General features: G+C 38.2%; 9 protein-coding genes across 12 annotated transcripts; 5 read left to right on the plus strand and 4 right to left on the minus strand.

The window, feature by feature from the left end:
• Positions 1 to 993: 993 nt before the first annotated feature.
• Positions 994 to 6,147, plus strand: LOC306860562 (protein Wnt-1-like; the record flags this gene model as incomplete). Its single annotated transcript, XM_079402310.1, has 4 exons — positions 994 to 1,094; positions 2,351 to 2,604; positions 2,766 to 3,031; positions 4,209 to 6,147. 4 exons carry the CDS (start codon positions 994 to 996, stop codon positions 4,698 to 4,700), a joined length of 1,113 nt encoding a protein of 370 aa, XP_079258436.1. The 3' UTR covers positions 4,701 to 6,147.
• A 2,312-nt stretch (positions 6,148 to 8,459) lies between these two features.
• Positions 8,460 to 17,152, plus strand: LOC306860921 (small ribosomal subunit protein eS26; the record flags this gene model as incomplete). Its single annotated transcript, XM_079402945.1, has 4 exons — positions 8,460 to 8,495; positions 16,520 to 16,697; positions 16,794 to 16,924; positions 17,061 to 17,152. The coding sequence occupies 4 exons, from the start codon at positions 8,460 to 8,462 to the stop codon at positions 17,094 to 17,096; spliced, it is 381 nt and encodes a 126-aa protein (XP_079259071.1). The 3' UTR covers positions 17,097 to 17,152.
• A 1,181-nt stretch (positions 17,153 to 18,333) lies between these two features.
• On the minus strand, positions 18,334 to 29,985 carry LOC306860551 (zinc finger protein Eos-like). Of its 2 annotated transcripts, none has more exons than XM_079402293.1 (8): positions 29,884 to 29,985; positions 27,788 to 27,842; positions 27,426 to 27,530; positions 26,979 to 27,278; positions 26,689 to 26,856; positions 25,679 to 25,831; positions 22,863 to 22,994; positions 18,334 to 21,997 (listed from the first exon to the last, which is right to left on the minus strand). In XM_079402293.1, exons 2-8 carry the CDS (start codon positions 27,828 to 27,830, stop codon positions 21,201 to 21,203), a joined length of 1,698 nt encoding a protein of 565 aa, XP_079258419.1. In that variant the 5' UTR covers positions 27,831 to 27,842; positions 29,884 to 29,985; the 3' UTR covers positions 18,334 to 21,200. The 2 variants fall into 2 exon arrangements, with proteins under 2 accessions (XP_079258419.1, XP_079258420.1); XM_079402294.1 differs by lacking the exon at positions 29,884 to 29,985 and adding an exon at positions 28,034 to 28,142 and having other exon boundaries at positions 18,340 to 21,997; positions 27,788 to 27,838.
• Positions 29,986 to 31,877: 1,892 nt separating this feature from the next.
• LOC306860567 (dnaJ homolog subfamily C member 22-like) lies at positions 31,878 to 34,547 on the minus strand. 2 transcript variants are annotated; one of them, XM_079402318.1, is made up of 4 exons: positions 34,411 to 34,547; positions 33,523 to 34,089; positions 32,337 to 32,629; positions 31,878 to 32,205 (listed from the first exon to the last, which is right to left on the minus strand). In XM_079402318.1, exons 2-4 carry the CDS (start codon positions 34,061 to 34,063, stop codon positions 32,026 to 32,028), a joined length of 1,014 nt encoding a protein of 337 aa, XP_079258444.1. In that variant the 5' UTR covers positions 34,064 to 34,089; positions 34,411 to 34,547; the 3' UTR covers positions 31,878 to 32,025. The 2 variants fall into 2 exon arrangements, with proteins under 2 accessions (XP_079258444.1, XP_079258445.1); XM_079402319.1 differs by having other exon boundaries at positions 33,523 to 34,083; positions 34,411 to 34,534.
• A 1,582-nt stretch (positions 34,548 to 36,129) lies between these two features.
• On the plus strand, positions 36,130 to 54,983 carry LOC306860552 (limb region 1 homolog-like protein). Of its 2 annotated transcripts, XM_079402296.1 has the most exons (16): positions 36,130 to 36,464; positions 41,666 to 41,750; positions 43,221 to 43,254; positions 43,727 to 43,866; positions 47,279 to 47,382; positions 47,496 to 47,619; positions 47,792 to 47,860; positions 47,989 to 48,053; positions 48,499 to 48,571; positions 48,771 to 48,854; positions 48,935 to 49,011; positions 49,099 to 49,176; positions 49,380 to 49,544; positions 49,662 to 49,728; positions 50,616 to 50,777; positions 52,963 to 54,983. In XM_079402296.1, the coding sequence occupies exons 1-16, from the start codon at positions 36,402 to 36,404 to the stop codon at positions 53,046 to 53,048; spliced, it is 1,476 nt and encodes a 491-aa protein (XP_079258422.1). In that variant the 5' UTR covers positions 36,130 to 36,401; the 3' UTR covers positions 53,049 to 54,983. The 2 variants fall into 2 exon arrangements, with proteins under 2 accessions (XP_079258422.1, XP_079258421.1); XM_079402295.1 differs by having other exon boundaries at positions 36,151 to 36,464; positions 49,380 to 49,728.
• Positions 54,984 to 60,934: 5,951 nt separating this feature from the next.
• Positions 60,935 to 67,301, plus strand: LOC306860557 (sonic hedgehog protein-like). The gene is made up of 3 exons (XM_079402302.1): positions 60,935 to 61,874; positions 64,390 to 64,651; positions 65,178 to 67,301. Exons 1-3 carry the CDS (start codon positions 61,563 to 61,565, stop codon positions 65,969 to 65,971), a joined length of 1,368 nt encoding a protein of 455 aa, XP_079258428.1. The 5' UTR covers positions 60,935 to 61,562; the 3' UTR covers positions 65,972 to 67,301.
• Positions 67,302 to 71,520: 4,219 nt separating this feature from the next.
• On the plus strand, positions 71,521 to 107,197 carry LOC306860576 (histone-lysine N-methyltransferase 2D-like). Its single transcript, XM_079402338.1, is given in 54 exon segments — positions 71,521 to 71,848; positions 74,607 to 74,689; positions 75,028 to 75,139; positions 75,412 to 75,614; positions 76,695 to 76,804; positions 76,913 to 77,075; positions 77,169 to 77,340; positions 78,189 to 78,303; positions 78,726 to 78,907; positions 79,126 to 79,283; positions 80,162 to 80,311; positions 81,444 to 82,252; positions 82,366 to 82,497; positions 82,983 to 83,096; positions 83,212 to 83,316; positions 83,408 to 83,589; positions 83,675 to 83,839; positions 84,487 to 84,596; positions 84,691 to 84,732; positions 84,824 to 84,994; positions 85,237 to 85,425; positions 85,513 to 85,631; positions 86,148 to 86,409; positions 86,498 to 86,581; positions 86,665 to 86,751; positions 86,832 to 86,993; positions 87,098 to 87,182; positions 87,277 to 87,515; positions 87,652 to 87,725; positions 87,827 to 87,877; positions 87,959 to 89,566; positions 89,662 to 89,829; positions 90,438 to 90,565; positions 90,675 to 92,485; positions 92,583 to 92,706; positions 93,150 to 93,237; positions 93,315 to 93,375; positions 93,698 to 93,930; positions 94,021 to 96,963; positions 97,044 to 97,187; positions 97,298 to 97,462; positions 97,650 to 97,797; positions 97,894 to 97,975; positions 98,071 to 98,246; positions 98,333 to 98,457; positions 98,547 to 98,682; positions 98,801 to 98,916; positions 99,010 to 100,330; positions 100,437 to 100,573; positions 104,663 to 104,793; positions 104,886 to 105,171; positions 105,255 to 105,328; positions 105,410 to 105,518; positions 105,612 to 107,197. Coding segments are annotated over 53 exon segments (15,003 nt in total). The 5' UTR covers positions 71,521 to 71,848; positions 74,607 to 74,640; the 3' UTR covers positions 105,705 to 107,197.
• A 1,535-nt stretch (positions 107,198 to 108,732) lies between these two features.
• Positions 108,733 to 124,706, minus strand: LOC306860556 (activin receptor type-1B-like). Its single transcript, XM_079402301.1, has 9 exons — positions 124,542 to 124,706; positions 114,637 to 114,879; positions 113,639 to 113,884; positions 113,338 to 113,568; positions 112,890 to 113,057; positions 112,639 to 112,795; positions 112,396 to 112,520; positions 111,449 to 111,579; positions 108,733 to 111,082 (listed from the first exon to the last, which is right to left on the minus strand). The coding sequence occupies exons 1-9, from the start codon at positions 124,630 to 124,632 to the stop codon at positions 110,957 to 110,959; spliced, it is 1,518 nt and encodes a 505-aa protein (XP_079258427.1). The 5' UTR covers positions 124,633 to 124,706; the 3' UTR covers positions 108,733 to 110,956.
• A 2,669-nt stretch (positions 124,707 to 127,375) lies between these two features.
• On the minus strand, positions 127,376 to 140,593 carry LOC306860555 (activin receptor type-1-like). The gene is made up of 11 exons (XM_079402300.1): positions 139,980 to 140,593; positions 135,409 to 135,480; positions 135,206 to 135,238; positions 134,882 to 135,109; positions 133,936 to 134,114; positions 133,405 to 133,504; positions 132,716 to 132,862; positions 132,273 to 132,548; positions 130,538 to 130,735; positions 129,084 to 129,214; positions 127,376 to 128,333 (listed from the first exon to the last, which is right to left on the minus strand). The coding sequence occupies exons 2-11, from the start codon at positions 135,476 to 135,478 to the stop codon at positions 128,187 to 128,189; spliced, it is 1,509 nt and encodes a 502-aa protein (XP_079258426.1). The 5' UTR covers positions 135,479 to 135,480; positions 139,980 to 140,593; the 3' UTR covers positions 127,376 to 128,186.
• Positions 140,594 to 141,096: the final 503 nt, after the last annotated feature.

Consider the following 141,096-nt stretch of genomic DNA (forward strand, 5'->3'; position numbering starts at 1 on the left):
ATAACGGATCCTTTCTTCATCTCCTCTCCTTTATGTCGGGTTTGCCTCCTGTATTCATTGTGCCCAATGAGAAGAATTAAGCTATCCGTCCATTCAGTTCCACTCAAAAGGAGGGAGGAAAAAAAAACAGAGGGAGATGAGAGCAGCAAATCCCTTTTTTATTCATCTTGTAGCGTTCAATAAGTTAACAATGTGTGGCCTATCAGTCACCGAGGGGATCAGGTCTACGGGACTGTCCCACGCGCTCAGTGCTGTGAGCAGAGCATCACTGACACACAGACTGTAAGAGCAGCAGCAGCGCCACTGGCATCCCATCCAGGACCCTTTCTGTGACTTCTACGCTGATTTTATGAATAAACTTTGACCCACGCTGTCAATCGCACCGGAATGTGGAGTGGTAAGTGGATGCTTCTTGGAACACACTCGCAATTTATTCAATTTTATAATGTTTAAATAAAGGTGCAGCCTTAAGGAGCATCTTATAAAAACATAAGGCATTGTAGGGTTCGTGAGTTGCTGTATGATTCTTTGGAGACTAAGTAATTTGGAGACTTCGGAAAAGCGTATGTTCTTTAATGCATGAGACGGTTATCGAAAAATCTAGAAAATAAAAAAGTTATTTAAAAGGCAATTTTCTTTTGTTTCTCATTAACACCTTTATTTTTATTTATATAGAATTTTTAAATGTAGGCTGATATTTATTTTTTGTTGAGGTATCTACGATTACAGAATTGCTTACTAACCGTATTTTGATACTAATTTAAAACATAAACATCACACAATTACAAAAAATGAAAAATGTCCCTGCATTAAAAGCTAAAAAATATCAATCATAATTTCTGTGCACTACCCTAATGATTTTCCTATTGCTTTTAATAAAATAATTGTCAAGATGCTCACTAGCTCCTCTAATACAGAAAGCTCCTAGCATCGTTTTATTTTTGCAGGAATCTGATTTGAGCTTAATTGGTTAACTTTGCCCTTCCAGATATCATGCGGGTACTCACGTTGCTTCTCGCAGTCAAAGCGGCATGTGTCCTCCTGGTCTCCTCTCTCACTGGCACAGTGGCGGTGAACAACAGCGGCCGGTGGTGGTAAGATACAGCAGGCCCATATTATGACATTTAATAGTACGTTCATGCTAGAATGTCAACAACTGAATCTTTTTCTTTAGGCTGGAGCACAATTTCTATGATCAATATCTTGTACAAAGTCTCCTAGATCTTTAGTGCATACAGCAGTAAATTAAACGATCAAATCTGTTAGACAAGCTACAGATTTATAATGTCATTTAGTGGTTGGAGTGAAGCTGTCATTTACTTTATTAGTAAACAGCTGCACTGCATACGCGGAGCTAGCCTATATTGCAATTTATAGCCTACCTTTATTTTAGGGAAAAAATTAAATAAAATTAGGCCTACTGATATAATAAAGTAGCGCTAAGATATGTTTAAGGTTGAGAAGTCAAACTCTGTTCCCAAATAAATCAATACAATCTCATTTAGCCTGTTTACGCGGAGCTACTGGTTGCGCGCCCGCGCTCTCGCTCTCCCTCTCGGCTTCTCTCTGTCATTTTGACAGTGTGGCTTGAACACGGGACAAGATTTTTCAATCCAATGTGGGATAAATTAAATGCGGATTTATTTTATGGCTGGGAGCAGTTCCGTTCCAGATCGTTTTCAGGGTCGAATTCGTGTAATGTGCTGAGCATTCCGGAGTAGGTAAAACACACGACTTATGAGCCAAAGCTGTACGCGCGTCATAACGTTGAAAGGAGAATTAAAAATGACACTAATGTAACGTTATATGTATATGTCATAACGTCGAAAGGAGAATTAAAAATGATACAGCTAATACACTATGAAGAAAGGTTTTGTTATTTCTTTAATCTGTATAATTCTGCCTATTTTACCTATATATTAAATGTGTTATTCAGAGCAATTATACAATTCAGTATCTGATTGGTTCTTTGAAAAGTTTTGCATTAAGCAATTTTTCAGATTAGATTTCAGTTTCATTGGACATGGCTTGAACCTGTTGCAGCATACTAGTTGCATTGAGAAATATAGACATGCATTGGCTTATGTTCAATATTACATCATTAACATTTTATATTAATTTGCTGTGATATCTCCTTCCATGCATTCTAATAAAAAAACAAGGTAAAAAAAATTCTAATAAATTTTTGCACATCACATGTCTGTGATTCTCATCTCACAAACTAAAAAATATCAATGAGAAAATGATGAGAAAACAGTCCCTTCTCTTGAATGATTTGCATCTCATGCCAGTCAGATGAGAAAACTCCTTTTTCCAACTTATTAAAGTCAACCTTTCTGTTTCTCCGCAGGGGTATTGTGAATGTGGCATCCTCGGGCAATCTCCTCACCAACTCCAAGAATGTGCAGTTGGTGTTGGACCCCAACCTGGCGTTGCTAAGTCGTTGTCAGAGAAAACTGATTCGGCAAAACCCAGGCATCTTGCACGCCATTGCAGCAGGCCTGCATACAGCCATCAAGGAATGTAAATGGCAGTTTCGTAACCGCCGCTGGAACTGTCCGACCACCCACAGCCCCAACGTCTTTGGCAAAATTGTCAAACGAGGTGAGCATGGCTTCTCAGAGTGACATTATGAAAGCTTTGAACAACGTACACTATTCATAGCTCATACAGTGAAACAGGAGAATATGGAATTACACATTCATATTTTCTGTATAGAGACACAGCATGATAGAAATTCTAAGTTGTGCTTATTGTTTTGTTAGGTTGCCGTGAGACTGCATTTGTGTTTGCCATCACAAGTGCTGGTGTTACTCACGCCGTGGCTCGGTCCTGCTCTGAGGGAGCCATTGAGTCCTGTACCTGCGACTACCGGCGCCGGGGTCCTGGAGGGCCAGACTGGCACTGGGGAGGCTGCAGCGATAATGTGGAATTTGGCAGGATGTTCGGGCGAGAGTTTGTAGATTCCAGTGAGAGGGGCAGAGATCTGCGGTATCTGACCAACCTGCACAACAATGAGGCGGGGAGAATGGTAAGAGACAATCAAAAACCATTTGTCTCATCCAAATGCAGATGTCATTAATAGATCTATCAATACATGGAGTGCCCCAAAATACAGATGAAAATAGACAATAAAATTGTTATTTTTATAATTTAATTTAATGAATTATAACCAATGAGCTTTACCAATTGAATACTAATGAACTAATTAGTTTAAAATTAATTTAACATGGCACATTCACAGATTTGTTAAAAATCCAAATCTTAAATGGATATGAAAAAAAGAGACATTATTATAGCATATTATATTAGACAATATGTTATGCTTAAATATACAAATAATCAACTAATCAACAATAAATTAATTTAGTTTATTTTAAAGTAAATGTAACATGGCACATTTACAGATTTTTTTTTGATCAAGGTCTAAAATGAGTAAGAAAAAAGACAATATATTATAGCATATTACATAATATTATAGTAGACAATATGCTGTTTAAATAGACAAACAGTCAAAATAATAAATTAATTAAATTAGTTTAAAATTAATGTAATGTAGCACATTTATGATTGTGCAATTATGCACAATTATGATTGTTTTTATCAAGATCTAAAATGAGTCAAACGAGACATTACATTATATTAATTATATTATAGTAGACAATATGTTACGTTTAAATAAACAGTCAAAATAAATTCAATTAAATTAGTTTAAAATTTATGTAACAAGGCACATTTACAGATTGTTTTTAACAAAGTCTAAAATGAGTAAGAAAAAAGACAATATATTAATTATTATGTTACATTATATTTTATGTGATGTTTTTCCCCCATAAATATAATCATTCGGGTTATTATTTATTAATTATATATAATTTATTGATTATAATTTCAATGTCATTATAGGTCTATAAATACACTTAATTTGGTTTGATGGATTAACTAGCCCACATATATTTACACACAGCATATATATATATATATATATATATATATATATATATATATATATATATATATATATATATATATATATATATATATATATAAATTCAATATATATGGGCTATATGAAGTATATTTGTGAAGAAGCTGATCCATCAACTATACTGTGTAGATACATACTGAGTGTATTTGTTAAGACTTGAAATATAAGTGTATAAATTACTTTGCACAACATATATTAATTTTCATTCCTCTCCCTACAGACAGTCGCATCAGAGATGCAACAAGAGTGCAAGTGTCATGGGATGTCTGGGTCCTGCACTGTGCAAACATGCTGGATGAGACTGCCCAGCTTCCGTGTAGTGGGAGACTTCCTGAAGGACCGTTTCGATGGCGCATCCCGAGTTGTGTACGCCAACAAAGGCAGCAACCGTGCGTCCCATCGAGCCGACCCCCGCCACCTGGAACCGGAGAACCCAGCACATAAGCTACCTTCGGCCCGGGACCTCGTGTATTTTGAAAAGTCACCCAACTTCTGTTCCTACAATGGCAAAACAGGGACACATGGCACTTCGGGACGCACCTGCAACAGTTCATCGCCGGCACTGGACGGGTGCGAGCTGCTGTGCTGCGGACGGGGATACAAGACTCGAATGGAGCAGGTCACAGAAAGATGCCACTGTACTTTCCACTGGTGTTGTCATGTGAGCTGCCTCAACTGCACCAGTACACAGACCGTCCATCAGTGTCTATGATCAACAAACAGAACAAACTAACAAACTGGAGGCAAAGGTCCCAAACTGGGTATTGAAAGGGGCCACTGGGGTATCTGGAAGTTATATAGGAATGAATATACATGTTAAGTTTAAAAACGGGAGAAAAGAGATAAGACAGCAAGATTAAAAGGGACCAAGCAATCTGTTGGTTGAATAGGCAAGTATTAACTACTGAGAAAAGTTCAAAAGTACATGTGCAGAGCTGATGGTAGTCCTTAAAAAACACGATATTTTGGTGGTGTTACTGCAGCATATGGCTTCAAATCGAACAAAATGGGTCGAGAACCACTATGCATGTAGATACAGTTTAAATTGAGCATACTGAAGCACTGGTCCTGAGGTTCTAGTTTGTCTTCTCTTCTCCCGATCTCCGTCTCTGGTGCTCTGGAGAACATGGAAGCTAGAAAGTAGTAACTGGACACAGTTTGACAGATGTTCCTGTGGTTAGCGAACCACAAGCATGCTCTCTCATAAACCAGTGCAAAACTCTAACAAGAGGGCGGTTCTTTAAAATATTTTAGCGTTTTGTTTTCTTTAGCTGCAGACCTACTCGTCTCACATAAAACTGTGTGAAGTGCTTCTCAAGGGATGGGGCTTCCTTTTCCGATTACTATGTAGCGGAATCCCGAACTCGGCCCAACCTCTCGTGATTTCCCATTCGGACCTGCCACACTTCCCGTCATTGCTTTGAGTCTCCTGCCATTTTTTAATACCATTTATTATTATGTGGTATACCATGTTATTGTACTGATGGAAAAGTATTGGGAAGAGAAAATTAAGATTGACCCGAGATTGACTCGTCGATTCGGCTCTGACAGAAGCAAGTTTACGATTACAGAAACTCTTTTGGGAGAGAAGACGACTTCTGTCGGAAGTTGTCTACATCGATTACGCACAAGTTCATACTAGTTTTTAAAAAAGTGTGTAAAGATAATCCTGTAAATGTCCTGCTACCTAGTTTACAGTGAACAAACAGTTCACATTGATGTTTTTGAAAGAGCCACAACTATGGAATCTGTATTTTGTATATCAGCTAACATAACCAAAATGTTGTAAATATTATAAATAGATATGATCTATATATTTATGCTGCAACTTGCAATGTGAGAAAATGACTTAATCTGAAAGTGGGGTGAATACAGTATCATTATTTACAGAGTAATTCCAGCCAGTTGTGTGCTAACTTAAATGCCACATACATCTCAGAGACATGATTACTTTGTCAAATGCCTGATTTGCTTGTCTCTTGACACTTGTGTTTTACATGCACTGAACACCATCTTTTAATATTGTGAATGAAAAGTATTTATTATTGTATGATGGCTTTTTTTTTAGAGAAGAAATGTTGATAAAAGGAAATATTTTAGCTCAGTTTAGAAGAGTTGTTTTCATATAGAGTAATAGCACAATAAAGTTTATTTTCATTATTTGTGTTTTCAGAGAACCACTCATTTCCTAACAGTGCTCACAGTTTGTGTTCAATAACAGGTTTGCCTTTCCATATGTTCCACAACGTATTCGCCTCAGCTTCATTTGTGATCCATCAATCATTTCTCAGAACCGCAAACTGGTATGACAGGGTATGTCTAAAGCACTTAACCTAAAATCAACAATGTGACTGTGCAAGTATATCCGTTTCTCTAAACATCATTCCCACCGCTAAAAGCACAAGAGCAGCCCTCTTCTTCGAACAGTCATGCACCCTAAATCCACAGTGACCGCTGAGGGAATTTGGGCAGTGGCGTAACACAGCGTTAAATCTGTATGTTTTCACGACACTAGAGGTTTTGCTTCACTTAATATCAGAAACAAAATAAAGAAATGGTATTAGAAATAATGACAGGCTGCGTTGCCCCCGCCCTGCTGGCGAGGCCGGTGCAACCACAAGAGTTTGGATGAAGGCAGACGATTCTTTCACTTACCCACTGCAACATATCGTAGGGCCACTGAAGGTCAGCAAGACGGAGCTGTTGTCGTCACATCCACATCCCAGAACTGAACTGTTAGCAGCCATTACTTCAGTTTACTGTGTCTCAAGAAATTATTTTAATATGCTGGTTTGATGCTCAAGAAACATTTCTTCTTTTTTTCAATGTTAAAAATGGGCATGCTGCCTAACAGTTTTGTGGAAACTACCATTCAAAGGTTTGGGGTTGAGATTAAAAAATTCTATAAAAAAAAAAAAAAGACATTTTATTCACCAAGGATGCACTGAATTTATCAAAAGTGACAGTAAAAACATATATAAAAAGATATTTAAAATGTTCTAATTCAAATCAATGCAGTTTTTTGTTAACTTGCTGTTCATCAAAAAAAAAAAAAAAAAAAAAAAAAAAAGAGTTTTCAAAAATATTGAGCAGCAAATCTTAATAATATTAAGAACCATTATTAATGGAGTACCAATAATAACTGAAAATCTGCATATTAGAGCAATTTCTGAAACATTGTGTGACAATGAAGACTGGATCTGTGGCTCCTGCAAAATCTGCTTTTCCATCAAAGGAATAAATTATATTAATATGCAATCAAACAATCAACAATTTCTGAAACATCATGTGACAGAAGACTGGATCAGTGGCTCCTGCAAAATCTGCTTTTCCATCAAAGGAATCAATTCTATTTTAAAACACAATCAAGCAGAAAACGGTTATTTTAAATGTCAATAATATATTACAATATTACTGCTTCTACTGAATTTTTTAGCAAATAAATGCTGCCTTGTTGAGCATAAGAGACTTCTTTAAAAACATCTTAATAATTCCAAAATGTTGACTGAGTACTTAGACAGGGCAAAAACACTGTTCATTTTACACACACACACACACACAAAACCTTTTACAACAAAATCCCTTATAAAACCATAGCTTTGTGGGCTGCACTCCGTCATATTGTGTAGTAGTGCCTCCGACGACCCGAGTTTGAATCTGAGATCAAGGTCCAATCACTATTCTATCACCTCCTGTCTCTTTTCAATTGTCCTAACCAATAAAATTCAACATGCCCAACAGATATAACCTGAAATGCTTCCCTACTTGAAAGGGAAATAATAATGAATAAAATAAAAATCTGTATCATAAACCACTCTTCCATCTTACAGGAAGTTTCTGTATACATGCTTAATACTCTGCATTCTTGCACTATTTTGCCTTGTAATGTTTAATTAAAACGGGAAAGATATCGTTAGAAAAAGAAGAGAAGGATTGAAAAGAGGGATAAAGAAGCAAAGTCAGACTGCATTCCCAGGCACTGGTGGGATGAGGGAGGCGGAGGGTGGAGGGCTACTGTCATTGTGGGAGTGCTGAAGAGTCACTGATAATTAGCTCAATTAGTGACAAAGGCAGTGTAATAAATACCGACTTAGTGTCTGGGTCCCTGCTGTCCACTCTCTACATGGCCTGTGATGCAGCCAGGGACTGACGGACAATTCATTAAACCGACAAAATACCCCACCGTCCAGGCGTGACGCTGCGAGTTAGCCCCCTACAGGCCCAGCCCATTGTTCTAATTGTCTGGGTTGGAGTCGCTTTCTGGCCATCTCCTCCTCACCCCCTCCTTCGTCCTCTTCTTTCAAAAAACCCAAAGAGTTAATGCCCCTACCTAACTCTGTAAGTAGGTGATCAGCAGGTTGGGGGAAAGAAAAAATGGAAAGAGCTACTCTGGAAGGAGGGGTACGGTGGGATTAGGGTCCGAGGGTTGCCCGGGAGTGTGAAGGCCGGCCCCGATCGGAATGTCGTAGAGATGAGTCCAGAAGCTCGGATGCGGGACAAAGCGAGAGTTAATTAGGAAAGATTGAAGGAGTTGGCGACAATGGGCCGCCACCCGAGTCGAGATGAAATTGCTTCCGCGGATTATTGGGGAGCGAGTGTGTGGGTTGCGGAGATATGTGCGCCGGGAGGGGTTCGAGCAGCCTTGGATTGATGGCTGCCCCTCTGGTTAAGGAATAGGGGACAGGGGAGGCTGACCGGCTGTTCCCACAGTCTGTTCTGCAGCAGCCACCTTTGACACACGGGCCTGCCAGGCGGCAAGCAGGGAGGGAGGCTGGGAAAAGGAGGAATCTCCAAACACAAGAGCTCTTAAAAGCATAAATTCATTTTGCTTTCCATGCCAATAAGGATCATGATGGACGTATGCAAACGACAGAGTCAAAAAAAGCGCAAATTCAGAGTTGCAGATTACGATAGATGCAAAACCACAAGCTGAAAACTCTTTAACACTGTACATCTCTGTTTAGTAACGTGGTCGAGAGATTTTACGAATTGCCGTTTCCCTTAATTGGAGCGCTCTGCTCTTTTTCCAAAATGGAGCAATAAAGTTTTTAATTCAATAAGTGCCCTTGAGGGTCTCTGAAGAGGTTAGAGAAACTTAACCTTCCAGTCGTGGTTTGAAGCTAATAGAATAAATGGCTAAAAATTAAATCACTTCCAAAACAAAACCTCACTGGGTTGGACCGAGTAAGAGCTTGGCCAAGCAATGTTGTTGTACAGTGACTACTTTCCATCCGGGGAAAGAAAAGAGTCTCTTTAAACTCATGGGAACTGTACAGCAAACAGGTACAGGATAACTGGACCACAAAAGACAAAAAAAAAAAAAAAAAAGTGACAAGTAAGAAAGGAAAAAGTCTTTAAACTCAGGTTGAAACAGGTACATGATATATGGAGCACAAAATAAATCATGGTAAGCAGCTTTCACCAAATATTACGGAAGGCTTTTCCCTCTTCAAGTTTGGGGCCTATGGAAAGGATTGAAATGCAGGCTGCCAGGCAAAATGGACCAAAGAAAGAATATGGAATGTGAGCAAAGTTCGGGTCACCGTGCTGAATAGAGCACAGTGGAGCAGTGGTCACATGCAGGGCTGATGTAGTGTGGGTGCATGGGTTCAACCGAATGTGAGGATTCTGCACAAACCCAAAGAGGGAGGAAAAAACTGGTACCTCAAGACAAGAATTCCAACATTCTTTAGTGTCAGCCCTGATGAGAATGGTTTCGGCTGCGCAGCATGCCTGGGATTATGCGTGTCTGCGAGTGTGTGTGTGATAATTGCGAGGTGTGCAAGTGCGGTTGTGTGTGGATTTTGGAGTGCCTGGGCATGGCAGCTGGGAAGCAGGCAGAATCCAGGAGATTTGAACCCTACATGCTGCCTGACCCTCTCAGCAGATGGTGGCTCCAGAGAAACTGCCATCTCACATCACAAAGGCTCTAGTCTTGTAACATCTCCATCATTCGCTCCTACTCTGCCTTGCAACTGCTCCCTGAGAAGAAGCAATGTTAAGGATGACAGGGCATTAGTTGGCATTATTGTTTAGAAATCAATGCAATTGAGTTACTGATTTGATTCATATGAGCAATACTTTAATTTAAAGGGATAGTTTACTCACCCTCATGTCATTCCAAACCTGTATGACTTATTTTCTTTTGTGGAACACAATAGAAGATATTTTGAAAAATGTTTTAACTGATTTTGCCCATGAAAATCTGTAAGGTCAAAACGACACTGGAGCCCAAAAATAAATAAATAAAAACACCTAACAATATCCAAAATATCTACAAAGGTTTTATGGCTTTGAGTCTATATCTATGAAGGCATTTGCATTAAAAAAAATAGATATTGTGTATAAGATATATATTAAATTTAATTTAAGACAAGAGAAAGAATTAGAATAACGTGGTCACGATTTAGTTGTGGGAACAAAACATCAATTCATGGCCATATTATCTTGTTTTTTTCCTATATCATGCACTGGGCTCCATTACTTGTAAATTATTTGAATGTTATTGTGATGTTTTTATCAGCATAATCTCATTATGATGGAACTCATTTAATGCAGATGATCCACTGGTGAGCAAGTAATATAGTGCTAAATTTCTCCAAATATTTTCTGAGGAACAAACACATCTTGGATGCCAGTACATTTTCAGCAAATTTTCTTTTTTGGGTGAACTATTTCCGTGATAAAACCTGTTTCTGAATGCTGTGGCAAATCATGTTTGATGGCTCTGACATAACTAAGATCTTTTGATATGTCCATCCATCCATATCTCCTGTGTCAAAAAAAAAAAAAAAAGTAAACATAGAAAAAATGCATTATCTAAGAATTTTTGACACACATAACAGAACAGAGGGTATGACTGACGTGAATAATTGTGTAGAGAGATTTTTACATTATTTAGTGAATAAGTAGTCAATATGCACAGAAATAGGAGCCGTGCACTCTTAAAACCCACTTCTTTCCTGAGGATGTTTCTGTGGAATGAGGGTGGGTATTATAAACCATTAGACTGTTGTCTGTGGCTTATACGGAGCAATGTGTGCAGTGAAGTTTAGAATGGAGTCTGGATGATGTACAAGTCTGCAGGAGAAAGTCTGTGTGAAATAATATCTGTATTCCTGTGCAATTGTGTACATCAGCGTGTGTGTGTGTGGGCAAACGGGCCTGATGCAGTAATGATTTAGGTGGCAATATCGACCCCCTAACTAATGGACCATGACCTCTTGATTTAGTCTATTGAGGCGACAGGCGGTTCTCAGTTGGCCTGTTTTTCAGCCAGGCTAAATCACTTTCGGCGACCACATGATGACAGAGATAAAGTTTAAATAATCGTGCCATATTCTTTTGATTGTTGTCTAGTCTGCTAAATGACAAAAGTAAAAAAGTAAAGAGTGTAAAGACCATCGACTCTACCGTGCGACTCCACCGGGCAGGGACACCGGCAAGGGATAGTAGTAGCTTTTTATTTAATTTCTTCATTGATATGTTTATTATTGAAATGTTGTTGTTATATGCATGTGTTAATTTTATTTAATTTCTTTATTTTCTTAAATATGTGGGTAGATAGTATTTATAGAGTTGTAACTTTTTAGTTTTAGTTACTTTTTCTTATTTGTAAGTCGCTTTGGACAAAAGCGTCTGCTAAATGACAAAAGTAAAAAAGTAAAGAGTGTAAAGACCATCGACTCTACCGTGCGACTCCACCGGGCAGGGACACCGGCAAGGGATAGTAGTAGCTTTTTATTTAATTTCTTCATTGATATGTTTATTATTGAAATGTTGTTGTTATATGCATGTGTTAATTTTATTTAATTTCTTTATTTTCTTAAATATGTGGGTAGATAGTATTTATAGAGTTGTAACTTTTTAGTTTTAGTTACTTTTTCTTATTTGTAAGTCGCTTTGGACAAAAGCGTCTGCTAAATGACAAAAGTAAAAAGTAAAGTAAAGTAAAGTGAATCATTACTGTTGTTACAGAAACAAATGTTTTAAAGAATGCAAAAGTAAATATAAGTGTTTTTTGGCCATAAAATAAAAAGTCAATGGGGTCCAGTGTTGTTTGCAGTGTTGCTACTTAGTTCATCTGCAGTGCTTCATGCACATTTATCCAGAATTGGGAAGAAAAAAAATATATATCAATGGTACAATTGTCTAAATGCAATCCACTGGGGGGAAAAAAGTTGTTAAGGACAAAGAAAAAAGCATTGGGTTTTACAGCAACAGTGGGCAAGTGTTCAGCTCTGACACATGAACGGAGGAATGTTTATTTGCTGCAGTTTAGGGGCATAGTGGTTACAGGAACACTGACACATTCCTCTGTCACCATCTCTCCGTCTCATATCTTAAAAAACTATTCAGCTTCTGCACACACACACACACACTGACTGAAGCTTTCTCTTCTCAGATTCAATTTACAGATGCTAATACAGCAATCTTTCCCTAAAATGGATATCTTAAATGCCGTACTATTACAAGGTCAAAGAAAAACACAATAAGAGAGGGAGTGAATTTGATTGCATGCACCTTTGCGTCCGTGGGCCTAGGTTTCATCCTTTCAGTTCCCATCAGCGACGCCATAGCTCCCAAACTGCAGTGACACAGGGGACAGTCAACTGCAGGAGCTACACATCCACTCTTCAAGACTGCACATGCATGCTGAGAGCTGCTTGCATAAGAACACCTCCCTCTTTCAGAGGTGGAAAGTAACAAATTACATTTACTCGCGTTACTGTAATTGAGTAGTTTTTTTGTGTACTAATACTTTTTAACGCCTTAACTGTCATCCCCATTTTTGAAAATTCACCAGAAAGTGCACTATCCAAACTTAAATTATTATAATTCATGAACGCTTTTGAATACAGACCTAAGGTTGGTCTCTTTTTAAAGAAGACAATTAGCAGATTATTAGCAGAATTAATTAGCAGAATTTAAATAATTTAATAAAATTAAAGTATTAAAACGTTATAGAATTTTAAATTTACCGTAAAGAAAATGTATTATACTATTTTTATTTTATTTTATTTTATATAAAATAAATATTTTTAAAAATAGTTAAAAATCCAAAATTGCTATAAAATTAAAGCCATATGTCTACATAAGTTGTGTTCCAAATTTGAAGTTGATATAAAAAAATATGCAATTTTGGTTCATATGCAATTTTGTTTAGGCATTATACCAAAAAAGGCCACCGGCTGTTGACGCATTTCTGTCACAAATCTATCATTTTCTCTCTCAATATTACATCTATAACTAAATATCCACAAAATATGGAATCTTGGGACTCAGACCTTTCCAACAATATATATTTTGTCAAGATTATAAAAAGTTTTGATTCTAAAAGACCGTAATACATTTTGTAATATGACACCCCCACTAAGGGGGAGGAGACCGCTAAAACATTTTGAAGTACCATTTCTATGGTAACGCAATGTCCAATTTCAAAATGGTTTTCACAGGATGAATTTTGAGATTTTAAGCTATCAAATGGTATATAACTTATGATGATTGCTAAAACATGTGAGAAGGAAAAAGGCAAGGAACTAAAGACTTTTTGTGACAAAGGTCAGAACTCCTGTTATGATGTAGATTTATCATAGACTCTTGGTGCACTCTTGTCATAAATGAATCAATTACTGTTACTACATAATTTGTAATAACAAAACATGGTCAAATATCTATTTAGGAGTCTTAGACCTTTCCAATGATATATAGTTTGTCATGATTACATTAGGAGTTAATTGTAATATAGTGAAGTAAATTTGGGCGTCCCGTATACGGAACGGTGACCGTTTTAAAGTCATTTTTAAAATCTGTCATTTTACTTTTACTCAAGTATATTTTGTTTGAAGTATTGTACTTCGCTACATTTTAAAACGCATTAATTACTGAGCAAAAAAAAAAAGTTTAGCTCCAACCCTAATCAAACACACCTGAATCAGATAGTCATTGTCTTCAAGACGACTAGAAGGCTACAGGCAGGTGAGTTTTATCAGGGTTGGACCAAATATCTGCAGGAAAGTGGCCTGGAAGGGCCAAGTTTGCCCATCACTGATTTAGATTGTTAAAATGCATTTAGAATGATCTCAAAATTGAAGATATAGGGGCAGAAATGTATATATTTATATCATTTTATATAGTAAATCAATATCTCAAGAAGAGTGCCATTTTTTTCCTCCAAAAATAAGCACGATTACATATAGATTTTTTTTTTTTTTTTTTTTAAACAGTTCAATAAACAAGAAGATGATTAAGAGCCTTGCCTTTTAGACACCATATTGCCTGTTTTTGCTCTATTTCGACAACAAAAATTATTTCAAACACAGCCACCATAGCACAATTTTGCGTCTCTGAGCAAATGACAGTGAATCGTTCCTGAATGAATCAACCGTTTAAATGATTCGGTTCAAAAGGACTCACTTATTAACAGTGACTTGCTGACACCTACTGGCAGTTTTAATGTCTAATTTAAAGTATCTTCTATTATTTAAATAATTTCAAATATCAGTATTCAAGCTTTCATGTCATATATCAAAACATTATTTCTGCATTTGAAACTGCAGGTTAAATGCATTCATGTCCTGTGTAAATACATCTAAATGCCACTTCAGGTGAAGCTGCTGTGTTTCTTCTGCATTGCAAAGATGAATTTAGTTGATACTGATTTAATTTGCCTGTAAGAGTCCAAAAGTCTTATTATTCTAAATCAACTATTCCTTTAATTAAAAACAACTTGTTTGAGATTTATAGGCCTATCCCAGGGGTGTCAAACTCAGATCCTGGAGGGCCGCAGCCCTGCCGAGTTTAGTTCCAACCCTGCTCCAACACACACACCATGTAGTTTTCAAATAAGCCTAAATGATTAGATTAGCTGCATCAGATGTTTAATTAGGGTTATATCTAAACTGTGCAGGGCTGTGGCACCTTTGATCTATCCCATTTTTGCCCCCTCCCGCGGTTAAAATGTAACTTAAGTAATTTTTACTCTGAGTACATTTTAAATTAGGTACTTTTTACTTTTACTTGAGTAGATTTTTAGACTGGTACTTTTACTTGTATTTAAGTAAAATTTAATTAAATGTAATGGTACTTTTACTTGAGTAAAATATTTTCGTACTCTTTCCACCTCTGCCCTCTTTTGCCCCCACCCTTCACCAATAACACTCCACTACACAACCCAACTCTATAATCACTTCCAGAAGCAAACCAGAGGACATTTCAGAAAAGTCATCAGCCAACCGTCAATCATTGCCTATAATCTCAGAAATCCACCTCAATGAAATGACAGATGACACATACAGAAGTGTGGTTTGATCTTGAATGACAGTGGTATTTAGACATCAAACTGTTCATGAAGAAATTCACTTAGCACTGAGAAGAACCCATCCCCATTCCCCACCTATATTAAGATTAGTGGTCAAACAAGGGTGTTTTAATGATTCTTAAATTTCTACATTTGATATGTCCAAATCCTGGCAATGCTTGGCTTGGCTATTGGTTGATCCTTATTTAACTTCTAAACTTTGACAATAGCATCTGGGTGAGATACTTGGTCCTCTGAACTATAACAAAGCCTTTACTGACATCTAGTGGAAATCTTAATGAGCCACAAATTTATGCACACAAACTTACCTTGAATTGTTTGGACTCACCGAGATCATAATAAATCAACTGCAAGGTACTTAAGGAAGGTTATTTTGGAATTGTAAATCTCAAAATGGCACCATCTTACGTTATAGACCGTCTGTCTTTGTACATAACCAGAAATATTACTATCTATCGATCACGCAATTTATTTTAAATAATAAAATATTGTTCTATTACTTTAAAATCTTTGGGGCTTTTATCATTTTATCCGGGGACTTCCGGCTGCTGTACGCAGTATATCAGTGACGTAAGCTCTTTTCCGGTCCTCTCCGAATCAAGATGGTGAGTTTTGCAATCGTTCAGACAGAGGCCAGTGTTTCATTGTGTACATATGACGACGAGTTAGTGCATTTTTTCAGCAGCTCTACATTTCGGAGTAATTTCTTTCCTTGTACAGCTAAACAACTCCGCGTTGGTCATTTTAAGTCAATAAAGCGATCCTGCGAAGTGTAACGCATGTACAGTGACGCAAGTAACGTTAAAATAAGCTGTTAAAAAAACAACCAATGATCTGATTCTTCGTTTTAAAAGCTCGGATAAGTGGATATTTTCTATATGGACTATTCATATGCCTATTACTTTTTTTTTTTTTTTTTTACACTAGATGTATTAACAAAGTACATAAATACTATAGAGTAGGTTACAATTATATTTGAACTTAATCATAACGGAGTTAGTTGGTGTATATCTTGTGTTTGTCATGTTTTATGTTCCTGCTGTTTTGGTTATTTTGTTTTATATGTTGTTTTATTGGAAAGCATTTGTCAACTTGAGTTGTTTTTAAACGTGCTATACAAATAAACAAACAAAACTCTAGCATCTTTTGTGAGATTAAGTCCACAAGGTTGTCATTTGTAAACCAGTGCTGACTATTTCTTAATCTCCTAGACTAAGAAGAGGAGGAATAACGGTCGTGCCAAGAAGGGACGTGGACATGTCCAACCCATCCGCTGCACAAACTGTGCCCGGTGTGTCCCTAAGGACAAAGCCATCAAGAAGTTTGTCATCAGAAATATTGTAGAGGCTGCGGCTGTTAGGGACATCTCTGAAGCCAGTGTGTTTGACTGTGAGTAAATACGCTTGCTTCAGAAAGTTGGGGAGGGAGAAAAAATTAGGGGTTTGCTGAAACATTTACTGAAGTTGTTCCCTTGTCTTTCTACAGCCTATGTTTTGCCCAAACTGTATGTGAAGCTGCACTACTGTGTCAGCTGTGCCATCCACAGCAAAGTGGTGAGGAACCGCTCTCGCGAGGCCAGGAAGGACCGGACCCCTCCACCACGTTTCAGGCCCACTGTAAGTCATGCTTCCACATCCACTTTGAATAAGAACATAAGCATACATGTTGTCAAAAATTGAATTATGAAACATACTAATTTTATACTATTTTTTTTCAGTATAGCTATAGAGTTTAATGTTTTTTTCCTTTCAGGGTGGTGCCCCAAGACCCCCTCCAAAACCAATGTGATCTGGAGATATTTGCATACATTTTATGTAAGGAAATAAAGTGGACTAAAATTATAAGTGTTCTTTTGTCTGTGTTCACTCAAAAATGAAAAATGTTGCTTTTCTTTGTGTACTTGAAGTTTGGTTGTATTCCGAGAAAGTTAATAAAACAGCTATATTTACTGAAGTGCATTTTGAAAATGAAATTGTCAAATATTTTGGTAACATTTTACAATTAGTTAACCATGAACAGCACTGCTACAGTATTTCTCAATGGTTATTTCAACATTTACTAAAACAGTTTTAAAATCAACAGTTGTATCTGTTAACATTAAGTTAATGCGGTGTGAACGAAAGGGTTTCTATTAAAAAACTTTGTAAAGACTGTAAAATAAGTACTACCAATATATATATATATTTTTTTACAAATAAAACCTAGTCTTTAATTCAAACGATATAGTTGTTTTACCAGTAGTAAATAATAATTAATCACTAATAGCATTCTCATGAACATATACTAAAACTATTAAAACATCTTGGCCCGGTTTCACAGACTAAACCAGGATTAGGCCATTGTTCAATTAGGACATTTAAGTCATTTTTATAAATGTGCCTTAGAAAAAAACCCATTACTGGTGTGCCTCTAAAGACAAAACAAAGGCACTGATATGTTTTAAGATCAGTCAGTGCAAGTTTCTTTCAGTTGAAACAGCTCAGACTTACATTTTAGTCTAGGACTAGGCTTAAGCCTTGTTTGTGAAACCGGGGGCTTGTTTACTGAAATAGAAATATTAAATGAGAAAAGCAACTGAAATTAAAGTGTAAATAAAAAAAGTAAAACTAAATAACACATAATAAAGACCCAATGAAAATACTGAAACTTAGTTGAAATTACAAATTAAAATATAATAACATTCCAAATATGAATAAATACTGTAATAGTATATTAATTATACTAAAATATCTGCACTTAAGTCGACTCGACTGAGAAAATAAGCTTTAAGTAATTTATAATACATACTAAAATTATTTAATATGTACATGGAATATTTGTTATTTTCAAAATTATTTTTGTCAAAGCACAACTATTTAAGTGCATTACAAAAATAAAAAATAGTGGTTAAAGATGGTGAGCAGTCACTTTAAATGTCCAATTCCTTTAAACATACTGAACAACAAAATCAACAAAGGCAATTTAATTTAGACTAGACATCAATTAGGCAAACTAGAGAACAAGTGTTTAGAGTTGTAAGCGGACAGAAGATACAACAAATATTACTTTATTGGACATGAAAAATTACTTCAACTTAAAGTTGGGTTACACTCCTTAAAAACAAGATCAAATAAACAATACCTCTTGAAACCAACACACCTTTTTATAGAACATGAGGCAGTTTTTTTTTATATTTTAACAAATTTGAGGTAAAGAGTTATTCTTTGTCATATACATTTTTTTTTTCACAAAATATTTAAAAACATTAAACCCAGGGATAGCCCAAGAATGACAGAGAGTCTGATCCCTGCCTCCCCAAAAAACGCCAAGTCTCTCTTTCTCAGTTGCTGCTCATTATGGTTGCTTCACAGTTCGTTTAAAAATATTGAGCTCATCACACCTTGGGGATAAGAAATATGAAATGGTGCAGAAAAGAGCTGGGTTTGGTTTAGAGGAAATAGGGAAAATTGCAGCTAGTATTTCACAAGCAGAACAGTTGCAGAACGCCAGCAAACAAACGAGTACACATGCAACCTCTCCCATTCACACACTTGGTAGAATTCATTACATAATTTCTTTTTGACCATTAAGTGCATTAAGTGTCATATGGTTTTTGCCATAATTTCAAGTAAATAAATTTATTTCTGCAGAAAAAAAAGAAAATGAATGTCTATGAAGGATGCAAAGTCGTTAACTAACCTTTGTAAATACTGTATTTGGTCTCACTTCTTCGATCCATTCATACTGTACTCCATAGGCTTACACTGGAGTGAATTCAAGCATACGCATTAAAAGGCCTACAAACATTGTAAAAATAACTGAAAGATGTAGGGTCAGTGGATTACACGTAAGCAAGTTTTGGAAACAGCTGACCACCTCCAAGGTCAAGTGATACACACATGCCACAACATCCAAGTACCCTTAACCACAGCCCACGTCACATAGAGGTGAGAAATGTACAAGCAATCGAACAAAACAAATCTTCGAGAATCTTCAAAATTCACTCACTGGTGCTTTCGTTTCGTCTCAGTTTGTGCAAGTGAGATCCACTGATAAAACAAGCCACGATATATCTTGGCAAGACGGTACGTAACTCTACGACAATATTTCAGTCCTTTCCTTCAAAATCAAGCAGCAGTTCGTACTCAGTGGTGATCGAGAGTACCGTGTGCATGAACTCATATAGGACATGACCACACAGGACAAGCGTACAGGATACAAGTCCAATATCAAGGGCAGAAGTCTCACAAACATCCAAGCACCAAATTTTACAACACAAGGAGAAAATGTTCAGTTCTGAATCCTTAAATGTCTGCGACCCCTTTTGTTATTAGGAAAATAGCCTTTATAGAATTGTTTTTAAAAACACCACACTGTTCATCTGGTCTTTATAACCAACGTGTTCTCGTATCAAATTGTTTCTTGTTTTCTCTAAATAGCATTTTTATCAGAAATCAGTGCAATAGAGCAATTTCAGAAAACAAAAGAATAGGTTTCAAAGCTCAGTTACCAGTCATTACTGTGCCTGCTCCCCTTTGAATAAAATCCACCCCCACCCCCGTGCCGCCGCGCCTGTCCTAAAACCCTCCCAACAGCCCCAGCAAAACACTCACATTTAAGCAGAATTAGAAAAAGTGCAATCCTCCTTTTGAGGTAACAACCCTTCCCCTTCACTCGTTGTCAAAGTCACGGAATGCAACATGGGTCTGCGTTTGGTCTGCACCAGAACATTAAGGCTCCTTTCCCCCCCTCCGCATCTAAAAAAAAAACATAATGTGGCCCACTGTGTTCGCAGCATGGCAGAGGATGGATGGCGGGGACTTTGTACTACAAAAACGTAAAAAAAAACCTCAATAGATTTGATAGGCAGAATCTTTATCGTCACTTAAGTGATGTCAAGATAAAGTTTGAAACGACAATCAAGATCTGAGGCACGAGGAAACCAACTGCTTTTTTTTTTTTTAGATTCAGGACAGAGGTTGTAGACTCAAAAACTAAGGCAAATGTTTCAAGTTCAGTTCCTTTCTCAAATAAAACATCAACATACATTTTAAAAAGAAATAAAATTCCCCATTCCTATTTGACCCAAGAGTGCCGTATCATCTCAGTTCTGAAGTTACCCGAATTCATGCTGCACTGTACCTACTGAATCGTCCAGCATTAAAATCCATGTGCAATTCAACATCTAGCTTGTACAGGGTTCATATAAAGCAACGATTAAGGCAATATGTGTCTGTGCTCCTTATATGGCTAACATACCAATACTCCAGCCTCAGTTTTGCAATTCATGCTGCTTGCTCTCCATTCCCTCTCTGTCAGCAGTGTCCTCCCTGAGTCGCCTAATTTCAACAGTCCCACCGAGGTATCCTAAAAGAGCACACAGTTTGTGTGAATACTCCTAGGCATAGATTTCTCTTGTTTAACAGGCTCAGAAACTTTGGAAAGCCGCTCTGGAAACAGTCCAGACTTTGGACGTCTAAGCAGTTCATTGTCTTTCTCTCTTCAAGAGGCAGACTCTATGTAAACACCACCGAACAGATGAGTATAGACCTAATCTCAAACCTCGATTTCTCTGCTCAACTGATAAAAAATAAACCCCACGGAAGGAAGGCACTTCTAAAGCAAAACAGCTGCGTCTTGCGATGAATGACTTGGTGTGGGAGTGCAATCGGAGGATATGACCTGCCCCCCGTTTGAATCCTCCAACACGGGATGCAATTGCACATCTTACGGTCGTACCTAAGCGATTAGCCTTCAGCGGTAAAATATGATGTCTGCTAACTATAAAAGCAAGTGCTAATGTGCCCCAATCTGGTGCAGACCGAACTAGACGCCATGGCGCCATCTCAAAGCAGCATACAACTCTCTGTACATCTCCCTCCAGTCTCGACTTCCGCCATCTACAAGCCCACCTCAGCCAACCTGGTGCTCCCCACGGACAATGTGCGAGGAGAACTCGTAGCGGTCCTGGCTGCGGTGGCCGCAGATGTTGCACTCGAAGGGCTGGCGGAAGCCGTGGCAGCCCATGTGGATGGTGAACATGACATGGTCCAGGAAGAAAATGCGACAGTGCTCGCAGCGGAAGGAGCGCACCGGCCGTCCTTCCCTGTCCACCACCTGCATGGCTTCCCTCGCTGGAGGTGAGCGTGGGCTCACCTTGGTCGGTAAACCCCCATGGACCCCTTTCTCCCTGTCCCCTTCCATGTCCGTTTCTTTGGCGTGACTAGAACTGTGCCGCTCGCGCCCGCGGTGGTTCAAGTTTCCCGGTGGCACCGAGGTGATGACGCACTGCTCCTCCGCCATGCTCTCAGTGTCTGTTGAATCTTGGTAACCGTTGCTTGGCGAGGCGGCATGGCTGCGGGTGGAGGGCGCATCTTCATGACCCTCGCCGGCCTCCCTCCCGGCCAGGCCCATGGAGATGCCCCCTGCACAGTTTAGACGCTGCCCTAGAGGGGTTATGTGAGGGTAGACAGAGCTGATGACTGGGGTGAACTCTGAGAGGCAGGCGGAGTGGGGAGGCATCCGCAGGGAGTGGGAAGGATCCACATCGTTGCTGACTCCTCTCGGCCCCCGCAGGAAACGCCCTCCCATGCCAGCTAAAGCAGCAGGGTCACCCTCGGGGTGTGAAAGCAACATGTCCCCTTCTTTATCAGGATTGGGGTCGAGTTCATAAGGTGCTTCGGATATATTCAGTCGCATGTGCTTTTCACCTAGAAAGTCAAGGAGCATCAGTATCATTGATCTTCAGTAATGACTAGATTGCACTGAAGTGATATTGTTTCGCAGCTAAGCAATTACCAATACTATTTTTATAACGTATTGCTTTTTTAAAAATCTAATTAATTGCAACAACATTCTAAAAACTAAGCTAAATACACACACACAAATGAAATAAATTATATAAAATATAAATAAAAAAGTCATACAAAATTGGAGTACAGTAAGATAAGTAAGTCTTATATTTAGAAAGTGATAGATAAAGACATGTATACTGGAGTAACGGCTGCTGAAAATTCCGCTTCGCCATCACCTAAATAACTTACAAAAATTGTAATAATATTTCTTAAAATTTATTTTTTTTCTGTATTTTTGATCAAATAAATGCAGCCTTGGTGAGCATAATGGACTTCTTTCAAAAACATAAAAAAATCTTACCAACCACACTAGTGTATATATCTACACTTTGTTATATTGACCACCAGTCTGTAATTAGACTGAATAAAGTTTCACTAACCATACAAATTTGCATGTTTAACATTTGAAAAATGTAATCAAAAGAGAGTAATGGCTCTCAGCTCAATCTGAGTCAGACATAATAACATGCGATTTGCTGAAATGTATTCTTTCAAACAAAATCAATAAGAAAGTGAGTTATATGATTCAATCCATGATTCGGACTGATTTGCCAACCTGAGTGATATGTTCACAAACCTGCATGTTTTGTTGTATGTTTGCTTTTGTGTATAGTCTGTATATTGTCTCTCTCACTGCATACAGTTCACTAGCTCACAACTTTTCACCCTGAATAGCAGAGCTGAAACACTTCTACTTAGGTACTCAAAGAAATGTGCTTACCCAGAAACTTCTGGGGTGTAGATCTCTTCCTCTTGGTGATGCTATTGGCCAGCCGATCAATGAAGGTCATCTTCTCTGAGGAGGACTGGATCAGGGGTTCAGACATCATCTCCACGTTATGGGACTCGTCACCTGAACATAATGCCAATGTAAAAGCATGTTTATAATTGAATGAGTGCTTGGCTTCAAACATTAGCCAACTGCATTAGTTGAATTGCACCAGTGAAATTTCACTAAATTTTTGAGAGGACAGCAATTTTTATATGGCACTGAATATACACTAATGTTCAAATGTTTTAGGGTTGGTTTTTGGAAGAAATCTCTCACCAGGGCTGCACTTATTTGATAAATGTGGTAAAATCAGAACTACTGTGAAATTTATATTCAAAACAAGTTTCTTTTTTAATAATAAAATGTTAAAATGTTTATTCCTGTGATGGCAAAGCTTCACATTATCCTTCACTGTAAAAAATTTCAAACCTCACAACTCAAAATTTTCTAGTGACTGATTACATCTAAATTTTTCCATTGGCTCAACATATTATTTCTAATTGAGCCAATGTTAATAGACTGTTGCCACAATTGATAAAATTCAGTTAGCAGAAATTGGGCCAATGGAAAAAATTGTAATCAGTCACTAGAAAATTTTGAGTTGGGAGGTCTGAAATTTTTTACAGTGTTCAGAAAACATTCTAATATGCTGATTTGGTGCTAAAGAATCATTTCCTATCATTGTTAATGTTGAAAACAGACCTGGAACAATGCTGTTTATTATTTATGTGGAAACTGCAATACATTTTTCCAGGATTCCTTTATGAACAGAAAGTTCAACTGAACAGCATTTATTCAAAATATAAGTTTTATAACATTATAAATGTTTCACTGTCACTTTCAATTTCAATTGAATTTAATCAATTTAATGTGTCTTTGCTGAATAAAAGTATCAACCAAAACAAAGTTTTGAAAAAAAAAACTACACTGACCGCAAACTTTTTGTTTGACCGTGTACTCATTTATTAATAAAAGTACTCCTTTATTTAAGAAACTACATCAAACCTAGCCCAATGTAAAAATAATTTAATTAAATAAATTACTTATATTATTATTTAGTTTGACTGAACAGCAGGGGCCTGTTTCAGAAAGAAGGTTAATTGAAAACTCTGAGTATGTTAACCATGAAATGAGGGAAACTCTGGGTTTTCCGTTTCAAAATGGGAGGTTTGACAAACCCGAGAAAGCAGGGTAAGTCAAGCCTGTTTCTGAAGGAGAGGTAACTTATACTCAGAGTCAGTTACCGTGGTAACTTTTTTCCTGGGCACAAATCCGTCAAAGAGGAGTTTCACTGGACTGTAGGTCAGTGGTGTAGAAATCGGTTTAAATGAGGCTAATCTGATAAATGACGTTCACTTGATAACATCTTGCCGCGCCCTCTGGAAGTAACCCATTAACCAAATTAAAATTTCCTTCTGGATTTCCAGAGTGGTTGGATGCATTAATGGCACGCATATTCCCATCATCGCACCTTCTGAAAATGAATCGGATTACTGTATGGAATAGAAGGATGCCAGATGGATGGGTAGTACGAGATATATGCCGTAACCACCACCACAGCTGGTAAATAAACACAAATTACTCACTAGTTATTTGGTCATCTTTATTTCCTTTAAATATAAAAGCAACAGTTATTCTTTTTCCTTTTGGATTTTAAAATTCTTCCAATACTTGACCATGTCCTCTTTATCTGTCAGTGGTGCTGGTGCAGGTTTTCCCCCCATTTTGCGAGCCTCTGCCTTCTTGCTGTTGACTGAGTACAAGTCAGTTGTTAATTTCATTACTCTAAGAAATGTAACAGGTTGGATTAGAGAACATTTAATTAGCCTATGTGAAAAAAGCATTAAACTATGTGGAAAAAGCTTCTGCGCATTGAAATAGACACTGAATGATATTTAATATGTCAAGTGTTTGTAAAGTCATGTAGCCTACACCCATGAACCTTTTATGCTTAAAGCTTTACCTTAATTGAATTGTTTTATACTTCATATTTTAGCTGCTGCCACAATTTTTTTTTCTTTTTCTTTCTGCCATGGGATACCATGAAAATGAATATTAGTTCAATAATTTACAGTTTTCACCTTTGAACAGTGATTTAGAATTAAAGTTACGTGTCGACTCGAAAGTACGCGGACATGTTATTGTCGGGTGTTGTTGCCATGGTGAATTATAATTTCGGAGCTCCATTGATCATGACTTCTCATAGTCGTGGTGCACGCGCTAAACTCAGAGTCAACCTACTCAGATTGGATTGAACTAACTCAGTTCAGCTGTTCTGAAACCAAAAACTCAGAGGTTCCCATCTCAGGGTAAGTCAACCCAGAGTTCAAGTTTCAACTCAGAGTTGGTTGAACCTCCTTACTGAAACGGGCCCCAGGTCTATTTTTAAAATAAAAATAAAACTGAGCATATTAACAACATAAGAGACTGCAGGAGGTATAAGCTACATTATAACTGGTACATACCTCAATGCCTAAAGCACAGTAATATTTTACACATAACCACCAGGTTATATTCTCTGTGTTTACAATGATACCTCTCCAAAGCATGTATTTTAATCATAAAGTGCTTTGGACCGTTCATGCGCGCAGCTACATCACCAGCTGTGATATTCACAGAGCATGAATGCAGTAACACTGGAGAGCTTTCAAAAGCAGCCGCCTGTCAGACAGCACTTGAGTAATGAATACTATTGCCACTGCAGAAAGAATGATATCATGCATTTTAACATCAACTTGCATTTATGTGAGTAAATATGGTATTACCGTGTGCAGGCTGGGTGTTGTGAGCCGGCTGGTGGTCCAGACTCTGTAGGTAGCTGTGACAGCGCTCACGATGCTCCTCCAGGGTGCTCTGCTGCTTGTAGCTGCGGCCACAGTAACTGCACTTGTAGGGCTTTCCTACTGTAGGGGAGGACACTGAAATATCGAGGAGGCAGAATATGAATGCATTTCACACAGCTTTGCAGGTGTTATGTAAACATGAACATTACTAATACAATATTGACATTGTGGCTAATATAAGGTGTTACCTACTAAAACTATTATTTTTATCAATTGTAATATACATTTTTTTAACAAAACATGCAAATTAAAAATGTTAATGTAATATAATAATATTTCCAATATAATTATTAAATACGAATAATGTAATGACTGGTACAGGATTCATCAGACCACAGAATTTCCCTTGTCACAATTTCCCCAAAAACGAAATGACACGCTGCTCATCTATGACGTTTGTAGAATAGGAAATCCTACAGACCGCATCTGTCCGTTCAGCTTTAGAGATGTGTGTCATTTCGGAGAAATTCATTACCAAGTCATTTCTCTGAATATCTGCATCCTTATTCAAATGACCTTACTTAGGCACTACAGGTGAATGCTCTTCATCATTCAAAAACACAAGCAGGATATCCTGTTTTCATAATACTCTAAATGTCATACTAGACCGCTGAATTTTGTTGTCTTTAACTTGATTACATAACCGATCAATGAGGTCTTATTCACACTTATTAGTCTGCTCGCACAACCCTTAGTTGGGATTAAAAGGAAGTTTAGCAAAGTTCTAGGCAGCAAAATAGTCACCACTTGCATTATAGGAGAAATAGGTTAAAATGACCTTGACTACATTAATTTCTGCTTTGTGGCAAATCAAAAGGCTTTTTCCATCCCACACACTTTTCCATCCATTCATTTTCCAGCCACAAAGTTCACCTTCTCCTTCCTTCTCTTTATTTCTCACAAATGGCCTCTCTCAAACCACAAAGGCTCACCGGAGTGGGTGCGGAGGTGTCCTGTCAGGGCGTCACGGCGGCGACAAGCGTAGTTACAAAAGGGGCATTTGAAGGGCTTCTCGCCAGAATGGAGCTTGATGTGACGCAGCAAGTTGCCCTTCTGAGTGAAGGAGGCCCCACACTGGTTACACTGGAATGGCCGCTCACCTACCGAGACCAAGACTACCAGTTTTCCCACCGGCCCAAAAAACAGCAGCACATATTTTCAAGCTAACATTTTTAAATACGCTTGATCTTTTTCTGTCAAGAGTTAGTCAAGAAACGCTTACCTGTATGGCTGCGCTTGTGCACCATTAGAACATTGGGACCAATGCAGATCATCCCACATATATCACATTTAAGTTTCCCATTGGGCAGCCGAATGGGACCAGGGGATGCGGACTCGGAGCTGGCCATCTCCCCACTCCCAGCCTGCCCTCGTGTACCTCCGACCATCTCCATACCACCATCTTCTGCCAACTCGCCCTTTTCATCTTTCCATCCTTCATCCTTCTCCCCGACTTTCCTTTCCGCCAGCGGAGCACCAGCTGCCTCCTCGTCACTATACAGCTCCACCTTGATAGAGTTAGCTGGGAATAGAGAGAAAGTTGTACATTTATTCACTTGGCAGATGCTTTTATCCAAACTAGAAATCAACAGTGAAATTTATGGCAAATGCAGAAATTATTCTAGAAAAGTAAGATGCAAAAGTGAGCTTAATGGACAGAAATACTGACCACTGAGTGAACGGCTGGGTGAGGACTGTTGACTGTTTGGTGTGCTCACGGTGGGTACTCTCAGCCCTGCAAAAAACTCCCGCTCTGTTGAAGAATCTCCACTACCTGAAAACATTAACATGTACAATGGGGTTCAAAATACTTCTTTGCATTTTTTTTATTTAATGCAAATTTTCAACCACAAATTATATCAGCATGACAATTTAAGTGAAAAATTGTGAAAAAGTGTTTTTTAAATGTCTTTAAATAAAAAAAAAATCCCAGATTTGAATGTGAACATGGACATTTGAAACCCACTATATTTAGATCCATGCATGTCTATGTTAAAAACAAAAGAATAAGATCTGAAAAAGGCACCTTACCTGACATGTACGAACGGCCATTGCAATCGTCAGCATTCATCATCACACCAGCTGCCTGTACCGAGAAATCATACAAAAAAAAAAATATTTCTTTATAAAGGCACAAAACTTACACACCTTTGAACATAAAATAGAAAAGTTTTTAAGAAACCTAAGTGCATGCATTGGTACAATAATAGAGTGCACACAAAGAATGCTAAAATGTATGCATTTGGCTCTGATTTCTGAAAAAATAAACTGGTTCACTTGCAGTTTGTTATTTCTTCCTTTCCTGTGTGGTTGCACGGTTCGAGTAGCTGAATAATTTATATGCACACACTGGTCATGATCTCATTTCTAGCTCAACAGCTGAATTGAGTGTCCATTCTATAGAATTCTAGTCTTAAATGGAGAGCGTAAAGTGCAAGAAACTGCCCTCCCTTTAGCCTGTGACCTATCAGAACACAGTCAGACATCTAAAGCAAAGATGATACTAAGCCAAATGCAGGGGTTGTTACGATTTGCTATTACTCAGAAATTTCCACATATTATCTGTCGCTTTGGTGCTGGAAACAAATGCAACCCTTTAGCAAAACAAAATACATGTTTATAAAAAATATTATTTGACACATCTGCTTTCAAATATGAGCCGTATTTAAAGAAAGCCTTCAAAGCCTTTAACCATTGGCATGTAAATAGCTCTTTCTGGATGTCTATAAATCAAATAAGACCCCCAAAATATTTCATTTTGTCTAAAATTTTGACCCTCACACACACTGTTCTATATGATAGGAAATAGCAGGGCTAATAACCTCCCCTTTGATGTAATATTTTACACTAATTAACAACACTAAATAACAACATAAACCACCATGGCACTTTCTTAAACATTGCTAGTGTCTTGCATAAGTGGAAATGAATAGATTTGTTGAAATGGACATGCAGAATAGTCTCATATTGTCTGCTCCACTCATATAACAAAGAATTTTGAAATCTACATAAACTAAAATTAGAAATAAAGATACATCATACATTTACTAATAACCAAATAGTGTACAAGGCGTTTAAACAGGCAATGAAATGCTATAAGTGAGTGAAAAAAACATGAAAAGTGACACTGAGTTGAGGGTCTTTTTACACAAATTATGTACGAACAAATATTTTATTTAAAAAGAATTTGTTTTTTCCCCATTATAATACACTTTGGTACCAGATACAAACTACTTCTGAAGGACTTTAGATTTCAGGTATCACAATTTAATTATTTATAAAAAAAAATCATGGCTAATATGGATCAAAACACATTCAGATATCATAAAGAGCAGGTGTAGCTCTAGACAGTTGCTATTATAGTTAAATGACAAACGAAATATTGTTTTATTTTTCATTCTTTAAAACCTAGAATAAACATGGGCTCTTAAAGACTATTATCTATATGGTGTAATACTTATAATCATACATGATCTAAACATATATGATATGAACAAACAGGCCTTCAGAAACGCAAGACCTCTTTGTGTCGTAAAAGACAGAAAACATACACAGCTGCAACAGGCAGATCTCATGAATTCACAGTGCTGTCAATGAGTCCAATTCCCGCAATAATCGAAACAGCCCCTCTCTGTCAGCAATCATACCATAAACAATGGCTGGCGACGAGAACATGATTATCGTGCGCGAGCACTCGTATGTTTAGTAACTTTTCATGCACCGTCGTGCTGCAGAGGAGGACTGACAGACAGCACGCAGAATCATGTCAATCATGTCTGTCTAGAGCAACACAAGCTAGCAACCGCTGCTAACCAGCTAACGAGACGTGACAGCTCACAATAACCCAAAGACATCGCTAAACTAACTCACAAACGTAAGAACTAGCGTTGCTGACAACGCAATCCAATCGGCAGCCTCCGGTCGTGAAATACAGTCGATCTTTAGACGTGACAAACTAAAGCGGAATTATGTTTCCTGAGAGCCCGCTGGCGTTGCTATGGCACCCAGCACTCGACAGATGCGGCTAGCCGTGTAAACCCTCCCAATCCGAGCATAGTTACCTGACATAATGTCACTTTCCTTGAATAACCGCTGTCGATTTGGCACGGTGAGTATTTTTTTCTTACCTGACGATCGACTGTGATTGCAATATTTATACAGCAGAAGCGCCGTTTGTTTTCTCTGGCGAAGGCAGCATCTCCGGGATCTTTTACCTGAAACCCCAAACAACTTCCGGGCCCATGCCGGGATACAGGCCCGAATAACCTATAACCGAAAACTCATAATTGGGAGGGATTATCGAATGCATCGATCCTCATGCTACAGGTTGCGAAACACAAAGCTACGCAGAAGCCACAAACGCCACATATTATTATATTATTATTATTTAATTTCGATGACAGTGTCAGTAAAAGTTACTTTTTGTTGAACGTATAAGTTAAGTAGAACAAATGACACTATGATATTCTAAATTCTAAAACAAGGCTAATTATATTAATGTTCTTATTTTATAATTGTTAGTATTTCTATGGCACCGTCAATAAAAGTAACATACAAAACAGATTTATCTTAAATGTGCTTTTTTCATTTAAGCTCTGTGGGAATTTTGTTGAACGTATAGTTAGAACAAATGACAATTCTTAAACCATTAATAATTATCTTCATGTGCATATTGTTGTTGTTATTATTTCGATGACAATAGACATTCAAAAAAAAAATGTTTCCTATGATTTATCTTAAATAATAGGCTTCTTGATTTAAGCAACCCTTAAGCACTTCCCTGTGTCAAACAGGTAACATTTCTGTTAATGTATAATTAGAACAAACCACACAATAATGATATTCTAAATTTTAAAACTATTAACAATTGTGACCCTGGACCACAAAACCAGTCATAAGTGTACATTTTTTTAAATTGAGATTTATACATCATCTGAAAGCTGAATAAACAAGCTTCCCATTGATGTATGGTTTGTTTGCATATGACAATATTTGGCTGGGATAAACTATTTGAAAATCTGGAATCTGAGGGTGCAAAAAAAAACTAAATATTGAGAAAAACCTTTAAAGTTGTCCAAATGAAGTTCTTAGCAAAGCATATTACAAATCAAAAAATAAGTTTTGAAATATTTACGGTATGAAATTTACAAAATATCTTCACGGAACATGATCTTTACTTAATATCCTAATGATTTTTGGCATAAGAAAAAACAATAATTTTGACCCACACAATATATTGTTGGCTATTGCTACAAATATACCCGTGCTACTTGTGTTCCAGGATCACAAAATTAAAAAATTATTTCATTATGTTGAATGTAAAATTAGAACAAATGGCACAGTATTCTAGATTCTAAAACCATTAATAATTATATTCATGTGCATATTCTTGTTGTTATTATTTGGATGACAGTGTCAGTACAAGCGACATTCAAAAAACTAATGTTTCCTAAGATTGGCTACTTCTTTAATTTAAGCAACCCTTAAGCACTTCACTGTGTCAAAACAGGTCATATTTGTCTATTTGTGGGAATTTCTTTGAATGTATAATTAGAACAAATCACACAGTTACTATAGAACTCTTCTAAATTCTAAAACCATTGATAATTATATTATTGTGCAGATTAAAAAAATCACATTCAAAAAGCAAATGTGTTACTAAGATTTATCATAAATAAAAATTCCTTAAAGCAACACTTCATTATTTCCCTGTGTAAGGTAACAGGTGGTTTTGTTGAACATATAATTAGACAAAAATGATACATTCATGATATTCTAAATTCTAAAACCATTAATAATTTCATTAGTGTACATATTCTTCTTCTTCTTTTTATCATTGTAGGTGTGGCTGTTATGTAGGCCTGTCCTATACTGACATGTATAGTACCATATAATACTATGTTCTGATGTACAGAGTCATACTAATTTGGACTAGTAAATATATAGTAAATATACTCGTATCCTTTTATATTCAGTCATATACATGACTTGTATTTAATTTATTTTAATGTGTGAATGACAATAGCATTTAATATTTCATTGCTGTAATTATGATATAAATTTAGTTTATTTATTTATGTATGTTTTTTCTACAAAAAATTGCAAACAATAATTGGCCGACCCCCTGCAGTACCACTACAGAACCCCTTGGGATCGCCATCTCCCTGTAAAAACAACTCCTAATGTTGCCACAAGATGGCAGAGAACCCTAAGTTGTCCTCCTAACTCTGTGTCTTTAAGCGATGTGTGACCTCTTCCTCAGAAGTTCATTATTTTCTTTTTGTCTTAAGTCTATTGAGAAGTATTTCATATGCCTCCTGGATCTGAATGAACATCTTTTGTGCCTCTGCTTGCTGCTTGGGGTTGTGATCTGGATGCCACAATTTAGCCAGTTCCCTATAGCTGCTAGTGATCTCCTCCAGAGAAGCTTCTTCTGACAATGATAGTATCTGATTGTAAGAAAATAATATGATGACAAATATATTATTTACCTTCCTTATATATAAACACACTACAAAGTGAAAATTATAAATGTTATATACCCAGCTGACAACTCAAAACTATAGCCTACTAAGCTCACCTTCAGTGCCTCCATTTCTTTTTTACTGTACTCGTTAAGAATTATTTCTAGCACCTTCCTCCAGCTTTCTTCGTAGAAACCCCCTCCTGTCAGGACACATAGCAGACGGTATGGCAACAGCAGAAAATACTCCAAGAGTCCTTTGAGCCATGGAATAAACCAGAAGAAATCAAGCAGGGCCGCTATACAGTCTGATATGTAGTATAATGTGGCAGTGGTGTTGTGGAAAACACAGTATCCCAGCGGAGCAGAGAAAGCCAGCACACCAAAACTCAGACGATACAGACGAGGCCCTTGGGAAGATTAACACAAGCTGGGTTAATTAAACAGTCTTGCACATGATGTAACCCAAGCATAAGACTTTACCGAACTAACAAAAATATATTCTAAGAATTCCAGATATGTTATGATAACATTCAAACTCTTAGCTGTGCAGATTCCCAACCTAGGTATCAAAAATGTGTTCTTAGAAAGTTTTGCTCATGTTCACATTAGGTCCAGTTTTTTAAATGTTAAAAAAAAAAAAATCTTGGTTATGTGAATGTTAAAGGAATAATTCACACAAAAATGAAAATGTTGTCATCATTTACTCACCCTCATGTCGTTCCAAACTTGTATAAGTTTCTTTCTTATGCTGAACACAAAAGAAGATATTTTGAAGAACCAAACAGTTGTTGGTCCCCATTGACTTCCACAGTAGGGAAAGAAATACTGTGGAAGTCAATGGGGACCAGCATCAACTGTTTGATTACAGCATTCTTCAAAATAGCTTATTTTCTGTTCAGCTTTAGAAAGAAACTCATACAGGTTAAGAACGACATGAGGGTGAGTTAATAATGACAAAAAAAATTTTTTGGATGAACTATTCCTTTAAGGGAACATTCCATTTTATAATTTTGCAAATACTGTTACTCTGGAATGTTTTCTGGCCATTCTGAAACAAGTAGTACAATTTTTATAATGTTAGACAAGCATCTAATTAAAAATGTTTCTGAAAAAAAGAAAAAAATTAATTATGATTTGCAAACATTTTGAGAACATTTTTAAAGACCAAATAACTCTGAATAAACGTTCTATTAACATTACTGCAAGAACCCTTTCAAAAAACTTTGCCAGAGTGTTCTTAGAATATTTCCTGTTAACTAGGCTGTCACGCATTTAATGTCATATGTATAGTGCATCTCACCAAGTTCCTCTGGCCTCAGAGGTTTGAATGTATTGTGCTGCGCAGCAGTAACACTGCCAGCAATGCTGATGGGCAGAGGAGAAAGATTGCTGCCATAGAAGATGGATGACGTGATGATGCAAGTAATGAGGGTCTTTTGAAGGTCAGAGGTCTGCTGGCCCACAGAGGACACCAGATGAATACCTGTAGCTACGCTCAGTGGCAGCACTAGGAAGTAGAAGAAGCTAAGAGAACTGAGGCTTATTAAGGCCACAGAGCCAAAGTAAATACCAACACAAATCTGACCGACAAACCGAATCAGGCCTACTGGTGGTGGTGGAGTGGCTTGTGGACGTCTAACAGGGGCTCTGTCTGCTGCATGGTTGGCTTCACTCACGTACGATGGGATACGAAAGAACTCCCTTGCCCAGCCAATGCCAAAACCGCCGAAGGTTAGTATCCAGAGAAGAGCATGGCTGTCTCTGCCCAGGTAAATGTGATGAAGGCCAAGTGGGCCACCCATTGCCCACAAGGCGTATGTGATCATGATCTTTTTAGCCATGAGATCATTCTAGCTGCACACTGGAGCTTGAAAAAAAAGTAAATAATTTTCAAGCTTAGCCGATAACATGATTATGAAACTGCTTAATAATAAAGCATAAATAATATGCTTGACAGCATTGGTCTGCATTTACTGTATGAACAAGAAAAGCACATTTTGGTAAGTATTTTCTCCTTTGGTGTTCCACAGACAAAATAAAGTTATACAGGTTTGGATTTGACATGAGGGTTAATAAATAATGACAGAATTGCCATTTTTGGGTTGTATGCTTTTGATAATATCTCTTTTCACTTTCTCGTATCACTGGCTTTCAAGTTATAAAATCATACAGCTCACTGTTCTCTTACCTGCGGGAACTGAGAGATCAAGCTTCATTCATATACCAAATTGTTTTAGAAGACTCCTATAACATGGCCAGCATTAAAAAAATATAAGGCTGCATAAAATAGATCACAGCATTATCGCTTTGAGGTTAACTTTAAAATTTAAATCATTCACTTTCAGAAAGTAATAACCTATGGACTTCCGTGTTTGCGTCAGTATGGACTTTGGTTTGATGATGACACAGTTGTAAAGAGTAAACTTTGATTTAAAATATCTGTGAACACTTTTCAGACATGGAACATTAGACATTTACTAAAATGCACTGGATGTCTAACAAGCTATACTGGATGTTTTTACAGGGTAAACATGCTGTATCCTCGGAAACACATTTCCGTTCATCTACATTAATGTTTAAAAGTTTTTTTTTTAAATCATTGACTTTTATTTAGCAAGGATGTATTAAATTGATCAAATTGACAATAAAGATGATACAAAAGATTTCTGTTTTTTAAAAAAAGCTTTTATTTTGGAACTTTTTATTCGTCAAATAATCTTCTAGTTTGAGCACCAAATTAGCTTTATAGAATGATTTTTATAGATTAAGCATTTTTGCATTTGTTATATAATAATTATTGATTACAATATAGTTATTCTTAACACAATTTATTATTTGTTTTAAAGAGTTGCTTGTGAAAAGAGCAAAGAGTATTGATAGCTCAGCTCTAAGAACATTATCAAAGAATAAAATGACGTTTCACTCAGTTTTAGTTTGTTGGAGTCTAAAGTGCATACAAAAAACATGAATGTAGTTGAGGATTTTTCCATTGTTGTTGGTAACGCATTACAAGTAACGGGAGTTGCATAATCAGATTACTTTTTTAACTGGTAAAGTAACGCATTACTTTTTAATTTACAATAAAATATCTGAGTTACTTTTTCAAATAAGTCTTACAACTCTCCTGTCCCCAGGTTGAGAGAAATCAGGAGTAAGAGGCATTGTGTGCGATGTGTAAACATGATGGCTGCTGTAGTTCTAGACTAAATGTGAACATGCATTTACTCATCTCACCTGGACAAAACAGATTTAGTATTCCTTAAAATGAATAAAAACAGTGAAATGCAAACCTGCAATAATTAAATGTATTAAATAACACAAATATCTTTTACGTATTTAATTCCATTTTATTAACCAATATCTTTGCTGCTGACCTTCGATGATGCAATTCAACCATATTACTAAAGCAAAAATGACATTTGTTTTCTTGTTTTTTTTATTGCTGAAGAGTGTTGAACTTTCTTCTCTTGCGTTCTATACTTCATGCAATCAAGGGCTGAGGCTTATTAATTTCACTTTTTGTGTGAAAGGGCCTTTACATTTGCCAAAATAGAAATTTTATATTAAAAACAAAACAAGCAAGTCGAGCCAAGATGAGAAAAAGTAACACAAAAGTAATGTAACGCATACTTTCCATTAAAAGTAACTCAATTAGTTACTTTTTGTAGCAATATTACGTTACTTTTAAAAGTAACTTTCCTCAACACTGGCCTCCTCGATTTTGAACTAGGCCTATTTTTTATTTTTGTCAGTTTAGTGTTTTGTTTTGTTTTTTAATTGAATGAGAAATATTTCATTAATATGACAAAGTATTTCAAATACTTTGATATTATAATTTATTTGGGTCTGCAAGTTTCATTAGCCTTAAATCCGCCCCTTCCTCCTCCCACAGTCCAGCCCCTCCAGCAGAGTTTGAGAGCGTCTGAACGATTCATTTGAAGAGCATCTGTGAGCACGCTGGCTCGAAGATTTTCAGTGTTTATAATTTCCTTATTAGCAGTTGAATAATCATTTGAGGAGCAATTATCCACCTCACTGAAGTAAAACAGGAGTAGTTCGTTGACCCACAGACTTGGTGGTGGAAAGCGTTTGTTCGCTTTAACTTGAGACAAGTTTCCACGTAGACTCAAATGTTTTATAACTTGTAACAGAGAACACGCCAAGACATGGTTTCAAAGCATGGAAACAGAAGACGTGACAGTTAGAGAGCAACTATTCCACGACCGAGTCCGAGAAACCATTGTGAGTTTTCCTCTCTTTGCTTCTCTTGTTTACATAGTATTATGATGCACCGCTTGCGGTCTGAATGCGCCCTTGTGTTTGTCCTAATGGAATTCAATAATAATTAATTCATTGTGTGAATGTTCTCATAAAATCATGATTTCACTGTGTTTGTGTTATTCTTGCTTATTATTTACAAAACACTTTGTTATAGCGTTATTGTCTACACAAAAGAGACCCTGAGGGATCCATTTGACTTTAATATTATACGTTAAGAACTATTACATGGTGATGCACAGCTGCTCATTGTAAAATTCAATGGCAAAGGATGAGACCGCTCATCTTTTTGTGATTCAGAGCTCATTTTGGTGAACAGATGAGCTTTTTGGCATCCTCTTGCGTGAAGATGTCTTTCAACACCTAATAAATTACAACTATAACTGAACTTCAGACCTCAAGAACCTTACAGCCAGAAAATTGGAGTTCACCTTTACTTCTTCACAATGTATCTCACTCATTTGGGGCTTATTTTTAAACCACTAATCTGGTAGATTATGCAAGTCACTATAAAAATATGACCTCCTAAAACTATAGATTAAATGACAATCTAATACATCACTTTAGAATTCTTGTCCTAATCTAGGTGAAGCAGTCATAGACATTGTTGACTTCATTTGTTTTTCTACGCAAGCTAAAACAATATTTTCAGACATTTTAAGTGGATATTCTCTTATTTATACATTCTTCTGTTCTGTTTTTGTCTGTGTGATGCAAAGATGTGATCCTCCTAGAAAATGAGAAATGCCTCTCTTAGTGAAATGCACAGATGGGTTACACTAGATAATGTAAATCAGACCCATTGTCCTGCCCTAGGCCATGGGCACCACAGAGCTTATTGATCCCTGTCTCTGATGCTTATCTGGGGTTTATAATTTAAACTGGTGGGCCATGACCTAAAAACACATCACTGGACTGTGATCACAGACTACAGGGAAAAACAGTGTTAAATGTAAAATTGCAAATAATAAAATACAAATAACCATGCAATTTTTTTTGTAGTTAGTGTAACAAATGGTCAAATCAGCTTTTAAAAAGGGTGGAGAAAATGGTTTACATATCTTTTGTTGTTGACGTACAAAGATGCGCACAATGCATACAATGTGCGTACAGTCAGACTGGCTCCGTCATTATGACATACTAATCAACTAAATATTAGGCTTGGTGATTCTTTACTGCTGATTAATCACTTATGCTGTTATTTATATATTTCAAGTTGTCATTGTTCATATTCGTTAATTTTCCATACAATTACTGTTGCATGAAAAACAGTTTTGGACTTGTGTTGGGTTGTCATTTGATGCCCAGTGTAAGTCCTGGATTTTGAAGTAAAACTGTTTGAGAACCACTGATTTAAATAAATCTGATTCAGACTTTAAAGTGATATATACATACTACCGTACAAAAAATGTTTGGGGTTGCTAATATTTTCTTTTATGTTTTTGAAAGTTTCTAATGCTCACCAATTTATTTGATTGAAAATACAGCTTTTTTTCAATTAAACAGTAATGCATGATTACAATTTAAAATAACTATTTATATTTTAAAATGACTATAATGATTTGAAATGTAATTTATTCCTGTGATGGCATTTATTTATTTATTATTATTATTATTTTTTATAAATTTTTCTTTTGATATTTCAAGAAATTTGCACTAACATCAAACAGTTGATAAAATTGTTACCACCCAAATCAGCTGAATTAAACCGAGAACGTGCACGGATGTTTTAATATGTAAGATAAAACCCTTTTCTGTAAATGGATCCTTGGGTGGAACTCAGAACTATAGAATTTCCACTTGTAAACCAAACACAACATTTATGACAATGTCAGTTTTGTGCTTGGTTGATCTTCAGGAGGAACAGTCTGTTTGAGGGAGGAGCAGGTTTGGCACGGTTCCCACTCTGTAGATGTGCAAGGAATGCAGTGCGTGTAATGCACTTTATTAACGTGCATATCTGAACATGTTACTTGGCCTTCAACAATAGAGGGTTTTGTACTCAAGCCCACAGATGTTTAATAGTGTTTACTAAGAAAGGATCTTCTTTATGATTGGATGCATTATTATTTGTTCCTCCTGAAAACCACTTAGAATTTTTTTGCATTTAATATTCACCAAAGTTCTATTCTAATCATTTCTAGTAATGGGTTCAGTTCTTCTGATCAAATCCGAATTTTTTTGCATTTAATATTCACCAAAGTTCTATTCTAATCATTTCTAGTAATGGGTTCAGTTCTTCTGATCAAATCCCGTTATTAATACAATTTTTTTTTTAATACTTTTTACTAATCTATCCCATGACTCCTCAAGTGTTGTTTTCTCATTGTGTCAATTCACGGTCACTCTATAGCTGACTGTTTTGCTAAATAGGCTGTTTCACTTGAGTAAATAGCTTGGGCTTGGTTCCAAGTCTCATTGTGCAGAGAGAATTACCCAGAGCATATAAATAAGCCTTAAGATTCAGAATGTTTGAGCTCAGCTGTTTAACCAGTCCTGCCAAATTGGTCAGAAAATACACTATAGATGACCTGGTTGCTTGTTCATCCTAAAACTACACTCGCATTATACAGTTAGTCACAATAACATTGACTCTTATTGATGAAGAGGTTTGAAAACATGCCCACCATTGCCCAATTAGATTATATTGAAATAGAAGATTTAGTTTCTTATCTTCTGTTTATTGACCTACAGAAACTGGTAAATATTGTCTCTGTCCACCCTTTTGGTTGTTTGAAAGGATTTAAAGGGATACTGCGCAAACAGTGACATTTCTGTCGTCACAAAGTGTCGTTACACACCTGTATGACCTTTCTTTCTAATGTGGAATTTCAGTGGAACACAAAAGAAGATGCTTTCAATGAGAGTCAGTTGAGTCCAGTGTTGTATTGGACCCCATTGACTTTCATTGTATAGCCCAAAAAAAATGTCTTTGACTGGCATTACAATAAGTCCGGACGTGTATTCTCATGTTATATCCAACTGTTTTGTGTTACGCAATCTTTTGTTTCAGTTTTCACATGCTATATTTTAGCTTGGCTGTTTTAACTTGTTGTTTGAGTAACCTGTTTTAGTCGAGTGAAAACAAGCTATTCAAATGCTGAGCAAACAAATGTGTGTGAACACCTTTCAGCGCTTCAGTGATCGTATCCCACAGATCTATTGTTTTCACTGTTGTTTGCACTTTGAAGACAAAATCCCAGTTTCCTGTCCTGTCCCGTCCCTCATCCCTCTTCCTCTCGCTGTCATTCTTCCTCTCTTTTATTGGACACATGGTGATTCAGAATTTTAGTTTTTTTCTTCAGTTCACTCAATATATCTCATACAAGACATAATCATGTCTTTTGTTTCATTTCTCAGAAGTATTGATTCTACATGCAGATCTTTTTTTTCTGAAATCAGGATAAAGGTTAATTATAGAATTAGACAGTTAATGTCATGCGGACAGATCCCACTGCAGCTCTCTCAGGATGAGAAGAGTCATGCATTGCCCTTCCTCCATGTTAAAATAGCACCAAAAGAGATATTGAAGAATAGCAGTCTGATGCCAGCATGTTACAGGAAATGTGTTTATCTGATTTTGGAGATTGTGGCTTTGGAGGTTTATTTTAAAGTAAAATGAGACATTGACATGAATTCAAGGTAATTGTGAAACCACGTCTATAAGCCATTTTTCACAACTCTTTTGCACAGGCAAAAGGTCATTAATTCATAAAATGTTACTTTTTATACTGTTTTACTCTTTCATCAACTTCTGTATTTGTTCTCTTCTGGTCAAATGTTGAGATGTTGCAGTATTATAATTTTTTTTTTTTATGGCTGTTATGATTTAGGAATTTAATTATTTTAAATTTAATGTTTTTTTTATTTTTACATTTTAGGGTGCTTCGACAACACACTACCATTGTGCAGTCAATAATACTTTATAGTAGTAGTAATAAATATTATAATACATAAACTAATACATTATTATTACTTATTATTGTAGGATATGCAATTAATGTTTAGCAGTATTAACATTTTAAATATGACCAACTGTTAAGTTATTGTGATAAATCTCTAAACATACTCTCTTAATGTCTAATTTGCCTGTAAATCTTTACTGTGTCTAATCTATTATCTAATCCCAGTTGTAACTGGTTTAACTCTTCATTTAAATTTGAGCTGTAATCTTCATCCTCCATCTGGTGCTGTTACCTTCATTCTCAAGTATTGTGGGTGTTCATTCATTTGGAATTCAGATTTCTAAGAAAAGGGACAGCTGGTATAAAAAAAATGACACTGTACTTACTGATTCACACTTGCTGATTCACTTTCTATTGCCACACGAATGACTGGTTTTTATATTCTGGGACACTAACTGCATTTTCTTCCATTATCTTTTATCAAGAATATGAAATGTATTTCTATAATATCTTTGACCGGTCCCGTCCCATCCCACCCCTTCACCAGTCTGTGTGTTATCATTAAGAACCAAATGTTCTTGATTAGGAGCTCTTATGTCACAGAGCTGTAAAGGCAATTTGGACTCCGCACAGCAGCGTGTATCAGTGATAATGGGGCCGTGTTGGAGTGTGTTTCATGACCTCTGCTCTGTAACTGGGTCTCTGTCTAACTTGTCCTTGATAACCTAAATTGGCATCACATCTAAGCAGCGTGTTTGCACAGCATGTCTTGTTGCTGCCTGTTGACAATTGTGTTGCTCATATTAACTGCGTGACTCATACTGCAGATGTCTGTGAAAATGTATGTCACCCCTGTTATTCTGCAAAGTGCCATTTACACCCAATCTTCCAAGAAAGATTTGAGGTTATTCCTTCATTGAACATGAAATGAAAAGTTTTGAAGAATGTTCACACTGCCCTCTTACATGTAATGAAATTGGCTGGAGAAGTGTAGGGATCTTAATATTCCTAGAAGGACTTTCTAAAATAGATGCATGCACTGTGTTTGGTGTCTTTTGAAATCATACCAAAGCTTTATGAGAGAAAGAAATCCTACAATATTTATATACAAGAAAATCCAAAATTTATATCGTTTGGCATATTAAAATCTGCTTAATCTTTTTTTTTTTTTTTCTTGAATGGGAAGCTGCAGTGCCTATTACTTTATGTAAATGTCATTTTTCAAATTGTACTGATGTTCTTCTATTTTCTCCGTTTTAGATTTGCGTGCTGCTTTTCATTTGCCTGTACATCTTATCGCACTTCATTCTCACTCACTTCAAGAAGAATGCTGAGTTTGTCACTGGTAAGTTTAACGTGACCCCCAGACCCTCTGCATTTGTTTGGCTTCATGCAGTCCAGTCCTTCAAAGCACACATGTGATTTGCTACAGCTGCTCTCCATTTGTTGGTCAGCACAACCTGACATGGTCATGCTCCTGCACTTTCCAAAAATGCTTTGTTTGGTACCCAGTCATGCTCAGATAGTGAAGTATTCAGTGTTATTGGCTGAATATCTGAAATCATCTTCAGCATAGAAGAGTCAAAGCTTCTGATTGCTGTCGACAGCAGTTATGTAACATCGAGGGAGGGCAGCAGTGGGGATGAGGAATGTTCCCGTGAGATAAACATAGGCCCCCTGCCCGAACACCATGCCTGAGATTTCATAAGAGAACACTACCTCATGTTTTGGTGTACACCCCATAATTGAACACTCTGCTCTTTCCCGGTTCTACTATACCTACTTTCAGTGGAAAATCTGAGGGATGTTTTCTTTTCTAGTGTCTCACTTTTGCAAAACACATCAGGCTTGTTTAGACTGTTGAAGGATTGTTAGGAACTGTCCACACAGGATGCATTCTTGTCCAAAACAGCTAAGTAAAGCAGAACAGAATGCAGGGGTCTAATCTTTTATCTTTTTTTTTGCTTTTTATAAATATAGGTCAGTGGAGAGCTGATAGGAAAGCTCTTGGACATCAGTTCAGACTTGAACCCTGGTCCCCATGAGCACAGCTGCTCCTATGTCATCACAACATTCAAATACGTCCATCTAGCACATGCTTACATTATCACAAATTAAAAAAATAGTGCAGAGGGATGTAAGAACATCCTGTTAAGACTCACTTAAAGAACATTGTGTACTGAACTGCAAGCCAAGCCATTGCCATTATTATACATATTCAAATTCAGGAACACAAACAGAATCACTTTACAAGATATTTTTGTCTTTTTGACACGTCCAAATCTCAAAGTCCAGTTTATAGTCTAAATGTGCACCGATCGTGGAGGGCTGAAGCTGTTTCTTCAGTTGCATATTGGCAGTTTTGAAGAATATGTGCACAGAACCTGTTTTGCATTAGGTCTGGAGCACTCCCAGGAAATGTCACACATATCTACCCTGCAGCAATGTCACATTGGGCATGTTTTACTTGTCTCACTTTGAGGTTTATTTTTCATTCTGTCTGCCTCATGTTCTCAATCCATCCCTGTTAATAATTCCTCTTGAAACGGATATTGTTTTTCTGCGCAAGCATAATGTAAAATCTAACAGCAAAGGCTTCCCAAGATTTCTTACAAATAATTTGTTTCAAATAAGGGTTTAAAAGTGTTGCGTTTACTTCATGGAATAGCTTCATGATAAATCTGGGTCATTGTGGGAGCTTGTTGTTTTGTTCAATGTAGTTTCAAGGCTGAATTGTGAGTCTAAACATTAGTATGTCTGCAGTAGGATAAATTTGTGGTGACAAACTCATTTCCTTTCCCTTTTTTTCCCACAGATGACATTGAGGATGCCACTGTCAACAAAATTGCGTAAGTTCTTTTTTTTTTTTTTTTTTATGTAGACTGCATGAATATTGGATTTTGGTCTGTTTTAGCCAAATATCTATTTAGGCGAGGAAGCTCAAATTCAGTCTGGCTCCATTTGAGTGTTTAACATCCCACTTTTCGCCATCCAATAAATTCCAAGTGCATGAAATCAGCTCCCACCCTACTTAGGTGGTTGATTCTTGTTTCACTCAGAAATGTCACATTATGGCAGTAAAATTGTACATTTCACAGCAATTCACACAGATTTGAAAGAAACTAAGCTGCAAAGGGCACCCTGCTGGTTGCTATTTTGCTTTTTATTAGTTTGCCCTGAATGGTTGTAAGAGGACAGTTTGCCCTTTGGTCTCCAGCGTGGTGTTTAACAACCACCTCCCTTCACAGCTGGCACTATGTCAAAGTAAATGATTGCAAAACACGTCCTCACCCTTCTTTGACTGTTTTTCTCACTCTGCAGGCTGTGGCTGTGTACATTCACACTCTCAGTGGCCGTATGTGCAGTGCTGCTCCTGCCCATCTCCATCCTGTCCAATGAAGTTCTGATCACATTCCCACACAGCTACTACATGCAGTGGCTCAATGGCTCACTCATCCGTGGTAAATACACACATTCACACACGAATAACTAATACATGTGCTTTGATTGCACATGTGGATTATGTGACTATAACACTGGTTTTCAAAGAGAATCAATACAGTTGCCATTCTAATTCACTTACAACTTCTTAAGTAGTATTTTGTTGCCTAGTCTGAACCAAAATGTAATTGTTTTTATTCCCACAAGGTCTTAGTATTATGTTATCACGTGTTGGGCATGGTGGCAAGTCTGCCAAGAGTATAATATGTTCTGGCTGTAAATCTAAGGCCACTATTTAGTTTAAAATCCACATTTTTGTTTGCGCTTTGATATTAAGTTTGTAGGCATATGATGAAATGCCTTTTCTAGTGTTTTGCAGTGCACGTGTAACACCAGATCTCATAAGCTGCAAGGATTGTACGTGATCACAATAGAATTAGCCAGGAAATCTCAAACCAACTGAGAAACAAACAGAACAAAAAGCTTTATAGCACTTTACAGGTACATTTGAAAAATTTTTAATATCACGAAAAAGGTCAATATTTTTTGTCACTCATTTCAGAAAGTGAAACCCATATATGATATAGATTCATTACACACAGAGTGAAATATTTCAAGCCTTTATTTCTTGAAATTTTGATGATAATGGCTTACAGATAATGAAAACCCAAAATTCAGTGTCTCAGAAAATTTGAATATTACATAAGATCAATAAAAAAAGGATATTTTAAACAAAAATGTCAGGCTTCTCAAAAGTATGTTCATTTCTATGCACTCAATACTTGGTTGGGCCTCCTTTTGCATGAATTACTGCATCAATGTGGCGTGGCATGGAGGCAATCAGCCTGTGGCACTGCTCCGGTGTAATGGAAGCCCAGGTTGCTTTGATAGCGGCCTTCAGGTCATCTGCATTGTTGGGTCTGGTGTCTCTCATCTTCCTCTTGACAATACCCCATAGATTCTCTATGGGGTTCAGGTCAGGCAAGTTTGCTGGCCAATCAAGCACAGTAACACCATGGTCATTGAACCAGCTTTTGGTACCTTTGGCAGTGTGGGCAGGTGCCAAGTCCTGCTGGAAAATGAAATCAGCATCTCCAGAAAGCTTGTCAGCAGAAGGAAGCATGAAGTACTCTAAAGTTTCCTTGTAGATGGCTGTGTTGACTGTAGACTTCATAAAACACAGTGGACCAACACCAGCAGATGACATGGCAGCCCAAATCATCACTGACTGTGGAAACTTCACACTGGACTTCAAGCAACATGGATTCTGTGCCTCTCCACTCTTCCTTCAGACTCTGGGACCTTGATTTCCAAATTAAATGCAAAACTTACTTTCATCTGAAACGAGGACTTTGAGCCACTGAGCAACAGTCCAGTTATTTTTCTCCACAGCCCAGGTAAGATGCTTCTGACGTTGTCTCTGGTTCAGAAGTGGCTTGGTAGCACTTTTCCTGAAGACGTCTGAGCGTGGTGACTCTTGATGCACTGACTCCAGCTTCAGTCCACTCCTTGTGAAGCTCTCCCAAGTGTTTGAATCGGCTTTGCTTGACAGTATTCTCAAGCTTGCAGCCATCCCTGTAGCTTGTGCACCTTTTCCTACCCAAATTCTTCCTTCCAGTCAACTTTGCATTTTATATGCTTTGATACAGCACTCTGTAAACAGCCACACCTTTCAGTAATGACCCTCTGTGACTTACCCTCTTTGTGGAGGGCGTCAATGTTCGTCTTCTGGATCATTGCCAAGTCAGCAGTCTTTCCCATTATTGTGGTTTCAAAGAACAAGAGATACCCGGAATTTATACTGTAGGGATTGAAACTCAAATGTAAATATTATAATATTTTGAGATACTGATTTTTGACTTTCATGAGCTGTAAGCTCTAATCATCAAAATTAAAACAAAAACTTTTGAAATGTTTTACTTATAATGAATCTAAAATATATGAAAGTTTCACTTATTGAAATATTTCCAAGAAAAAATTGACTTTTTCATGATATTCCAATTTTTTGAGATGTACCTGAGATGAAGAGCTAGTTGAAGTTAGTATGGCACATGGTTGCCTCCTAGTGGTTAGCAAGTGGTTAGTAAGTTAGTAAGTGATGTATTTTTTTGTATTTCACCAATTTACCTCAGCTCTTTTGAACACACAATATAATCCATACTTAAACATCGTTGATTTATACTACTGTTCCAGAGTTTGTTTGTTTTTTAAATGTTTTTTGTTTGTTTGCTTTTTTTAAAAGCATTATCTTTTGCTTGCAAAATTTTATAAAAAATAAAACTAATATTCTTCTGATGGCAAAGCTGAAATTCAGCAGCCATTGCTCCAATGTCACATGGTCCTTCAGAAATCGAAAATGCTCTCAATTTTAATCAGTTATGATTCAGTGCTTATTAAGAAACATTTCTTGTGTTATTACCGATGTTGAAAACCGTTGTGCTGATTAATATTTTTGTGAAAATTGATACATTTCACAAACTTTCACGAAACGGCATTCCTTTGAAATAGAAATCTTTACCTTTGTAACCTTCACTGTCCATTTTGATCAATTTACTTTATCCTTGCTGAATAAAAGTATAAAAATTCTTACTCACCCCAACTTTTGAACAGTAGTGTGCAGTGTTGGGGAAAGTTACTTTTAAAAGTAGTGCATTACAATATTGTGTTACTCCCTAAAAAAGTAACCAATTACGTTACTTAGCTACTTTTTATGGAAAGTAATGCGTTACGTTACTTTTGCGCTACTTTTTAAATATTAATACAAGAAGTTCTAATTATAGCAAATGTAAAAGCCCTTTCACACCAAAAAGTGTAATGAATAAACCTCAGGCTGAAGGAAAAGTAAATCCACGTCTGTAAAGTAGAACGCAGGAGAAGAGGGTTCAACAATAAAAAAAACAATGGAGCGCAATTATTAGTTTATCTAAAGTCATTTTTGCTTATTAGTATGGTTGAACTGGATCATCAAAAGTCAGCAGCAAAGACATTGGTTAATAAAATGGGATTAGATACATTTGTGTTGTTTAACAATTCTTGCAGGTTGCGTCATATTCTGAGTTTGCATTTCACTGTTTTAATTCATTTTGATGAACACTAAATCTGTTTTTTGTGAGTGGGATGAATTAATGCACATTCACATTTAGTCTAGAACTACAGTAACAGCATGTTCACACAGCCCACTGTCAGTCAATAAATGTGAAAAAAGTGGCATTACTTTTTTGTAAAAGTAACTCAGATATTTTCTTGTAAATTAAAAATGAATGCGTTACTTTACTAGAAACTTAAAAAAAGTAATATTACGTAACTCGCGTTACTTGTAATGCATTACCCCCGACACTGGTAGTGTTGTGGTTGTGGGTTTTTGCTTTTTAATATGGTAAGAGTACAATATTTTCATTTACTTACTCATTCTCTGCTCTGTCTCTTTTTCAGGCTTGTGGAACCTAGTCTTCTTATTCTCAAACCTTTCGTTGGTCTTCCTCATGCCATTTGCTTATTTCTTTACTGAATCCGAAGGATTTGCTGGGTCCAAAAAGGTAAAAAATGTAATTAGTGTAACAGTAAACGCAAATACAGAACATTTGAACTCAGTTCTGTGTCTGATGTCCATTTGATTCTTTTTTTTTTTTTCTTTTTTCTCCTCTGAAAGGGCATTATGGCGCGAGTCTATGAGACTGCTGTAATGCTGCTGCTGCTCAGTCTGCTGGTGCTGGGCATTGTTTGGGTGGCATCAGCCCTCATCCATCACAACACTGCCCGTGAGAGTCTTTATGGTGAGGCTATGATGCATTAGAGTACAACTTGTTCGGTCTCTTTGATTGTGTTCAATTAAATGGAGGACAGTTTATAATGCCATCTCAACTCTCAAATATCCTCTTAATTGAATAAGTGCAAGATAAACAAATAGTTTTAGTAACAGTCTGCTTTTTCTCTTGTGCTTTTCAGACCTGTGGGACTATTACCTGCCTCATCTTTATTCTGGAATCTCACTCTTTGGAGTTTTGCTGCTTTTGTGTAAGTGTATTTGAGTGTGTGTGTATATATATAATTTTTATTTTTTTTTATAAATCATTTACTGTTAATGTTTAGTTTGGTATTTGATTTTCTGTAAATATAGATTTTTTTTTTTTGTCTTGTAACAGTGTGCACACCCTTTGGGCTTTCACGTATGTTTAGCGTCACTGGGAGCTTATTGATCAAACCTCGGGTAGGTGGACAAGATACCTCTTAATTTCTTTTGATTGTGATATATTTCCACAGGGGTCAGTATGTTTTAAAAAAATTTATGAAAGAAGTCACTTATGCTCACAAAGACTGCATTTATTTGGTCAAAAATACAGTAAAAACTGTAAAAATAACCTTTCTATTTTAATGTTTTACAATGTAGTTTATTCCTGTGACAGTGTATATATTTTTCAGGATGAATAGAAAGTTAAAAAGAACAGAGAGGACAGATTCTATTGAAATATATATTTTTAACATTATACGTGTCTTTGCTTCCTTTGCTGTCACTTTTAATGTATCCTTGCTGAAGAAAAGTATTAATATTTAAAACATCTTACTGACCCCGAATGTTTTGAAAGACATTGTAAATATTTGAGGAATTATAAGTATGAAGTTTTGTCGTCTTTATTTATTTATTTTTTTTTAAGTTGTTGGAGAACCTAGAAGAGACAATGAACTGCACAGCATTTGAAGAGGCCTCTCTGTCCAGGAAGTTGAAAAGTGAGTGTCAGGATGTGAGAAAGACATACTTGCTGCTAAGGAAGTGACCCCACCTACTAAAAAATGTATCTCTCTTTCTCTCATTTTCTTTTTCTTTTTAATGTCCAAAGAAGCTTTACTGGCATGTTGAACAAGGATTTACATTTTCAAAAAAAAATTAAATCCTGAACTCTTATACACGTTCTATCAATTTTTTCAGGTAACACCTCCTGTTGGATCAGTGCAAATATAGAGGCCATCAATAATGAACTTTTGAGTGTGCAGTCCAAACGCATTGCTTTAGGTACAAACATGTCTCTTAAAGTGTTTGAAAACATCAATTAGCTATCATGAATTGCTTCATCCTAGTTTCTTCCATTATAGAGCTGCGGAAAAGAGCTTCTCCTTGGCAACGCAACCTGGGATACCCAGTGGCCATGCTGCTGCTTTTAGCTTTAACTGTAAGAGTAAACCTTGTGGAATACAGAATACTTAGACTGACTACAATTATACCCTTGTGTTAAACCCAAATTGATGGTCTTTCTCAGGCAGTGTCTGTGCTGATGGTGTGTTTCCATGTGCTCGAACTGCTCTTCGATGAGTCTGCCATGCCTAGAGGAATGGAGGTGAGATGCATGACAATGGCGCATTTAAATTTGTCATTAGATGGACCTATAAATGTAATTGATGTTAAAAGATTCAAGGACATTTTCGTAGTTTAATTTACTCACCCTCATGTGCTACTAAAGCATTATAATAGTAGTCCATAGATGATTTCATTAATAATTCATTATCAAAATCTCACAATGGTTGTTTTTTTCTGTTGCAGGACCCTCACTTGGGCCTTGCCTCATTCTCCATGTTCGGTTCTCTGGGAGCTACAGTGCAGGTGGTCATCATTTTGTATCTCATGGTCTCCTCCGTCGTTGGATTCTATAGCTCTCCACTTTTCACCGGTTTGCTGCCACGTGCACAGGACACAACCCTCACACAGGTACAGAGATCCCTCATAGTCATGAAACAGCTGTGGGAATGGTGCTGGATATCTCACATTCAGATGCTGTGGCTCTTTATAATCAAATTAAATCATTGTTTGTGTCTCTCTCCACAGATTATAGGGAACTGTGTTTCTCTTTTAATACTCAGTTCAGCCTTGCCTGTTTTCTCCCGCACATTGGGTAAGTATTTTAAAATGACTAGCCATTATTTAATAGCTTTTTAATATGTAAAATTGTATTTAATAGTGCCATAGTTTTAAAGTCTGTTGTAGGCCAAGATACAATTTGCACTTTTTTTCTGCACTGATTTCAGGGAAAAATCTGGTAAATCATTTAACTGTTTTATTTAAACATTAAAAAAATTAATAAAAAACAGGTATGGGATCAAATTCCCGCCAAAAGTATTGCAGCCACGTATATAAAAAAATAACAAGTGTGAAACCAAAATTTAAAAACTCGAGTATAAATGTAAAAATGAAAGCAAAGTTTTCAGAATAGCAAACAATGGTCAAAGATCAAAAAATAAGCGTGAATCACAAATTTAATAATGCATTTTTAAAAAATAAGCATGAATCAAAACTCTAAACACATTTAAAATTATATTGCACAAAACTGAAATACTCATGCAAAATTATCCGACTCGCACACAAAATCATGTTTTCTTTGGTTATATTTCTCATTTTATTTTTGTGCTCTCTGACATTTTATGCTCATATTGTTGATTTACATGTAGTATTTTTCAATCTGTGACCGCTGTTTGCTATTCTGAAAACTGCTTTCATTTTTCAGTTTTGTGCAATATATTTTTACTTCGGTTTTTAAATTTTGGTGTCACGATTGTTGTTGTTTTTTGACATGACTGCAATACTTTTGGCAGGAATTTGATTCCATACCTTCAGGGCAACTTCTTTATGAATCACAAGTTCAGTTTTGTAATGCTGTTTATCCACAAGAGGGCACTAAGCATCAATATTTCAGCAATATGTTTCCATTGTGCATTACAATTAGGAAAATATTTTACTTTATACGTTCTTTATATTCTTCTTTTTCCATGTAATTTCATGTAGGAATCACAAGGTTTGATCTGCTTGGAGACTTTGGACGGTATAACTGGCTTGGCAGTTTCCACATTGTTTTCCTGTACAACGTGCTTTTTGCTGGACTCACATCCGCCTGCCTCATCAACACAGTCACATGGGCCTTGCAAAGAAAACTCATCCGTGCCTTTGGTTAGTTGCTATTTATTTATTTATTAGATAAGGATGATCCATGAATAGCATTTTTCATTAATTTACAGTGGTGTGAAAGTGTTGGCCCCCTTCCTGATTTTTAATTTTTTTGCATGTTTGTCACACTTTAATGTTTCAGATCATCAAACAAATTTAAATATTAATCAAAGATAACACAAGTAAACACAATATGCAGTTTTTGAATGAAGTTTTTTATTATGAAGGGAAAACAAAATCCAAACCCAAATGGCCCTGTGTGAAAAAGTGCTTGCCCCCTAAACCTAATAACTGGTTGGGCCACCCTTAGCAGCAACAACTGCAATCAAGCGTTTGCGATAACTTGCAATGAGTCTGTTACAGCGCTGTGGAGGAATTTTGGCCCACTCATCTTGGCAGAATTGTTGTAATTCAGTCACACTGGTGGGTTTTCGAGCATGAACCGCCTTTTGAAGGTCATGCCACAGCATCTCAATAGGATTCAGGTCAGGACTTTGACTAGGCCACTCCAAAGTCTTCATTTTGTTTTTCTTCAGCCATTCAGAGGTGGATTTGCTGGTGTGTTTTGGATCATTGTCCTGCTGCAGAACCCAAGTTCGCTTCAGCTTGAGGTCACGAACAGATGGCCGGACATTGTCCTTCAGGATTTTTTGGTAGACAGCTGAATTCATGGTTCCATTTATCACAGCAAGTCTTCCAGGTCCTGAAGCAGCAAAACAGCCCCAGACCATCACACTACCACCACCATATTTTACTCTTGGTATGATGTTCTTTTTCTGAAACGCTGTGTTACTTTTACACCAGATATACTTACTTACTTTTGTCATTTAGCAGACGCTTTTGTCCAAAGCGACTTACAAATAAGAAAAAGTAACTAAAACTAAAAGTTACAACTCTATAAATACTATATACCCACATATTTAAGAAATTAAATAAAATTGACACATGCATATAACAACATTTCAATAATAAATATATAAATGAATAAACTAAAATAAAAAGCGATACTTCTATCCCTTGGTCTTCATACTAAGAGGGCTTCACACGACGACTGCCGCAGTATAATAACCTTTTTTATACCAATCCAACAAATCACCATTTCAATTCAGCTGGACCCACGTTCCTGTTTATCAACTAAAAATGGCCAAGCAAGTGCACACACTGACAAGATAGGCGGTACAGTACGAGACCAAACGCGATTTCAGCACCTCTCAACAAGATGTAATGGGACACACACCTTCCAAAAAGTTCAACTTTTGTCTCGTCAGTCCACAGAGTGTTTTCCCAAAAGTCTTGTTTCCCACAGGGCCATGTGGGTTTGGATTTTGTTTTCCCTTCATAAAAAAAAAACCCTTCATTTAAAAACTGCATGTTGTGTTTACGTGTGTTATCTTTGATTAATATTTAAATTTGTTTGATCTGAAACATTAAAGTGGGACAAACATGCAAAAAAATAAATCAGGAAGGGGGCCAACACTTTTTCACACCACTGTATACATGTATATGTATATGTGTATGTATGTATTTAAATATAAATCTATTTCTTAAAAAAATAACTCTTTATACAATACAATACGTAATATTTAAACCTGTGGATATACTTTTAAAGCCCTTTATTTTTTCCATTACACCACAAATGCTGTCTATACCCCTTCAACTTGTATTGAACCCAGAACATTCCTTTCGTAATGGTTAATTCTAATGTTTATCTCAAGGAAAACGTGTGAGGGGAAAGATTTGTGCATGTACGCATTGTATCTTTAAAGGACAAGGGGTGTGCTACGCTGCCATTTGCCAGTGTTTGTAGTTAGTCTTTGGGTGAGGTGTTCCCCGCACAGGCCATGTTTCTCTATGGGTAGGTCTCTTTCCTCAGATAGAAAAAGCACAATTCTCTCAGGAAAGTGAGAGGGGACAGAAGGGGATAAGGGTTCCTTGGGGACCTCAGGGCGTCAAACTCCTCCTGGAAGACACACCCATCGCCCTCCGCCCAATACAAACAAAACTGCTGAATATGAACACACACTTGCACTAATAGACCATCTTCAGATAGCATCTCTTTTTCTTTACTCCCCCAACTGCTTTTGTTCTTTGATTAATTAGTTTGCTTTTAACCCAAACATTGCATGCCAAAATGACCTTTTCTGGTTGTTAGATCATGTTGTTTACTCTCCTTTTTTCCTTTCTCCAGGTCTCCACAGACTGCCTCTGACTGTGTCTCGATCAACTATCCCTCTCAAACTACTCCTAGCCAATGGGCTCTCAAAGATTCATTGAAGAGCAATCAGCTTTTTGATGCATCATTGGCTACTGAAGCCTTTTACCTTCTGGAGAAGGTTCTGGATCCCAGTCTATGGCTTTCTCCTATTGGACCAGAGCTATTTTGTGTCCATTTTAGGTGAACAATAGTCACCAAAGATGTTTACAAAGGTTGCCTGAACAAGATACGTTGACCGATGAGACCTTCTAAGTGGGATTCTGCAACTGCAGTTTTATGCATTGTTTACGTCAGTAATATGTAGGCTTATTACTGCATTAAATAAAGGGATGTCACATCACTGGACGCATTGAACAAATGCCATATGAAAAATGAACAATGGCTACAGAGGACTTTGACATGCATCCAGACAGGAGAGCTATTTCAGAGGATGACATCATAGCCATGACCACGTTTCCTTTTCCTGGTGGTGGAATGAGAATGTTGAGTTTTGTCCTGGTGGGCCCCCTCGCTTTCTCATTGTGTATCACTATTTTTAGTGTCATCCAGTGAATTCAGTTCTGTGGGTCCTTATTGCACTGGCATTGAAGTCCAGTCTGATGGGGTTTGTCTGCTTCTAAATGAAGTGAAGAGCCTTGAGAAAAGGGATGAAAGGATAACAAGTGACAGTGATCTTGGAGATGATGTTCATTGTGAGAAAACAAATGGGGTTCTAGTTTGTGAAATACTTTTTGTAGAGTTTAGGTTTTTAAATGTCTGTTTAAAAAAGATGACTGACAGTGATTTCAAGCTTTAGGCCAAGACAGCTGTGAATGTTTGGGGATTTTGTTCCCTTGTTTTGTTATTTAATATGTGAATCTTTAATGTGCAATATCGTATTATGAAACATCGACACAATCTAACTTGACTTCCTTTCAGAAACTTGTGCTGATGACCAAAAGAAGGTGTTTGGCCCATTTAAGAACACCTTGAGCAATAAGGTCAACGTTCGGTTAGTTCTTATGTTTTGGGTTGAGCTATGTTGAGGGACAATCAACGCACATGAACATTTCTTGTTTCACGGACACTAAGTTGCTGTGGTTTCATAAATGTGGACTTTTTTTGATTCGGTAATCACTCGTTTTATGTAGTGCAGTATTATGGTGTACATATTTGCTGATCAAACTGTTGTTTATTCTTTTGTATGATTGTTATTTATGAATTTTCTTCTGTATCTTCTATTTTTAAACAAATGTCCTTCAAGCAGTGGCCAGTAGAGGACAGTGTGCCACAAATCCATCATTACAACATCTCTATCCTTCGGGTTCTTTCTCAGCCATATTTTAATAACATGATACTGGCATAAAACTGATTTTCTTTTTCTTTGAGTATCATTTACTGTAATTTAGCTATTCAAATATGAATGTGAATCATTGCTTAAAGGGATAGTTCGCAAAAAAAATGAAAATTGTCGTTTACTCGCCTTCATGTTGTTCCATACCTGTATGACTTTGTTTCTTTTGTGGAACACAAAGTAAGACATTTTGTGAACGTTTGACAACATTTTGAAGAATGTTGAAGACATTCTAAAACCACATTGGACCCACTAACAATAGATCTTTTTCCAAATATTATCTTGTTCATACAGGTTTGTAACAAAGTGAGTATAGGTTAAATGATGACACTTCATTTTTGGATGAACTATCCCTTTAAGTTTCTATTCTCACAAAATGTTTTTTTACCGCTCAGAAATACTGGATTTATATGATGACAGACTGTCTGTCCTGCATTACTGGATCATAAATGAATGTCTGTTTTACTTCATTATTACAGAATTCTTTCAGGGAACAAAAATACAGTGAGCATTACTCATTTTTAGAAAGAAATTGCTGACATTTTAGTTTAGAAATATCCAGCTGCAAGTCAAGGTTAGCACCTGTGACACACCATTTCTTTTCATTCCCTTTGAAATGTAGAGAAAAGAACAATAAATGTGTTTACACCTGTTTTTCCAAGCAATGTGTCATTTGTGAGTCATTTTAAACCCATTTTTGGTTCTGTATCTGCTGAAGACCTTTCCGTAGAGGTCAGCATACATTTCTTGCCATCTGAGCACCTGACCACTGCTTCAATGGCGCCGTGGTGGTTATGTTTAGCTCTGGTGTTAGTGTGCTTGTCTGTCCATACATCTTCCCTCAGCTGTCCCTCCGCCCGGCTTTAATCAGGGTCTTTATTTTGCCCTGGGTCTGTCAGCAGGCCCGTAGAGACGCCGCTGCTGACCCATCCTGTGCTTTCCCCTCACGGATGCCCATGGCAGATAAAAGCCCTACATCATCAGGAGAGTGCAAACCTCTCGCTTTCACCCCCCACCTCTATATCGTCCATCCGTTTTCCTCGTTGAGTGTTCATTTCCTTTGCCTTTTTTCTTTTCTCTTAAAGCAGAAAAAGAAATCCCGGCCTCTGATTCTGATTTGTCTGTCTTGATTTTTGTTTTCTCTCTGTTTCTTGTGCTCTTTGTTGGATGTTCTGATTGAGCTAAAAAGTGGGATTTGTTTACTGTTGAATTTCCTCTTCTAAAGCAGCTTTACCAAGAAGCTTTTACTGAAACCGCAAATTTTAGGCAGTGAGTTTAAGCAGACTCGGGTCGGACTCGGGCCGGTAATTCTAATTAGCTGTCGGACGTGGGCCGGGCTAGGGCTAGGGCCTGAGTGTCTCAGGCCAGGGCCGGGCTAGGGCCTACATTTGAGGCCCGTGCAGGGCTCTAATGTATATACATTGTTTAAGATGCTACATTACTTCTAAGTCACTAATCAAAATTTGTGATATTGATCATGTGAACTCAAACTAACAAACTGATGTACTTATATGATGGCCATTTAGGACTTGTCCTCTCAGTTTCAGTTTAATGTTTATTTGGACAATATTGGTTGGATGCATGTCACTCGTGTTGGTCAGCAGCGGGCATTTGACTGGTCCAAATCAATCATATCAGACAAGAGGAAGAAAGGCAGTCTTTCACAGGTTGCGATAGGCTATCGTTATTGTCAAAATACAAGAATGAAGAGGAAAATAGGCAGATTAGCTTTCCTGGCGGTTGTTTGAAGTGTAGCCAAAGTGCATTAGAAGATATTATTCCTTCTGGAAAATAGAAAACTTGTGTCCGGAAAAGACTTGCTAATCAACTGATAATGAGCCGCGCTGCCTGCCTGCAACGGCACATCCACACCCACGTTGCACACTTGTGACACACTCCCTTCACACACTTAACAGCCTTTCTCACACAGAGGTGTTTTTGTCAGAAAAGCAACCACAGCAACTAAAAATTTTTTTTTATAGAGAAATAAAAAAACTTAAATCTCTCAAATTTTATTTAGGCTATGTTTAATTCATTTTAGTGCACTCCACTTTGACAATGACTTTTATTTCTTTAAAATTAAAATATTTTGAAGATTTGGTTGCAGCAGCTGTAAAGAGACAGAGCATATGCTAAGAAAGAAGCTAATTCAGAAGCTTTAATAATATCACAGGACATCTTTATTTATATATATATTTGTGTGTGCGTGTGTGTGTGTGTGTGTGTGTGTAGGCCATTTCTAGCCCACAAACAAGCCACAACTCACCCTAAAACCAGATCTGGCCCACACACAACTAGCCAGAACTGACACTAAAACTGGTTTGTCACACACGGGCCAGATCTGGCCCACAAACAACAAAGAACTAAACCTAAAACCGGTTTGTCACAAACGGGCCAGATCTGGCCCACACACAACAAACCAGAACTCAACCTAAAACCGGTTTGTCACACACGGGCCAGATCTGGCCCACACACAACAAGCCAGAACTAAACCTAATACCGGTTTGTCACAAACGGGCCAGATCTGGCCCACACACAACAAACCAGAACTCAACCTAAAACCGGTTTGTCACACACGGGCCAGATCTGGCCCACACACAACAAACCAGAACTCAACCTAAAACCGGTTTGTCACACACGGGCCAGATCTGGCCCACACACAACAAACCAGAACTCAACCTAAAACCGGTTTGTCACACACGGGCCAGATCTGGCCCACACACAACTAGCCAGAACTAAACCTAAAACCGGTTTATCACACACGGGCCAGATCTGGCCCACACACAACAAACCAGAACTCAACCTAAAACCGGTTTGTCACACACGGGCCAGATCTGGCCCACACACAACAAGCCAGAACTAAACCTAAAACCGGTTTATCACACACGGGCCAGATCTGGCCCACACACAACAAACCAGAACTCAACCTAAAACCGGTTTGTCACACACGGGCCAGATCTGGCCCACACACAACAAACCAGAACTCAACCTAAAACCGGTTTGTCACACACGGGCCAGATCTGGCCCACACACAACAAGCCAGAACTCAACCTAAAGCCGGTTTGACACACACGGGCCAGATCTGGCCCACACACAACAAACCAAAACTGACACTAAAACCGGCTTGATCTGGCCCATATGACCTCTGCCACTGCCAGACCTGAGCCATATGTGCCATAGTTGGCCCAGATAGAGTGGAAGTGTATGCTCATGGGATGTCTGGTGGGTGCCATTCATATTGTTTACCACTAGCCATGTCGACAAGCTTCGAGTAATGAACCTTTTTTACGATACAGTTGAGAGAAAACTTCAGTATTCGCAAAGCTTTGTTTAGATGGCACTATTCAATAATATTGAATAATCTACATTCTGACACTGTTTTGATAGTCATTTTGTCTATTTTCGCTTGCCACAACGCTCCAAACAACACACAGACACAGTAAAGGTGTTCTGTTGCTGACTGAATCAATGTTTTGAATGAATAATTTGAGTGAACGATTCAATGATTCATTCAAAGACATTTACTAAATTCAGAAACGCTACTTATAGCATATTATTTATGGCATGTAATGATATATTAAAATAGTATGCTAGTATGGTACCAAATTCAGCAAGTCACTTCAATACTCCTTGAATGCATCAGGGTTCTGAATGAATCGTTTGAGTGAACGAACTTGTAAAAACAGTCACTTGTTACTTGCACCTACTGTTATATTTCTAGACAAAGTGAAAGTGACTTTCACAGTTTTTAGAATAAATACTTTAAAAGGCTGAATGAATTGTTCTCTGAGTGTTTTGTATAATATATCAATTAGTCATAAAAGCTAGAAATGATGTTGTCCTGTGCTATCTTTTGTTTTCCTGGCCAAGTTAGTTATTCACTGCTGTAAAAACATGTTTCTAAATCTGGTCAGCATGATAGCAGGTACAGTACATTATCTGCAATATATTCTCTTCTCTTGACCTTTAAACTGTCTGTTTTGGGTCAGGAAGTTACACCCTGATCTTCTATTGTTCTGTCACGGTTGTTGTATTACGACAATTATTATATAGACAAACTTCAATCTCTTATAAAAGCACAGAGCATGCATATATAGACGGCGCATGATGTGATGATTAAACCAGGCCATAATGCAGCACGGAGTATCTATGTACACCTATGACAGATCATCCTGTTTATCCATGATCCCCTGTCACATTGCTCTGGACTGCGATAAGCATGTTATTTAAGGTAAGGGGCAGCCTATGAAGCCGTATATTGGCGCTGAAGCCAGAAATCATGTGCTTTTAGCATAGCACAGTCTGACACCACCCTGCCTCTTCCTGCACTGATAACAGGGTGAGGGACGATAGAATTGACCGATGGTGGTGGGTCACAATGGGTGTAAGCTCCTTGACTCTTCTTGGCAACCCCAAAAGATTTTGTCTCAGGAAACGTATGCAGAATAGTGTCTAGTCAGCATTTTCTTACTAAATCTTAGTGGCTCGACCTTATTTACAGGCCCGTGTTACATAAACATGCTCTGTAACATCTGACATGATTGATTGAACACCATCACCCCCCAAGATCAGCTGACTATTCGAGGCAATTTTGGAATTGAAGGCTTTGCGAATGACGCAGCATCTAATTTTGCTGATGCCAAGTAAAGCACCATGAGCTCAATGGCACTTTACTATTATAAGGCCAGGTGTAGTCATGATTCGTCTGTAACGGGAAAACGAGGGCCAGAGTAACTCTGGCAGGAAAGATCTTATTTTCTGTGCTGTGGCTGCTCAGGAAACTCAGCCATTCACTACTCCCATCCTGAAGTGGGGGAGTGAGGTCGCTTAAGAGACTAGGAAGTGGGGAGGCAGATATACTAATAACAATTACACAGTTTCCATTTTGAAACAGTTGTGTTTATTTTTTATTGTCATCTCCTCCCTTTAATGTTTAATGGCAGCTATTTTCTCTATTTCCCCTTGGCAAAATATCAGTAGCACTGATTGTGCTCTTGAAAGCATTTGTACTTGTGATTAAGCTTTTCCCCACATTTGCTGTTATTTGTGGTGTCTGGGACGTGTGATTGAACCACAGATCCATCCATCAGAGTTTCGGAAGTGCATAAAATATGACCTACTGAATGACTGGGATGGATCTCTGATTTATTCTAACACGTTACATAAATAAACCACTTGAACAAAATAATATCTTAGTTTATAGCTGTTTTTGTCTATTAGTGTGAGACTGCAATGTAAAATTGTAATTTAAAAATGCAATTTAAACCTGAAAATAAACTTTTAAGTTTTAAAAAATTTTTTATACAAAGATAGATTATGAAGGGAAAATACTTAAAATACTATTGTTTAATAGGTTGATAGATTTCCTAAGAGCCTTAACCTTTGCATGCTTTATCTGTGTGTGCGAATTAATTGTCTGAGATGCCAAAGGTCTGGATGCTAAGCGTAGGCCAGCGGAAATCATTTTGATATTTTGCTGCTCTTTATTTTTCTTCCTCTTGCTCGCAATGCCATATTGACTTGAGTTATTTGTATTGTCTTCTAATTTTGAGCCATTGTTCAGAGGTGGTTTATAATTACGAAGCTGATAAAACATGGGTGTTAACAGCCCAGAGGTCTTCTCGGCACATGTGTCAGCCAGTGTCTTCTCCTTCAGGAGAAAAACAAGAGAGAGAAATTAATGAGTTACAGAAATGACGCTGTTATCTCTCAGCAGGAAGCTGTCATGAAGCTTAGATTCATGTCAACGACCCTCACCTGCATCTAAATACACTACAAACTGATTGAGTGAATATAGAGGAGACCGGGGCTAGTTGTCACACAGTCTTTGTGTTTCAAAGGACAAGCTTTTGTTTCAAAAGTTTTTCTTTACATATTTTTTCCCCCTAGCATTGGCATTGAAAACTCTCTTAGCATAATTAGTGTTGATGATTAGAAATGATTAGAACAATTTATGCAAGGGTCATCTATATAATGGAGGTTGATTTTAACAAAACACTTAAATTGTGTCCTCACAACAACAGTATTTTTTCATAAATCTGAGGTCCAGGCAAGTTGTCACATTTTTATTTATTTTTTTTTTAATTATTGGAAGTTTTACCAGATAAGCTATTTCAGACTTTCAACTTCAATGTTACTTTCCATTTATTTGTAATTACTAGCAATTTCTGAGTGAAAATTGTTTCTACACCAAATTAGTTTGATAGCAATCACCACTGGGGCATGTTGTCACAAAAGGGCAACATGCATTCAATAAACAGTATATATATATATATATATATATTTTTTTTTTTTTTTTATTTATTTTTTTTTTTTTTAAGTTATTAACGGTGCAATAGAGCTTTTGTAGCCAAGAGAGAAAACTGTACAGAAATGTATATTTAATTATAAACCGACCCTGAGAAATATTGATTAGGCCTATAGCTTTAGTCCATCCTTTCTCACTTTAAAAGAAGGGACAAATATGCTGTTAGATACACAGCACAGTAAAGTTCAACTTTTTGAAAGTATCCCCCACTCGTTGCAATACACTGTAATGACTTCACAACTGCATGACTGGAAACGCGCGAGGGGAGGCGTGTGCGCTACTGTCCCGGCGCGCGCGCAGGAAGGGAGGGCTACATTTGTCCGGTCACAAACACTCAATGGTCTGAGCGCAACTGTTAAAAGCGTGAGCAAACACATGTCGAAGCAGAGTCAGAGCTCTCGGACAGTAAAGGAATGAAATTATGTTTGAGCGCGACTATCAGGAAGGAGGACAAACAGAAACGCGCGCTGTGAACTTAACCTCAGAAAACGCTGTTTCGCGCGGAGCTGTCCAAGGTGGAGTAGGATGATGGGATGAAGCACCTGTTGCTATGCCAATATCTACAAACGAGGATGCGATCAATCCACCTCTGCTCGGAATGCTGAAATCTGGCTATATAAATGGATCGACCCGCGTAAGCCATTTAAGCGCTAGATATTATATACTAATTATATGCTAAACTTTTCAGGTTTAAACCCTCACCATGGCTGGATGTCGGTTGCATTGATGTTAAACTCTAAATAATCAGTTTCATCTGGAAACCATTAGGCTACACTTTAGTCAATGATTCACGAGGCTAATTTTAATTCAACACCGTGATATGGACGTGGAAAAAGTCAGTTGTGTTAACGAAATGCCACGAGGTGCTGGCAGAGACGCTCGCGCTGCAGGGTTCGCGGCTCGCTGATCCCCTCACACACTTCACGCGCGTCAATGACGCTTGCTCCTTGGTTAAAGCTGGCGAGGCTCGGTCTGCTGACTGCCTGGCTTTACTCATGGCTGCTAGTGGAGGGATGCGGACCGGGTCCAGGTTACGGCACTCGCCATAGGCAACGCAAGTTGACTCCATTGTCTTACAAACAGTACGTGCCCGGTGTCTCTGAGAACAACCTGGGAGCGAGCGGAAGAGAGGAAGGCAGGATAACGCGCAGTTCGGAACGCTTCAATGAGCTCGTGTGCAACTATAACACTGACATTGACTTCAAAGACGAGGAACACACCAAAGCTGACCGGTTCATGACCAAGGTAAAGAAGACCAATGTCTAAAAGCATCAGTTGCGTCCCGTTTGGGTTCCACAGTGCTTTTGTGTGTTTTATGCTCACGTGTAAGCAATGACTAAACGATACTTTAATGTTTCTTAACAGATGTAATGTTAATAGATATATTCATATATTATTATACATAATTAATATAACAAGTTATATATTAATTATATAATTTATTTGAAATGTATTATTCTAATTTATTAGAATACATATTCGAATAATTTTTCAAAGATAGGTGTAAACTCCTATATTAAAATTATGCATATGTCATTAGGACATTATCATTTTTCAGAATGTGAACTTTTCATGGCCTATAGGTGCCTGTCTTTTTATTGTTTATTTAATTAACTTTGTCAGTAGGGATTTGAGTATGGTTATGTAGAGAGTATGCAGTTTTTTATTGAAAACTATATTTGTACATCTGTCAGCATAGTCTTTCTCATAAACATTTGGTTGTGTCATAATCTTGAGCAAAAGGCTAGTATTGGCTAAATGAATGGTAAAACGGTCAACCTTGTTACTGTCAACCCTGTTACTTTTTAAAGGCTTATTTACTGTAGCCTATATATATATATATAGCAGTTTTAGAATGTATACAATTAGCAAAAAGCAATTTCTTGTCATCTAATGACATTCTTTGTCTCATGTAATGTTTAAAACCTAATTTAAAATCAAAATGGAAAAGGCACAGATTTCATGGAATGACCCATATGCATCAGGTGGCTCTTTTAACTCTCTCAGTCAACCATGACATACTTCAAGCACAGTTAAACAGTACTTGAAAATAAAACGGTTTTATTATTCCTGATATTCAGCTGTTTCATTGTCTTTTTTTTTTGAAAATTGATGCAAACAACTATAAAGCGGTGATAGAAGGCAAATTTTTCTGGACAGGTCCTGCAAATGTTTTACTTGTCTAAAAGATATTTTGACTGTTGCGATCTCATGATGTTGATAGATTGTTTACCCATGTTGCCATATTCCCTAGGCAATGTAAAAAAACGTGACATTAAGACTCTCTGGACTGCCACAGCACCATTTAATCTTTAACCAAGTTCTTTGTTAGTGAGCTATAAAATTATCACTACACCTCTACTTTCTTAGCTTGGGAGTGTGTACATGTTCCCTTGTATAAACATGAGGGTAGGTAAGGCAGATAACATTGTGAAGAACACAGAGTACACTAAATATTCTTTTTAAACCTTAAATACATAGAAGCCAAAAAATTTGACATTCAAAACTAATTTCTTAACGGCAATAAGAACATTTTCAGCTGAATAAGTTAATAGAAATAGACATTGTATTCTTTGGCATGGCCTAATCTGTTATGGTATAATAGGTCGTTTTGAGATATTACTGATATGTTTGATATCACTGATAATAAATTTGATAAGATTGACAACTAGTTAACTGTGAGGACACTTATGAAAGTGCTTCAAGTTGGTGTATGTGTACGTATGCATGTGCCCTCTCATTGCCCAACTCTGAAAGCTATCCTTTGTGCATCTTTTCAAGCCTCTGCTGCGGGGTCGCCTGTGCAGAATTCTCGCCTGTTGAAGTAATGGCACCATCGGAAAAGCCTCTATTGTAGTTTTCACAATGAATCGCCTCTGTCCAACAGCATTGCGAGAAAAATCTCCCTGGTTTGTTTTCTTCCCCTCTTGATTTCTCACTCTTGCTGTCACATTCCCAAGTAGACGTCTAAACATTCCATCCATCTGCCTGCTCGCTCAGACTTTGCTTTCTTCTTGCTCTAATTGGCTTTTCGACCCTGTCTTGCTCTCTCACCTTTTCCCATACCCCCTCAATCATGACCCTAGGTCACATAATATTATTTTCACTGACAAATACAAAATTTTCACAGATTCCCCATTACTTATGGTGTAGAGAATGCTTGGAGGACGTCTAAATTCTGTACTACAAAGTCTCAAGGTTGACACTGGGGTCATTCAAAAGACTGTGTGAAAATGTTCCAATCGTGTGAAAAAAAAAAAAAAGGAATTGACCTTGACTTTACTCTGTGACCATGCTGAAATGTCCAAAGAATGCTGGAAATGAGTTAAAGTAGCTTTGTTCTTATTGTTAGATGTTGGGGGTGGAAATGGCCTTTTGCAGAGCTGAATATGCTGGAGAAAAATTGCTGATGTCTATCTTTGCCAAATTCTGACAAAGAATTCTGAAATGTCATGGTTTTTGCTGTGCTTTCAGCATTAGCACACCTCTGGTTTAAATCATTGGTAGAAAAGGAGGAGCTTTGCCAATCTGGGACAGTTAAAGTGAAAATTCACCCAAAACTAAATATTCTCCCTTAAGAAGTTGTAAACCTGCAGTACCTTTTTTATTTTGTGGAACACAGAAGAAGATATTTTGAAAAATGTCAAGGTATTTTTTAGTAATTTCAATCAAAGTCAGTGGGTTCCAAAGTTGTTTATGGTATAGTCCTTCCCTTTGTATCACCTGTTTAATGCTTTCATTTGTTCTTTCTGCTTCACAGCGCTGTAAGGACTGCCTCAATAAACTGGCAATAGCAGTAAAGAACCAGTGGCCCGGGGTCCGACTCCGAGTGACGGAAGCCTGGGATGAGGATGGCCATCACCCTCCTGGTTCTTTGCATTATGAGGGCCGTGCGGTTGACATCACCACCTCAGACAGGGACACAAAAAAATATGGACTACTTGCACAGTTGGCAGTGGAGGCTGGATTTGACTGGGTGCATTATGAATCCAAGTACCATGTACACTGCTCTGTCAAAGCTGGTAAGCTTGTAAATCTTTTCTTTTCATTTGTTACTCCTTTATTTGTTAGCTCTTAAAGTGATAGTTCTCCCTAAAATAAAACCTTTGTCATCATTTACTCACCATCATGTAGTTCCAAAACTGTATGAGAGACAACAATGAAGATATTTAGCAAAATTACCACACAATGAAAGTTAGTGATGTCCAATGCATGGACAAAAACTAATGAGGCTGAGTAAATCACATAATTCATTTTTGGGTGAACTATCCCTTTATGGCCTTTTGCTCTCTGGATGGCCAAGTCCGATAGGTCTAATTCAAGCTGATATAATGACACCATTATTCACATGGAGCAGGTGCTCAATGTTTAAATACTCGGCTAGCGCTTGCTATAGCAATTTCAGTGCTTTAGAACCCTCCATCCTCCCCAGCTCCACTTGCTATGGGGTGATTTCATGTATGTTATATATGGGGGTTATTTCATATATGTTATAGATGTGGAGTATTTCTCACATCTTACGTTTCTTCCACCTCTAAATTTTTCCAGATCACTCTGTAGCTGTGGAAAAAGGTGGCTGCTTTTCAGGATCGGGACTTGTGACAATGGCTGATAGCGTGCAAAAACCTATGTCATGTTTGCGGCCTGGCGAGAAGGTGCTTTCCTTGTCTGAGTCAGGTGAAGTTGTTCTCAGTCAGGTACTTCTCTTTTTACATCTGGATAGAGAGAGCAGAACCACTTTCTTTATTTTTACCACTGAAAATGGAAAACAAATGGCGCTTACTCCCAATCACCTCATTTTTGCGGCTTGCAATCGCAAACTGCACCACCATGAGTATGAAGCTATGTTTGCCAAAAAAGTTAGGACTGGGGACTATATAATTACTACTGGGGACAACAGAGGACTTCAGCCATCTAAAGTGGTCTCAATTTCACTGGAGGAGAGGATGGGGGTTTATGCTCCTTTGACAGAACATGGGAACTTATTTGTGGATGGCATGCTGGTATCCAACTACGCTTCTGTTGAGGATCACAGACTCGCACACTGGGCATTTTGGCCTTTACGTGTTTTTTTTAGCTTTTTCCAGACAGTAATGGAAGAGAACTCACAAAGAGTGGTGGTTATCAGTAGTGCGATGGTCCCTAATATCTGTTCCACAGATCAGACTTTCCTCACAAATGTGATGCACAACAGTTCTTCCAGCATATGCAAGAAATTCCCAGATGTCACAGTGGAAACAAAAAATGAACACAGTTTTTTGCAACAAAAGGAGGTTTACTGGTATGCAAGGCTTTTGCACACATTAGGACAGATATTTCTTGACCCTCAGAAGTTTTACTGATGGTCAAGACAGGGAATATGCAAACATAATGTCAACTGAAAAATAAATGATAGCTTTTTTAAAAACTACTGACCAAAAAGGAAATGCAATAGGCATTATAACTGGTATAATTACTCACCACATATAATGTCCAGTTACAGTTACTTAGAATTTGTATACGTGTTGCAGTTATGCATATACTGTATGTGAAATATTCAGTGTAACTTAAAAAAATCATAGTTTTTCAAATATGAATTTGTCATATTGAATAATCACCATATGGACAATTATGGGATTCAAAATGTAAACATATTTTTATGTTTGTTTTACAAGAAAATATTTCAAAGAATAATAAATATTTATTTTTATACTTTGGGATTCATAATATATATTTCATGCTAAACTGTTCATGTAGTTCATTTTTTATCCAAGCAGACACTGATGCAGTTGTTGTAATCTTATTTTTACCTAAAGTTATTGTAGTTTATTGTGTCGCAAAATAAACATGATCTGCTTAGATTTTATTCACAACAAAGTGTGTACGGAGTACAAAATATCATGTCAGTTCCCAATTTAAAAAAAAAAAAATGTTTTTTTTTTTTTTGACAAATCAGCATATTACATCATGTCCTGTATCTGGTAATTTAGATGTTTTAAGCAGAAATGAGTTGTGAACGAAATATTGTGTTAACACAGTTTAACCATGTCTAATGACTAATTCTGGTTCATTCAAGGAATAACAGGCTGGCTTTGTGGGCAGTTGTGGCCTAATGGATAGAGAGTTGGACTTGTAACCTGAAGGTTGTGGGTTCGAGTCTCAGGTCCGGCAGGGATTGTAGGTGGGGGAGTGAATAACCAACACTCTCTCCACCCTCAATACCATGACTAAGGTGAAACCCTTGAGCAAGGCACCAATCCCCCAACTGCTCCCTGTGCGCCGCAGCATTGGCTGCCCACTGCTCCGGGTGTATGTTCACTACTGTGTGTACACTTGGATGGGTTAAATGCAGAGCACAAATTCCGAGTATGGGTCACCATACTCGGCCCCACACCACTTCCCTTTCCCTTTTTACTAAGTGCATCACACCCCCTTGTGGACACCAAAGAATACACCACTATTCTGATGTGTTTAGTATGATTTACAATCTTTCTGTTCTGAAAAACAACTTCCTGGAATTAATTAAAAAGGTAATAAATTATTTGTAATGTTTCTAATTTGTTCTCTATTATTTTTCCTGTTTGAAATACATATCAGCATTAATGCAATACAAACAAAATGTTGAATTAAATTTAAGTGCAGTCTGACAATGTAAAGGATTTAGCATTGTAAAACTAAAATAATGCTTTTGAGACTGTGTTGCATTTTTGGAATTGCATGCTTTTTTTTTTTGTGAAGGTATAGAAGAGGATTATCTTGGTCATGGAGGGGGCAGATGGACACACACCCTCACTGGAGAGGAAATGTTCTAAACTCTATCTGGATCAGGCCAATGGCAAAGACTGTAATGTAGGCCCACCCAACAATTACCTTTGGCGAACCAATCAGATTTTAAAGATGAGCTTAGTCAGGCTCCCTCAAAACCTTTCCAGTTCAAACTAATCCCAGTGAAAGCTGGGAAGAAGTTATTAATATTGTCAATGGGATATGATCGGAAAGTACAGAGAAAAAAAAATGCCATCAAGTTATATTCTATAGAGATCAATATTTCAATGCTCTTACAGAACAATATGAGACAGATAAGGCCTGTACTGTGCAGACCAATTTCAGTTTTTGACTAAAATAAACAACCTAATGCAGCATGCTTGAGTAATATATTGGAGAGAACATGACTTCATTGTGGTAGATGTTGGTGGTGCTCCAGCATGTCCATAAATGGCCATTCTTCCATCATATTTATCTCTGGCATATGAATTAAACCATCTATTTGAATATGTTGAGAACTACGGAGTCCTTTATGGGACATGGTGGTGGGAAAAATTCGGGGTGGGAGGAAAAAATATTTTTCAAATGTTTTGCGTTCTCTCGCAAATATATTTGCGTTTCGTCGCAAATCCAGTTGAGTTCGGACAAACTCTTCCTGTTTACTTTACAGCTTGCAGTGGTTCATACAGCCCCTTTATGTTCACAGTGGAGCAGTTCATAGAGTTTTATTTTGAACTTGGACTCAAATAAAGAAATACGTCAGTGCTTAGTTCAAGGCACGGTTTTGGGACATTCTGAGTGAGTGAGTGAGTGAGTGAGTGAGTGAGTGAAGTGACATTCTACGCTTAATGTGGCTTAATGTTTTAAAACAGTGACATTGGAGGACCAAATTTGCTAATAATAAAAGCTGATACAATTTTTAGGATAATATTAATAACCTTATTAGTAATATTACTAATCAGAATAGCCCAGAATATGAACGCAACGCCCTGCACGAAAGCTTTTTCTCCCCATATAATACTCTTAAGGTAGGCTAATGAATAAAAACAGTGATTTAAAAATACCAGATCTGTTGCATTCATATTCTGGGCTATTCTGCTTTATTAATAGTAATATTATTAATAAGTTTATTAATATTAGCCTAATAATTTTATTAGTATTTATTATTATTATCGAATTTGGTCCTCCATTGTCACTGTTTTAATACATTAAGCCACATTAAGATTTAAAATGTCCCAAAACGTTTTAGAATGGCGTTTTAGAATGTCCCAAAACGTTTTAGAATGGCGTTTTAGAATGTCCCAAAACCGTGCCTTGAACTAATCACTTACTGTATTTCTTTATACTTGAGTCCAAGTTCTAAATAAAAACTTTATGAACCGCTCCATTGTGAACATACGAGCTGTATGAACCTTTCATTAGCCTACCTTAAGTGTTTTCTATGGGGAAGACAAGGCTTAACGTTCAGGACGTTGCGTTCATATTCTGAACATGTGTTCATATTCTGCTTTATTAATAGTTATATTATTAATAAGGTTATTAATGTTTGCCTAATCATTTTTATCAGGATTTATTATTATCGAATTTAGTCCTCCAATGTTACTGTTTTAAAACATTAAGCCACGTTAAGCGTTTTAGAATGTCCCAAAACCGTGCCTTGAACTAAGCACTGACTGTATTACTTTGAGTCCAAGTTCAAAATAAAACTCTATGAACTGCACCATTGTGAACATTCGAGCTGTAATCACTGCAAGCTGTAAAGTAAACAGGAAGAGTTTGTCGAACTCAACTGGTTTTGCAAGAGAACTCAAATATCTTTGCGAGAGAACGCAAAAGTTTTACGAGGGAATGCAAATATCTTTGTGAGAGAACCCAAAGGTTTTACGAGGGAATGCAAATATCTTTGCGAGAGAACGCAAAAGTTTTACGAGGGAATGCAAATATCTTTGCGAGAGAACCCAAAAGTTTTACGAGGGAATGCAAATATCTTTGCGAGAGAACCCAAAAGTTTTACGAGGGAATGCAAATTGCGAGAGAACCCAAAAGTTTTACGAGGGAATGCAAATATCTTTGCGAGAGAACCCAAAAGTTTTACGAGGGAATGCAAATATCTTTGCGAGAGAACCCAAAAGTTTTACGAGGGAATGCAAATATCTTAGCGAGAGAACGCAAAAGTTTTACTAGGGAATGCAAATATCTTTGCCAGAGAACGCAAAAGTTTTACGAGGGAATGCAAATATCTTTGCGAGAGAAACCAAAAGTTTTACGAGGGAATGCAAATATCTTTGCGAGAGAACCCAAAAGATTTACGAGGGAATGCAAATATCTTTGCGAGAGAACGCAAAAGTTTTACTAGGGAATGCAAATATCTTTGTGAGAGAACGCAAAAGTTTTGCGAAGGAATGCAAATTTCTTTGCGAGAGAACCCAAAAGTTTTACGAGGGAATGCAAATATCTTTGCGAGAGAACCCAAAAGATTTACGAGGGAATGCAAATATCTTTGTGAGAGAACGCAAAAGTTTTGCGAAGGAATGCAAATTTCTTTGCGAGAGAACGCAAAAGTTTTACTAGGGAATGCAAATATCTTTGTGAGAGAACGCAAAAGTTTTGCGAAGGAATGCAAATTTCTTTGCGAGAGAACGCAAAAGTTTTATGAGGGAATGCAAATATCTTTGCGAGAGAATGCAAAAGTTTTACGAGGGAATGCAAATATCTTTGTGAGAGAACGCAAAAGTTTTGCGAAGGAATGCAAATTTCTTTGCGAGAGAACGCAAAAGTTTTACTAGGGAATGCAAATATCTTTGTGAGAGAACGCAAAAGTTTTGCGAAGGAATGCAAATTTCTTTGCGAGAGAACGCAAAAGTTTTACTAGGGAATGCAAATATCTTTGTGAGAGAACGCAAAAGTTTTGCGAAGGAATGCAAATTTCTTTGCGAGAGAACGCAAAAGTTTTATGAGGGAATGCAAATATCTTTGCGAGAGAATGCAAAAGTTTTACGAGGGAATGCAAATATCTTTGCGAGAGAACCCAAGAGTTTTACGAGGGAATGCAAATATCTTTGTGAGAGAACGCAAAAGTTTTACGAGGGAATGCAAATATCTTTGCGAGAGAACCCAAGAGTTTTATGAGGGAATGCAAATATCTTTGCGAGAGAATGCAAAAGTTTTGCGAGAGAACACAAAACATTTGAAAAATATTTTTTCCTCCCACCCCAATTTTTTTCCACTCACCCCGAATTTTTTCCCACCACCATGTCCAATGAAGGGCTCCGTAGCGAACTGTATTTACTGCAAGTGACTCAAACTATGTGACTCTGATGGCTTGTCATCTTAAAGGACAACAAATCTAACCCTGCTTGGTTTCTTCCACTAAATAAAGAACAGTTTAGATGATTTAACAATGCATATCTTTTATAGGCACAAAGATAGAAACAAGATTATAATATTTAATAAAAATAGCCTTGTCATATGCAGGTATAATACAGACAACTTCACAATGCATTTTATTTCAAAACTGGCAGCTCATGCATTTGCACTGGGATCAATAAAGTCTGTCTCTTTTTTAAATCAATAATTATCTAGTCTAAGAATAGACTAATAGTAACCTTTGCTCAGGCAATATTTTGTGGTCTCATTTACTCATTTTTAATGTTTTGTTTAGAATCGATTTTCACTGAGCTAATAGTGTGCTAATTTTGAAAGCAAGGATGAACTGACATCTATTAAGACTAAATGTCTCTGTACTGAAAGGTCTGGTGTTAGCATTGTGGCTATATAAAGAGGATAAATAAATAGATTATGTAATTGTTTAGTTGTATAGATAGATAATTTAGTATTTAATAGATGACTCACTGACAGATAAATAGACAGACAGATAGATCCAAAACAAAAGCTAGTTATAGTTCATTACAGCTTCGCATCTACGCAGCACTGTGAAGGACAGGTGGTTCAACGGTAAATCGGGAGAAACGAACAGAATTAACACCTGTCTAATTAACTTAACCATGATCCAGAGTTTACTAGTGCACCCTAATTTGTTTGTCCTCTCAAAAGTAGGGGTCGCAGTTGGACTCAGCATCGGTGTTAAAAACACGTTTTAATCTGCACTCACACAGACAGAAAGCTGGTGCAGATCCTTCAAACTGTTACATGAAGCAAGTTTATAAAACAAGCTTGCAACATTTCTCCAGATTGGAGATCTGGGTGTGGGTTAGCCAAAGCTACTCAGTCTGGATGAAAGCAGCAAACATGAGAGTCCAGCATGAACTCATTTGATTCATTGGTATCGGCCAGCCAAAATCTTAATATCAGGTACTTTTGCAAACGTTTGCTCGTCCGATAGCACTTCCCCCATCAACAACAAACTATAAACCCTGCCTAGCCAAAGCTAGCTTAATGAAATGAAACGGACTCGAGCGATTATTATCCGGAGGATTGTTCCGATCATGTACGAGGACGTTAGCGGCGCATTGTAGGTGAGTGTTAAAAGTAGTATTTAATTAAAATATATAAGTTATATATATACTTGCTGATTAATCACCCTAGCGATACTCGGGCCCCCTTCTATGTCCGTTTAGCGAAGTGAGAGCGAATCTGTCGGCTAAAATGAATGTGCTGCTAGCTTCATACGTTACCTTACCATTGCGTTTCCCAAACTCAAGGTTACAAACACCAGTGTTAGAATTGAGCTGTTATTGTGTTGGCCGTGTAGTTTCTTTTCCTATAGCTCGTTGTGTTTTTAGTTTAGCCTGGTGCATGAGTGTTTATGTCCTTGGTAAATGGGTAAGCCATATTTTTAGCCAGCACCAGTTCATGAACTCATTAAGAGAGAAATCAAGAAAGCGTGCTGCTTTACTGTCGAATATGTTGTCGTGATATCCCGAGCGTTTATTTGCTATCATTAAAACTGCCATATTTGTTGTTTTTAGGAAAGAGCAACAGCATTTGGGAGTATTAAAGTATCTGGCTAGCAAGCTCAGTTAGCAGATGTGAAACTGGGCGATTTGTCGAATTTTCTTTTTTTTTTTGCAAAAGTGAGACTGGTAATAAACATGGAATAAAATTTATGATTTAAAAAAAAAAAAATGTTTGTTGCTACAGTTTTGTGTACCACACAGGGACGCTACTTTTCTTGCAGCCTGTTAGCATGCACTGTTTTGGCAGTGCGTTTGGTTACTTTTTAATATTTTCCTCGGTATGAAACATGTGAAAATCCTGTAATAAAGACGAGTTTATGTATGGATTTCGTTCAGTGACTGTGCTGTAGCATGTGTGAATGCGTGTTGGGACTTAAACCGCTTGGGAAACATGTCAACAAATTAGTGTGAGGATTTATCTTGATCATTTATTCCAAGTTAAAAGGTCAGGGATTTTCAAGGTGGTGTGGTAAATATTTTAGCATTGGATAGTTTACATTAATTTTGTTAAGTCAAACAAACATAAAAACATAGTAGGGCAAATGGCAGCAATATGTCCCATATTTTGTAATTTAGCTAACGTTACGCAGTTGAAAGTTGAAATGGGGAAGGATTTGTTATCGGCGGTGCACAGTTCCTTATGCGGACACCTTAACTAAACAAATTGATCAAACTGACGAACGAAATAAGGGTAGAAGCGTTTAAGATTTTCCCTTCGTAGAGAAACATGGTCACATTAATAGCAAGTTTTGATTGAGTTTCCTGAATAACCCGCTAGCATATCAGGATAAACCAGAACATCAAACACAACGTGAAATTTATATTTTTCTTCCATAACTATCACAATACTTCTCTATAATAAGTTATTTTAAGGATTACTGTGGTGTATAATGCCCAGTTTGTTCTGTATACTATGTCTGTAATCCCACAGTGAAACGTCCTTTAAATATTCATGAAAGGCCACTAAACGTATAACAAAAATAATAAAATAAACACATTTTTTTTTTAAATATCATGTAAAATCTGCTTTCAGATTTCAAATCTGATTTCATATCTTGCAACACTGTTTTCACACACACACACACACATATATTTTATTTTATTTTTTTTTACATGGGGGGGGGAAACAGGTATATAAATCAGGAAATGTGTGTGCAGGGGTCCTGACAAGGACAGGACATTGTATTTCAGTCAGTTTCATATTTTTTTCTTTTATGCGTCAAATCTTGAGCACATTATGCAACCTTGTAACTGAATTGCAGTTCCTGGTGAAATAGCAACATGAGGTGACATTTATATCATGCCATGATTCAGATAGATAGATAGATAGATAGATAGATGGACACATACAGCGCAAAAAAGAAGGCAGAGCAACAGGGGTGTAGGAAGAGAAAGTTAGCGTTAGTCCGTAATTGAAGAAACATCAGTTTAACTACACTGTAATTTAAATTTACACTGAGCTTATCACATACTCTGTGCTGTCATTTTGTCAGTATGACCATATTAGAGTTTTTAAAACTTACACCCGTGCACTCTCTGACAGGCGGAACAAAATAACGATGCCCGTATTGTAGCCCGACCTCGCTGTGTGTGTCACAGGAAGCGCGCTACACGGAAGTTGTATTTTCTTTGTGTTTCTCCCTTTAGCGTCGTTTAACATAAAGAAAGTAACACGTTATCTTAGTTATGCACGAAGTTATATAGTTTTATTGACCGCGGTGTATCACTAAACAACGGAGCTGTGTATACGTGTCTGTATTTGCCTGGTTTGGTGATGGACGAGCGGATTATTTTGCAGCGAGTTTGTTAACCCCGGTCAGAAAGCTAGCTTGTTAGCCGCGTCTCTGCACGACTGTAAACTGAGCGGAACGACGCAGCTGCAGGGTCAGACAAATTAAAAAAATCTGTAAACTGTTGTTTATTTACCAGCGTTAACCAAAACGGAGAAAATGCATCGAACACGCGACTCCACCTCATGGTTTGTATTTAATCAGCTGCTTTTTCTTATGTTTTCCTATACAGTAATGTTTGCGTAGTTTGGTGTGGACTAATTTGAAATTTGCTGGATTATGCACATTAATTACGCTGTTGCGGTATGATTAGACATTCCCAAGCTTAGCAGATCGGATAGTGTGCGTTATCCAGAGAGTGGTTACCTGCAGTTAACCAGTCTAACTTTTTTCATTACCGCCTTTGAGAGGCTTTAGCAAAATGACAGTGGTTTTGTTGCTGTAGATCATTGCAAAACTTGGATTTGTATACTTATGCTGCACAAGCATTTTGACTTTAAACTATGTAACTGTTCTCTCTGTTTCAGATCTCTGCAATAGAGATCTTCTTCGGGAGTAGGAATGGACGAGCAGAAATCAAACTGCGAAGAAAATGATTCAGAAACTGCAGGTTAGTAAACATTAGAAAAAGACGATTTCTTAAGCCATAAGTGTGTGTTAAATTCATAAACTTGTCGTTTTTGTTTATAAAGGGGCATGTAAACACTTCTGATTCCTTATTGTAGTAACTACACTCTTCTTATTCATGCACATTTTTGTGGACATGCTATAGTTAAAATGCACGTCGAGAGATTAAGAAGTGTATAAAACACAATCTTATATCTTGCACCGCAGTGATATCTTTAAATGGGAGCTTTTGACCTTTACTTGAAATCACTGTGAGGGAACAGTGCTACCTATCTGGGATTTTTAAAGGGCACATGTATATTTGTTCCATGTTTTTCTCAGCTGATGATGGGACCCCTGCAAAGGAGAGCGTCCAAGTTGAGGGGGAACTGAGTGGCCCTGTTGCTGCAGAGGACATCTCAGGCACTACTGTGGACGCTTCCAGCTCATCATTGTAAGGCCTTCTATAAATATGGCGGTTTGAGCTGCTTTGCATAAAATGTAGGTCATGCTTGAATAGCTCGGTTTATAGGAAAAGGCTTCATTAAATAGAACATGACATTAAGTAGACAAACTAGTCACTTGTTTAGAGGTATCGATCTATCAGCCAAGGTCAAATATAACGCAAAATTTGAGTATTAATGCATACCATTTGATTAAAAGGTTGTTTTGAAGTAATGTGTATAGAGTTGCTGAATGTCTCTCCTGTTTGGTGTTTTTATTCAGGGAGACGATCAGGGCCTGTGCTCTTTGTAACTGTGTGGAACGTAGTCTGCATGGACAGCGGGAGCTCCGGTGTTTTGGACCCTCTACCGATCGGCCCAGCTTGGAGCCCTCTGTCTCCTCTTTGCCAGCAGCTGGAAATGATGACCTGTCTTCCATTGGATTCTCTGAGTCCACCTGTCTGGCTTGTCTCTTTGATGATACAGGTGTGATAATGAAATCAAGCTGTTTGAATTGTAGTGATAAATGATGTCACTGTCATGTTTGGATGTTGGATTGAGGCACATTGAGTTTCTTCCCAATTTGTTACATTTCTCCATCAGTGAGTGGAATAATATGGTTTCTATTTACATTTAGCATTTTATTGCCTTTTTTAATAATACAGAGCTCAACCTGGTTGTTTAGATCTACATATGCCTTACTGAGTTTTTGTTACTTGCCCAACCTCAAAAAATATTAATAATTTTTGTTTTTAACAATGGCATGTACGCTACCATTTACATGTGTGGGGTCAGTATGATTAAAAAAAATGTTTTGACAGTCTCTTATGTTCAGCTGATTTATCAAAAATGCAGTAAAAACAGTGATATTGTGAAATATGCTGATTTAGTTCTCAAGAGACATTTTTTATTATTGTCGAAAATGTATTTGTGGAAACTGATACATTTTTTTTTTCAGGGTTCTTTGAGTTGAAAGTTTTTATTTGAAATTAACATCTTTTGGGACATTATAAATACCTTGACTCTCACTTTTTTACCAATTTAATACATCCTTGATTTATAAGTATGACTTCCTTAAAATTATAACAACATTAAAATAAGTTATTTGTAGTTATAAAATTAAGTAACATTAATAAAAATAAATAAATGGTCATAGTCATTTATAGACAACTAGACAACTTCATCTGTATTACCCAACATTAGCTTAGCGGGATGTTAAATCAACATTGAAAGATAATATTAATCTGTACATCACAATAAATACATTTTTATGGTTTGCATGCTGTAATAAAACATGTTGTCAACAAATGTATTACATAGCCTGATGGAGAAGTGACAGTTCCATGAACTGCTTCTATATTCCTTCACTGGCCCCCAGAGTTTAACATTGAGCCCTGCAATAGGTAAAAATGTGAGCGTATGTTTTAGTGGATAGGTTTAGCTGCCAGCTTTTGTCTTGCAGTGATAACAGATCAAAATTGGGATTTTAAGAAAACAAGACCTCGTAAAATGTATTTTCTTCTCAGTAGTGTTATAATATCCTGCAAATCCTTTCTTATGAAACAGGGAGCTGCTGGGTTCACCACTGGTGTGCCGTGTGGTCTGAGGGAGTGGAGCAGACTGAGGGTGAGGTGCTGATAAACGTGGATAAGGCAGTCATCTCAGGGATACAGCGGGTAGGCTGAGAGCTTCCTTTATCAGAGCATTAAACCTCGTAAATCTTGCTTTATGGCAGGCAAATAAATTTTTCTTTCTTTTACTTTGCTTTTCTATCTCTGCTTCAGCCATGTGATTATTGTAAACGGATGGGTGCTACCATCCAGTGCCGGGCCGAAGGCTGCTCACGGTTCTACCACTTTCCCTGTTCGGCTGCGAGTGGATCATTCCAGTCCATGAAGCAGCTGGCGCTCCTCTGTCAAGAGCACATAGACAAGGCTGAGGCGATTGGTACGGAATTACAGCGGAAACAGATGCGATATCATCAGTAAATAATTTTTACGTTTCAGCGGTTGCTGAGATGATGCTGTGTTTGTTTTGCAGCCGGAGAGGAAGCACGGTGTGCAGTGTGCGACTCCATCGGGGAACTGTCGGGTCTGCTATACTGTACGGGCTGTGGGCAGCACTATCATGATGCCTGTCTAGAGATCAGTGCCACACCACTTCAGCGGTCAGGTTGGCAGTGTCCTGAGTGCAAGGTGTGCCAGACCTGCAGGTATGTTTGAATGCTTCGTGCATCTTCACATCCAGTTTATATCATGAAACTTATCAGTGATGCACTGAAATTGACAAATTTTTGTCTGATACAGCAATTTTTGATTTCATTTGTTAGAAACAGCGATGTTTAATTAGTGTTTCTCCAGTGGTATGTTTTGACTCGGTTATGTCTATTTCGTGTACACAACATGGATAAACTACAACACTAGTGTTGGATTACCAAAATTGATTTCTGTTTTTAATCACTACTGATATGGTTTAATGATCTCAAGATCATCTGTTAGTTTGTCTTATGTTGATGCGTGAACTTCACTAATTGCAATAAGCTTTGTGCTGTTACTTTTAATGTGAGGCAAAGTCTCAGCTTTAGAACTTTGTCAGTTTTATAACGAAGTACAGTAAATGTGGTTTTGATGCTCTTTATTGTGGTAATGAACATTAGAAGGTGTTAAAAGAAACAGTACAACGTACTGGAATGTATCATGTCTCATGTAATCATTCAATCAGTTGTTTCAACAGTGGAAAGACATCAATATAACAGCTTGTAGACATTGAGTGTCTGTAATCTTTATAGTAAACTAGGCAAAATCACTAGCATGTTGATAAATGTGTGTGCTATATTACAAATGTAATGTATTTTTACTTTGCTTTTAACCTGTTGTCTTCATTGTTTGAATAAATCTTTTATGAAAAAAAGTTATTACAGCCATATAAAATGTTCAGTTTTTTATATGTTGATTGATTATTACATTTGATTATTTATTTTATTATAAAATAAAATGTATTTTTGTTTTTATTTTTGGTATTTTGACTTTGTGGTAAATGTTTTTTTTTTATAACATCCAGGCAACCAGGGGAGGATTCAAAGATGCTGGTTTGCGATGCTTGTGACAAGGGCTACCACACCTTCTGTCTACTGCCGGCCATGGACTCTGTGCCCCCTGATTCATGGAAGTGCAAAGTAAGCTTAAACCCATGACTCATTCTTACATTGCTCTTCATCTGTGTAATATCACCATTTAAGGCAGAATTCAGACCTGTGCAGTTTATTTACATAGTTGTTCTGCTCTTTTCTCATGCCTAAATCTACATAGAGAAACCACTTGAATTTTTCAACCAAGGTTTCCCTAAAAATGAAAATCGTTGTCATTTAACTCACCGGCATGTCGTTGAAACACAAAGAAGTTTATCCAGTTCAAATAAAACGTCATCCAAGCACTTTCAAAATGTGTGGCGATCCTTTTATGGTAGCCCTTCGAGCGATTGTGGCATGTAAGGGCGATATCAGTTTGTACAGATGTTTGGCGAGTAGGAAAATGTGATTTTTGTAAGTGAAATATCACTCTATTGTTTTGTCTAACCTGATTTGCATGTCTGTTTCAGCGGTGCCGTGTGTGTATTGACTGTGGCATGCGAGGGCTAAAGCTTCCTGGCTCTGAACAGTGGTTTGAGAGTTACACAGTATGCGAGGGCTGTCAGCGCAGGCGCACCTCTGTCTGTGGCGTGTGCAGTAAGGCCACAGAGCCCTCGGTCTCGCTGCAACATCGCTGTGCCATCTGCCACAGGTCAGTTTATGTACCTTCTGGCATTAAGAACAGGCAAATGAGCTGCTTCATTGTCTAGAGCTGAGCGTTTACTGCTGTACACAGAAGCGGGTTACTAAAATGGAGGTGCCCTTTAAATATTCTCCAATGTGAAGCAGTACTTGCCATGAAGTAACTAACAAACTGACTTTCATTTGTCTCTTTGCATAAATTTAACTTCTGTTTGATGTCCTCTGCAGATGGGTGCACAGTGATTGTGCCTCTCTGTCAGGGCCTCCTGAGGAGAAATGCATCTGTGTGCTCTGCAAAGAAATCCCAGATGAGGTTCCAATCGAGTCTGAAGTGTCATCCACACAAGTAGATGAGAAAGCTGATTTGGAGGTGCCAGTGGAATTGGGTATGATCTTTAGTATCCTGTTTTTTTAAGAGTGTGCTCTGTTGGTTTCTCATAGGACTGTACAATCATATATCTATTTTGCGAGTCTCATGTGATAAGGACAGGTGTAAACAGGGTCCAAGATGTTCTTATGTTTCTTTTTCCTCAAACTACATTCAGGGGTTGTTAGAATTGCATGTGACATTGTGTTTGTAGTGTAAACTCTTATGATTCCTTATGCCTATGTACCTGTGAATTATCCATTGGGTTTTAAAATTTGATCGTCGTGTGCAGCTATTAGGAAAAGCCCATACATGCATGAAGCTTCTGGGAAGTTTGGTTTGACGTCAACATAGATCAGGTGACAAAAGTAGTGCTAATATAGGAGCTTGATTTAAATATTTCAGCTTGAAATGTCTGGTTTGCTGTAAGATTAAAAAAGCATCACTTACAACAGTTTTTATTTCATTTGTTATATTCATTTTTATGCTTAATTGTGTAATTATACACTGCGGTAATAATTGAAATTTTATATTGTAATACATTTTTAGATCATCATCTTCCTCTACTTATTATTATTCTTATTATTATTAATCTTGAAAACAGTTGTGTTGCTTAATACTTTGTGAAAGCAATTGTTTTTCAGAGTTCTTTGATGAATATCAAGTTCTAAAGAACAGAACTTATTTTAAATGGAAATATTTTGTAACAACATTAAATGTCTTTTGAATTCAGGAATTCAAATAATTCTCTTCTGAATGATGTATTGCAGTTCTCTGTATACTGTGTGGTATAGTGGGCTAGTTGGTGATACCCAGCCCTAGTTTCTTTTCTCTTTGGACAGAGTTTTATTGACTGATTTTTAGATGTGGATATTGAGCTGATGTGTTTAATTTTAGGGACAGAGCTTGAGGTGGTTGGAATGGCAGAAGTGAAAGAAAGCATTATGGAGGAGGAACTACAGCAAGAAGGCGCTGAGGGCTCCACACAGACTAATGTGCACAGTGAGGTCTCTACAGAGCAGCAGGCCCCTTTAGCTACAGTTTCAGGTAAATTTCAAAACCTTCAGGCTTATATGTGCTAAGATTTCAGTGTTTCCCCCACCATTATTTTAGGGGGGTGGCCCTTAAAAGGCTATTTAAATAAGAATTCTGCGTGTCTCTGTGTTATGAATGGCGCAGACACGCTGTTTTGTTTACTAATTGTACTGAAGCGCGCGTGACACTTGCGGTGATATTAGCGTCTGCCGGCTCATTAATGAGGACATAAATACATGAACATCTCCAGAACTGCTCTGAGAGTCACTTCTGGAGATGAGCATTTGACCATTTCATTTGAGTAAAACTATCCTCATCATATCATATACACACAGAAATGTAAAAGTATTCACGGCAACCCGTCAAAATAAAAGCTCTGTTTACCTTGAAAGTCATTGCGGCAGAAAAAGTCTACATTACTATTGTTCAGTAGAATGTATGTAATAGGCTACTACTAAAATGATTAAATTAATGAAAAAATAATGATTATTTTTAAGGGATAATCATATTTCTTCAATGTTTTTAATTGTAATATAAAAAAAAGATAAATTTAATGTTTTATGCCTTAAAAAACACAGAATTTCTGAGGGAATAAAATCATAAGGCTATTGTAAGAATAAATGTTTGCTTTCAAATAATTAGACATGCAAAACAGAATTTGGTAACAATAAAACATAAGGTTGGAAAAAAAAAATTCAAAGGGCCCTAAACTTGTAATTTTAATTAGCTAGACATGCTTTTTTGATTAGCTAGACATGCTTTTTGATTAATAAAATGTAATTTAACCATTACAAAGTCCAGAAAAATTAAAATGGAAAAAAAGACGAAAACCTAGGGGGAAACACTGCATTTACATTTACCCTGTCACAAAAATGGTTGTATTTATTTTTAATGTAGTAGCGATACATTATATTTATGACAGCATACTTTAAATGTGTAATAAAAATAATTAGTTCTGAGGGGGAAATGTAAATTAAATCTTTGTAAATTTAAATATATTACATTTTGTTTTATTTTTTTTAAACAGTTTTAATTTTTTTTTTGCAAACAAGCTATGTATTTCCATTTAATTTTTTTTAATAATAGCTGGAAATTGTACGTATCTGCAGTGTAACACTGAAAACCTGCTTGTTGTCTTTTGTAGAAGCTGATGAAAAACAAAAAGAGGAGACGACTACCATTGAAACAGTGGCTGCAGAGGCCATTAAGGAAAAATCAGTGGACACTCAGGACCCTCCTGTGAAAGATAGCCCAGACAGCCCTGTTTCGGACACTATAGAGGAAGCCCAAATTGATGTAGCTGAAACTCGCATAGAAAAGCAAGAGGAGTTGCAAGGGCAAGATAGTACTCCTCAAACAGAGACAGAGTTGGTCAGCACAGAGGAGGCTATGGAAACAAACCCTCCATCAAGTATATGTTCTCAGTCTTCTGAAATCACACTCCCTGTTTTGGAAGCAGCAGAGCCAGTTGTTATGGACTTGGAGGAGCCACGGCAAGAGGAGGCAATAGACCGGACTCCTCCCCCTGCTCCTCAGACAGAAATGCGCCCTGCATCTGACACTGATGATAGAATGGGCCAGTCTGAGGATGAAGAAGAGGAGGATGAGCAGGGGGTGGAGGAATCCTTAGAGGAGTCGCTCCTCAAAGATGAGAGTCAGGGGGAAGATGACCAGTCCCGGAAAGAGATGCAAGAGGGTATGAAGCCGGAGCTGGTCTTCGATGAGACATCAAACATTAGCCACGGTGATGAGAGCAGCAGCGGTTTCCTCGGCTCGCCGGCTGAGGCAGACTCTCAGATGCTGTCCATGGAGCTCAGCCTGGTGCCAGCCGGCAGGACCCGTTCTGATTCGCTGCTCACCGAAACGGAGGACTCGTTGCCTTTTGATCCACTGAAGCCCGATGGAGATAAAATGAAGCGCAGAGGCTCTCCAGGACGCTCACGGGTAAAACAGGTGGATGTCAGACACCAAACCTTTTTTTCATTAACATAGAATTGTGATGGTTTAGGTACACCGCTAGTCTAAAAGTAGTCATTTTGATGCGGATACATTCTCTGTCCTTTCAGGGCAGAGGCAGTGGTTTCCCAGGGAAGCGGCGGCCACGTGGTGGTGGTGGTGGTGGTGGTGGCAGTAGTGGTGGAAGAGGGCGTGGACGGTCACGTCTCAAAGCAATGGCCTCTTGCATTGATGCCTTTCTAGTAAGTTTTTCACTTCATCTGCCAGCTTTTCCTTTACTAGCATTTTAAAGCATATTTATTTTCAGTGTTAACTATTACTGTGAATTTGAATTGTATAACAATTTCCCCATTAAAATTTAGTTTTTTTTTTGTTGTTGTAGCATTACTAATTATATGATGTGAATAATTCTAAAAATATTACCACCAGTCTTTTTTAATGAGACAGTCATAGATTTAGTCTTTACTTTTTTTTTTTTTTTTTTTTTTCCCCAAGTAACGGGTTAACAGTGCGTTCCCATCATCTTGTAATTCCTGTAATTACAAGATGTTGAATTAAGAAGTGTTCAGATCCTTATAGAAAATACAAGCTCCGACTGCGACATCTTGTAATTACAGTAATCCCAACATGATGCGCCATAAATCCTAGAAACAGCCAATACCTCTTGTGCTTAACAATGAAATAAACCAAGATTTTGCAAGTTTAAATGAAATGTATTTGTTTACAGCAAACCATGACTGCAGACACTGGACTTAGCAAAGAAGAAGATGAGGAGGAAGATGACACCATGCAAAATACTGTGGTACTTTTCTCCAACACTGATAAGTTTGTCCTGCAGCAGGTACGAATTTAACTTTCATTATTCCACTTTTGACTTCATATAAAGTTCAGCATCTTGATTGACAGTTACTTCATTTGTCTCTTTTTTTTTTTTTTTTTTTGTGTGTGTTTAACAGGACATGTGTGTAGTTTGTGGTAGTTTTGGACAGGGTGTGGAGGGCCAGCTTCTAGCTTGTGCTCAGTGTGCACAGTGTTATCATCCATACTGTGTGAACAGCAAGGTAAGCTTTTAAACTATCTATTCTTTATGATTACCGGTATTATGCACAGACACTCATCATTATTTCTTTATTTGGATGCCACCACTCTTAGATCACCAAGATGATGTTGAGAAAAGGCTGGCGTTGTCTTGAGTGCATTGTGTGCGAGGTGTGTGGGAAGGCTTCAGATCCTGCCCGTTTGCTGCTTTGTGACGACTGTGATGTCAGCTATCACACTTATTGCTTGGACCCACCCTTACAGACTGTGCCCAAGGGAGGCTGGAAGTGCAAATGGTGTGTCATTGCCTTCGTGCATTTATATGTGCTATGAGTCCAAAGAAAATGTTTTCTAACCAGAGCATTGTTTTACCCCCTTCAGGTGTGTGTGCTGTATGCAGTGTGGTGCTAGCTCCCCTGGGTTCCACTGTGAGTGGCAAAATAACTACAATCACTGCGGCCCTTGTGCCAGCCTGGTAACTTGTCCTGTGTGTCGAGAGAACTTCATGGAAGAGGAGCTGCTTCTGCAGTGTCAGCACTGTGACAGGTCAGCAATGCATTCTGTTAATAAAAGGATAATAGAAAATGTATATACATTCTTGTTTAAAATGCTTTTATTCAGCAACGATGCATTAAATTGATCAGACATGACAGTAAATGTATTTTTATTGTTACAGCTGTTCTTTTAGAATCATGAAAAAAATGGGGGGAAAATCATGGTTTCCAAAAATATATATAAAGCAGCTCAACTCTTATTAACATTGATAATAAGTAGTGCTTTCAAACGATTAATCTCATCCAAAATAAGCTTTTGTTTGCACAATATATGCGTGTATATTGTGTATGTTTATGTATATATAAATACACACACATACAGTATATATACTGAAAATATTTCCATGTATGTATTTATATTCATATAATTTATATTATATAAAATTATTTTAAATGTATAAAATTAACTTATTTTTCTTAAAAATATACATGCTTGTGTGTATATATATATATATATATATATATATATATATATATATATATATATATATATATATATATATATATATATATATAAATATACACGGTAAACACACATATATTATGTAAACAAAAACTTGTTTGTATGCGATTAGTCTTGAATAAAATGCAGCCTTGGTGAGTGTAAGAGACTAATTGTTTTGTTTCTTTGCTTTATAGATGGGTTCATGCTGTATGTGAGAGTCTTTACACTGAGGATGAGGTTGAACAAGCATCTGATGAAGGCTTTGCCTGTACAGCCTGCACTCCATATGTCCCCAGGCCTGTTGGTGAGTTTCTTGATGCTTTCGATTGCTAGTACATTTAAAAGTGCTACTTTTACATACATTTCCCATAAAAATACCCTTTATCTATCTCTCTTAGTGGAGTCTACTATGATGTCAGCCTTCAAAATGAAAGAACCAGGTATGTGCATATTTGATAATTAGTTGTCAGGCTTTCATCTATTAGCTATTTTTATATGACTTAATCTCTGTTTCTCCATCCACTTGCTCAGAGCCACAATTTTATCGTCTGGAGGGAGTCTGGCTAACAGAGACTGGCATGTCTTTATTGCGAAGCATGTCAATGTCACCCCTGCACAAGCGCAGACAGCGCCGGTCCCGACTGGGCACCATGTGTATTGATGAGCTGAAAGAAGGCGATGCAGATGGTGACGAGGGGAAAGGTCAGATAATTACATTATTTCGTATACTTTATGATGACCAATTATTTATATCTTTGTTGCAAGTGAAGTGTGGTGCAGTGTTTATGATGACCAATTATTTATATCTTTGTTGCAAGTGAAGTGTGGTGCAATGTTTATAAATGTCTAAAGAACTTACTGGAACATTGTGTTAAATCAGTAAGGTGACTCACTGCCATTGATTGATTGTGAATGCAAATAATAAGAAACTGAAATTGTAATAGGAGGTGCAGAAGCGATGGAATGTGAGCCCAAGCTGGAAGCTCCTGGGAGCCCAGATAGGGATGGAGGAGTGGACAGAGAAACTGGGGCAGATGGAGGTATAGATGGCATGGCTGACTGTGAAACTCTCAAAGGAGGAGTAGAGGAGACTGAAGACGGGAAGAAGAGAAAGCGTAAACCATACAGACCAGGTTATTGAGCTGCTTCATTTCCTAATGGCTCTATCAGTGTTTCGTGCTTTGAAAGAAATGGTTAATAAAGTGATTTTTCACTTGTAGGGATTGGAGGGTTCATGGTCCGGCAAAGAAAGTGTCACACACGAATGAGGAGAAGTCTGTCTGCTTCTGGTGATGGTGTTCCTGAAGGTCAAGCAGCTGAAATGAAACTTGAAGGCAAGTGTGGCCAAATGGGAGTTCACACTGTCCCAGGAAACACCAGTAACCAGTGTTTGTTGGATTTTATTGTGTCAGTGTGTTAACCTTGTTAGCACAACCTGAATATGCCTTTGTTGAGTCTTGGAATGTTTTGAGTTTGGTATATTTTTCCAACAAGCTATGTAATCTGACGTGAACGCGAAACCCTAATGACCTTGCGAACTGCATTAAAATAAATGTTTGCGGGTGCAACTGCCTGGGGCTGTCAGACTTGATTGACTGGAAAAATGTTTTTCAGTTTCTTTATGAAATACTCTATTGCATCAAAACACTCAGGAAATATGAACCGCATCTGCAAATATAGTTGTTTAGTTGTGGAGTATACATTTAGTTTTTTTCCCCAACAACTTTAGCCCAGCATTCTCTAGAGATGTTTTTTATCACCGTGCGATTTAACATGTTAATCTAACCTCAATCTAAGCTTATGTCTGTCATTTTCATAGCCTTTTTTTTTTTTTTTTTTTTTTTTTAATTTAGGACCTCATCCTGACATACCTCTCGATGTTCCAGAGGCAAAAACAGCAGAGGGAGAGGGTGAGCAAGCCAAGAAGCGCAGGGGCAGAAAGAAGAGCAAGTTGGAGGACATGTTTCCTGCATACCTTCAGGAGGCTTTCTTTGGCAAGACATTACTCGATCAGAGTAAGAGAGCTTTTCTTGCTCCTCCAACCCAAAGACAAACGCAGGGCGTTCTGAGACCTCCACTCCCTGGGCAGGGAGCCAGAAATGCAGCCTCTGAACCAGGTAAGACACTACATAAATGCTTTTGTTTGAGAATAATTAAGTTTGACCAGGTGAAGATTTAATAATTTGTTTCGTTTTGTTCTTACAGTTGAGGCCGCAGCCAGGCCGACTGGGCTGCCTGTGGAACTAAAACAAGAGGGTGAGGGATCCAAGCCTCCTGGAGATCGAGCAGGTGGGATTTTCAAGACTGAGGTACTTCAATATTTTGACAATGAATGCTAGCAGAACATATTTAACTTGCATAATATTTTGTAGCAGAAGGGCAAGGAGCAAGTGGGCAACTTTCCAACAAAAATCAGAGCTCAGGAGATACACAAGGGTCTGATGTACAGAAGAATGAAGGTAAATTCTTTTAACAAATCAAGTGAGGTAGCTGTCACGAACAGTTGTGTTACTCAAAAGATCGCCTTTTCACCCACCAGATCTCCCTCAGGGACTAGAAAGTCAAGACTCTCAGCAGTTTTTCCGGAAAGTACTTGGATCCACTGAGGGAAGCACCGCAAGTGGGCCTCTGCAACCTAGCATTAAGCCTGTTTGGGAGGGTGATTCAAATCAAAGTAGTTGCCCTCAAATAAACCTTCTAGGTATGGGCAGAATTTCACATTATTACTTAGATTTGTTATATAACTCAGATTTTTTTTTTATACATGTCTACACTTGTCATAAAAATACCATGATTTAACTACAGGTGCATCCTTATCTGGCACACTCCCCACAACTAGTATGATGGACTCTTTTTCAGGTCTCTCCCAGTCCCCCTTTTTTGACATACGGTAAGCCGTAGGTTTACTTTATCTTGTCACTTTTGTCCCCTAATGAATTTCTCCTCCTTTACATGTATTTTTTGTTTATTTGTATAATCTTCAGTGATCGAGGTGGTCTTTTCAGTCCAGACCAGGATGAGGAAAGCCCATGGGCAACACCATCCACTCCAGCCACCCCTTCCACTCCTCCAACTCCTACTGAACCTGAAAGTGATGGCCTCTCCTACAATCAGCGCAGTCTGCAGCGTTGGGAGAAGGATGAGGAATTGGGAAATCTATCTACCATCTCTCCTGTACTATATGCTAACATGAACTTCCCTAGTCTCAGACAGGACTACCCTGGTTAGTATTAAACTGACTTTTAGAAGTGTTGTTGTAGGTGTATCTGTCAATTAATCATTTTACTGCTCAAAATATAGAGTGCTTACACGGACAAAGATGTGTTAGGTCTGCTTCATTATTTCCTTTCTATTCATAGACTGGGCCAGTCGCTGTAAACAAATAATGAAGATTTGGAGGAAGGTATCAGCAGCAGACAAGGTTCCTTATCTGGTAGGTGTAAGTTTGAATCTATAGTATAACTTATTTTTATAGTACTGTCTTTGTTCTCTAACAGTTTTCTTTTGTTTACTACTTTTCCATTATCCATTCAGCAAAAGGCCAAAGATAATAGGGCTGCTCAGAGAATAAATAAGGCACAGAAGGTAAGTGGCTTTCTGTTCAAATGCACTGTATAATCATTTGATGTGTTTTAATTGTACACTTTTCTTTATTCTAATCAACAGCAGGCAGAGAGTCAAGTATGTCGCCCTATTAAAACTGAGCCTGGCCATATTAAAGGAGAGCGCCCTAATCTGCACCTCCAAATTCCCCCACCCTCAGGCTCCGTATCCACACTCTCCCAGCCAAGCTCTGCAGAGAGTCCTTACCCCCTTGCCCCTGACTCTGCATCTTCAGCCTTTTTTTCCGATGGACCCCTCAAGACTCCTTGCTCAGCTGATGTTCAGACAGACCCATTTTCTAAACTTCCCTCTCAGTCTCCGCACCTTCAGTCTCAGCCATCCACCCCATACTCACAGCCTTCTTCCAGCCCCTTGCAGGCCTCTTCCTCAGGATATCCTATGCCTGGCCCACAAGGTGCTACTCAGGGACGGCCAGCCAGCTTTGGCTCCCTTGACATGCAACCAGGGACCCCTCGCAGGGCCCAGCAGGTTGACCCATTCTTTAAATCACAACAACAGATCCCCAAACCTCAGCAGCCCTCTCAGGAGGCTTTAGGTCCACCTGAGAGTCCTCAATCTAGGCCTGGTGGGCCTGGAGACTCGCAGATGTTCTCACCGCCTCATACAGCCCATTGTGGTGACCCTTACCGTGGCCAGCATGGAGCTAGCCGACAAGATCATGCTTCATCTCCATCACCATCTGCGATAGCTTCTTCACCTGCTGGGGTGGGTCCAAATAGGGCAGAAATGAATGCCCCATCTCCACGTTCTTCATTTGGCAGACAAGACCTAAGCTCTGGTTCTCCTGCTAGTTTGGACTCTGGAGATGGGCTATTTAAAGCTCCCATGACACCTCGTATGCATCAGGGGGATGCAGGCGGATTATCTGTTTCACACCCTCCAGGTGCCTCTCCTAATCATCCTCCTGAGAGCTACCGCCAATCTCCCTCTACGTTCTCTGACCCTTACGCCCAGCCTCCTCTCACACCGCGACCTCAATCAGGTGATGGCTCCTCTCCTCTACCCCAGAGGCTTCCTGCGCCTCAGCAAGAAACATACTCAAGATTGCCTTCCAGCCCTCAGTCACAAAGCAGTTCTCAGTCGCCTCTCACACCAGGATCCATTTCCAATGATGTGCTTTCTGTGCAGTCACCAACCACTCCACGCTTCCAGTCACCTGACCCCTATTCCCGCCCACCTTCACGACCTCAGTCCAGAGATTCCTTGGCTTCGTTGCATAAACCCCCCCGCCCATCTTCTGTAGCACCAGAAAGTAACTCTCCCTTTAGAGGCTCACCTCATCCTAGCCAGCAACCCCCCTGCTCACCCTCAGTAGCAGATCCGCTCTCTGGAAAACCCCCTGCTTTCAGCACCAGTCCTGGTGTAGGGCTTCAGATGGGCCAGCAACCAGTAACTGGCCAGCAGCAGATGATGACTCCTCAGCAAGCTCAGGTTCACCTCCAGCAGCCACAGTCCCAGACACAAACAGTGGGTGCTGAATTTAACTCAAGAATAGCACTTCCACCTGGAAACCAAGAAGCAAGTGTGCGGGCAACAGATGCTCCACATTTACCCAACTTGCCAGGGGTGCAGGATATATCAGACCTGTCAGCTGGACAGGATCCAGCTCTCATGAGCCTTAGTTCATCCGAGTTAGAGAAGCACAGACAGGTAAAGTAGACACTGAGTAGATGTGTAAATTTATAAAGAGTGTTGGGTAGAATGAGGTAGGTTTTAATTTGACTTTTGTGTATTATGTTTCACAGAGGCAACGATTAAGAGATTTTTTGATAAGACAAAAAATGCAGAGAAACTCACTTCGCCAAGAGAAGGAAGCACCTGTGGTGGGTAATCCTGCTCAGAGTTGGCCAGGCGGGGAAATGCCAGCCTTTCAGCAAGACAAAAGCCAGCGAGCACCACCTCCTTACCCTCAGGTATTGATATTGAATTAAATTATATTGAATGTGATGTACAGAATCCGAATCTGGGCAGCACGATTTGATAAAAAAAAAAAAGATTTAATGCTTTTAAAGGGCAGCACAATTTAGTAATTTTTTGTGATTGCCATTACTTTAATAATATTATTGCCAAGTAAAATATGAAAAATAAAAATTTACAAAATTATATAATTTTTTTACAATACAACTGTAAAATAACACTAAAAACACTAATATTTACGACAGTCTTTATTTTCAAATGTTAATCCATCAAGCTTTTATTTAGGTTGAAAATCACAAGGAGTCCTTAAAGTCTCCCTTTGTTGACAGCAGACAGTTTATAAGCGCTTTTCACTACAAGTTTGGGAAAATGGTTGGCGCATATTGTATTCTCAAATGCACGCTGAAAACAACCCAAACTCAGAACACATGCAGAGATGAGTTCATGTGGAGCAAAATTTATTTAACTAATTTAATGATTTGATTTGATGATCGCATTAAGCCATATCATGATTTTTGGTTTTGTTTCTATTGATCTTGCAGCCTTAGAGTAAACTGCCAAAAGTGTTTTGTTAGTTGGCATAACATCATCTTTTGTCCATCAGGACAGAGCTGTGGTTGCTCAGGCAGCCCTTGCCACCAGGATGCCTCTGCCAGTGGGAGCAATGGATGAAAAGCTCTGCCGCCCACCTCATCCTGGGACATCAGCAACTATGGACCCCAGTGCATTAAGGTAGATTGAACTAATTAAATGCTACTGATTTTGATTACTTTGTGTTTTTACAGTCCTTGTACATGTTACTTCCACACTGATAATTTCATAATCAACACTTTTCTTGTAGGCAAGCTGGGCCCAATATTTCTCGGGGGATGTATCCTCGTCCACCATTTCCTGCACAGTGGCAAAACCAAGGTGCTCCACGGAGGTTCCCACAGCCATCTATGATGGAAGCCGTTCCCAGACAGCACCTTAATACTCCCATTAACAATCCTCTTAACATGCAGTCCATGCAGAATATGCCCAATCCTTTGACAGGGGTTCCAGGCACTGGCGCAGAGGCTGTACAAAGCCATGTGTTGGGAGCTCCACCTCAGTTTATAGAGCTGAGGCATAATTCCCAGAGGATGCCGCTGGGTCCTCAGTTTATGCAAAGGGCGCCTATACACAGACAACGCATGTTTCTTCCACAGCAAGAAATGAATGCTGCTTTTGTTCAGCAGAATTTACCCCCTTCTCGCGATACTTCAGTTGAGGGAATGCGTGATCCCAGAATTGGGTTACAGCAAAGTGGCATGAACCTACTGATGCAACAACAAAGCAATGTACCCACTTCTCAGTCTCAACTACAGCCACAGCAGGTGCCAACTACTACACCCAAAACTCCCATTTCTCACACTACTACTCAACAGCTTCCTCAAACAAGTACAGTAGGAGGTCAGCAAACCGTTGTGAATCCAGTTGACTTACCTGAGTCTGACTTAGGACTGGGTGATACAGTGGCAGAAGCAGGAGTGGAGGATGATGATCTTGCTACTCTTGACCTGGATCCTGATAAAGGTGATGATGATTTGGGAAACCTTGACAATCTTGAGACCAATGATCCTCATTTGGATGATCTGCTCAACAGTGATGAATTTGATTTGCTGGCTTACACTGACCCTGAGCTTGATCAGGGTGATCCCAAAGATGTTTTCTCTGACCAATTACGACTTGTAGAAGCAGAGGGGGAAGGACCAGGGTCTTCTGCTAAAGTAGAAATCAAGGTTGAAGAGAAGCCAAAAGTGGATATAGCTTCCCAGGACACGCACACAACTGTCACTCAACCACCTTTAAAGACTGAGACTTCATCTACCAAAACTCCGAAGGTAGAGTCTTCTGATGTCATTAGGCTATCCTCTGTAAAACTTGAAGACAAGGGATTGATTGAACAACCACAGTCAGGACAAGCTCCTGTTAAAGATGACATTAGTGAAACAGTGTCTGTGTTGCTTAGTGGAACAAAAGCCTCTAATCAACCAGAGACTGCAACTGCTTCATTGAACACAGTCCGTTTAGGTGGCATACCTTTTCCTCTTACCAGTCAAGCAGATGCACTGTCTTTTCCACCGACTGCACCACATCCGGACCTGGGTGATGATCCACTTGGATTGCCAGATGCTGGCCACCACTCTACAGCAGATGATCTTGACAAAGTAGAAAGCTCACTGGAAGCGAGTGAACTACCTTTGTTAATACAAGATCTTTTGGAACATGAAAAGAAGGAGCTTCAGAAGCAACAACAGCAGCAGCAGCAGTTAAGTGCTCTACAAGGAGGGATTGGTAGTCAACTTCACAGCATTCAGAATCAGCAACATCCTCCACAAGGGCCAAATCAAATTATGATGCCACAGCACCACCATCCATCCCAAGGCATAGTGCCTCAAGCTGGTATGGTTCCCAGGCCACCTCAAATGTTACCACAACAGCAGCAGAGATTAATTGGTGCTGCAGTGCCTTCACCTCCCCATGCAGCAATGGGACAACAGCAAGGCGTTTTACGGGGGGTACAGCCTGGTAGAATTCATCCTGGTCTTACTCCTCAGCAGCAGACAGCACCACCTCCACATATTGTTAAACAGCAGAACTTGGCCAGCAACTTTTTCCCAGATAAAGGTATGCTGAGTTCCATCAACTTGTTATTATTCAAATTTTTGTTATCCCAATAATTAATGTGTTCTTATAAATATAAAAAATCTCCTTTTTATTCCAGATCTGGATAAATTCATGACAGATGACATAATGGATCCTATTGCGAAGGCTAAAATGGTTGCACTGAAAGGAATTAAAAGGGTGCTGGCTCAAGATCCTATGGGTGTACCTCCAGGAATGAATAGGTACTGTTTTTGTCTTTGACATACTAAAAAAAATCACAGAAAAAGTGTTAGGTATTATTTAAATTTGAAGTGAAAATGTTAGTTTCTTTTTTAGCATCTATTGTATGTGCATTTATGAACCTGTACAGAGTTCAAACATAAGAAAAACATCTAGGCAAGTTTTTTAAGTTTAAATCAGGAAATTGTTTTACAGACTTGACAGAAATTGACAACATTTTGTGATGCATTACACTTTGAAATATGCATTGTTTATTTTATAATTTGAATTAGAAATATTTGCCTTAGATCTATTATATCATCTTTATACAGTAATATAGACCTAAATGTAGTATTTAGATTTAGAAGTGGTTTTGTTTCTTTGTTAAATTTCCTGGTTGACATTTCCATAAAATTGCCCACTTAGTTTCTGTTTCAGATTTAATTTCAATTTTATTTAACTTTAGGCAACAAGTGTCTCTTTTGGCTCAGAGGCTAACCTCTGCCCCTGGAAATGAGGATACCCAGGCTCAGCTTGCTCCTGGGTCTTCCAAGGTAGGTTTACTATTCTTCTGTAGTTCACATTTCATTTGAATTTATATAGTATCTTAACCTTAATACTTCTATTTCAGGAGGGAGAAGGCAGCAACCAGGTTCAAACAAGACCAAATCCTCCGCAATTTGGAATCATCAGTATGTTTTGCATTTCCTTTTTTTTTAGTAAACCACCCCTTCAATGCTATGAATACCCTTTCCCTTATTTATATATTACATTCCCTATGTAAACACACATTTAGAGTCTTATGATTTGGGCAGTGCAGAAAATCAGTGCAGCAGATCCCTCCCAGATCCCATCACAGAAATTTGAGACAATTTCAGAGTCCAGATTATAACATGGAAGTCTGACTGCGTTTCATATTAAAAACATGGGTTGCTCAGAATTGTGCATTTAGGTTATTGACAGTTCAGTTTATTTCATGCTATTAATGTTCTTGGGCCATCACACTTATAACAGATGATGCTGAGCAGCACCAATATGAAGAATGGCTTGTGCACACCCAGCAGTTGCTGCAAATGCAGTTGAAGTTCTTAGAAGAGCAAATTGGAGCACATCGTAAATCCCGTAAAGCTCTGTGTGCCAAGCAGCGCACTGCAAAGAAAGCTGGGCGTGAATTTGCAGAAGCAGATGCTGAAAAGCTCAAACTCGTCACTGAGGAACAAAGTAAGATCCAGAAACAGTTGGACCAGGTATACAAAATTTATTTTTACATATATATGTGAGAGATTTTGTTGTCTTGAAAGTCATTCAGCTAAGAACAATGAAATTTGCTTTTCTAGGTGCGTAAACAGCAAAAGGAGCACACCAATCTTATCGCAGAGTACCGAAGCAAGCAACAACAGCATCAGCAAGGGACTTCCATACTAGCTCCAGGGCCCTCTACACAGGCACCACACATGCTTTCCAAGATACCTGGACAAATGATGATGGGCCAACAAGGAGCACCAATTATTGGTCAACCACCCGGAGGAATGCCTCAAGTAGGGATGCCTCAGGGAGGCATGCCAGTTAGAATGCCACAAATGCAACCTTTTGGTGGAACCCAGCCTTCTCTCCCGCTCGTACCTGGCACTGTGCAACCAGTGCCACCTCCTGTTTTTTTCCAACAAGCCCCTGGAGCACAAGGACCAGATCCAAGAGTCATACAGGAGCGACAGTTACAGCATAGAATGCAAATGGTCCAAAAAATGCAGCAGCAACAACAGTTGATGATGGGACAGCAGCCTATGTCACATCAACCTCTGCAGCCTGTTATAATGAATCAGCAGCCTGGAGCCATGGGCAACCAGCCAACCCAAGTTTTGATGGGCAATATGGGGCAGCAGCAATCAAGCTTACAACAAGGATTAATTAATAGCCAACAAAATCAGCAGGGGTTAATGCAAACAACTCCTGGTATGATGGGAAACCAGGCTATTGGTCACACGCAACATAATGTCATGGGCCAGCCAATGACTCAAACTGTAAATATGATTGCAGGCCAGCCACAGGGTATGGTTGGTAATCAACAAATTGTTCAGCAGCTTCAGAGACCTCAGGGTTTGATGGATCAGCACGGGCCAGGTGGACAGCATGTTGTTAGGGGGCCACCAACCCAACTCACGCCTCAACAGCAAAGTGTAATGGCTCAGCGCATGCTCTTGTCACAACAGCAACAGAATGCTGCAAAAAACCTTGCTCAACTTCAGCAGCAGCAAATTTCACAACTGAAACAACCAACACAGGTTGGTCCCTCTGAGCCACAAAGAGCTTTAGAAACTACACAATCAGGGAATACCCAAGGGGCTACTGAGAACTTACAGCAAGGTGTCCAAGATCTTCAAAATCCTGATCATAAAGATGGAGGACTACTTAGCCCAAAAACACCGCCCCAGCAGGGTGGACCTCCTACAACACTTCAGATGCAACAACAGGGATCTAGTGGAGAGCAGCAATGTGGTGTTGGACAGCCACAGCAAGCACATGCTTTTCTGGGCCAACAACAGACAGCACAGCCTCAGTCAAACCAGAATATTGGAGTACCAGAACAACGTGGTTTTGTGGGCAACCAACAGGCTGGATCTCATCTTAAAGTACAACCACAGCAACAACAGATGCAACTTGGTCTTCAGACCCAGAACACAATACAAATAAAACAGGAAGATCAGCAAATGTGCTTTATGGCACAACAGCAAGCTGGTCAGATTGCTGCACAACAACCACAGGATGTGCTTGGTCAAAATAGTGGTCAGACTCAAACTACAATGACCGGCATTACAAATCAACAGCAGCAAGCTCTATTGACTCAACAGATGGGCATTCCTAGAGGCCAGCAGATGATGATGACTCCAAGGCCTGGTGCACCGACAGGGCAAATACGTGCCCCTATTAACATTCAGGCCTTCATTGCACAGAACCCCCAACTGCGTCACCTGACTCCCAGTCAACAGTTGCAGCAAATTCAGGCAATGATTGCTCAGCGACAGCTACAACAAAGCCAGATGCTAAGAATGCAAGGGCAGGCTCAGGGACACATGCGTCCCCTGGTCCCACAGGGCCCACCAGTCGGTCCACGGATGCCAGGTCTTGAAACCCAACAACAGCAGCAACGTTTTGGATTAGCAGGCAAACACGGTCCAGCTGGCACTCAACAGCAATCAGGAGCAATGGGACAGTCATCTGGTATGGCTCCACAGTTTCATCAAGGTGTTTCGGGGGCTATGCAGCAGCTTTCTCAAGGACCTTTGCCTCAGTACATCAATAGTGCCCAGCAGCAGCAGATGTTACAACAGCAACAAGTACATCAGCATCAGATGATGAGGGGTCATGTGCCCAGGCCAGTAATGGGTCAAATTCGTGCCACAGCACCTGGACATATGGCTAGACCGATGTCTCCTCGTCAGTTAGTGGGTCAGGGTTCTCCTGGAAGCCCGCTTTCTAATCAGCAAAGGCTCATGAGAATTTCTCAGACTCCACCAGGCCCCCAGCACCTTCAACAACAGCAGGCCCATGTGGCAACAGCACTGAGCCCCTTTCAAGCCTCTCCCTCTCATGCGGGTTCTCCTGCAGGGTCATCTGTTCCAGAACCTGGGTCAAGCCCAGCATCTATACATAAACCTGAGCCAGGCACCTTGTTCCTCTCTTGTCACTTGTCATCGCCTTCTAGGCCAGAAAGTGTTGTAGGAAAGAGTAGCCCCTTTAGCCAGACAGGGGGATCAATAGCATCACCTTTGCGATCTCCTATTGCCAAGACTCAGAGCCCCAATACTGAAACTCTATCAGCTCCTTTTCCACTCAATGGTCCGTCTCCTCGGTCAGCACAGAACCCACACCAGTCAACAACTGCTGCCCAAGTATCTGACAGTCATATGTCTCAACCAACTCAACTGCCCAGTGAAATAACACTGCAAAATATTAAACAGGAACCACGTGAAGTCCAATGTGACACAGGAGGTAGTGTAGAGGCCCATTTTGAAGGCATAAAGAGAGAAATCTCTGGAGAGGCAGTCACTGCTATTGCGAACTCTGTTCCAGGCTCTAGATGTCAAGCAGGAGATCTTGGATCCCAAATTCAAAGGACAGAGACTGGCCAACAGCTTTTACAGAAACTTCTTCGAACCAAGAACTTACAAATGGCTTCTCAGAGGCCCTCAGATGGCATTCATAATGAGATAAATGGGCACATCAATAGCAAGCTGGCAATGCTGGAACAGAAGCTTCAAGGAACTCCACGCAACATGGAGGTATGACCAAGAAAGCCACTTGATTTGTGTGTATGTAAACTTTTTTGTAGCTTCTAATTTTTATCTGCTACTGTTTTTAGGATCTGCAGTCTCTCACAAAGAGAACTCCTATAGTCAAGGCCAAACGTACCACAAAAGCTGGAGAGCGTGGGCCAAACTCTAGAAAGAAAACTAAGAAAGAAGAGGTTGGAAAAACTGAAGCAATAATGAAGCAGCTGAAACAAGTATGTGGCATTGGCTTATTGAATATTTGCTTCCTGTTTTAAGAGTGATGCTATGAAAACTTTGGATTAATATTATATTAAACCATTGCTCTCTTATGGTTAACCCACAGGGACTTTCTCTTCTTCCTTTGATGGAGCCCTCTATTACTGCTAGTCTGGATTTGTTTGCTCCTTTCGGCAGCAGTCCAGCCAATGCCAAGGCCCAGTTAAAAGGCTCATTTGGAAATGCTATGCTGGACAACATTCCAGACTACTATTCCCAACTTCTTACAAAGGTATGGTATAGTTTGGCATTTTGTATACCTTTCAGTACACAACGGAAGACATGTTCGTTATTCTGGGAATTCCAAAGACTGACAGAATACAGAATAGGATGCAACCAGATTGTAATGACGACAACAATTTTTATCTTTTTTTCAACTTGTAATGCATTTTGAGATGTTCTTTTGTTTTTTGTATTAGAACAACCTCAGCAATCCTCCAACACCACCATCATCACTTCCTCCAACTCCTCCACCTTCTGTGCAGCATAAGCTTCTAAATGGAGTGACACCTGTAGAAGAACTAGCAGAAGGTCAGAAAGAGACAGAGGCATCAGAGGATACCATGGGTAAGACACAGTATTGATTCTAATTAATTAGTGAGACTTTCTGATGGCGTGACTGTTTTGTGCATTCGTGTGAATTTTTTTTCCTTGTACTTGAAGGTTCTGTTCCAGAAGAAGTTAAGAGTGTAGACATACTAGCAGCTCTCCCTACTCCACCTCACAATCAAAACGAAGATATACGGTAAATTACCAACTCTGTAATACAGTATGTTCCACAGAACCACTAATCTTAAACTTACGTATATGTCAGTGCACTAATGGATTCTTTCAACTCAGGATGGAGAGCGATGAGGACAGTGATGCTCCAGACAGCATTGTGCCCGCGTCCTCACCTGAAAGCCAACTAGATGATGAGACAACACGCTTCCCCCATCTGTTTGATCCCAAAGAGGAGGAAGATGAGAGGGCCATCTCTCCTGTTATACCCATTATTCCTCGTTCTGCCATCCCAAGTATGTGGTATCATTTGGAAATGATTTTAATTTGTTTGCTTGAATCTTTAATGACTGACTGATTTGCTGATCTTACCCATGTACAGGTTTTCCAGAGACAAAACCATTTGAGTCAGTGGATGGAAAAGTTGTAGCTTCGTCCAGCCAGTGGGACAAAACCAAAAGCAATGAAGTGTCTGTAACCTTCATGCTTTCATCAGCTGCAGCAAAGGTATTCAAATCTCTAAATGTCTTTACCCCCGCAAAACCCATAATTTTGCGTGACAATATTTAAGTACTGTTTTGAATTCTCCTCAACAGAATCTCAACACAGTGATGTTGGCTGTTGCCCAACTGCTGCACATACGTATGCCAAGTTCTTATGAGGTGGCTTTTCCCCAGAGTCCTGATAGAGCAGGTGTTCGACCTGGGAAAGTACCTGACGCTTCCAGCCCAGGTAATGCACTCAAGCTGTCATTCAACATTCTCAAAGTGTTGGCTATGTTTAGCTGCTGCTTTGTTTTTTTTCTTATTTTTCTTATTTCTATTTCTTAATGTTTTGTTTTTTAAATCAGGTATGAAGGCGGACTCTTCTGCAAGCCATGATGCAGAATGGCTTAGGCAGTTTGATGTTTCCCTCCCAGGATGTACCCTGAGGAAACAAGTTGATATTCTTGCCCTCATCAAACAGGTGAGTGTCCTGAGAATTTCATTTGTTTTTGTAAATGTCTTCTTGCTTTTGAGAAGTAATTACATTTCTTCTGACATTTTCACACTTTTGCAGGAATGCCAAGAGCAAGAAGATAGACCTGCTCAGCACTGTTACATGACGAATGTTTCAGATCTGGATGTGCGCCACCTGCCTGTTATTCCTGTCGAGGTTTCTCCACCTCCATCACCATCGCCACCTCCACCCCCATCATCTGCTGTAGCGGAGCCAGAAAATATCACTCAACCTGAGCCCAAACCTGAACCAGATGCACCAATTCAGACTGCATCATCCCCTTCCGCAAGCCCAAGTCTACCTGTCAAAACTGAATCTATAATTAAATTGGAGTCTCACAGCTCCCCTGTTGCAATGGAGTCTGAAGCTCAGGAGCCTGTGGTCCTTCCCCAAGCTGCTCCATCAGAAGATCTACAACCTTCTGCTCCAGCCTGTTCTCCTCCTCTAGACTCCCCCACAATGGAGATGTCCCTCAAACCCATCAAACACCGTAGCAGGCCTCTTTCTGATGAAGAGGAAGAACGACCTAAGGTCAAAAAATGGAAGGGTCTGCGATGGAAGCGTCTCCAGATAGTAATCACTATCCGCAAGGGAGGGTCTAAGAAAGAGAACAGCCGTGAAGTTTCTGAGCTCATGGAGCGCCTCCGCATTACACTGAAACCAGACAAGCTTCCCCGAGACAAGCGCAAGTGCTGTTTCTGCCATGAGGAGGGAGATGGTGCCACAGATGGTCCTGCACGCTTGCTTAACATTGATGTTGATCTGTGGGTGCATCTTAACTGTGCTCTGTGGTCCACTGAGGTGTATGAGACCCAGGGCGGTGCACTTATTAACGTGGAGGTTGCTCTTCGGCGTGGACTACGCACCCGCTGTGCCTACTGTCAGAAGACGGGTGCTACGAACAGCTGCAATCGTTTGCGCTGCCCGAATGTTTATCATTTTGTCTGTGCCATCCGGGCACGCTGCATGTTTTTCAAAGACAAAACTATGTTCTGCACCCAGCACAAGCTTAAAGGCCCCAGTGAGGAGGAGCTTAGCAGTTTTGCTGTTTTTCGACGTGTCTACATCGAGCGAGATGAGGTGAAGCAGATTGCAAGCATCCTGCAACGTGGCGACCGCATTCACATGTTCCGTGTTGGCGGGCTCATCTTCCATGCCGTGGGCCAGCTCTTGCCCTCTCAGATGGCTTCATTTCACTCACCCACTGCTATCTTTCCAGTAGGCTATGAGGCCACACGCATTTACTGGAGCACTCGTGTGCCAAACCGCAGATGTCGCTACCGTTGTCGCATCAGTGAGCAGGATGGCAAACCCCTGTTTGAAGTGCGTGTACTGGAGCACGGGTATGAAGACCTGCACTTCCGAGATACCACTCCAGATGGTATGTAAATCTAAGTTTATATTCAGTGTATATATACTGTAAATGTAATCCTACTGGGATGTTTTATCTTGCTGCATAATGCTAATGTCATGCTTCTGCTCTTCAGGAATTTGGTCCAAGATTGTACAGCAGGTTGCCAAGCTGCGTGATGAAGCAGCCATGTTGAAACTCTTCACCGAGCATGTCAAGGGAGAGGAGATGTATGGACTCACTGTCCATGCAGTAATGCGAATCACTGAATCGGTGAGAAATTAATAAGTATGGTTGGGAACAGAGAACTGTTAACAAAAACAGTTAAATGTGAAGTGACATTCAGCCAAGTATGGTGACCCATACTCGGAATTCGTGCTCTGCATTTAACCCATCCAACGTGCACACACACAGCAGTGAACACACACACACCGTGAACATACACCCGGAGCAGTGGGCAGCCATTTTATGCTGCAGCGCCCGGGGAGCAGTTGGGGGTTCGGTGCCTTGCTCAAGGGCACCTCAGTCGTGGTATTGAGGGTGGAGAGAGCGCTGGACATTCACTCCCCTCACCTACAATCCCTGCCGGCCGGAGACTCGAACCCGCAACTTTCGGATTACAAGTCCGACTCTCTAACCATTAGGCCACGACTTCCCCCATAGAGTTACCATAGAGGTTGGCTATACACAGGTAGACACGATTAACCGAGAGATATTTGTAGAGATTTTAGACTATCGACTCTATCTGCGGTTACATGCTGTAGCAACTCATAATGTAATAACTGCACATAATGTAAAAATTGCACATAATTTAATAAGTATTACATTATTATTGTAATAAAATGTTCATAATGTAATAATTTTCTCAAAACGTAATAAAATCTTGAGCTCATAATGTAGTAATTTTTCACATAATAGGTTATTGTATGAGAAATTTATTACATTATGAACACGCTGTCTTATTAGGCTATATTGTGAACTTTTATTGTGAAGAAATATTCATTTAACTTGTGCTCCGTGCTGCTGTTGCCTGAGGCAGATAATGCAATCTACTACATTAGACTTTGGAAACTCTTTTTTTTCTTTCAAATTTGTTCATAAAAATGAACTTGCCTTCAATGCCTTCATTTTGATCAGACAATTACAATATATTTATATGTAACCATTGTCGTTGTCATCATGCCATGGACATTACCTGAGAAGTTAAAGTAAATATGACAGAAAACTGCACTCTTTCAAGGGAGTGCATTTAATGCATGACCAAAGTAAGAGCATAATCTACTGTAAGTGTTTAAAACATGCAAAGTAGGATTGCCAGCTGCTCCCATATTTAAGTAACATTCCATATTAAATCCATACGGAAAGCATCGTGTCACGCCCAGTTTAGGGAGCTATACTCAAAAAGAAAAAGGTAACTCTCTAAATAAATATATAAATAACAAAAATGAAAAAACAAGAGCACCCTTAGTTAAAACTGTAATAACATATTTGGCAAACTCTTCTGTGCATATTTGCATTTGCGCTCTGGAGAGCATCAGATGTTTATAACGTTTGCAGCGTTGAGCTGTGTAGCCTATCACATACACATCCATTGAACCGATGAACTGAGATGAGTGACAGGCTCAGTGCATTTGAAAATATAAAGGGAGCACTCTTTGCACACATTCTAGGCTATCAGTAATGCATTCAGAATTTTAATACGTTTTTTTTTTCATGATTCTAAGAGGAACAATGTCCCCTCACTAAAGTTTAGCTATAGTTTAGTTATTCTATATAAATGCTAAAATGAATCTCAGCTGTGAACATATTTGCTTAGTCTTTTCATGTACATATTAATACTAAAAAGAAATATGTATGTCCTTTTAGAAAGAATTTGAGTATTCACATACACACAAATTATTTCTAAATGGAAATATATATTTGAGAAGTTTGGAAGTACTGGCTGCTAATATTTTATTTCCCCACCAATGTCAAAATCAAACCAACGCCCTTGCTTCACGTAACACAAAAAGAAACTTGTCTTTGGCTTATTCTTCACTATAATACTATTACTGTATCTGTTTATTATAATTATATTTAACAAGTCTTCTTATTATGCCTACGCAGATTATACTCATTTATATTCATACTTTTAGGTGTTTTTCTCCTTTCTCTGTATTCTAACATCATCAGAATTATGGAACGCAGAATGTTTTGATACTTGAATAAAAACAATGAGAGGATCCATACTGTAGTTGGTACTGTGCTCTATCCTTTGGTTTAGCAATATAAAAGGGCATGGAAATCGAGCAATGGATGTTGAAACGTACAATACAATGTAATTTTGGAAGCACTGATGTTTTTATTCTTGTTTTTATTACTATGTTTTTAAGCCTATTACAGTTATGAACTATTTTTGGTGAGTTTATAATGTAAAACATTTCTTACATTGAGATCAAGATTGTTTTGAGAAAATTATTACATTATGAACATTTTATTACAATAATATAGGGGTGTCCCCGACTAAGGATTTTCATAGTCGAATCGGGATTTTCGAATCTTGCCGATAGTTGAATCATATGTTTTGGGTGCGGGACAAAATACCAAGAGTCAAGTCAGACAGTCATAAATACTGACGTTAACACACGGAAAATAGCCTAATGGATGCCTTGCAGATAGTCCTTCACTCTGCCTGTGTCAGTTTGAGTCTTGCTAAATTTTTAAATCCATGCCACCAAGATGCTTCTGTCGGTCACGCATGGAAAGTGGAACTTAAATCTATAGGGGTGGTTGGTTGGTATTCACGCACGTTAAAATATTTGTTTAAAGCTGCTTTCTTTTCAGATTCTTATTTACAGCATTATCATAATAGGCTGTATATGAACTTTTTTTTTGGAGAAAACAGGTAGTTGAAATGTGAAATCAGACATTTGATCACCCCCATATAGCCAAAATGGCATGATTCATAACACCCCTTGAATATTCGACTGTGAGATTGGGAGTCGAATCTGGTTCCTCCTATCGAAGCATCGAATCGTCGATTATTCAGGGTCACCCCTACAATAATAATGTAATACTTATTACATTATATGCTGTTTTTACATTGTGCAGTTATTACATTGGGTTGCTACACATGTTCACGTGACGTTGCTGTGCTACATGGTCACGAAAACGTATTGTTTGCACGTATATTTAAGCATTAAAGTTTAAAAACAATTGATATTAAGCCATTGAAATGCAATCAGCAACGAAAGAGAACTCCTTGCAATGTATGTGCGCGCTATCTGAGAGACGTGCACGTGAAGACCGTGCTCATAGTCCGTGGGAGTATTGAGTTATTTGGTCTGCTTTATAGGCCTTGAACGGTTAAATACACACACTTCAATGAGTCAAAATGCCCGTCTTTGCTGGTATCCTCGTAAACAAAGTAATTTAGGTCTTAAGTGAAAGTAAACAGCTGAGAAAGAAAACTTGTAACAGTATATTGGATCCGGGCAGCTCTTAAAGTGACAGCAGTCTAAGGCCATGGCCACACAAACATGGGTATTTTTATAGTTTTTAAATAAAATCTCCATCCACAAGAAAATGCAAACCCATGCTATGAAGCACTGTCAAGAGCATGCCAAACCAACTAGGTGGCGATTATAATCTCAAATGTAAAGCCATGTTCAGCAATCAGAAGCCTGAAAAAGTTTCCAGTAGGTGGAGATAAATGCATGCTCTGACGTCACAAGCCAAAATCTCCTGTTTCGCTGTCTGCACGATAACACTGCAACCGGAGTTTTTGAAAATCTTCACCCTGGCAGGAGTTTTCAAAAATGTTTGGTTTCAGCGACCTGGTGCAGCATTTGCGTGTTGATGAATGGCCAAACCGCATAGAAAAAGCGCCGGTTTTGAAAATAACCGCGATCGTGTGGACCGGGTCTAATATTCCTCCTGTCTGTCATTTTATGTTAATCAAACAACAAAAGAAAATCTCTCACTGCTCTTCACTAAATCACTTTTGTAACTTTAATTAGAAGAAATAAACATTTAATTTACACAGTGAAGAATATGCAGTGTTTTTGCATTCAATTTACTAGTTTATACAATGTATGTAGCATTTCCTATTTATTTGTTCTACTGTTCTACTTTGTTCTAATATTTAGGCAGTAAATTTCTATGGTATAATTTTTTTTTTATATCATAAAGATCTTAAAGCAAAAATAACTCATGATATATATTGATACCATGAAATAAAATTACTCGTATTGTGATATAAGATTTTGGTTATATCACCCACCCCTAAGTTAACACAATTACGTATAATAATAGTTTTCTTAAATGGCTTTATTACAATAATGAACAATATTGTTTTTTTTATTACTTGCCTATGTCCTTCAGCTTCCTGGTGTGGAAAACTGTCAGAGTTATATGTTCCGATATGGCCGCCATCCTCTCATGGAGCTACCACTCATGATCAATCCTACAGGCTGTGCACGATCAGAACCCAAAATTCTCACCCACTGCAAAAGGTAATTAACAAAAGAAACTGAATACCTTATGTGTCGGATAAGTATGGTTTGGAGATTGTAAGGTTCTAATGTAATTTTATTGTGCTTTTCAGGCCTCATACTCTGAACAGCACTAGTATGTCCAAAGCCTATCAGAGCACATTTACAGGAGAGATCAACACCCCATACAGCAAGCAGTTTGTTCATTCCAAATCTTCTCAATATCGTCGGTTGAAGACCGAGTGGAAGAACAATGTGTACCTGGCCCGTTCTCGCATTCAAGGACTGGGTCTGTACGCCGCGAAAGACCTTGAAAAACACACCATGGTCATTGAGTACATTGGCACCATAATTCGCAACGAGGTTGCAAATCGTAGAGAGAAGATTTACGAGGAGCAGGTTTGTACATGTCAAGCTTCCAACATATATTTGCTCTAATTGTCCGTTCTTTTTCTTCTAAACTCAATGTTTTCTTCAAACAGAACCGTGGGATCTACATGTTCCGCATTAATAACGAGCATGTGATTGATGCCACCTTAACTGGCGGTCCTGCCCGGTAAGATCATACTTCCTGTGCTCTTCTTGCAATCCAGGTGTTTGGTTTGGGTCTTAGTTTCTGATTTCTTCCTCTCCCTAGCTATGTTAATCATTCATGTGCACCCAACTGTGTTGCGGAAGTTGTGACGTTTGACAAAGAGGACAAGATCATCATCATTTCCAGTCGCAGGATCCCAAAGGGTGAAGAGGTTAGTTACAGTAATCTTTTCCTTTTTTGGCAGTGCTTTCAGTGCTGTTCCCTAGTGTAACGCTTTGTATCGTCCTCTCTCAATCCCTTTTAGCTGACATATGACTATCAGTTTGACTTCGAGGACGATCAGCACAAGATCCCCTGCCATTGTGGAGCCTGGAATTGCAGAAAGTGGATGAACTAACAGGGACAGAGAAAGAGTCCGATCCGTCTTTGCTCCCTGGTGCCAGAACACTCCTGCGCCAAAGCCTGTTATATTCTTACTATCCAGTTAATAAGCTGCTCTAAATTGAGGAAGAAAAATTCACTCACAGTCACCTGAAAGACAAGACTTTATTCACAACAAGAGCCAAAGCTTTGAAGAGTAAACTTTTGATGCCACAACCTTTTACAGATGAGCTCAAAGGCAATGGACCTGCTTGAATCTTTTGTGTTGATTTAAAAAGTACACCTCTGCCAAAAGCACCTCTACTTCCTCCACTGTTTCCTCCTACAATAAGCTGACTCTGGCTGCAATCGATCCCTTCGACATCTACCAAAATAACTGAAGCTATAGCATATCAATACACTTAGACTAGAACTCAGTGAAGATGTTTGATTAAAGCCATGTAAGTACTCAAAAATGAACTAGTACACTTTAGCTTGGACCTATCCTTTCCGCTACCACCTTTTCCGTCACCCCAGATGAACATTCTCCCATCAAATCATCAATGAAGATCGTGGACATTGGCAAGACAATCCTGGAGTGGCTCTGCGTAGAACTGTGATGAGATATGATAACGTTGAAATACTATTGACCTGTGGCTCGAAAGGCACCAGATGTTTTATTATATTGAGTTCAAAGGTGGGTTTATTTCACCCAGTCTACCTCATTGAGTTTGTGGGACGTCACTGCTTTGTATTAAAACTGTTAAGTGCTACTGTGGAAAGGGGAAGGCAGGAATGTGTCCATGGCAATTGCCTTCTCGGATAAGCAGGGAAACTTAAGCAGCAGGTTTGCTTCTATCTATATTTTGCTTTCTGATGATTACAATAGTGAGCCAGTGCAACTCCTTTTGATTTGATTATACAAATAAGATACAGTATATGACGATGCATTACTTAGAGCAATCAAAACTCAAACGGGTGTCTCGGAGGCCACCTTTTTCCGACTGTAGATATCATGTAGCTGTCAACACACATGCCGATCATGCTTTTAGTTTAGAAACGCTCATCCGGATTCTCTCGCGTCCTTGACGATGGAGCAAATTATGAGAGAGGGCCACAGTGCGGATCCACGTTGGTGCAATTTGAAAGATTATAGGGCAAAAAAAAAACAACTAGTGATGCATGACTGCCACTGCATTCAACATGTTTTCCCATCTTGAATCCTTCCATCCTGTGTTCATTAGATCTCCAAACGGATCTCATCACTCCAACCAGGACCCTTAGGTGTAAAGCCTCTTCCCTTCCGTGATAGTGGACTGTTGTAAACTTACTGTAGTGAGTCTTTCTCTGCCTGCTGATGGCTGGTTGTATCTAATCTATGTATTGTGGTTTGATAGTGGTAGCACAGTCTACAGGCTTGACGCAGTGATGGAGGAAGACTTCAAAAGGGCATTTCTATTTTCTTTTATATTAAAGTAATTTAAAAGTAAAAAAAAAACAGTTGAATTTCAAAGAAGGGAGTTGAACAAAGTCTCCACATAGCCCATGCTACTTTGTTCCTTTCTCCCCTGACTTATGACCTCACGTTAAGAATAAATGCAAAATGTATAAACTGTACATAATAGGGGTCTAAACTTTATCCAGCCCCTTTTTAATCAAATTCAAAATTGTAGAGAAATAAAATTCATGAAAAAAAGCAACCACTGGATATCATTTTATCAGAAAACTAAATGTGTATATATCTATAAATATATGTAAAATGGCAAACTAAGTAATATCTTTATGTATATGAACCAGAGTGTTTTTGCATTTAACTTTTTTTTTTTTTTTTCTATCTGCGTTTTTTCCTACAAAACCATATACAGTTTAACTAAAAAGGTGTGATGTTTCTCTGGTCTTCAAGGAATTTTGGAAGACTTGTTATGGTGAATGGCAAACATTTAAGAGGGGATTCATGCAAAGTTTTTTTTTTCATGGAAATAGATACTACTTTTTTGAAAGATACAGCAGTAAAATGGTGCATAGCATTTGTGTATTTATGTAATATTGTTCACGTATATTTCTTTTATTTATGCTACTGCTTGTGAATTACTGAACCCTGTCCTTGAATCAGTGACAGTTTAATTAGCATATACAGTAAATGGAAAATCTTGAATCTCCCAAGATGATACTGTTTTTGATTCGTGTTCTCTTGTTTTCTTTCCCTCCCCTCCCTGTAGAAGTGAATGTTTTATATGACTTATGAAAAAGGCCGCGTAGCCGGAAAATGGTATGACTTTATTAATCGAAAATATCTTCATTAATTACATGTGAATTGCACTCAGCATTATTTTATTTATACATCCTCTGAACTAGCATTGGTTCTTTTAAGGGTAGTCTGTTAATAAACATGGGCGCTTACTGGATTTTAGCCTGAGTAACTCTCACCCCACCTTTGTTCTTTTGAAATCTCTTAATTTAAGCTCTCTGCTCGTGTTGTAATTATATAAATCCTGATTTTGGTTTTCAACCTGATCTACTTTTTAAAAAAAGATGCTGCAACTGTACAGCAGAGCTACTTTTAGGGAAGATGAATAAAATGGTAATTTTTATTGTATGTGGCATGTTTTGTATGGATATAATTTTGAATTGTACATAATTTTTTGACGTCAGAGGTTGCATCTCTTTATATGAGGCTGTCCCTTTCCCTCCCAGCCCTCCATTTATTTCTTTGTCTCTGCTTTCTTGTAAAGAAAAATAAAATGCATTTTAAATATAAAGTTTTCTGTTATGTAAAATTTAATGCGTAAACAATTTGAAGCTTAGAAACTTTAAGGAGAATCTTTCATAGGCAAGAATTGAATTTGTCATTAATCACCATGTCATTCCAAACCTGTAAAGACCTTCGTTCATCTTCGTAACACTAAGATATTTTTGATGAATTCTGAGAGCTTTCTGACCCTGCATAGAGAGCAATGTAACTGAAATGTTCCCAGACCCAGAAACAAAGCAAGGAAATTGTTCAAATAGTCCATCTGACATCAGTGGCCCAATCGTAATTTTATGAAGATACAAGAATACTTTGTGCACGAAGTAAAATAACTTTATTCAACAATTGTTCACCATCCTCTGCCAATATGGAGAGAACCACGATGCATGCTCTTGAATTTAATCAAAAATACCTTAATTTGTGTTTTGAAGATGAACCAAAGGCCTTGCAGGTTTGGAACGACATGAGGGTGAGTAATTAAGAGTTTTCATTTTTGGGTGAGCCATCCCTTTAAGCTATTGGAAAGAGTCAATGAAACAGAAATAAAAAGGATTTATTACTGTATACCATTTATGTATATTAACTAACCCACAAGTGGATTTGTTTTCAATATGTTTAAAATACACATGGAATCAAAAACTCATATGCATTGGATTGAAAGCGTCGGCTACCAAGTCTGAACTCTTATCAAGACTAAAATGGACAAACATGTCAGGGAATTTAGACTAAATTGCCTCCACAAAGTGGCAGTAACTACCATCTGAAACAAGAGTCATTCCTTAAGTCTTCTGCAAAAGTTACATGTTTTACAAACATCTGCAAAATCCAAGTTGTAAGGAAAAAAGCAAGCACAATATAAATAGTGGAACAATTAGCGTATACATTTCTAGTGACAGAATTCCCAGTGTATGATGTAGAGCACCATGATATAACAAAATTCAGTCATAATTCTCAGTTATTTAAGCCATTCTTAACATCACTCAATTCGACTGAATCATGCTGCTGTCATCAAACATATTCCAGATTCGTAAGATACGACCTTGACAGTATAAAATGCACAGGTCAATCAGAAATCGACGGTAATAGAGCCTGTCATCGATTAAATGTTACACATAATACAGGACCCTTGTTCTCCAGCCCTTCAACAAGCATTTGGCATTAATGCCAAAGCTAATGCTAATCTAGTCACTTTTTGCATCTACTGTTATATCCCAGATTCCAGTTAATCATTCACAGCATCTGCAGATTTCTGACTGTTATCAAGACATTGGTGCAAGTGAAGTTAATAAAGGATGGAGGGACTAGTGAAGTTGGCATATGATGCAGTGTCGCCGTGCCCAACATTTGGTGGTTAGTCTTGGCAAACCCTAAACGTAACAATGAGGAAGAAATGTTCAGTAGTACTTATAAATTAAACTGAATGACAACTCTTCAATGCAAGGCAAAGCAGAGCAATATAAATGTTGTAATGCAGGCAAATAGAAAGATGCATTATTTTACTTCAATACTTTACATGTGTGTGTCTACTACATCCCTATAAGGACACTGACTGCAAACAAATAACAACAGTGCAATTTAACATGCAAACATCCCAGAATAATGGGAATAGAACATACTAAACGTTCCCATTAAAATAAGTAGATAAAAAAAAAAAAAAGCATACAAGTGGTAGTGACTTTCCTTATGACAAAAAACACTTATTTTCTCAGTATGTCATCAGACAACAGGACTAAACAATCATCCCAAGGCGCATTCAGCAATCACAACATGGATTTTAAGAACCCGAAAATAATTAAATAAAACATACATGCGCACACACACACTCCCTGTGAACATTTAAAAGAATTCGAACCCGAATCCACATTAATGAAGTGAGTTTTTAACCGACGCAGCCTGAAGAAAGAACTTAGCAGGCTGATTTTTACTGGAGTAAATAATCTGCACTTCTTCATTTCTTCCACAGGAACAAAGAACTGCAATGCCACTTTGTCACACAGTCATGGTGTGTTTGCTTTGCTACACTTAGGTTTGTACATGAATTGCTAGTCATAACAGGAGGAGACAGTGTTATCCACATTTTTTCACATTCTCACAACAGCAGTAGTTATAATCATAGATTCACACTGGAATATGACATACGGTGTATTAGTGTGTGAGGAACGCACAAAAATGAAATCGAAACATTCTTTTAAAAAAGTCAGTCCATTTTGGACGAAAGTGGTGAAATAAAAACAATAAAATCAAAATGCCTGTCACAGTTCAATTGTCATTCCTGCCAAAAAAAAGAGAAAAAAGAACTCAACAACAGTAGGTCCAAGGAGGGAGGTTGTGCTGAAATCAGCGGTTGGGAACTTTGATGTTGGAGTAAAGGAAAAGGGCTGGGATGGACTCAACCTCAGTAGTTTCGTCTAAGATGGTGAGGTAGGCCTCGTCACAACTTTTATAAGGTTCAAAAAAGGGCTAAAACTGGCAGGCTGCTTTTGGCTTAAGTCTTTATTCGCTTGTGCGTCTCTACAGGGATCTGCAGCATCCCGCTTCTTTCATATCTTAACGTCTTCTTGGACGCTGAGTTGCGAGAGAGTCTTCTTAATCCGCAGAGCCGTAAGCCGCGCCGCTCCGTTGGCATACCAACACTCCCGCATGATCTTCCCCATCACTCTCAGCGCCTGTGTAGAGAAAACCCAAATAAAACTGAATTTTCCAGCCTCTCTCACAAGTATGCTTGCGAATAACAGCTGAATTTAATTAAAAGGCTGTATTTTCACATTAAAAAAAAAATCTCAGATGGCACGCCTGAAGCATATTGCACTCAAAAATGGCGTTTCAAATTGGCAAGCATGTTTGTGGTGAATGCTGCACCATTATTTGTGTTGTTTTTCTCTTACTGTGGTCTACTGTTATCATCAGTTCCACATGTACCAGTCCTGAAAGTCATGGATTGACTGAATAAACTGTGGTTCGTCACTGAAAATGTCAAAGTCGGAGGGTCAAGGGCAAAATAAGCTGTAAAGATAAACAGTGGGAGTTTTTACCTCGTAGCTCTGCCACCAGTTGGGCACATTGGGCCGTAGTCTCTGATCACACACCACCTTCCGCATCTCTTCTATAGAGGGGTCAGAGGGCACCAGATCATAGTAGGGAAGCTGGTAATCTTCATGGATGCCTGAGAAGATGGTAAAATGTGAGTTGATGGCTTCAAGTTTATTGCTGAATGGCACAATGCAACTTTTTTTTTTTTCATATGTTATTCAAGATTTAGTTTTATTGCTCGTGTGTAGCAAAATAAATCAGCATTCACAGTCCCATGGGGAAATATTACAGCTGCAACCAAATATTCAGGATTGGGAGTTGGAGGCGGGGCTGACAATTCTACCCTCTTATAATTTTCTACTCTAGGCCTCATCATATATAACTGCATTTAAACCTGTAAACATATACATTATTACATAGTAAACAATTTAAAGCCTAATAATTGTATTTAAAAAAAAAAAAAAAAAAACTAAAATATTCATACAGCAAATTAGGGCTATACAAATTGGCCAAAAATGATTACATAACCATGATTAAAAATAAATATTTAATCATTTTTACAGGAATTCCTGCTAATAAGCTAATATATGAAATGTGATTAAAAGATGGTGATGCTTTTTTCCAGTTTTGTCAGTAATTTTCAGCAAGTATTTACAAGAAGTCTCTTATACTCACCGAGCTGTTTTTATTTGATCAAAATACAGTAAAAATAGTAATATTGTGAAATATTATTGTAATTTAAAATAACTTCTTCCAGTTTAATACACAGAATTTATTTGAGCGTCACATGATCCTGCAGAAATTATTCTAATATTCTGATTTAATGCTGAATAAATGGTACGGAGACAACACCTAAAAATATGGCTCTACAGTCAGTGAAAGCAGTGATATTAATCACATTTTCTAAGAGACCGTGGGTGGAAGATAATTTAAGCTCCTTTTTCCTCACCTCCAGCATTACACCGTCGTGCAATCTCCCAGTACACCAGTCCCAAAGCATAGATATCAGCACACTTGAAAGAATCAAAATGCTTCATGTTGATCGTTTCATCTAGTACCTCTGGGGCCATATATCTAAAAGGCAGAATAAATTCACATCAGGTAATGCAGTTTTCATAGTTACCTTTATAGTTAAACTTATATGAAGCAACTGTTAACTGAATGTAGTAGCAGTGCCTGGCAATAGATGTACCTTTTGGTGCCAACCCTCTGATTAGGTGCAATGTCTATAGTATCAGTGATGGACTCATGCCGTACAGCGAGCCCCAGATCTGCTATGGCACAAGTACCGTTCTTTTTCACCAGGATGTTTTTAGATTTGAGGTCACGATGTGCAATGCCTGGTTTCCCTGTGGAAGGAGACCATCGTGATTGAGTTTGGTTTAGTGATTTTACAGTTCAGATTTAGAGGCTGACATGTCAGACGGATTCATTCATAATTACCCTGTGTTCCCAGGATCTCCATGTGCAGATGTGCCAAGCCGCTGGCCGCTGAGAGTGCTAACTTAATCATCCCCTCGATTGTGACGGAGTAGTGGTTGAGATAGTCAAATAATGAGCCATGTTCATGATAGTCTGACACCAGCCACAGCTGTGTCCATGTGCCATTGTCTAAGAAACAGACACAAATATTCAAAGAGATTTAGAATATTTTAAACTATATTAACATTAAAATTTTAAAAATGAAACGTTTAAACAAATTTTATTATATGTAATATAACTGGATGGATGGATAAACAAATAATTATTTTAAATATTTTTTTAACTACACAATAAATCTATTTAATTATATGTAATATAGATAAATAATTACATGTTTAAACAATCTATCAATGTGATTATATGTAAGATGGATAGATAGATAGATACTTAGATTCTTTAGACTCCCTACCTTTATTATCAGCAGCAATGAAACCCAAGATGTTCTCATGACGGAGCATGATGGTCTGGTAAATCTCAGCCTCACGGAACCAGGAGCGTTCCTCTCTGGATGAGAAGATCTTCACAGCCACATCCCCTCCTCTCCATCTCCCCCTCCATACTTCCCCAAAGCGACCTTTACCTATAATTTCCTGCAGTACAATTGTCCTGGCCACTGTTCGCTGAACAAACAAGGGCAGACCTGAAATGAGAAAACTCATTAGCACACATACAAAACACTACACGCATACAGGAGGAGGATAGATCCTTACCAGATCCTGAACCGGAAGTGGACAGATCAAAAATGAGATCCTGTAAGGTCTTGTCTTTGGCCAAGTACAGATGATCACAGGACGGATCCTCAACGTCGAGACGCTGCCGATGGTTGTAGTTGCGCTGGTGGTGCTGGAAAACTAGCACTCCCACGATAAGCAGCAAGCAAAAGAGGAAGACTGGGCCTGCTATCACTGCCACCAGCTCTACAGGACCCCAACTGTCCTCTTTACCTTCTATAATCCCTGAAAAAGATGAGAAAAATGCACTTTACAGGTTGGACCTAGAGGGATGGACCAATATTAAAATTCTGTTCATGGTTAATATTAAAACTCTACACTATTTTGTATAAATAAATTGAAAAAGAAACAATAAAAATTAGAAGTAATACTTTTAAATGCCATGTTTGAAATTAGGCATCACATTATAATGTACAGTATGAAAATCATTTATTTTAAATAGAAATATTTTGTAATATTATACTTCATCCTTAAATGTAATATGTGACCCTGGACCACAAAACCAGTCATCATAAGTTGCACGGGTATATTTGAGGCAATAGCCAACAATCGTAAGGGTCAAAATTATTATGATTTTTTTTAAATGCCAAAAATCATTAGAATATTAAGTAAAAATCACGTTTCATGAGGATATTTTGTAAATTTCCTACGGTAAATATATCAAAACTTAAATTTTTATTAGTAATATGCATTGCCAAGAACTTAATTTGGGCACCTTTAAAGGCAACTTTCTCAATATTTAGATTTTTTTCCACCCTCAGATTCTAGATTTTCAAATAGTTGTACCTAACAAAAAATTAATCAATGCAAAGCTTATTTATTCAGCTGTCAGTTGATGTATAAATCTCAGTTTTAAAAAGTTGATCCTTATGACTGGTTTTGTGATCCAGTTTTCAGGGTCACATATTTAAATAATAAAAAAAAAAAAGGAAATAAACAAACTTTAGAACACTAGTGTATTTGGCCTGTACTCCTACCGCTGGGAATCTGGAGGCTGATGCTGTTGCAGAAGTCAGTATAACAGCAGTGTGTGTTGAACAGGCCTTTGGCACTCAAGCAGTAGATGGGCTGTCCAGGTGGTACCAGGCTGACACGGGGGATGCAGATCCGAACTTGCTGTTCCTCCTGACCTTTAATGTGGGACGTAGAGGCCATGCAGGCCCCATCAGTCTCACAGACATAACCGCTGCTCTCACAGGCAGTGCAATTACACTTAAGAGCTAGACAGAGGAAGAGAGAGAAGAACGATTAAAATATGACGCTAAATAACTGCAATGTGTCTTCATCTTAATCCCAGATTATAAATGAGGATGTATTCACGTGAATGCTTTAAATCAACTGTGCTAACTCAAAATATCCACCAGAGGGCAAGAAAGACCAATATCAGGACATAAAGAATCACTGAGTAAGGTAACTCGGGCCAGAGGCACTGCATGCAGAGTTCAGTTCGCTACCAAACTGCATAACATGAAACTAAATCCGCCACTGCAGATGAACCAAAACAGACTGTGTATAGCAGAAGCTGGCATGGGACGGCCTGATTCGGACCCCACTGCAGCACCTTTATATCAGCAAAACACTTTCACAGACTATTGCGTTATTGCAGTCATAGAACTCAGCTTGCAATAAATAATGAGCAAGATGATTAGATTTGACACGCAAGATGTAGGATCAACAGTGCATTCAAATCCAACTGAATGTACATTTTTATTATACTAAAAACACTTAGGCAATGTCTTAAAATGGTTAATTTTTTATTAAAATAATCTTGAACAAAGGGGGGCTTTGGAGTCAAGATGGTCTATATTTTAATTTGCCCTTTTATTGTCTAATCTGGACCAGATGAGTAAGAATATAGGCTACTCTGTTCACTAAAATATATAAAAAATAAAAATGGTTTATCTTCTATTGGCAAGGTCGTTGTTAGACTTTGGATTTGATACATGAAGGAAATTACACTTTTGTTTACCGACCAACTTGGCAAGGTTAACATCAGATGCTGGAAAACTGAAAAGATCGAAAACCGCTGGGTATGTTTACATGCACTAATTTCCATCAATTGGAATACATCTAATCTGATTTAAGATTTTAAACCTTGGTGACATACCTAAAAAGAAATCTTCTGACATTCATGTCAGAAGAGTTTAGCAAATAATTTGTAAATATTCAGGTTTCATCCACCGACTATTTCAAAAATAGTCAAGAAAAAATTACTGTGGAAGTACCATGGAACAGATGGTAAGACTTTTTAAGAACCTTGGAGTATAAATGCACTATAATAATAAAGTACAAAATGAAAAGACTTCCATAGTAACACCTTAAAAAAAACATGGTAACATCACGGTGCCATTTTGTTGCCTAACCTTAAAAGCCTGAGGACATAAACTATATCATTAATCTTCAGGGGCATTCGAATGGCCCAGTGATGGACGACCATCTCGCCTTTTGTAACTTTTTTTAGACCTGCCATCACCATTGTGTATTTTTGTGTCTCTTTACCAGATCAGACAAACTCAGACAGGATGCGATGACGGCTGGTACACAGACTGCCGAGGGTGACCGAGGTCATGACACGAGGGGTGGCGTTCATACTTCACCGGAGCCCTCGATTTTATCCGAGCTGCATACAATGGCAGACCACTCAAGACAAATTGTAGTGGTTTTAAAATAACAGGACTTCAGACGCTTGACTGCTGATCACAACAGGGCCCACCAAGGGACAAAAAGTGCTTTAATGCCCAGACTTTTCTGGGCTTTCCTGTCAAGAACGTTCTATTCTAATCCTCTCTTCTCATGTTAACGCTTTTCTTTTGCCTTTCCCACATGTTCAGGCTTCTGTTTTTACTTTGTAGTCCTACCGTCACTCATCTCACTCCACACACACTTAATTGATCTGACTCACTACGCTTCCTCCCACAGTTTTTCGCATACAGGTTTATTGCACAACTCATGACATGAAAGTGGCAGAACCACACCTTCCTGAACAAGTGTCAACTTCGCTTTTTCACCGTATGTATATGTGTGTGTGTGTGTGTGTGTGTGTGGGGGGGGGGGGGGTGTATGTGTCAAGTGTCATAGAGCAAGAGAGGGAGTGTGAGAGATTGTTTGTGTACTCTTTATAAATCTTATAAAGGCTGTGATCTAACAGACTATGAAGCGCACTGCCAGTAACCGTTAGTGGAGCGGATCCAAGTCAACTGAAGTTCACATGCACAAGGAATTTCCTGCAGATTACACGGAGGTAACCAGGCCCTGATAGCGAGAGAAAAACAACCCGGTGCCATAATAACCCTCTAATGGAGCACACACGATATCATTAAATCACCGGGCAGCAAATAGAATGACCGTAATTGCCTCATAGTCTCTTTCTAAAGAGGTCTGAGAAAATGCAATGTAGATATCACATTAATCATAATCAGAATAACTATACTTACAGCTGAAGTGTGTAATTTTATGGTTAAAACGCTTAAAGGAATATTCCGGTTTCAGTACAAGTTGCTCAAGCAACAGAACTAGAGGCATAATGTTGATAAGCACAAACATTTATTTCTACTTGTCCCTCCTTTTGTTTAAAAAAAAAAAAAAAGGGAAATTCTGGGTTGCAGTGAGGCACTTAGAATTGAAGTGAACACGGCCAATCCTTCAACATTAACATACAATAGTAAAGCCACAAGATGTAAACAATGTGTATTAACATGATTTTAGTGTGGAAAAAAAACACTTACTACTAACCGTTTTAGTGTAAAATGATATTCAGTTTGATACTATTTCACGGTCATGAAAACAATGCCTAAAATCACAGTAAAAACGGCTAGAACTTCATAGCTCAAATATCACAAGTTTTAACAGAAGATTAATTGTAAGTGATTTTATATTATAAAAAGTATCACATTCACATTGTTTTGAAAAAAAACAACAACAACAACAACAACAACAAGAGGGACAACATTTAAGCAACTAATGTAATATGCAGAGACAACCAAGTAACCATTTGTACACTGATTTAGCCAACAGGTTACAAAAAAAAAAAAAAAGTTCATTAGTTGCAAAACTGTTCTGTTTGAGCATCCTGACCAGTCTGACAAAGTTAAACTGACTCAACTAATGGTGTGATGTTGGGGCAGGGCTATCCGTTTTGTCGACCAATGAAAGATGAGGGGCGCGTTCGTGAATACCTGTTTAAAAAAACAATCATTATTTTCACAGTTCTGCATGGTGAACGAAATTATACAGTTCTTTTTTTAAAGTCTCCATCAAACAATAAGGATTCCAGAGACGTCACAACTGTACAACACACTGGTTTTATGTCAGTCAAACAGCTCATGAAATCACAGTTATGGAATCACAAAGCCTCTTCAAGTCAACCATTATATGCATGTATAATGTGTACTTGTACTTCATATTCCAACATGTTTTCCATATAACTGAGAAAAAACAAACTCAGCATGACATTTCTTCTCCATGATGTAGAGTCATGATATCAACATGCCAATAAGTTGTGACAATATACTACACTAAATTATATCAGAGGACACTATACGACAATATGTGTGAAATTGTGTACTTTAAGATACGGTGTATTTACTGAAATCTTTGGTGTTGTAAAAGTCAGCATGAAGTGTACCTTAGCTATTTTTTTGTTAAAGATCTTAATATGAACGATTCCTCTAGGTGTATACATTTAAATCTTTCACCTCATAATTTTTTATGAAAGTGTCATAACTCAATCTTCTGGTGAAAATGACAGACTTCTCTTTGGTGACGCATTTAGGACTTCTCAAATCATTGAGTCTGCTTAACCCTGCTCCTCCCCACGTCTCAACACCAAATGGATAGAACCAGTTCCCAGCCCTACAACTTTTATTTTGTAATAATCTGTTACAATCGGATGTCTGTCACAACACAGAAGAAAAGCTATGTTGCTACTTTCATTGCGACGATCCACAAGGAGCATTTTTTGATATCTTACAATTAAACTTTTTAAAAAATTATAGCTATGCCTGTTTCCATCTTAATGTAAAAAATTTGACAAAGCCACATTGTGAGCTATTAAGGCATAATCCTGAGATTTTTTTACTGTATTTATTGTGACTTTAACTTATTAAACTAAACCTTCCACAACCACCAAATCCCTTATGCTACAGAAACCCAACACTTTTTCCACTCCAATTCCTACAATACAGTCTGTGAAACTTCAAAAAGACCAATCAAAGTTTATGCAAAGCTAGTCGACAACACTGTGTGCGTGGCTCCAAACCTGCGGCGAGGGAACGCAAGCAGTTCAGGCCAGGCAGGGTCTTGTATGCGCATAATTGGTGGCCTTACACTGGCTCTTTGTGTGGAGATTAAGAGGACATGAGGAGGGATTGGGCAGGCTGTATCTGGACAAAGGATGGGAGTGGGTTGTGCGATGGAGGATGGGGGAGTTACTGTTAGAGTGGCTGGGGGTAGGGGAGTCCCCTGACATGCTTTTAAGAGCTGCCGGTGAAAAAGATATGCCAGGACAGAGCACAGAGAGGTAACAGAGGGCGATTTACAGAACCCCCAGCTGTGACGGGATTTCGGCCGAGAGACTAGCTGCGACAGACCTTAAAAGCCTAGTCTAGACTTGGCTTAACCCAACAGAGAAGGGGGAATTCAGTAAAGGACAACATCAAAATCTTACTGCTAGTGTGAAGTTCCTATCATTCCATTCTTGTTCAGACAGGAAATGAAAACCTTTGCGGGAAGATGTGAATGAAATCGTTGCCATTAACAGTGTGCTTGGCTGATCAGACCGGGTCTCATGGGAAGTCTTTAGTCAACGATGAAGCCGCAAACAACTTCACATTACCGGCACTGTGACTAAAGCCTTCACTATGGAACACAAGTTTCACAACCTCTCCTTCAGGAGAACCAGCTTTCCATGGTGGGGTCAAAGTGAGGATTAAGAGCTCACAGGGTTTGTGGTTTAAACACTCAGAGGCAAATATTGCCCCCTGCAACACAAGCAGTCCTCTCATATCTATTACAAATGGACGGCCAGAGCGGTGGAGGTATTATCTCTTGCTTCACCTCCTCTGGATAATGAAAGCCCATCATCCTCCTCTTCTAGCAGGATGCCAGGGGCTACTGAGAGCGGGCAGACTGAGAGAGTGCAGTTACCCAAGATGCATAGAGCTGAAATGAGATCCATTGAGCACCCAGACAGGGAGCTGATTAAGACATGCCGACGCCACCAGACAGAGCGCACACACACACACACAGACATGCACTCTAAAACACACGTCGAACTACACTCAAAATCAATGCAGTGAAAGGAAGGGGAGCTTCTTCAGAACCCTCATGGTCAAATTACTCATCTGGTCCAGAGGCATGAATCTCTCTTTCCCCCCTGAAAACATTCAGAGTTTTTTCTCTTTTAAAGGGCAGCAGGCTCAAACCATTTCATGCGACAAAAAAATAGAGTTCTTTCTGCCAAGTATAAGAGGTGCATTAGTTTTAAATAGAATAGAAATCAGTAAAACATTAATATTAATACAATTTAAAATAACTATTTTCAATTTGTATTCATTTTAAAATGTAATTTATTTTTCAGTGTCACATGATCCTTCAGAAATCACTCTAATATGCTGATGCTCAAGAGTCATTTCTTATTGTTATGAAAGTTGAAAACAGTTGTGCAGCTTAATATTTTTATGAAAACTTATAAAAAATTTCCAGGATTCTTTGATAAATAAAATATTTCAAAGGAACAGCATTTATTTGAAATTTAAATCTTTTGTAATAGAAATGTCTTTTCACTCGAAAATGAACATTCTTAAAAGGTCACATTGCTTTTACAGTTTTTAATGGAACTTGATAGTTGAGCTGGGTAACGATACTTCAAAAATTTCTGATGGAAATATAATGCTATATGAGTTTGGAAAGACACGAGGGTGAGTAAACAATAATAAAATTATACCTTTAAGCTTATTACAATACAAAATGACCCTTATTTTTAAGAAAATAAAAGATGAAAGATAATGATTTTAGTACTAAGGGGAAAAAAGTCAATGAAATGTACTATTTCTAAACATGCACTATAATGTAGGTCACACAAAGGTCTGTCTCTCAATGTAATTTGTACTGCCTGCCGGCCATTCGGGTCATTAGCAAGGTCATTAATGAAGCGGAGACCAGCTTCAGTCAGCTATGACCGTGGACTCAACCCCAGCAGCCGGCCTCCCCAGACACATACTCGCACGCACACACACTCCCCATGAACCCACATATCTTTCTTTGCTACACTTTCCGTTCTCTGATCTTATATACAAGCACACACATGCAAAATAAGGCTTACTGTGCTCCCTTTCATTTCCATAACAGCACTCTCAAAGCACCTGGAGCCCTCCTGCAATACAGGCTCCTTCCTGCCTTCACAAAAGTTCAGAGACTCTGAGGTTCAGAACATCTATAATATAATTGTATGCATTAATAAACATCTAAAAATTAAAAATGAATTTATAGAAAATTAAAGTAAGTTTGTTTCTTCGTCATAACAGATTTGGAGAAATGTAGCTTTACATCACCCTCACCAGTGGATCCTCTGCAGTGAATGGGTGCCGTCAGAATGAGAGTCCAAACAGCTGATAAAAACGACACAATAATCCACAAGTAATACACGCAACTTCAGTCCATCAGTTAACGCAGTGAAAAAGTCCATCCCCTGTTGTCCTGTCACATCAAAATCCACCGTATTTATTTAGAACTGTTCTGGACTGTTTCTGATCAAAATGCTTGATCTGTGCATATTTCTCTCCTGATTCAGACAAGACAAATTTTCATTGAAGAATATGGACTGATAAATTGAGTCTTTATTTGTGGATTATTTGTGAATTATTGTGATGTTTTTGGCATCGGCACCCATTCCCTGCAGAGGATCCATTGGTGAGCAAGTGATGAAATGCTAAATTTCTCAAAATCTGTTCTGATGAAGAAACTCATCAACATCTTGGATGACCTGAGAGTGAGTAAATTCAGAAAACTTTCACTCTGGGTGACCTATTCCTTTAGCTCACTTTTTCCACTTTGCGGCTGTTGTTATGAGAAGTGGAACAAATTAATGGTCATTTCTTGTAAGCAAGTGAGTCACTCATAAAATGTAAGTTTGAATGGGCTATTGTGTCATTCCTAAAGAGTTTTTCACCAAACGTAAATGTAGGAGAGCAGGGACTTAATGCTTCAGTCTAGTCTGTGTGTGAAGGGAAAAGAAAAATGCACAAGAGAATGAAAGATGATGAAAGCGACGCACCCTGCCTCACGGCTGTCTGCCTAGCTCACAGTGCCCATATCACATTGCTGTTGTTTTCTCACACAGGCCTGCGAGAAGCGTCACACGGACATCTAGAAGCTCGAAGACTCACGACAAGCCAGTTTATAAAAAAAAAAAACGAACAAAAAAAAAAAAACAGCATGCTTACTGAGAATCTAGGCAGTCAAACTGCAAGTCCAGAGCCTTGAAACACTGAAAGATTGCTTGGTTTCAGCAGCACTTCGATGGAATTATTACCATAAGATGGTTGGAGTCGCCAATCTGTTTCATTTCCACTAGTATGCGTCCAACTACCGGCAGCTGTGCAAACCCATCACTAGCAGCCCAAAGGCGCCTCTCGCGCTACCACCCGCTCACTGTAGAGTGTGACATTGAGCTGACCCAGTCAGACGTACTACAGGTGGGATCTGTCTGTTTAGCATTTCCTATCAACTTCTATTAGAGCATTTGGCAGCATTTTGTGCAATGGGAGCGATGCTTCTCAGAAAAAGATGAGTCACCAATTAGATCACAGATTGCTGAACTTTCTCAAATTGTCGATGAAAATGGCCCCGGCTGTGTTACATTTCACTACACAGTCTTCAGTGATATGTCTGGGGCACAGCGAGTTGCAATGGGGAAAAATGTAATTTAAAATTTTAAAGAGCAAAAAATCCACACTCATTAGTATTCTAGTTGATCACACAACAAAAACGTGGCCCAGTTTGACTTCTCAAAATGATCTGAACAACATCACACTGATTTGCACAGTTCTGTCCATCCAGAAAATCTCACTAGTGTTTCCAAGCATAAACTGTTAACGTGCTGTGCCATGCAACCACAGACATGTTTATTTGTGCTGGGGATGTAACCACCATCAGTTTGGCCAAACAAAAGAAAGGCAGACTCCCTTGACAGGCCACTGAATAGGGCTCATTGCCCACATTTCCATTACAAAGAACCAGACTCCAAATCTGACTTGAGTCTGAACTTGCTGAATGACCAGCTTCCCATCGTACTCTACAACAAATATGTACTTGCCAGGGGTTATAAAACACAAAATTAGTTTTCTAGAACTAGTAAAATATGTGAATAAATTAAGAAATTGGCAATATTTTAGGCCTTATGGCTTGGCAATAGCAATGGGGTCAATGAGGACGGTTTTCGCCAGTCGAAATGCACAATGCTGATTAAAGTTAAGAAACATCACCAGACTGTTTTGTAAACAGGGTATACCACAGCAAACGATGTACGGTCAACAATATTTATGATATAATCTAACATGCAACTACAAACAAGGCTTGTCATTTTTAAATGAATCATTGGAATTCATGTTGAGTTGCATTACATGTCACAACTAGTAATGGGAAGTTTGACTCATTTCAGTGAATCGGAATTCTTTCAAACTATTTTCTGAACTTAAGTTGTCTTTGTTATTAAATCGGTATAAAATTAAAAATCAGAAACTTGTCAGTCATCAAGAATGGATGGAAGTAAAGAATCCAAGTAAAAAAAATATCCAAGGATTTACTAACTTATATAACTTAATACATTTTCATTAACATTATTTTTATTACTTGAAGTAAAATAAATAAATAAAAATCAGAGATCAAATAAAATACAAAAATGATTCTGTGATTAATTTGCCGAATCGCTTTAAGAACATTTTTTTCTAAATCGAATAGCCTACCTATCATTTTACATATTTACATCATAAAGTGACACTCTAGTGTGGTATTACGTGCTGCACAAACATTCGGCTCGTTTTTCGTTTAGGAATCGAAAATTTCCGAAAGAGACGGTTCCCGGTTCGATTCAACGAGTCAGTGAGTTTGGAACTCGAGAAGCGGTCGATCCTGTTCGCGAACAAATCCTTAAGACCAGTGTGAATGTGAACCGGTTCGACCGATTAATTGAAAAGATTCGAATCAGAAGCGCGATTAATTCAAGAATAGGAGGACATGGCTCGTCACAGCGTGCAAACCACCGGTGAAGGTTGGCGTTGCAAGTTTATTAATGTAAGTTTTGCAACATCTGACGTCAGTTTTATGAAGTCATGTGAAATACTGGAGGTTTGAGCAAACATGCAACAATTTACAGTAATATTTTATAACGTTAGCTGCTTAACGTAACGTAGCCTAAGCTTAAATGCATGCATTTTATTTGTAAGGGACAGCAGGCCTGTATGGAAACAGACAAATATATATATATATATATATATATATATATATATATATATATATATATATATATATATATATATATATATATATATATATATATAAATAAATGTATTTGGCTATACTTAAAAAAAGGGACAGCGAGCAACGCGGTTAAAACCTAACCTAATAGACGAACCTCAAAAATGATACATACAAACATCAATTATGTGCCGCGAATGAAGCGCAAATCAAAGTACAACACTAGTTATATATGAATAAGAAATGCTTTACGGTACAGATGACTGGTTCTGGTTTACAAACCCCAGACACAGCGCCATGATGAGCGCCAGGCTGCCCCGTCCAGCACAGCCACACACCAGCAGCCTTATCAAATAAATAAATAAATACACACAGAGAAAGGTGACACACACACAAACACCCGACTCACCATCGCCGACCGCTATTAATCCACACAGCGCGAGCAGCGCTACAGCAGTTCGTCGTGGAAGCATGACTGCAAGATTCCCATCTCTTAGCATTAATGCATTCGATGTGTGTGATATTGACAAGCGAGCGAGACTTCCAACACAACCACACACCGCCTGCCAGACTCGGCTAGACAATAGTGGGTTAAAGGGGTGTGACTACTTTTTAAAGGGGAGGGCTCCACGCCTGGGCTCCTTTGTTGTGGTGAAATGTCTCTTTACAAGGACTCGTTTGTGAATTGGCCCGATGGTCTGTCTGTAGTTGAGGTCTCGTCAGGTTTGTTTTTATTTATTCTGTGTCATATGTTCCAGAAATTTAGCTTGTAGCTTTAACATGGACGAATTAAGGCAAGCGACACTGATTATTGAGCACTGGGACAAAACAGTTTACAAATCAGGAAAAAACAACAACAAAGTTTATAAATGAAGGAATTATTTTGGGCTAATCTGTTCAGATGTATCAACACATTCATTTTTTTTTCTTACAAAAAGTGTGTTTTTCCTGGTCTTTCATTCAAAATGTGGGTAAATGCTGGTAGATGCCAAAAAGGTTTTATGAATATGAATATATTAGAGTAAAAAAAAAGCAATATAATATAAATAATCTTGAAGTCATTTCAATAAATGATTGATTGAGAATATAGAACAGTTTAAACAGATTTTTTATTTATCTGATGTTGTTGATAAAACAGCCATATTTGTGATATCACACATTTATTAAACGCAGCAATTTTATTTTCATATTTATTAATTTTTATTTAAAAATGTAATACAAATATTTATATTAAATTTAAAAAGTGTTGCAATTGGAAGAAAATTAAAATGAATAAAATCATGTTTAAAAACTAGAATGTCTCATGTTTCAAGAATCAGTGATGAGTAAATCATAAAATGTGCTGTACACTTATATTCATTATTACAGAATCGTTTGTTTAATGGGAGAATTTTTTTTTATTTTTAATGAGAATATTTTAAGGTCTGACGTGTATGAAAGCAGTGACACATTTGCAGCTTTTGGATCACGTCTTAGTAGTGATCCAGCAGGAGGTGTTCACTATTCTCCAGACTCTCAGCATTAATAGTTTGACTCTGGAGCCAAAGTTACCTTTGTGAGCTGGACCCACATTGTGCGATGTGTGTGATCCAAAGGAGCTTACAGAACCCCTGTGAGCAACACCAAAACATTCAGGACTCCCACAAAAATCACAGCATGTGTTAAGCTTAAGAGACCTCATAACAAATCACTGATTACAAAAAATTAGTTCTTGACTTCTAGTATGAAAAAGGAAACTGCGTCTTTAGGGAAACAAGTCAAACATATTCCTATAGGAGTGCTTTGGCTTCTGCCAGGACCTCAGGATGTTTACTTCCTCTAAATAGCAGGGCAGAGGAGAACTTGAGATTTTAATTTGGAGGAATAAAGAGACATTTGATGCACTCAGTATTTGTCCTCTTAATGGTCACATGACACGAGGAGACTCTCGGTTAGTGCATTAAGCTGTATGGGTACACAAAGAATGATGTACAAGACCTAATTTAATTACACTGAAATTCCTTTCAAGTCGCTCTCAACGCAAAGGTCAAACACAAAGCGTTTAGAGTTGCGGCCTGCAGTCTTAAACCTCTATTGTTACCATTAACCTCTTTGCCTTTGCTATACTGCATACTAATCTGGCCCCTGGCTGTCTATTGTCTATAAAGTAGGGTCATATCTTTCAATTATCAATCCACATATTTCAGCAGGGCGTTCATATCCGAGTTTTCCAAACAAAGGCATGTGGAATGGGTCCGCTCTGTGTAAAATGTCACAGCTGATAGAAGGACACCGTTTCAGAGGAGTCTGGCCTACCAGAGCAGGGCATTGATACTCTACTCAGCCACTGTGCGTCTGTTAAAAATAACCCTCTCTCTATCTGACCGGACAGGCAGAGTTGGGGAATTATCTCCAGCAAAGCCCCCTCTCTGTGCTCCACCACAGATGGATATAGCGAGGGCGCAGATATAGATAAACAGGCAGACAGAAATCAATGCCCATCCTCTCACTCCGCCATGCAGTCTGACAGCAAGACAAACGCGACACGCTGAAGGGAAACTTTGGCTCAGGAAGAAAAAAATGAGATAAACATCTTATAAATATCCATCAATCAGTGGAACATCTGCTCTTTTGGCCTTCTCTGTGTGTCGGTGTGCGTAGGAAGGGATTTATACTGGAAAGACACCCATTTGGCAGTCTCGTTTCTATGAATAAGATACGTGAGATATCTATTTGCACAGGGTAAATATAGGTCTGTCTGAAACATGATAGTGAAGGATGCATTCAGTATTGTATCCGTGAAATGTTGTTCAACAACACCGAGGTGTGTCTTGGTAGTTCCCGAGGGGTATCGGGCCTTTTAGTGTCTCTCATTCCGAACAACAATTCTAACAATTGCGAGATTGCATGGCTTGGAAGACAGGATACACATTGTTTATGGTTTATAAGAAATGGATTGAGACAAAAAGGAAATCGATCCCTTATATCTCCTTAAGGACTTCTGAAGTGACCCTGTATTCATTAACCAGATCAGGCTGTGGCACAGTTTGCTGTGCTGAGAGAAAACGTAACAAGAACCCAATGCAACACTTTGGGGGAGAAAAGAGCAATTAATAATGCCCTCTAGTGGACAAAACTACAATGTCAATGTTCAATGACACATTTAAGTGAAATTTAGCTTGTAATTATTTATACACTTTATCATTATTTTATTGTTTCCCCCACAAAAATTAGCTTGAGCTCTAATAATTTTTTTTTTTTGTTGAAGACCCTTTTGGTACAGAGAAAATTTCAAAGTCTGCTTCAGTATCCTGAAGTTTATTAATACTTAAATACTGTTATTTGGAGTGAAAATAACAATAGACATTTTGTGCAAAAGAACTTGTATACAAATTTTTGATGATTATTTTTTGAAAAAGCAATTCTATTGTACATTATAAAAAAGATATAGTACAGCTAGATTAATGTGACTGTAATTTTGATCTTGTAAAAAATATTTAACAATTTATAAAAGTGCACTATACTAATATGTCCTCTGTTTTAATAATTACTTGGTGCAAGTTGTAATGCAAAAAGATGGTCCGGTCTTTAATGGAACCAAAAAACAGCTATAAAAAATAAGTGCAACAAACAGTCTAAAGCATGTGCCAACCTTTCTAGGTTACAGTCATGTTTAAGAAGGTAAGAATTTCAGGAAACACCGCAGTTAGGAAGTCCAGAATGACCCACATCCTGCCTGAAAAAACCTTCTCACTCTCACTATACTGAAAAGAATTTTGTGGGTTCATCAACCTTGTTTTAATTTCAGTAACAAATGAGTCACTGTGTTGAAATATGTAGGTCCTGGAAAAGCATTTGTGTGGATATATTTGAGGAGAAACATTTAACAGCGCAGTTATGGCCTCGACTTCCCACAGTGAACTAATGTCATGATAAGATAAGCCACGTTCAGTGAAGCCTTAAGACAAGCTTGAAAGGCACATTAAAAGAGTCTAAAAGCACTCAGATGGATGAATATGTCATGTCGGTCCGTTAGAATGGAACTGCTTTGGCTATGCATGGCAGGAGGTTTATTCTAGAGGTCCAGTTTGAGCTTGTCGATGTCGTAGTCATGGTCCTGGTCCAGTTTGGAGAGGGTCTTTCGCACACGCAGAGCAGTGAGTCGAGCTGAAGGGCTTTGGAACCAACACTCTTTCATAATCTTTGCAATTGCAGACAGAATCTAGACAGAAAAAACCCCAGAAAAAGTAGATAATTATTTTGTCATTTCTTATGGTCACATGTTTGTCTTGAATATAAGTGACTGGAGTTCATTTCAAATCAGTCTACCAAAATAGACACAAAGAAGTGACCCAGATTTCAACTTCAATTCCAAATTTACCAACTTCTCACACAAAACAACAGGATTCTGTGTGAACTGTGTTGATGTGTCCTGCTAGCTTTGAAATACGTGTCATATCGGATTTGTATTTCAAAACTGTTAGTTGTTAGCGTTTTTTTGGATTTTGAGTAGATACACTGTAGGAAGGAGTATGTGTTTGTGGCAGACATAAAACAATCTAATATGACAAACAGTTTCAACAAGAGATATGGACTCAGAGGAAGAATTATTTTCAAGTGCAAATCGCAACAAATTTAGCGACTATTCTGCTACTCTTCACATGGTTGCTGAATAGCTGCTTTTCTCTGTCTTGATTATGGCATTAAGCAGGATAAATGTAAATTTCCATCCATTTTCTGTTGCATATGCAATAAATATGCTCTCTACAGCAAGCCTAAAATTAAAGCCCACAAGATTCTTTTCAGTGACATCATTGACTGATAGAATATTTTGTCCCACACACATTTAATGCTTTCCTAACAAACTGCTCCAGATTGCAGCTGTCAAAGCAAAGCCTTGTGTAGAGTCTGACTGGAGTCCAAGTCTTCCGAGTCACTGAATCTCTATCTCTGGCAAGTTTGACTATCTTACCGGATGAGAGTGTAGTCGATTGTGGAGACTGGGCCTGTGTTGGTCCACACACACAACTTTCTTCATCTCCTCGAAACTGGGGTCAGAGGGCACCATGTTGAAAAAGGGCGGTCTGTACTCCTCCACAATCCCTGAGAAAACCACAGAATTAAGGGATTTTATGGGTTTTTGTCAGCATTTGCTGACTACAATGCATTGGATTTTTTTACTAACAAAAATGCAGATGTGTGCCGAGACTGAAAGTCTCTTCTGACCATATCTATAAAACAGTGGTTTGGGAGTTTGAAGGTTGGCAGTACTAATATTTCTGTGGGAGGATGACTGGAAATTATCCAGGGAGTCTATGAGCAGCATATGGCAGTTGACATTATGGGGTAAAAATCTACAGCGAGACCATTAAAAAAGCTATTATTTTGCATTTTTTACTTAAAACAGAAGTTCATATAAAGAAATATAAATAAGTATTTTAAAAATGCAAATTGGAAGCTTTCATATTTACACACTACACTTCAAAAAGTTTGGAGCCTGTAAGATTTATTTATTTATTTTTTATTATAGAAGTTAATACTTTCATTCTGGAGGAGGCATTAAATTGATCAAAAGCGACAGACATTTATAATGTTGCAAAAGCTTTCTATTTCAAATAAATGTTGTTATTTTGAACTTTATATTTGTCAAAGAATCCTGAAAAAAATACATTAGTGTCCTCAAAAATATTAATAATATTAGTGCTTCTCAAAATTGTACTTTGCCATCACAAGAATAAATTACATTTGAAAATGGATTCAAATAAAAACAGTTATTTTAAATTGTATTACCAGTTAAATAAATGCAACATTGCAACAGACTTCTACAAGAAAGATGCATTTGAATGTTTCACAGTTAGTACATAGTACATAAAATTATATATAAAGGGTTGATTAAATGCTTCTTAAAAAGTGAGTGTGTGTGTGTGTGAGAGAGAGAGAGAGAGAGCGAGAAAAGAGAGAAAACAAGTGCATCTGGACTACATGAGCGGGAGTGCTGACACCAGATAAGATTGTTTATAATTATTGGGCCGCTAATCGTGGGTGGATAGAGGACACAGACGTACCCATGGAGAAAAAAAACTGAGGGAGGGATGGAGGGGAAGTAAGACGAAGAAACTTATGAGAAAAAATAAATAGAGAAGTCTATCACATCTATCGGAATGGTGAAAATCGTTGCTTAGCAACAGAAGACCGAAAGTTAGTTAGAACATTGAGATCCTGCAGTCAGAGAACTTTTCAATGAAAGTTGCAATGTGCACTGAAATGTTACCCAATTATTATTTGATAAGTCTTGGCATATTAAAGTTTTTGGTATTAATACTGTATGTAATGTTTTGAAGCATAATTAAAATTAATTCCAAGTCACAAGAGTACAGAATAGCAGTGGTGCCACCAAATAAAGTGAAATAATTACCCCCATCTTACCGTTTACAATAGTTCGACGAGTTATCTCCCACAAGACGAGACCCAGGGCCCAGATGTCAGTTTTTTTATAAGACTCAAAAACGTCAACACGAATACTCTCGTCCAAAACCTCCGGTGCCATATAACGCTTGGTGCCCACCCTCGGGTTGTTGCCCACATCCAGATAATCATTAGATTGGGAGTGAATGACAGCCAGGCCTAAGAGAGCACACAGAAGACATTATGTTTAAAGAGAAAAACAAAAAAGTATTTGCTATCAACTGGAATTTCACTCTTAATAACGTATGTGATTTGCCAAAGTAAAATGGGATTCTTTTTTTTACTAAATTGATTTGGCAATAACAGACTCCTCCATTATACTAAAGTATTCTGGGTGTTGCTATAGTTGCTAAGTGTTTTTAGCATGTTTTGTGCAATACCAAAATGCTCTTATTGTTGCCAGGGTGTTGCTATTGTGGTTGTTAGTTGGTTGCCAGGATGTTGCTGATGTGTTCTGTTTTTATCATGCTTTTATGTGGTTGCAAAGGTGCTTTAGGCGTTGCTAGGTGGTTGCTACAGTATTTTAGGTGGTTGCTAGGGTGTTGCTGTGTGGTTGTGTAAAAGTTTCTGAGTTTTTTTATTTGGTAACAAAGGTGCTCTGGTGTTTTAGTATGCATTTATGCAGTTGAAAGATGCTCTTGTGGTGGTAAGGTTGCTGCCAGGGTGTTTTCTTCCGATTGCAAAGGTGCTCTGGTGGTTGTTAGGTGGTTGGTACAATGTTTTGGGTGGTCTCCAGGGTGTTGCTAATATGCAGTTGCTTAAGTGTTCTAATTATTTTATTGTTTTTATTTGGTAGCAAAGGTGCTTTGGTGGTTGTTAGGTGGTTGCTAGTAAGGCTGAGTTTTGACACAAATTTCACAATTCGATTCTGACATCACGTACAGTACATGCAAAATTTCTCAATTTAAAAAACTAAATTCTGTAAAATACACGAGAGTCGGTTGGTACAACATTACTATAATATTGAAGGTTAAAATGAACTGATTTTAAAGTGGAGGACATGATCAGTTCACGCGTGTTTTGTGCTGCTGCTTCTCTTGAACTCACTCCACATTAAACAGCGCCAAAACAGCATTTATTGTTTGAATACTGTAATAAAATGAACAGAATTTGAAATCTGAGACTTTGTTTTATATCAGAAAGAACAAAACATGAAGCTTATTGCGATTTATTGGATGGGAGGTGCGTTTACTGTTCCGTTCATTAAATGAAAGCAGACAAGACTAATCGACTTTAATCGATATCGTTTTGTAAAAATGGGAATCGATTAAAATCGACAAATCAATATTTTTTACTCAGCCCTAGTTGCTACAGTGTTTAAGGTGGTTGCCAAGGTGTTGCTATGTGGTTCTGACTGTTTTTATCATGTTTTATGCTGTGTGGTTGCTTAAGTTTAAGACTATAGAATACTCAAAACATGTCACTCGTGTAATTTGCAGTTGGTTGCAGTTTCCAGGGTATGCGGTTGCTTAAGTATTCTGAATGTTTTTAGCATATTTAGCATAAGGTCTTCCGGGTTGCTATTGTATTCTGCTAGATGATTACTAATGTGTCCCACCTCAACAATACTCTGGTAATCAAAACACATCACCCCTCAACAAACAGGACAATGTGAGAAGTCATTAATTTCTGTATCCCTCATGGTTTGGAATGTGTTATCTGCTAAAGACTCTTCTGTTTTTTCCTAATTTCTCACCCAGGTCTGCAATGCAGCACTGGCCATTTCTCTTCACCAAAATATTGCGGCTCTTTAGGTCTCGGTGTGCAATGGCTGGTTTGCCCTGCGTACTGAGGATCTCGGTGTGGAGGTGCACAAGGCCGCTGGCGATAGACAGGCACATGCGCAGGCAGCCCTCGGGGTCCAGCGGGCTCTTCTGCAGGAAGTCATAGAGGGAGCCCAACTCATGGAAGTGCGTGACCAGCCACAGCTGAGTGCTAGAGTTTTTAGACGTCATGTCTGATGCTATGAAGCCTGATAGCAGAGAACACAGAGAACATGTGTAAGAGAGAAATAAGACATTTTAAATCAAACATTGTGTAATGTTTGGGTAAGTCAGAACATATTGTGGCTGCAGCAGTACTCGCAGAATGATCCCTTCCCACACAAACAATGAAAAATGCAGTGTGGGTGGAACTTACCCAAGATGTTTTCATGCCTTAGTTGAACCGTGTTGTAGATTTCAGTCTCTCTAAACCAGGACTGTTCATCACGAGAGGAGAAAATCTTGACAGCCACACTTTCTCCCATCCAGGTGCCTCTCCATACCTCTCCATAACGCCCTTTACCTGTCAGAAAAATTACATTAATAATGAAATTAGATGCATATTATAGTGATGTATAGTGATCATCAGTGCACTGTTATTAGTTTTATATTTTAAATATATTTTATATTTAATAAAAAAATTATATAACATTTGAATACATTTGATAGATAATAATAATAATAATCATAAATATTGTTACAATAAATGTTAATAGTTATTATTTTTATTAAATTATTAAGCTAATAATAATAATAAAAAAATGGTTACAACAAATTTTAATATAAATTTTTATTAAATTATTATTATTAATAATAAGATAATGATAATAATAATGATTTAAAAAAATATTTATTAAATTAAGGTAGCATTTAAAATATTAAGGTTAATTTAAATCAGTATGCCACCACCCTCTCAGTCACATTCAATGTTGTACAGCATGTATTTAAAAAAACAGGGATGCAGCATGACACATCTCAAGATCCTAGACGTCACAGCGTCACCCTGCAGTTGTTTCAACCTCTGCCAATGCAGCATTGTGTAAAGAGATATGAATGTTCTCTCACCAACACACTCAACCAGAGAGATCTGTCGAGCCATGGTCCTCTGCACCAGATAAGGCAGGCCAGTCCCACTGCCCGACGTACAAAACTCATCAAATATGTCCTAAAAAGGAGAGTTACACACGCTTAGATTTCTGACCAAACAAAAAAGAAAAAAAAAAAATCACACACATTTGAGTCACAACAGAGGACATTTTGCTCAGAGGCTGCTCAGGAGACTGACTGACTAACTAAAACTTACTAAAAAACTTTGTCTCAGATGTTTCTCCACTTTTGATTACAAACTTTGGAATCTTAAGCATAGTTTATGAGATTGTAAGACATATTTGAATTAAGACATATTTGTAGGGTATCTTCTCCATAGATAACATTTTCTCTCCATTGAATCTCATGAGAAACAACAGAGATTTTTCTCTAATGTAAATAAGAGATCAGATAATAATCATTAAGACTACTAGCTCATTACAAATAATGAAGTGAAGATACTGAGATCAGTCAAAAAGCTGTGAATGCCACCCAGCAGTAGTGCTTTACCCCATATGTTGGGTCCCCTCCACTGGGGACTTTGAGCATGGAAGTGTCATGTTCCACCAGCTGGTGGTGCTGTCGCCTCGTACGCAGCCACAACACGAGCCCACAGGCTGCCATCGATAACACCAGCAGCACCAACAGCGGCACTCCCACCAGCAGAATCACTCTGATGGGCTTTTCCACTGGAAACAGACAGTATCATCACTGTACCAGACCAGCTGAAAAAACAGTTCTGCATAGCCACATTTTATGTTCTTTTAAAAGATTCAAATTTGGTGTGAAAATGTTGCTGTGTTCAGCATCCAACTGTGCTATCCTATATAGTGGCCTCAAAATGAATTTGGACATTTCTGGAGACTTAATCACTTACAAATGTATCTATCACTGCATTAGATATAAAGTAGCAAACAAACAGTAATCTTCAAAGAAATTATGCTAGAGACTTAGAATTTTACTGCTATGAGCCAACTGATGTGATGATTATATATAATAAATGTCATTTGAAAGTTTAAACGATATATAAAAGGGTAAGAAAATACATTTTGGATAAATGCAAGACATTATGAATATATTTAGGTTGAAAGTATAATAAAAGTGGGCAAAAGATATGACGATATAACGAAAAATAAATTAATAAAAAAAAAACAAAGATAAGCAATATATTTTTGTCCATTTCTTTGTATTTTGACACATATTTAAAATATTTCTTTATATTTAAATATATTTAAATGGTTGTTTCTATTTGAGTTAAAGTAACAAGCTTAAACAAGTTTAATTAAACCTGTCAAACACCAATATAACAGTAGGAGGCAGCAGAGAGCAAACGTCTACAAATGTCAGGCCAACCAAGGCAAAAGAGTCTTTAATTTTACTAATTAACATCTGTATTAACTGAAAAACGAGTAATTGTTCCCTGAGCTAAAAAATATGTTTTTAAAAAAATGATTACCTGTTTTTTCAGGCACACTGAGGTTTGCATTGCAGAGGTGTGTGAAGCAGCACTTGGAATACAATCCAGGTACAACAGGCACATGGCACTGCTCACTGGTGGGAAAACAGCCCCTGACTACTCGCTCATGGACAAAAGTGTAGAAGCAAATATTGCCCCAGCAGGTGTTGTTTACACAGGCATATGTATTCTCACAGCTGCACTGTAAAACGCCCTCCTTGCCTTCATCTATGGACAAGAGAGGGATAATGTAAGTAGCAATTTTATGTGTGAATAACATTACGGTATTTCAGTTCATTATATATACAGTATATGACAACATACCATTCTTTGGGGGAGAGTTCGTCAAAATGTGATCTGAAAAAAGAAACGTGTTTGTTTGCAACTGTGTCTAACAATATGTCCAAGCAGAGCAGGAAGATATATACTTCCTCTGGCTTATTGTCTACTCAACCCAACAAAGGCTGGTTTTCGTGTAACAATATGCATACATAAAATCTTGTGTAACTGCAATTATGTAACCTCACCTGCGAGAGTTGTGTAACTCCTTGAATACACCAAAACAAACAGTACAGCGAACATCTCAGAAGCCTTCATGTCTTGGAAATAGGAAATAAAGGGTAAGAGTGAGCACTTTTGACACAAAAAACACTTCCAGCTCCTTCAATTTATTCCGATGTATATATCCCATGCTCCCTTGCACCATCCTTCGATGATCTGGCATTTACAAGGCATCGCTCCATGCTGGAGTCATATAATGGCGTAATCATACAGTGACATGTAGTGATGGAATCTCTTTGCAAGCCCTAATGGAAAATCACAATAACCCCCAAAGGAAGTCATGAGTGAAAGAACGAGAGATGGAGAGGGTCCAGTCAGTCTGTCTGTGTAGCAATTATAGTCAGAATGGGTGGGAGGGGACTTTAGTGGAGGCCTTGCTCTCCCCTGTGCCGCTGGTCCTCACAGACACTCTGGCTGCTGCACACGCAGAGTAAATATTGATGGCTATACTTCCTGCCATTCAGAGGCCGCACCCGGCTAGCCGTCCAGATACTCCGGATTGCTTGTTCCTCTAGGTCTGGAAGTCGACTGGTCCCACAAGCAAAATGGCTTAGTGAAACCTATTATATGAAGATGATGGAAAACCCGCATGCTGAAGTGTTGGCCTTCAAGGCCAAGGCCACTTTCAACAAGAAATAGGTGAAAACTACACTGTTTTGTTGTATATAGATTATTTATAAAAATTATTTCACTAAAAATGTCAAAATATTACATGAAACATATTTAATATATGAAATAGAAATATTTTAATTATAATATATATTTTTATTTTTATACATGTACTACATTTTCTTTTCATCATATTACTGTCTTTTATCTAATCTATCTACAATATTTCTATTGTTTACAATTTTTAAATATTATATAAAATGTTTTTAATATAATACATTTTGTTTATATATATATATTCTGTATATACTTTTATATTGCATTAAACTAATAATATTAATTATTAAACTAATAATTATTAATATTTACCTACAAATATTTTTACTGTTAATATTTAGTTTTTGGTCATATATATATATATACGCACACACACACACACTCACTGGACACTTTATTAGGTACACCTTGTTAGTACCGGGTTGGACCCCCTTTTGCCTTCAGAACTGCCTTAATTCTTCGTGGCATAGATTCAACAAGGTGTTAGAAACATTCCTCAGAGATTTACGTCCATATTGACATGATAGCATCACGCAGTTGCTGCAGATTTGTCAGCTGCACAGCCATGATGCGAATCTCCCGTTCCACCACATCCCAAAGGTGCTCTATTGGATTTAGATCTGGTGACTGTGGAGGCCATTTGAGTAAAGTGAACTCATTGTCATGTTCAAGAAACCAGTCTGACCACCAGCCTGAACCGTTGAGACAAGGCAGGATGGTATCCATGCTTTCATGTTCTTTACGCCAAATTCTGACCCTACCATCTGAATGTCGCAGCAGAAATCGAGACTCATCAGACCAGGCAACGTTTTTCCAATCTTCTTTTGTCCAATTTTGGTGAGCCTGTGCGAATTGTAGCCTCCGCTTCCTGTTCTTAGCTGACAGGAGCGGCACCCGGTGTGGTCTTCTGCTGCTGTAGCCCATCTGCTTCAGGGTTCGACGTGTTGTGTGTTTAGAGATGGTATTCTGCATACCTTGGTTGTAACGAGTGGTTATTTGAGTTACTGTTGCCTTTCTATTATTTCTAACCAGTCTGCCCATTCTATTTTCTGTTTTTCGGACCATTCTCTGTAAACCCTAGAGATGGTTGTGTGTGAAAATCCCAGTAGATCAGCAGTTTTTGAAATACTCCGACCAGCCCGTCTGGCACCAACAACCATTCCACGTTCAAAGTCACTTAAATCCCCTTTCTTCCCCATTCTGATGCTCGGTTTGAACTTCAGCAAGTCATCTTCACCACATCTAGATGCCTAAATGCTTTGAGTTGCTGCCTTGTGATTGGCTGATTAGCAATTTGTGTTACCAAGCAATTGAACAGGTGTACCTAATAAAGCGGGCGGTGAGTGTAACAATGCTAGAGATTTTCTCAGAATTCTAATTTTCTAATATAAAATATTAGAATTTTGAGAAAATCTCTAGCATTTTTGCAGAGATATATGCCTGTTTGTTTGCCTTTTTTTATCTAAAGCAATGACATTCATACATTTTTAACTGATTAAGTGTCCCAAATTTTTCTAATTCATTTTATGATCACTATATAACAGTAGGATGTTGATAACAACAAAACATTTTTGTGTAGCCCCAACACTATAATTAAAGTAGGTATACTATATAGTTATGTGATGTCATGGAAAAACAGAGTCAGCCATGATGTTTTGAAATGGATCGGTAATTAGAGCCAGAGTTGATGTGTATAAGTTGATCCTTCCCTTCTGAAGAAATATCATATACATAAAACTGCCTTTAGCCATATGTATGAGAAGTTTCCTTCAATGTTTAATCTATTTAATCTGTGACCGTGCTATCTGCAGTACATTTGATTTAAATGAATGGCGAGATGCAAGCCCACACACAAATAATGGGTAACTGAAAATGATGATGACCACTTCCTGATATAGAAACACATACAGTGAGATTCCAACATGAGTCACTTTGTCTGAGAAGTAGACTTTTAAGTCTTCCATTTAAGCCCACCAGTGTAAGCACAGGTGGGTCAGTGTAAACAACTTTGTCACATACACTAAATGGGTAATTGCTAGGCCCTCTGGGGCACATTTAAAGTGGAAAACCACCCCACCCTTTTGGAAATGCTTTCTTCTCTCTGGGTAAACTGATCTTTATTTCCAAGCTGCCAGGATGTTTCTCAAATCAGATATTGCCCATCTTGAATCAAAGCTTAAAGTGAACATGATGAAATGTGATTCCTGTTTCGATGGCCTGCATGTCAGCCTTCTCTCCAAGAGCAGTCTAAAGACCCATGGGAACTAACAGTACACTTTCTAAATCTCCTTCCACTTTTCTCAGGACTCATTCTCTGAAATAGAATAAACCCCTTGGCTGCTCAGATTTTTGTCATTTATATTTACATTTATTTATGTTACTCTTATTTCTAATACTAACTATACTAAAGTGGCTTACCCTGTTGGGTAGTGACTATAGAGAATCCTTCTTTTATTTTAACATTTTGGGTTAAAATTTTTATGAATGCATAAGTGACAGTGAACCGTTTTACTCACTTTTTGCATTCGCTAGTTCATTTTAAGCTATGAAAAAGCTGCATGTATGATGATAACAACTATAAAAGAATAAGCAAAATTCTATTTAAAATAGTTTAGATGGAGTATAGCATGTCACTCTGAAGGACCTCCCAAAAGTATACAGTAACTGCCCATAATAGCCCATATTGTTAACCTGAAGAAATAAATCAAGAATTTGACTTTGAAAATAGTTAAGTTAAGGATTTTGAAAATAGTTAAGTGGAAATTTAGCATTCAGCAGCATATCTCTTGACTCCATCTTGCAGCTGTAGGAATTTGCCTGTTTTGACTGCAGTTAAAAAGGACTGGTACGCCTCAATGTATTTGTAAGCGCCAGCATTTCACAGTTACAGAGATAAATGAACTGACCTCACGGTTCATGATAATTAGATGTGGGCTTCATTTAGAGCTGTTTGCGTCAGTGAGTGCAACAAGGATTCTGGTAAAACATGACGTGTCTACACAGAATACTGGTATTTAAATTATTGTAATGGTTATAAAGTTATTTAAATTCTTGTAATAGTTAATTCTAATACTTAGGCAATGTGATTGATATGATGCGGCCCACATTTGTTAGCACATTATTATATGAGAGCATCATCCAAGTCTCGGATACTGCATCATTAGACATTACACACACACACACACACACACACACACACACACACACGTTTGTTTTTGTGAATTGTGGGGACATTCCATAGGCGTAATGGTTTTTATACTGTACAAACCGTATTTTATCACCCTACACCTAAACCTACCCCTTACAGGAAACTTTGTGCATTTTTACTTTCTCAAAAAAACTCATTCTGTATGATTTATAAGTCTTTTGAAATATGGGGACATGGGGCAATGTCCTCATAAATCACCTTCTCCTTGTAATACCTATGTCATACCCATGTAATTATACAAATTTGTGTACTCATGTCACAAACACACACACACACACACACACACACACACACACACACACACTGTAACATATTTTAAATGTCCTTCTGTTATCAGCTCACCTGTGAGGAGAACATTTCTCAAATAGGAATTTAAAGGGGAAATACGACTATTATTTGTGTTTTTCAGCTTGTTGTGGTTCTCTGTTTCTTTAAATAAAGAAATTCCTGCTAAATTTTTTACTTCTGCTGCCCCTTCACAGAAAAGCTCTTACCAATTTATCAACTAGACTAATCATGACCCTTTCATTCAAAACGTTATTTACTTTACACTCTAAATAGTATTCATATATATTAATGAATTACGACACGTTAACCATAAGATACATTTTTAAGAGAGAGAGAGAGAGAAAAACAGATTAGAAAACACGAAGGGTTGTTTACCTGATTTTCGTCTTGCGCTCACTCACGAATCAAGTTTATCAAACTTCATCTCTTTATGAAACTAGTCTCTCATTACTCAAAACATAAAACTATATATAGCGGCGCAAGTCATATCCAGATGTGCTGCATCCTTAACTTTTTCCACATCCTGGCACTCTCGGTGTAAACTCTATAGTTAAACTCTTCACAGTTCAGCTTTCATTCACTCCCAATCCGAGCAGTCCTATTTCCTCAAGCGAAATATCGCGTAAATCGCCGTAATGCAGAACATATCGAGTCGTGGCATAGGCTATAATCTCCAGTCAAATCTAGAGCTGATAAACCGAAAACAAGAGACTACTTCTCGGGGAAGAAACAGTCTTCTTTCGCTTGGAAATAAACATTCCCTGATCGACTCCTGACGACTCCATCTCGATAAGTGTAAAGCAGATTTTGAGCAATGCTCTTCATTTAGCGGTTAGATTACAGATTTTAAAATATACAGTTTTGTCCCACCCCTCATTGTCTAAGCCGGGGTTCACTTGGAATGTGCTCTCATAGCTGTTTTCCTGTTGCTGCAAGACCTTTCATTTTTTCCACGTCTGTTTTTTTCTCATAGCTGGTTGTTTATGAATATAACTTCATAGAGGATTCATGCCTTCTGAGCAAACCGCATCTCAAAAGTGATCTCCATTCAGTTTGTGCTTTTCACTTGAAAATTAAAAAAATATTTTTGTTTATCATTGAAGTTGTCAGTAGGATATGGTCATGCAGGGTTTTTGGGTGGTGTAGCCCTAATCTGAAATATGTGAGCTGGTAACCAAAAGGTTGTAGGTTTGAAACCTTACAAGGTTTGAATAATGAATGTTATATACTTGTTTTTGCCATTTAATATTGATTTTTGTAATATATGACAGTTTCTCAGTTCAGAATTAGAAATCATGTCATATATAGGCTATTACCGTTCAAAAGTTTGGGGTTGCTTTTGTAATGTTTTTGAAAGAAGTTGCCTTATGCATGCCATGGTTGCATTTATTTAATAAAAAAACACAGTAAAAATACAGCAATACTGTGAAATATACAATTTCAAATAACCGTTTAAATATTTTAAAGTGTTTTTTTTTTCCCCCTTTGATGG

Source organism: Barbus barbus, assembly GCF_936440315.1.
Source record: "Barbus barbus genome assembly, chromosome: 41".
In the NCBI taxonomy this organism is placed as follows: domain Eukaryota; kingdom Metazoa; phylum Chordata; class Actinopteri; order Cypriniformes; family Cyprinidae; genus Barbus; species Barbus barbus.

Coding starts and splice junctions, on each gene's coding strand:
- LOC306860551 (XM_079402293.1), bottom strand. CDS start 27,830: ATGATGAATGCTGACGATTGCAATGGCCGTTCGTACATGTCAG. Junction 27,279..27,425: donor ACCCAGCCGTTCACTCAGTG/GTCAGTATTTCT, acceptor CTCTATTCCCAG/CTAACTCTATCAAGGTGGAG. Junction 26,857..26,978: donor GCACAAGCGCAGCCATACAG/GTAAGCGTTTCT, acceptor TGGTCTCGGTAG/GTGAGCGGCCATTCCAGTGT.
- LOC306860567 (XM_079402318.1), bottom strand. CDS start 34,063: ATGGCTAAAAAGATCATGATCACATACGCCTTGTGGGCAATGGGTGGC. Junction 32,630..33,522: donor TCTGAGGCCAGAGGAACTTG/GTGAGATGCACT, acceptor AATCTTCCCAAG/GGCCTCGTCTGTATCGTCTG. Junction 32,206..32,336: donor AAGAAATGGAGGCACTGAAG/GTGAGCTTAGTA, acceptor TCTTACAATCAG/ATACTATCATTGTCAGAAGA.
- LOC306860552 (XM_079402295.1), top strand. CDS start 36,402: ATGGAAACAGAAGACGTGACAGTTAGAGAGCAACTATTCCACGACCGA. Junction 36,465..41,665: donor ACCGAGTCCGAGAAACCATT/GTGAGTTTTCCT, acceptor TCTCCGTTTTAG/ATTTGCGTGCTGCTTTTCAT. Junction 43,255..43,726: donor GCCACTGTCAACAAAATTGC/GTAAGTTCTTTT, acceptor CTCACTCTGCAG/GCTGTGGCTGTGTACATTCA.
- LOC306860557 (XM_079402302.1), top strand. CDS start 61,563: ATGACGCTTGCTCCTTGGTTAAAGCTGGCGAGGCTCGGTCTGCTGACT. Junction 61,875..64,389: donor CTGACCGGTTCATGACCAAG/GTAAAGAAGACC, acceptor TCTGCTTCACAG/CGCTGTAAGGACTGCCTCAA. Junction 64,652..65,177: donor ACACTGCTCTGTCAAAGCTG/GTAAGCTTGTAA, acceptor AAATTTTTCCAG/ATCACTCTGTAGCTGTGGAA.
- LOC306860556 (XM_079402301.1), bottom strand. CDS start 124,632: ATGCTAAGAGATGGGAATCTTGCAGTCATGCTTCCACGACGAACTGCT. Junction 114,880..124,541: donor ATTAATAGCGGTCGGCGATG/GTGAGTCGGGTG, acceptor TCCTCTGTCTAG/CTCTTAAGTGTAATTGCACT. Junction 113,569..113,638: donor CACTTCCGGTTCAGGATCTG/GTAAGGATCTAT, acceptor TTCTCATTTCAG/GTCTGCCCTTGTTTGTTCAG.
- LOC306860555 (XM_079402300.1), bottom strand. CDS start 135,478: ATGAAGGCTTCTGAGATGTTCGCTGTACTGTTTGTTTTGGTGTATTCA. Junction 134,115..134,881: donor CAGTGTGCCTGAAAAAACAG/GTAATCATTTTT, acceptor GTCTGTTTCCAG/TGGAAAAGCCCATCAGAGTG. Junction 128,334..129,083: donor ATCGACTACACTCTCATCCG/GTAAGATAGTCA, acceptor TTTTCTGTCTAG/ATTCTGTCTGCAATTGCAAA.